The sequence below is a fragment of the Asterias rubens genome, chromosome 15 (genome assembly GCF_902459465.1).
Source record: "Asterias rubens chromosome 15, eAstRub1.3, whole genome shotgun sequence".
Taxonomy (NCBI): domain Eukaryota; kingdom Metazoa; phylum Echinodermata; class Asteroidea; order Forcipulatida; family Asteriidae; genus Asterias; species Asterias rubens.
The window spans coordinates 1,392,775-1,512,185 of NC_047076.1; the positions used below are offsets into that span (position 1 = coordinate 1,392,775).

At 37.9% G+C, this 119,411-nt stretch overlaps 3 protein-coding genes across 5 annotated transcripts; 1 reads left to right on the forward strand and 2 right to left on the reverse strand.

The window, feature by feature from the left end:
* Positions 1–9,365: 9,365 nt before the first annotated feature.
* Positions 9,366–78,312, reverse strand: LOC117300202 (receptor-type tyrosine-protein phosphatase N2-like). The gene is made up of 12 exons (XM_033783926.1): positions 78,067–78,312; positions 65,391–65,438; positions 64,016–64,158; positions 58,963–59,442; positions 56,742–56,931; positions 55,896–56,099; positions 54,334–54,435; positions 48,388–48,502; positions 42,811–42,894; positions 27,102–27,181; positions 9,473–9,540; positions 9,366–9,428 (listed from the first exon to the last, which is right to left on the reverse strand). Exons 1-12 carry the CDS (start codon positions 78,143–78,145, stop codon positions 9,366–9,368), a joined length of 1,656 nt encoding a protein of 551 aa, XP_033639817.1. The 5' UTR covers positions 78,146–78,312.
* A 2,993-nt stretch (positions 78,313–81,305) lies between these two features.
* LOC117300322 (dnaJ homolog subfamily C member 1-like) lies at positions 81,306–89,196 on the reverse strand. The gene is made up of 9 exons (XM_033784065.1): positions 89,017–89,196; positions 88,190–88,291; positions 87,697–87,743; positions 86,808–86,979; positions 85,669–86,115; positions 84,646–84,765; positions 83,851–83,917; positions 82,611–83,008; positions 81,306–81,631 (listed from the first exon to the last, which is right to left on the reverse strand). Exons 1-9 carry the CDS (start codon positions 89,191–89,193, stop codon positions 81,548–81,550), a joined length of 1,614 nt encoding a protein of 537 aa, XP_033639956.1. The 5' UTR covers positions 89,194–89,196; the 3' UTR covers positions 81,306–81,547.
* Positions 89,197–97,862: 8,666 nt separating this feature from the next.
* LOC117300080 (protein AF-10-like) lies at positions 97,863–113,218 on the forward strand. Of its 3 annotated transcripts, none has more exons than XM_033783761.1 (14): positions 97,863–98,083; positions 99,258–99,337; positions 99,914–99,968; positions 101,647–101,756; positions 102,746–102,849; positions 103,548–103,641; positions 103,816–105,508; positions 106,564–106,675; positions 107,429–107,520; positions 108,751–108,971; positions 109,643–110,121; positions 110,455–110,614; positions 110,943–111,122; positions 111,915–113,218. In XM_033783761.1, the coding sequence occupies exons 1-14, from the start codon at positions 97,975–97,977 to the stop codon at positions 111,960–111,962; spliced, it is 3,537 nt and encodes a 1,178-aa protein (XP_033639652.1). In that variant the 5' UTR covers positions 97,863–97,974; the 3' UTR covers positions 111,963–113,218. The 3 variants fall into 3 exon arrangements, with proteins under 3 accessions (XP_033639652.1, XP_033639653.1, XP_033639654.1); XM_033783762.1 differs by having other exon boundaries at positions 109,646–110,121; XM_033783763.1 differs by having other exon boundaries at positions 106,567–106,675.
* The last annotated feature ends 6,193 nt before the right edge of the window (positions 113,219–119,411 follow it).

Here is a 119,411-nt window from a genome sequence, read left to right on the forward strand (position 1 = left end):
TACGCATGTTGAGATACACCAACTGTGAAGGCTAAATTACCAATAGTGTCCACTGCCTTTAAAGCGTCTGTATACGCGTTTGGTAATGACTCGGAAAAGTAATGACAATAGAAACCTTTGATTAGAAGCCTACAGCAACATTTGGTAGTAACAAAGCATTTTGAGAGAAAATATTCATTTTTAAGTTATGTGGTTGTGTCAAAAGATATCAGTTTTTATGCAAACAAATTAAATCTAATAATGGGGATTATTCTTCCTGCCTGGACATATTTGCTACGGATTTTCGGGGATATCTTAAAGACGTGACCACCTTTTAAAATGAAATTGTTACATTTTATGGCATACATCTTCATTATATAGAGTTTAAACAATCAAACAGCTCCAAAAATCAAAGGTATACTTCGCCTTTAAAGGAAACCCCTGACTATGAAATTTCAAAGGATTTACAGTTTCTTTATATCACCAGGTATGATGTTTCACTGACAAACTGATGGAGGCAAATTTACATGTCTTCTTTAAAGAGGTGCCTTTTACTCAGAAAAAAAACAGGCTAAAAAATAAGAGTACAGTGTAAAGCCTATATCACCATAAATGTTATCTAAAAAGGTCATGTGTTTCAATTTCAAAAAGACTACGAATTCTTTTCTGTGTTTTTTTTTTCTTCATTTTTTCCTGCGGTGGGAACTTCGCCTACAGATAAAATCCCAAAGATTTGGATTCCAAGAATTGTTTTCCCTTTTTTTTAAACAAGTATTTCATGTTTTTATGATTCAGATCATCGAGTGCGGTAAACAATACAAGGGAAAAAACACCCCCGAAAATAAAAAAGTACTTCTCAACTCGCATTTCCAAGACATGTTAACTGGACAAATAAGATGTTGACTTGGCTCGCTTGCTTTGTGAGAAGAAATTCAATGAAAATCAGAATCCATCAAGACTTTTATTGAATCAGGAAAATTACTTTGCTTGAAGGCTCAAGGAAAACGTCAAAGCTTGCAGCGGTGTAAAGGAAAAAAAAATTGAAACATTGTTGAAATACTCGACCGCCTGCATGAACTGTACTTAATACGATAATTGTAAGAAAAATAACGGTGAAATATAAGATGCTGCATGGATGATGGTATTTGTTTTGGAAAAGTGGAAACCTTGCTCTCAAGAAAAATGTCATTCACACAGGATGTTTTACAAAACAGCGCAGAACAAGAAAAAGAAGGAGAAAACAAAATCAGCTTGGATATTTTTACTCTTAGCCAATTGAGTCTTGAATTTAGTTTTGAATTGAATTCACTTGTTTAAAAAATTTTTACTGTCGGGTTTTTAACTGACTTGTATTTTTGGCTTAAGTTTTGTTTCAATGTTTGTACCTGTTTTCATAACGTGAAGCACCTTATTTTATTGTTATTGTTATAATTCATATTAAAAAGAACAAGAAGAAGCGTGTATACTTCTAATAACCAACTGAAAAATTGTAATGTACTTATTTCGTCTTCGTATTTCCTTTCCTTGTCAGATGTTCCCCCTTCAATTCAATCCCATCACCTCAAAGTTTTCAATTTCTCCGTCCTCCCCATGGACTGAACACTCACCAACCCCAAATCACATCAACAACCTGTTTTTTAATCATGTTCATTCTGCCTTCCTCTCATACTGCTCTCAAGTTCATGACAATTTCCGTTTCAATATTTGTTGTGGGGAGGGCGGCATCACCTACAGGTTCGCTGGATACCAGGGAGGTTTTATGTCAGCAGTTTAATCTCCTCTGACCTGTGGGTACCATTGACTGGCATCAACTGGACTACAGAGGGAGCTCTCTACCCAACTCACTCATTGTTATACTTCTACAGGTAGTATTGGCAAAGATAAACAAGTTCAACATCTCAGAGAGAACAAGCAGAAAACCTGTTTTGTTTCTTGGGGTTTTTTTTTGGGGGGGGGGGGCTTTTTAGATTTTATCACAGTAGTATAACCGGTTCAAATTATAACAAATAAAAGGACCAAAGTGAAATTTAAAAAAATAAACAAAAAAACGTAAAGTTCTTTAAATAAATTTTTACAAATTTAACTAGTCTCAATTTCTGTTACTAACTTATGATAATTGAGAGCAAATATTTAACAGGTGCAACTATTTCCATCCACAAATTTATCCCCGAATGTTTTTATTAATCAATGATAACTCAGAATAATATCAGAACAGAAAAAATTAAAAGAGGAATATCCAGAACAAATCATCTGGTTGACCCTAGTCAATATCGCATTGATTAATAACACCTGTATAGGGCTTGGGGATCCATACCATGAACACAAACCTAGTCTTGCAACTAGGGAGGCAACATTTTTTCCAGTTCATGTTGAGTACCAGCCATGCTAAGAAAAAGTCTTGTTTATGCACCTTTCTTCAGAACAGTAACTGTCAATTATAAAAATGTCACTTTATGTTTTTGAGTGCAGGCCTCGATCTTAATCCATGACAATTGACATGGTTCCGTGTGCTTTTTGCCTTTACCAGGTTTCAACACAGATTTATATTTTTCTCATAGAAGTGCCCCTTACTGTATTAGAGGAAAATGAGTGAGCCTCTTCAAGATGGCCTGCGAAAGTTTCATGAAGAAAACTCACGCTCAAACTGACACATCCCCGTCATTGATTATCTTACAATTTGCCAAATGGCAAACATATTTGTAAGGGCACTGGCCACATTTGTTGTGAATTGTCAAAGACCAGTATTCTCACTTTGTGTATCCCAACATATGCAGTAAAAAAACAAACCTGTACAATATCACAGGCATGTTACTCGGGTGGGATTCGAACCCACGACCCTTGCAATTCTGCCGGGCAACCTCGGTAGTCTAGTTGGTAAGACACTGCTCTAGAATTGCAAGGGTCGTGGGTTCGAATCCCACCCGAGTAACATGCCTGTGATATTTTTTCACAGGACTCGGGAAAGTACTGAGTATACAGTGCTAACACACATCGGTGTATGGGTAAAAACCAAAATTAATATTCTTTATCCCCGCTGCAAATTTAACATCTCTTATAAAACCTGTACAATGTTTTACACTATCAACAGCCCTCCTTTGCTCATTACCAAAAGTGAGTTGTTTTGCTAACATATATTTTGAGTGTTTACCAAACATGTCCAGTGCCTTTAAAGCTTCCTTGCCAGTAGAAACAATTAGCCAAGAATGACAAAATGTTCTCACCTACTCCCAACCATTTTAAATTCATGAGATATCTAGGCTGTGAACTTAAAACCAGACGGCACCTGTGTAGCTGCCAGCCCAGCGGAATTACAATGATAAATTACAAATGAGTGAAAGGCTGCGCCGACGAAGACCACCGGATCCTCACTTTAATTTGTTTGGCTTGGTTTTAGGAGTTTTAAATGTCCGGCGTCGTGTTACCATGTCGCTGCCTTTGACAACATGCAGCCTTGTAAGGATTAAAAAACGCAGTGCTAGCTCTCAGCACTTTCTCCAGGGGCATACTGACATGGTTAGATCCAAAACCATTTTTTTCCCTTTTTTTTTCTCCTTTTTAAGGACGGTCATAAGTTGTAATATTATTGTCTCGGGTTGCTTACTCCTTACACGTCCCTTGGGACACACTAGAAAGATATCGGACGGATACTTTTTCGGGATGAGGAACACAGTAACTATGGCAATGGGAATTTGACCCAATTCAGCGCACACCTTTTGTGTTGGACGAGTTTCAATTTGCACGTTTTGATTACAAGTTAAACTGTTTTCTTTTTTTCCACGACTATAAATCTTTTACACTCTTCGTCTTTTTTTCTCTCTTGGTGTATACTAGATAGTATTTCAAGAATTGCAATCCTATGCATTTTACAAATGCTAATTTAATTTAAAAAAAAAAAACAGCTTCCAGGAAATTGTTTCCCGAACGAAACCACCCTTTAACGTTGAATGTAGGCCAGAGTTGACCTCAAAAACAGACAGGTTTACAGTCGATAAATAAGGAGCTTCAAACCCGTGACATTTCAAAACAGACATTTGCCGTAAAATATTCAAAGAAGCTAAGAATGGTTCAAACAGGGGTGAATTCTGCATTGTGAATTTATAACATGCTATTCAGTAAGACCTAGAAATCAGAGTAATCAACTTGTCTGTAAATAATGTTCTGTTCACAGCTTAAGGGTAAATGTTTAAACCAGCTCATGAAACAATTGATGCACTAGCCAATCTTGCTGAGCAAAAACTATTTTGCTTAGTAACAATAAGTTAACAGACGCTATGCTATTTAGTATTTATGTACAGTTTAGTTTTTGTTAATGTCAGGTCAGGCCATTAACTATTTTTCAGCAACTAAACCATAGGTCCTTTAGGTTTGTAAGCATTTTGCAAAAGCTGTTTATATTTGCTTTTTTATATTTTCGGGATTGGTTTTTGATTATTAAGCAAACAATTTTATGAAGCTTAACTTTTTCCTTTAGCAGACCAATCAGACAAAACACATATCCACAAGCAGTTACCTCAATTCCATCAAATATTCACACAATTTTTCACGTCTACATGTGTGCACTTCAAATGTGCTCGTTTACCCCCCGCAGTTTCCTCGTTATACAATTATCACGTTGTCGTTTGAAACAGCATAAAATATTCTTGTCAGGTAGTGTTGAGTCGAAAACACCAGAGGCATAGAAGGCCAATACGACCTAGTTTTTTTTTTTTTTTTTGCGTTTCTCGCTCTTTCTCTTCGCTAGTATGCTGAGGGAGAAAGATAAATCCTCGATGGACTTTGTTTCATAGGTTTAAGGAGCGACGATGTTCTTTTGTCTGCCGTGCGAGCGTCAGGTCAACGCTCAAAGGAACCCCAATCAAAGTGAAAAAAAAAAACGAAAAAAAAAAAAAAACTGACGCATAAGAAAATTGGCAAATTTATGATTTGGCTTCATGCCCAGGACTTCAGTACAAAACTGCAGGGGTTCTCGGCTCAAGGGAAGAGCCGAATGCGAAAGCAAGGAATTCGAAATCAAGGGATACGTGATAAAAAAAAAATGCAAGAAGTATTGATTTGTATCTAGACTGGATTAGATGAATTGCAAGTATCCATTTCATTGTCGTACAAATAACACCTCGGGCTTCGTTGAATCCAAAATAGGAATGTTGCTGCAAAACACAGTTTGTGTTTTTGAAACAAAGATTGTGTAATCATGATTTAAGAGAAAATTTCTTTTCATAATTTCTCCCATACAAATTCAATTTTTTTTTTTTTCCTTTTTTTTTCCCCAGAAATTCACATTTAGGTAAATCTTCCTGATAAATTAAAATTCTAGAAGAATATCCTGGCAAATGTAAGACATATACAACAAAGGACTTCATTTCCATGGAAGTGATTTATTTTATCAATATAAAACATTCATAGTTTGATTACGTCCAACGAAACAATCTTGTATTAAATTTACCAAGATAAAAAACATTAAAATAAATAATGGGTCTTCGAAAATTATACCATACACATGTAACCGAGGTACGAAAACGAATTCTGAATCAATTTTATTTTGGAAAATTTAAAAGGTAAGAGATAAATGAAAGTTTCCAACGAAATTGTTCAGCATATGTCGAGGTAAAAAGAACATCTCAAATCAAATTTTCTTTTGACAGCGATGAAAAGGCAATCACGCAACCCGCATCCCCTTCAAATATAATTTGCCCGGAGAACACGACAGTTTGTGTGTCGGAGCAAAAAGGAACACCGGGGACACACAAAAACAAACTAGGTCAACTCCTCCCACCAGGGGAAAGAGAGATGGTTTTATATTGAAGAGACGGAACTCTACAAACGTAATTATCATTTTAATTCAAGTATGCTTTGGAATGTGATCTGGCAAGCAGCAGAGCATGAAGGGCATGTAATTACGGACTTTGGGAGAGGAGAAACCGCAACTTGAAAAGTTCAACATGATCCCCTCTTCCTTGCCCCGCCCCTAACAACCTGATGAAGATTCCCCAGGATGCCTTCAGGATACCTTCAGGGTGATTATACAGAGTCTTATATCTCACACAAGTACCTTCACATTTTTGTTACATTTTCCTTTAAATCTGATAGATAAAGATGATGTGCCTTACTATATTTTTAAAATCTAGTATTGAAAGATGGAATGATTTGTACGAATTGCTTGACTATTGCTAAGTGAATTTATCTGGTTAGTGACTATTAGCAGGGTGCTGATCATCTAAACAATTTTTCAACTGTCAAAGCTACACCGTACGCAGATATTCCTTTTTTGCGAGTAAAACTTTCTCTAATTTCATGTTTTGAAGTATCTTCATGTCAAAACAGAGTGAGGGTCAACGCTGTCAAAATGACTTAACTAGGATTTAAACATGAGGACTCAACTACTTTTAGTAACCCCTGGAGTTATAGAAAGTCAATGAGTTTGGGGCAGATATCCCCAACACTAGAGAAGTTTTTAAAGGACAGGTTTCTGGAAAATACAGGGGCCATTTATTTCACTAGACAGGAGGTCTGAATTTAAATCAAAATCTTAAATTTCTCATCACTGGTATAAAGAAATTGTCTCATAAAATTCAACTCCTTTTCAGAACATCTTAAGACAGACTCACTAAAAAAAATACAAATTGACTCCATCTGCTTTACCTAGTCAAGTGCGTGCACAAACAAATTATTGTTTTAAGCTGGCCTAAGCAAGGAGAAAAATCACCATTCAACCAATTGTTAAGAGCGCCAGGTGAATGCACGTAGGTAAACTCACAGTACACTACATCCCAAGAGATGCATCCGCTACATCTAAATGCATGTAGTTTTCCTTTTACTGAAAGCCTAGGTATCTAGGTAAGGCGCTTAAATATCTTGTGTAATGCCACAAATGGATCTACTTGGGGATAAGGTCATTCACAATGAGAAACAGGTGATGAAGATGAAGAGGTACGAGGAACGAGATGGAGATGGGTTTAGAAGAAGATGGAGGAGGATGGATGGAAGGAGTCAAGGAGGAGGGACAAGATGAGAGGAAAACAGGAGGAGAGAAGATGGAGGAATACGGATAAAGGAAAAGAAAGAAATGTGAAGATGGGGAAATTTAGAAAACTTGGAGACAAGCTAAGATCTCAAGAAACAAGATTAAGAAAGATGTGAGAGAAAACAGGAGGAAAAAGATGAAGTTATAAGGATGGAAGTGATGGGGAAATATAAAGATGGGGAAAATTTAGAAAACTGGGAGGAGAGACAAAGTAAGATCTCAAGATAGAAGATTAAGAACGATGTGAGATAAAACAGGAGGAAATGTGATGAAGGAATAAGGATGACAGTGGTGGGAAAAAGGGGGAAATAAAAAGATGGGGAAAAGGGAGAATTCTAAAGATGTCCATGCAGGAAGAATAATCCCTATAGGAACACACAATAAATGGTATCACTTCTCAGATTCAAATTTTGGGCAATGAAAAATTGTTATCTTTTAACATAAAATTACTTCAAAATGAAATGTTTCTCAAAATGCTTTATACTATCAAACTCTGCGGTGACCTCTAACTAAAGGTTTTTATTGCCATTAATTTGTCCTTCCCTTTAAGTCAGATTTCGTTCCTCATCTTACTGAAACAAGACCTCCATAATCCGTTCATTCCAGTAAGCTTCACAGAGATGAGGTTTTTTTATATACAGCGTCCCCCGCTATAATACTTTTGTTACTTTCTGAAACGATATCAACTTTATACAAAGACTATCGGATGACGGATCGCTCTGCCAGGATGACATACAAACTTCGAATGGACTTCTCTGAGATTACAAAACCTGAGGAATTTAATTCTACCTCCTTAACATCTGATCCTACTACGTATGGATATGTGTCTATGAACTTCTCCGAGGAAAGACAACCACAAAGAAAAAAAGACTTGCCATTTTTGCCTATTCAGGTAAATTTACATGTAAATTTTTTTTTTTTTTTTATTTTTTTTTTTTTTTTGCTTGTTTTTACTATGCACATATTGTTTTTATTCATTTTGATAACAATTGTGCATGTTTCATTAATTCTAAAAAAACATTGTAGCATTCCATTATTATTGTGACAGTGATGTAGTTTGGGGGAACCTTTCAATAAAGAGGTAACCTAAGTATTTCGGTTTTGAAAGTAACTATTTTAGCTTTCTCAGAAAATAAGATAAGATTGGGAAGATTGGCGACTGCTATGTATTCTGACACCCCTTCATGTTTGTTCCGACACCCCTATTTTCTGACAACTCTATGTTCCAAAAAAAAAAACTTGACAAGCTAGGGTTAGGGGAAAGAAAATATCCTACGCAAGTCCAAAAATGTTAAACCATAGGGATGTTGGAACATAGGGGGTGTCATTCAACTTGGAAGTCAGTCAACTCACTAACATCAGAAACTTGAAGCTGTACCATTACAATAACACAACAATTACATGACTTTGTACTTACGTATTTTGCATAGTTACATTACAAATCAGACCTTTCTAAGGTAAGAGGTTCTTAAACTAACTCAACAGCAGACTACAAAAACAACGAGATCTTTAAAAAAAACAAGATTTGTGCCAAAGCTGGCAAGATATCAAGCTCAAGATACCTGTAACAAGTATCAAAGTTTCTATGGTAACTATATAAAAAAAAAAACGCCGGTGAGGGAGAGTTTCGTCAGACAAGTCCAGACAAGTTCTGTTGAATCGGCCGGGAGGCAAGAAAACTCCGCGCAGGAGGAGAGTAACCGGACGAAAAATCTTGCCGAAAATATCTGGAAACATCTCCAAGGGACGGGTGGTGGGAGGTCAGATTTCTAGATGAAAATAAGCTCTGATTGGTCAGAGTCTTTTGCAGGGGGTTATACCGCAAATTTAAGTACAGTGGTCATCCTTAAGGAGTTGGTGGCAAGGGGCCATGATGGCTAAGTGGCCGTAATGGGCAAATGGATCTAATAAGACTGCTGACCTCTGTTGCTTGGCTCTCGTTGGCTACCTCCCTCCTACTATAAACCCATTAGGAGGTTGTCTCCTCACGGTCTATGGTGACCACAATATACAAAGAAACACTAAATAAGAGGCATGCTTGTCTTGCAGTCCACAAGAGGCGGCTAGATGATAAAATAAGAGGTCGCTTTTCGGCCACAAAATCAAGAAGTGATGAATACGTCTCGAACGTTCCATGAAAACAAACAGCTCAAAAGTTACATGTTAGATCATTTCTGAATAAATTTATCGCGTTTTTCCTATTTCAAAGTTTCAGAGGCATGCTATGTATGAAGTTAAATATAGTATGAACCATCTCAGGCTCTTTTTAGACTTTCATCCAATTTTGATGGCAAAGCTTTTCTCTGTACTTGCTTTTCTCAAAATGTAATTTTTCGAGTTAGGCCGTTTGTCGTGAAAGGGCCAATCAGCCCCAAAGCCGGCTGTAAGATGAAGATTCTCCGTCTAGGTCTGATATCCTGACTTCATCCTGAATAAAGTAAAAAGCACAAACAAGAAATAAAAGTCACCCACCTGTTTGCCGACCCCCGTCTCCGTAATGGTAACTCCCATCATATCTTCCAGGTCTGTCTGATGGGTGGCTGTAGAATAACACGAAGAGGAAAAAAAGAAGAAAAAAACGTGAACAGAAATACTAATCCGGAAATTGCTGCAGAATAGGTAATTCTCTGATTTTCATAAATTTGTATTCAGTTAATGTTGTTGAATTCCCATGGGCAGTTGGTAACATTTTCCAAACCTGTATTAGAAAAAAGAAAACATTGTACAGAAATACTAATCCGGAAATCTTCATGATGTTCACAAATATTTCAGTAAATGTTGTTTAATTCCCAAATGCAGTAATAATTTTTCTAAATCTGTATTTAAAAAAAAACTTGTACAGAAATACTATTTTGGAACTCTTCTGTTGTTCACAATTATTTCAGTAAATGTTGTTTAATTCCCAACTTTCCTTCGCCCTAAGGATCTGTGACTATTAATATAATCTGCCGAGATGGTTTAATAAACTGAGATTATAAAAAAGAAACATGTTTCGACATGTTATGGCAGCTTAACTTAAATGAATCAAGGCTTATCTCAAGAAAATGTATAAGTCTGTTATATGTGTCGAACAAAACAAAGTCAGGCACTTTTTCCAGTCCATCAATCAAGATTGTGAAAGTATCATACAGCTAAGTCTGGGATCGTATTCCTTGAAGACCTTCAATGACAATTTATTGAAATAAAAATTACAGCCTTATAAAAACAGCTTGATTCTATTGGACTGAGTACTGCTGCAAACTTGATTAAATTTGACTATTGCTTTGATCGGCTGCATATAATGCCACAGCACCTTGTAAACCATTACATGGTGCTATGTAAAATGAATAGGTCTCATAATTCAAACGTAGTCCCACATACCTTGCAGAAAAATACTGAATGTTAAAATGCCTTGAGCATCACTGAGTGACAGATATACACAAAGAAGAAGAAAACAAAAATGTGCGTCTTCTGCGCACCAAGAAAGCGTTATTCAGAAACACATGGCCGCATACTTGGGCCTTATTTGTTCTTAAAAGAAATTCACTCCACGCAATATATAAGAAGCCACTATTATTATTGTAACAAAGTCGAAGGGACTTGCCAAGTTACCTCAGTGTAACAGGAATATTGTTATAAGAGGACAGCAAAACAGAGAAACACAAAGCAGAAATGAGATTCAGGACTTCAGAATTTGCTCTTAATAAACATTGTATGTTTGTATACATGTATGTACAAGTACATTGTATCAAGCACATCAGAATAATCAGAGTGCACCATTCTGAGTGAGAATGTACCATATGGTGCTGGATTCTGTTAGAGTGAGGTGAGGAAGGATCAAAGTCAATCACTCAAGTTAAGGAGGTTGAAGCCAGATTGAAGAAGAATGCATCTTTAGACTATTTGTTTTTAAAGACAGTGGACAAACCTGTGAAAATTTGAACTTGATTGGTCTTCGGAGATGCGAGATAACTATGAAAGAAAAAAACACCCTTGTCACCAAAGTTGTGTCCTTTCAGATGCTTGATTTCGAGACCTCAATTTCAAAACTTGAGGTCTCGAAATCAAATTCGTTGAAAACTACTTGCTTGAAAACTACGTCAGAGCAAGCCGATTCTTACAATTCTTTATACTATCAACCTCTCCCCATTACTTGTTACCAAGTATGGTTTTATGCTGATAATTATTTTGGGTAGTGTCCACTGCCTTTAAGTTTTTTTATTATTTATTTATTTATTTACTTTTACTTGATATTTGAAATAACAAGTCACCCGAGGAATAGTCAGAGTTCTCTCCCAAGTGCTATGGCTGGTAGTTCAGTGTAGAAAAGCAATCCCTATTTAATATGAATTATTGACTGGTGAAAAGGCTGACGAACCAGTGAAATGACAAGCTAACTTGTCCTGCTAGCGATCCACTGAAATGATGAAACAGTTAAAGGCAAACCCTCGGCCTACACGTGACGAATGAGCAAAATGTTCCGCAAAATGAGCAAATCTATGTTTTTATTTTTATGTTGTTGTATTTTTTGTTTTAATTTTTTCTCAAATTTACATTAATTGTCTGGCAAGGGACTTGCTTTGGTTATTTAATGGAATTATATGCAAATTATTAGAAAGGGCGGGTACATTTTGCTTTCCATAATTTACAGAAATATTTCAAGAGTGCTTAGAGAGGATTACACAATAAAGTAGCTTCTCAGGGTTTTTTTTCTTCAAGCTTACAGTCAAATTTTCCCCCAAATTATTATCCCACAAGATTTTTCACCAACAAACTAAAGATATGTTTTTCCCCACATCCTCCAAACGTCCAACATTATTGTCGATAAAATTGAAAACGAGAGAAAAAATATTATTGAATAAAACCAAAAATTGAGTCAAGTGGAACTTTGGAGTGGAATCAGTAATGTTCACTCGATCCCACATCTCACAGTACGCCACATAATGAAAACCAAAAATTTCTATCTGCCGTAATTCTCAGAACCCAGCACCTGGGGATGGGAGCTAGGAAAACAAAACCATCAAGCCTACTACCCTGGTAGCGTCTACTGATATCTGGGGCATGGGAAACATGAGTAATATATGTTTATATATCAACATGCACCATCACATGGATGGTAAAGTGTGTAGTCGTTCGGCGGCTCACTGGGACCTGAAAGGCGAGAGGGGCGGGGTGAGATCGGGAACAACCAATCAGCTAGCTGGGACAACTCAAGCATCGCATTTCAGAATCCCTCATCAGTTTGAGCTTAGTTTAATCAACTAAAATGCTCTCAAGGTGAAGTTCCAGTTCAGGTTTATTTTTTATTTTTAACATCAGTGAAAATGCTTGTGCGCCTATCGGTCATATTTGGACAGTGTTGTCGGACTGGACTGTGATTTGTCAACAGAGGGGGCCATTCAAGTTTATAGACGGGAGTGGAGTATAGAAAGAACTGATTTACAATAATCTGAACTATTTATTATTAGTGTCACCACACAAAGAGAACATTAAATAACAAGTTTGATATTAAAGCAGTTATGTTACTGTTAAAATTGGTCTCATCTCTCATGAGTGAGTCTGTGCCAGAACTCACACTGTCTCATGAGCTATTTCATTTTGTCCATCGCTTTTTCTTTTTTTTCCCCCTTTTTTTCTAAAGCAAGTTGGCCCCAAACGAGGCTCAAAGCCACTCTTGGTATTAGGCTACAGGAAGAATACATGTTTGTGTGAAAAGAACTCAGGCGAGCTAAAGATAGGAATTGATATTCCTCTTAAAACAGTCCAGATTGTAGGATGGAGGGACTGCAGGACTTGCAATCACAAGGTTGTGTGTTCGAATCCCCAGCTAATTGTTGATTTCACAATGACTAGAATAAATATTGTCGTCTAGTTACTGAATCACAATTTCTTGATTTGTGCAATTCATAATCATAGACGTTAAACCAATGTTTGTACTATGAGAGAGATTGGTGGTTGCTAGCTTGGTGTTTATATCCCCTTGTGGGAGTTTGCCGAGTTCCCTTGATGGGAAGATCATCTGAACAAACAAACAAACAAACATGCACCAGGCAAGGAGTTTCAAAGAGTGGAACAAAGCTGTTGGAATGGCTCCTTGTTCTACATCTCAACAAACCAAGAGTGTATGGGTGAGAAGAAGCAGACAGTCTGGTTTCGCGTTCAAACGTTCTGAGAGGAGGAACTAGGTCAGACACAATGGTGGCACATGTACCATGAAGTGTCTCTAGAAAGGACAGAGGCTGGCCACAGACGTACGTCCGACACCCAAACAGTGCCCTCTACTGTCTGCCTTTCACAACGGAAGTCACAACGCGTCTTTAATCAACCAATAATAACAGATGGGACAGATGCATAAAGGCCCTTGCGGGAAAAACAGATCAAATTTCATCGGTCCGTCGCTGATACCACAAGATTTCTTACGACAGAAATAAAACCACTCTGCCCGAAGGATAAACCTGCGTCTTTAATAACAAGTCGGAAAAGTCTAACCTCAAAATTAAGTTTTTACGCAAACCGGTTTTGACCCGAGGCAAATATCACACTGCAAAGCAGAAAGTCACTGTGATTAGGAAAGTTTAGCTTAGCAGACTCAGATTACCAACTAAAAATAGAGTTTTGCGTGCACTGCTTATAGCTGGTTCCCTGCTAGTTCTTGCTTACTTAGTAAAATATGCCATAAAGATCTACAAAATCTTTCAACGGTGAACTATAATATTTATTATTTATAGCACTCCATATTATTTTTCTTCTTTGTCACTAATGTGGGAGAATGTTTTAACTGACTCCATTTTGTAAAATGGGAGGTTTTCTTTTCAATCCAAGCAAAAGAGTTTTCAGGTTAGAAAACTTAAATTTAACTTATCCAAAAATTTGGTATTGAGATTGAATTTACAATTCCCACAGATATCCCAATCAATTTATCTGTACTTTTTCAAATAATAAATATTATTATTTGGAGAACTTGGTTGTAAAATCAATGGAAGTAAACCATAATAGGTATAGTAATTCCCAGGGGTGGTTGATTTTGTAGCACCAATTTTTTCCTAGCATGCTAGCTCATAATCCCTGGAGTGCGTTTTGGCGACCCCAACCAAAGCCCAACCAACTCAACAAGTCGGTTACCGGTTGGTCTGAACAATATCGTCAACGCGCTCAACCGAAAACGCAAAAATGCTCAACCGATAACCAATGTTTCTGGTTGGGGTCGCCAAAACACTCTCCTGGAATGGTTTCATTATGCTTTAACGATACACGTAGCAGCACTAAATTTAGTCTGAGGTTTTTAGATATAGCATTCACTTGTGACCAAACAAGGCATGGTACCAGACATCATTCAAATCTTACACACAATGTATGGCTTAGGGGGGCCTATCAGAATAGTTACAGCACATAGCCTTTACTACTGTTGGCATTACAGGAAGGTACGATTTGTTCACCAAGCAGAAACACCTTGCTGACTTTCAACACAAGAGGGGGCTATCACAACTTAACAATCCCAAACTTTCCCTTCACATCTTCGGGTTGTTCAGTCCTTGTTTAAATTATCTTGCAATATTTACTTACTCTTATGTTCATAACTATTCGTTTGCATTCAATAAATAAACAATAAATGCTGTGCATATCAAGGAAGACGCAAACAACTATAATCTTTTATATTTTGAAAATAAAACCAATCTTTAGAGTTTTTTTTTTTTAAACTCTGTCAGTGCCAAGGTTGTAAATGTTTGATCTATGTACTCTGAAAGGGCCATTCTCTGACATGAACAATCCTTTATGCACTCCAAAGAATATTTTAGACCCAAACATGTTATCACAATGGCGCAATATCACTCAATACACACTATTGATATCGGGATGTACCAAGGCAACACAAACCAGCAAGATACATTTTTGTTTGGATTGGAAAGACTTGTTTGTTGAATTTCAAAACCTAAAAAAGCTAAGCATTTAAGGTTTAAAGGCAGTGTACAATATTGGTAATTACTCAAAATAATTATTTGCATAAAACCTTACTTGGTAAGGAGTAATGGGGAGAGGTTGATAGTATAAAACATTGTGAGAAAAGGCTCCCCTGAAGTAACGTAGTTTTCGAGAAAGAAGTAATTTTCCGCGAATTTAATTTTGAAACCTCAGATTTAGAATTTGAGGTCTCGAAATCAAGCACCTGAATGCACACAACTTCGTGTGACAAGGTTTTATTTTATTTTGTTATTATTTCACAACTTCAACGACCAATGGAGCTCAAATTTTCACAGGTTTGTTATTTTATGCATATGTTGAGATACAGCAAGTGAGAAGACTGGTCTTTGACAACTACCAATAGTGTGCACTGTCTTTAAGTGTGCTCCATGTTGTGCAATGGTTCAATATGGAGATTTTTAAAGCACACACAAAAAGTGGGTACTTAAAAGGTACTGTGGGTTAAAGACAAGTTTATGTAGAAATTAAACATGAAGGGTTTACTGAAACGAAATTCCATTTAATCAAAATAACAATAGTAATTTCAATATATTATTATGGAATAAATATTGTTGCCCATACCACCTGTGTGATTTAGTATGTCCCAGTCTGTGTACATTAATCTTCAAGTGTATATCACTGGTGCAGTGACATAACCCAATCAATTAGTGCACCTTCCTCCCTGCAGATACCCCCCCCCCAATGTAACCATCTTAAACTCAATTCAGTACCTCCATAAAATACAAAATTGTCTGCATCCTTTTTTTTCACCATCAAAACAGCTTCAGCTAAAACAAACTTGGTGATTTGTAAAAACGGTATCGAAATTTGTGAGATGAAATTAAACTATTGCAAGAATGTACATGTAGTCCGAGCATAGAAACCCTACATGTACTTCAAGATTTGCCCCAAATAAATACCCAAATATTAAGTTTGTTTGTCTAGCAAAATCACTGCATATGACCCATCACAAACACATCGCATCACATAATGTATTGGTTGATTAGATTTTTTTTCCCGCTGGTTTCTTCAGAAAAATTCTTAAAGGGTCATTTCACACGAGGCAATTAACAGGCAACCAGTTCCAGGAAGAAGAAAAGGCATTCACATGTCAATATTCAAATATCTTGCTCGTTGTTTGTAAGATATTGTTTTTTTGGTTTTTTTTATTGTTTGCTACCAAAGTAGTCTTTTAGCATGCACTGCAGTTGGTTGCCTCCAAGTTGCCTGGAGAAAATGCCTCGTGTGACAAGGCCTTAATACGAAAGGAAGGTCCATTATAAATTCATTAAATTTTATATTCAAAAATTAAATTTTGCAACCATCGGTCCATGCTGGGCTTTCTTAAATAATAATATCCACTTAATCTTTGCCTTTCCTTTTTAAAAGGAATTTATGTTTTAATAATGTCCAAGGTCACTGCGACGCTAATCAACAAGATACTAACGAAAAAATAATGAAAAAAAAACATCATAGGCATGACATAATCTTTTAGTTTGACCCAGGTTGGGTGTGGCAATCCTCTAATCAATGCTAATCACTGGGCGTTGGATCCCTACACATCTATTGAGAAGTATTGAACCAACAGAATACACACATTTTCCCACCAGTCTTTCCCATCGTACAGGTATTGATTCCCGGTCGTGAAATTCAACGCTTCGACCATAAACATGCTTTTAGATCACCTCATGATAACAGGTTATGAAACCTTCTGTTATGAGCTTTTTAAAGGCAGTGGACACTATTGGTAATTACTCAAAGTAATTGTTAGCATAAAACCTTACTTGGTAATGAGTAATGGGGAGAGGTTGATAGTATAAAACATTGTGAGAAACGACTCCCTCTGAAGTGACGTAGTTTTCGAGAAAGAAGTAATTTTCCACAAATTTGATTTCGAGACCTCAGATTTAGAATTTGAGGTCTCAAAATCAAGCATCTGAAAGCACACAACTTTGTGTGGCAAGGGTGTTTTTTTTTTCTTTTATTATTATCATGCACTTCGACGACCGATTCAGCTCAAATTTTCACAGGTTTTCTTATTTTATGCATATGTTGAGATACAACAAGTGAGAGGACTGGTCTTGGACAATTACCAATAGTGTCCAGAGTCTTTAAAGAGAAAGTATAGTATACCCTTTGGTTTTTTAACCATTTGATTGTTTTGATCCTAAAAATGTTGAATCCTACATAAATGTAGATGCATACAAACACGAGTAATCCTGTGAAAATTTTATTTCAAAAGGTGGTTGGCTTTTTAAGTATCGCAAATATCTGGAGCGGTTACAGTCCACGCAGGAAGAATAATATGTAATTGAAATTCACAATCTGGAAAATAACCTGAGCTGAACCAAAAAGATACAGTTTTAAGGAGATTGAATGAGGATTATGTGAACTTTGACATTTATGTATAAACATAAGGGGAAAAAATATAAAAATCAGAACAAATAATCATTGGTGGTAGATGAGAAGTCCTATCGTTTACTTCTGCAGTAACTATACTGTAAAAATGTTCTCCCCTAAACAAAATAGTTGCTTTGTTCTAAATAATTCTTGAATTGGAAATTATGAGCAGTCACTCACAGCTACAAGGCTTTTAACCTTCCAAAAAAGCACTTCCTTCTTCTCAACCTGTCCGTATCGACCCATGCCTAGTTCCATCTTATTTACGAAAACGAGTACGTCATCACCGAATCGCAAGAGGGGGGGCCAAGGAAGGTGAACCCTACCCTAAATAGCATTTGTAGCAAACAGTCTCTAGTCCGTGATAGATAACTATCACTATAGCCGGCTGACTGACCCCTTCGCCTGTTGTTTTGTAACTTCACAATCTACCGTTCCTTCACAGGATATTGAAGTGGTATTGATCAAACTATCTCTTGCATGGTTCTACGCTGTTCTGACATTTAAAGTGGAAAGGAGTCTGTTTTTTTTTTTTGGGGGGGGGGGGGGGGGGAAGCGTATATTGTCGCTGATTGCTGGGGTTTTTTAAACCACAAGGGGGAATGATAAAACATTGAGCATTTACTTTAATAGTAATCCAAATAAATACATTTTCTGTATCATGAATAATAATGCACTTTTAAATAGACCTACTTGTACATCATGTACATATGTACTTGAATGAAGATGGCAACAAATGATTTTTGCTTAAACTCACTATAATGTTTCGACCAATTAGGAAACTGAGTTAACATGAGATGAAGCGGATTTAATTGTGTACAAAATAATCATTTTGAATACATGTACCCTTCTCCGATGCTTTTCAGAAAGATTCAAGGAAAGCCCTGCTACATCATCAGGGCTGATACTTCACGGAGGCAACGAAGGCGATTGCCTCCGTGTCCCCTGGTCATTGCCTTGGTGCCCTTGAAATGCTCCAGTACAAATTTGCAATTTCATCATAGGGTGCCCTTTACCAAGAAGAAAATGCCTTAGTGCCCTTGCCCTTTCAAAAACGAAGCATACAGCCCTGCATCATCACTCATATAACATCAAATGTGGAGCTGCAATTTGTACAGCTGCTTTGTTGTTGCAGCATGGAGGTACACGTATAAGAAAGCAACTTTCCCCACTTAACATCAAAGTATTGTCATTTTGATGCACGCCATCAATGTCGGAAGTGTTTCTAGTTATTCAAAACCTTGAGGTTGGGGGCTTGTTTAGAAGTGTACAAACACTAACACATTATAATCCAAGTATAATCCTTCCCAGACTAAAATTCTCGCTTAAGCACTTCTTCAAAATGGAGAATTGAACCCCAAATTTTCTTCTCATCATAAAATTGCTGATCATTTTGTTATAGAGACACGTACTGCAAAATTAGGTAAACAAAATTTTTATAATTGTTTTAAAAAAGGTTCAATGAATCTATCAGAGCCATGCAGGGTAACTTGATTTAAGACGTTGATCTAAAAATACTAACTTATTTTGGTGTTGATGTAATAATCCATCAAGTTCACGCACAACATGTCAAGAAGTGAGGCTGTTTTGGAAAGCAACTTATCACAAACCAATTTGACAGAAACGATTCTAAGAAATTTAGCACTCTGTAAATATGTGCAAGTATTTATCAAACTTGTTTGCAAAATATCTGTTAGACTTTGGAACACTGCAGGTTCTAAATCCCCAATACTGGATGTCCTGGTAACTTAAATTGTTATTCATGGACAGAAACACTTCTATGGAATTTGGCACTCTGAACAATTTTACTAAGTATTTATCAAACTTGTTTGCAAAATATCTGTCCGATGTTTTTTTGCCAACACTACATGTTCTCTTTAACACCATTAATGGGTGTCGAAGCAACTTAAATTGTTATTCAGATAACCTGCTTATGTAGAAACAGCTGCTTGTTATGTGAACTAAACTGGGTTTGCTGGATTTCTATGTCAACAAACTCTTGTTTTGCAAAGCTTGTTCTTTCCCGAATTCCACATTGCATTCCACCGTGTAGAAAAGGCACTGAAATAAGCTACATTAAAATTGTAGAAATAATGTTCTACTGATATTTGTTTACTCTACACATTTACATTTGTGTGGCGCCCTGCCAGAATATAGATATTTCTCTCATTACGTCCCGTCTGTTTTGGCATGCTTTTTTAGTTACCTGGGGTGGATTTCACAAAGAGTTAGGACTAGTCTTATTTCGAGTTAGGACCAGTTACTCGTCCTAATTAGGACTGTCTATGCAATTTGTATATCTCCTAGGACTAGTCCTAAGTTAGGACTAGTCCTAAATCAAATCCTGTTTTTCTTGTCTCCATGTTTGTAGTTTATCTTTCTAGGGCTAGGGCTAGGAATTCCAACAAACCAACTATGCAACAAACATCTGTTCTAATCGCAACCATTCACAGATATCATGACTTATTATTTCCAATCCACTTGTTACAGATAATGGAATGTTTGTGATGAATGTGCATCCGCAAACAAATGTGTGAAACAAATCTATAAAAGACTTCCAGCCCAACCTCAAGTAAAAAGACGCCCAACCTCAAGTAATTAAACGAAAAAACACAGTGAAAAAAACTAATTACACTCATTCAAATCTCAAAGCATTAATTAGCAATTCCCATGATACGTCTGTGGAATGATGACATAATTGATAAACAACAGCAATTTGAAAAACATTCCAAATAAAGATCCCTCTTGCTAAAATGGTACAGTCCATGTTGAATTGTGCTAATTGATGGGGCAATGGACAATAAATTTGCAAACAACGGACAATTCTGGGATTGGAGCAGCTGTGAGCTTGAGTGTGTCGGAATACATATTATTCTATTTAAGGTTTCAAGGAATATTGTATTTTATTGTGCAGCTTTGTACACGGTTTTGTAGTTGAGAAAATAGAATTAGCTGTTGCAAACTGCAACCAAACCAAAAGGACCTAGGCACAAAAAATAGTTAATGGTCTGGCGTTTCGACCCTAGAAGAGTCTTTCTCGCAGGCTAAATGATTTGTGAAAAAGGAACGACATTTAAAGGAACATGTTGCCTCGGATTGGTCGAGTTGGTCTTTGAAAAGCATTTGTAACCGTTTTTTATAAAATGCACATGGGTAGAAAGATAATGTAAAAGTAGAATACAATAATCCACACATACATGCCTCGAAATTGCAAGTTTTTCCTTTTACTTCGTCAACTAACACGGTCGGCCATTTATGGGAGTCAAATGTTTGACTCCCATAAATGATCGACCGTGTTAGTTCGCAAAATACAAGTAAAATCACGCATTTTCGAGGCAAACTTGTGTGGATCATTGTATTCTACTTTTTAAAACATCTTTATAACCTTATGCATTTTATAACAAACGGTTACAAATGCTTTCTATAGACAAACTCGACCGATCCAAGGCAACGTGTTCCTTAAAGAAATAAATTCAAACTAAAGAATAAAATTCATCTATATACTGTATCTGCAACAGCCTTTAAAATAATCTTTAAAAAATCAGACAACAGACTAAGCCATACTCCTCAATCAAGTTCCAATATCCCATAATGATTAACCAAATCACTCCATTGTTTTGTTTTTATAATTACCCAATGATAAATCCAAGCCTGGCCTTTAATTGAAACAGGCGCGGTCAATATGAGTGTTTCCGTTAACGAGCAATACACTGGGAACAGGTGTGCAGAGTGCAAACAAATTACCACAAACAGACAAAGGGGGAAGCTCTTGGGTTTCCTTGCTTAGTGAAATACAAACTAGCTTAGCATCAAATGAAATTACCACAAGGGGGGAAAATGGAAAGCTATTTAGTTTCCTTGCTAAGCGAGATACAAACTAGCTTAGCATCGACTGATTACCAGCCAAAATATCATCTGAACCTACCACATAGGGGGAATGGAAAGCTATTTAGTTTCCTTGCTAAGTGAAATACAAACTAGCTTAGCATCAAATGAAATTACCACAAGGGGGGAAAATGGAAAGCTATTTAGTTTCCTTGCTAAGCGAGATACAAACTAGCTTAGCATCGACTGATTACCAGCCAAAATATCATCTGAACCTACCACATAGGGGGAATGGAAAGCTATTTAGTTTCCTTGCTAAGTGAAGTACAAACTAACTTAGCATTTAAACAGATTATCATCCACACTAGCATGTTACTGGCATGGCTTGTACCATGCTGTTTAGCTGATGAGCAAATAGAGCTACATTGTGTAAGCACGCAATGATAACAAGCCAAACAAGCTTTCATTTTTACCAGTAATATTTGCCACATTGACAACAATGCATGTTAAGTGAAATACAAACTTAGCTTAGCAGCATTTACACAGATTACCAGCCAAACTACCTGTTACTGTACTTGTGACTGGTACCATGCTATTCTGATGAGCAAATCGAGCTATAAGCACATGATGCTTGAGCCTTCATATTCGGGAATAATTGTTCATATTGCCAACAATGCCTGCTAGGTGAAATACAAATTACCAGCCAATCAACCATGTGATATTACTAGTGACTGGTATGATAATGTTAAGCTGAAATCGAGCTAAGCTCGCAATGACTATAAGTGAATGATAATGTAGATGGGGTTACAATTTTTTTTTCCAGGAATATTTGCCAACACTCACAACATTGTATACTGATTGCATTGAAGTACAACCCCATCCACTATTCTATGCACAGCACATTGATCTACTTTATATGCAGGCATGATATTTGGCCCTTGGAAACAAGTAGGAAAGTTTTATCAAGTACAAAGGCTTACCTATATGTACATGTAAATGGTTTTAGGCTTTAAAGGCACTGGACACTATTGGTAATTGTCAAAGACTAGCCTTCACAGTTGGTGTATGTCAACGCATGCATAAAATAACAAACCTGTGAAAATTTGAGCTCAATCGGTCATCAAACTTGCGAGATAATAATGAAAGAAAAAACACCCTTGTCACGCGAAATTGTGTGCTTTCAGATGGTTGACTTCGAGACCTCAAGTTCTAAATCTGAGGTCTCAAAATCAAATTTGTGGAAAATTACTTCTTTCTCGAAAACTACGGCATTTCAGAGGGAGCCGTTTATCACAATGTTTTACACCATCAACCTCTCCCCATTACTCGTCACCAAGTAAGGTTTTATGCTAATAAATATTTTGAGTAATTACAAATAGTGTCCACTTCCTTTAAACTACCACACCAAAACAACTTACAAACCATGACAAACACATTACTACAACGCAGAACAAACAAAACTAAATTCAAATCTCAACTTGATCTACATTGAACTGCCCAGATAAAACTTGACTTAAAGCCATTGGACCCTTTCGGTAAACAGTGTTGTCCAAGGCCCACACTTTGTGTACCACAACTTCTATATCAAATAACAAACCTGTGAAAATTTAGGCTCAATCGGTCATCGGAGTCGGGAGAAAACATTGGAAAATCCCACCCTTGTTTCCACACGTTTCACCGTGTCATGACATGTGTTTAAAATAAATCCGTAATTCTCGTTAACGAGAATTTATATTGTTTTGCTGTTTTCTCAAAAAGTAAAGCATTTCATGGAATAATATTTCAAGAGAAGTCTTTCACCATTGCCTTCTGTAAACCCTGTAAGTTATTTGTAAATCTGTGAACTTTTTTTTTTTTTTCTGAACCGAAAGGGTCCAATGGCTTTAATTTGTACAATTAATGCACACTACCAAAAAAACACAACCTTGACATGTCAATTTCCTCCACAAGAAAATGATGAAACGGTACAAATCAGAGCTCAGTAAATTCACCACCAATCAAAATATTCCACGTTCCATCCAAATAGTCGCTACTATATTTTAATTGTAAGCTTATCTGTAGCGCTATATTTTCCATGTGGAAACATATTTTGGAGGTCACCATTAGTGCACCCACTGTCTCTAATTTAGAAAGAAACCCCGTCCTCTTTCACTCCGCAAATTGATGCATTGTACTTCGTCACCATGGTGAAGTGATGACCTCATCAGATTACCATGGTGTGTTTATGACATCATCTACTTATGCTTAAAGATCAGACTGACTTGAAGGGCAGACACAACACACACAAAGATATAGTAATAGGACCATTGTTTCTGATCAAAATGTGACATGTTCATTCCATATGAAGATGGGCGTAAATATTTTATTTAAATCAGAGCTCACTGTCAAACAACTGTTAAGCACAAAAAAATAAGCTAAGCACAACAAAATTATGCCTACCAAAGTAAGGTTACCAGCCAAAATACCATGCACTCAAATTGACTGATAACCTGCTAAAATATCTGCTTAGCAGGAATTTGTTAAGCCAAATTTCCTGCTTAGCAGCTCTATAAAATTGGACCCTGGCCTGTACACAATCCAGTAAGCATCTTGCATTCAGTTCTAACAAGCTAATTTAAATCTCGAATCTCTCTGCTCTTGGGTACTGAACTATATAGTTCGGAATAACTGTTCTGATTTATGGACCAATAACAAACAGCTGAGGATCAAAAAACGAGTCTCTAAGATTGCGAAAAACCCGTGGTCCCAACGTCTTGAGCTAAGTTAGGCCCAGGTAGGGTCAACTTAATGTTCCTTATGATACATCAGGGCATGCATTACACTGGATTGCAGGCCCGAGGGAAGTGGTTTTTAAAATGTGGGGCCAGTAAACTTATGACCAGTCCGATGGGCTTGGTTTTTCAAATTTGTTGAATTGAATAACAAACAAAAACTCAATAACTCACTGTGTAATAATATCTTGGAACAGAAACAAATCATGTTCAAATGTTTACTTTCAACTCAGAAAATAACCCTGTTCAATTAGATTGAGTAATGATGTATAATACTTAATATCCAGATAGACAGATGAGATAAATCTTCTCTTACAAGTGTCCTAGTGCAGTATGAAAAGCACCCCAAAACAGGCTGAATGCAAAGAGAGAAATATCTATATTCTGGCAGGGCACCACACAAATGGAAATGTGTAGAGTAAACAAATAGCAGTAGAACATTATTTCTACAATTTTAATGTAGCTTATTTCAGTGTCTTTCTACACGATGAATGCAATGTGGAATTCGGGAAAGAACAAGCTTTGCAAAAACAAGAGTTTTTTTCTTCTCATTTTGATTCTGGTCTTATACAAAGACTTTTCTTGTTGAGTAAACATTCTGAGCTACCAGCCCTGCAGTCTTGGGGATTCTTCTCCCAAATTCGAGCCCTGGGGCTTTTCTCAATTCTCAGCTTAGGCTCCGGCTCAGGCTCCGTGTGCTGATGTCTGTGCAATACGCGCTGAAAATACGGGTTCAATGTAAGCTGCGTGCACAGCACGAGGAGCCTATGCCTGAGCCGCAGCCCAAGCAGAGGTTTGAGAAAGGCCCCTGTCCATTCCATTATAATGAAGCCGAAGATGTTGTTTATCCCTAACACACACACACACACACGCACACCACCCGACCCCCCTTCCCTGAACTCAAAGGTCAAAGTTCAAGCAATCGACTCCAGACAATCAGTCTCCACCTTCCTCCCCAGTGGCTCCATCACCCCCCTCAGGTTATCTCAAGTAACCATAGTAACCCCTCTGGAGTGTCTGCTCCTTACTAACTCCTGACCCATCCTTTAAGGCGAAGAATTCCTTTGATTTTTGGAACTGTTCGATCCTGACAATTGTTAATTAAGCTAAAGGTGGTCGTGTTTTTTGAAAAATCGACAAAAAAGACAGGCGAATATGTCCTTGCAGGAAGAAAGATCCCCAATACGAAATACACAATCTGAGAAACGTTACACAGTCTCAGATTCAAATTTGGGGGAAAAACTGTTTACTTTTTACATAACCACATATCTTCAAAGTAAAATTGTTCTTGTGGTTCATACTTCCTGTGAATGCGAATGGGATACAAATTTTTTTACGCCACAAATTTGCAATGAACAATTTCCATCAGCTGAAATGTGCTCCACTCCTGCGAGACATTCGCTGCGAAAACAGCTACATGTATGTGACATCAAAATTTGCTTAGCATTCGCAGGAAGAATGAACCAGGCTTTATACTATCAAACGTCGCTGTGGGCTTCTAATCAAGTGTTTTTATTGCCATTCATTTTAAGAGCGATTACTAAACATACAAACATTCCCTTTAATGTCAGGCCGTGGTACGGTCACTTCCTGAGAGTTCGTCGTTAGTTTGCGATCTTTGAAAGGATTTGCTAATGAGCTGAAAGGACGGTCATGTGGGAACAGGACTTAAGTTTTAATTCTCTGGAGAGTGGTGAAAGTGTATTTTTAAATCAAGCATAATAAGTCAACACTAATAAAACATAGGGACTGTGCAATATTGCTTGCAAGATGACTTGTTAGTTCAGTTCTGAGAAAAGGGTCTAAAGATGAAGTAATTTTTTAGATCTTCATTTTAGGTTTAAAGTACTGTTTTCTTTTATAACTGGTTCCTCTATTAACCAATTTTTTAAAGATTTGTTTTGTTCCCATCTACAACACCCACACGTCACAATAGCTCAAATTCAAAGTATATTTTTGAAGACTAAGTAAGCAATTTGTACCACACGATAACAACAGCCTATTCAAATGTCAAATATTGTGGACCATCCTCTTTTCTAGGTCAGGAGATTGTCTCCATCCTCTAGGAAACTGTTTTCTGCTTTTGATCACGGGAATTCTTTAAATGGAGTTCCAACAGAATTGTCCATAAGTGCATATCTATGATAAGTGGTTCATCTTTGAGCCTGTGTTTTTTTATTTAATAAAAAAAAGAAAAATTGAAATGCATATTTTTGAAGATTAAGTGGGCACTTTGTACCACACAATGACAACAGTCTACTTAAATATCACTTATTGAGGATTAACCTCTTTTCTAAGTCAGGAAATTTTCTCCATCTTCAGGAAACTATTTCTGATTTCATTTACAGGATACTTTTAATGGATTTCAAGCAAAATTGTCCTTTATTCTTGAAGATTTTTATGTAGCCTACTGATCCACCATTGATTAGATTTCACACTTACTTCAACACAGCAAGCCACGGGATTTCAGGTTTAACATCAAAACCCTCGTCTGCTTATTAGTCTCAACCTTGAAGTAGCTTTGTCTCTTAGCACGGGATTTAAGGTACAAGCGTGTTACCATGGAAATTTGATAGATTTGAGATACTTTGATTTTACCTACAGTCTCTGTATCCTTCCTCAGTATATAATATTTGAACATTACAGTTTTTTAAGGCGGCAACTAGGGCTTGAGTGCAGGAATGAAGGCCAGAACCCCAGTATTAAAGGCACTGGACACAATCTGTTCTTACTCAAAATAATTGTAAGCATAAAAACTTACTAGGTAACGAGAAATTCAGAGCTGTTGATAGTTAAAAAAAAAATAATATAAAAAAATATTGTGAGAAACGGCTCCCTCTGAAGTAACGTTGTTTTTGAGAAAGAAGTAATTTCTCACTGAAATATTTGAATTCAAGCATCTGAAAGCACACAACTTGTGCGACAAGGGAAACTTTTCTTCCATTATTCTCTCCCAACTTCAACGACCAATTGAGTTCAAACTTTCACAGGTTTGTTATTTCAAGCATATGTTGAGATACACCAAGTGAGAAGACTGGTCTATGAAAATTACCAATAGTGTCCAGTGTCTTTAAAAGAGAAATTACTTAGTGGGGCACCTGAGTCCCAAAAATTAATTTTTTATGGAATTTCATTTTTATTGTAATTTGATAGATTTTGATTCTTACCTGCAGCTCCAGCGACCTCTGCTGGGGTCATCTTAATCAAGTCAGGATGAACTTTGAATGTAACCTGCTTCTTCCCAGCTCTATCGAGACAAAGAAAGAGAAAAATAATTTGAAGTGATGTCTTAAGATTCTTATAAGGCAGAAACAGAAGAAACTGGCAGATTCATGTACACGTATATGAGGGTGAAGTTGAATCCACTATTCCACTAATGGCCGATGCTAGGTCGCTGATAAAATTTAATAATAGTAATACTGGATTCTTGTATTACTCTTTATCACACCCCTAGGGCATCAAGGCACTTAGAATTACCACATTTCCCATTAAATGTCAACATTTTTAATCTCCTGATATATCTGCTGCAATACAAAGGGGGAAAAAATACAAAATTACAAATAATCATTTCAAAAAGTAAACTCAGTCAACAAAATTAAACCACTGTAAGTAATAGTTGAAATAAATAGATAATAATTGTTTTCTTAAATTACTTCAATTTAATTGTTGTGCCAATCCTCTCAACTTTCTCCGACATTACGAATGGCAGGATTGTTCAATTGAAATCAAAGTTATATCTCACATCTATTCTGAATTTCGTTCACACCCCCGAAAGCGTAATCACAACTCTAAGATCTTCAACATCAACTCAAGCAGAAACAACGGATAATGGACAATATTTACAATCAAAACAACAAAAAAGGACATCGAGAGAGTTATGGCTGGCGAAACAAAAACATCAAACCAAGAGAGAGTCTACGTAAGTCGTTCAACCTGGCATTTATTACGTCTGCTTGATTTTTTCCCCCTTCTAGGAAGCAAAGCTAAGAATGTTTTCCTCCCGAGGCTGTGTGGCAATCTCCGGGAGGGGGGGGGGGGATGTAGAGAGGTTCAATACAGGTGTTTCTAGTCGCTAAGAGATACTCAAGTGTTTTAGTTCCTGTTTATCTCGTCACGGCAACCGCTAACACCCTTCTTCCAAGCGGAAGTGCTTCTTGACGTCATAGTTTGTCTCGGGGTGTCATGAAGAAGGCAAGCTACCATTATTATAATCATCTTTTAACCTGAAATCAATCGTGTGTGAAGTGGTTGCATTTCTTTCCGTTAATCAATCTAATAATTCTCTGATTTCATCTTGAACCATTTTCAGTCTGGTGACTGTGACGGCAGACTTGGATAGCATTTCAAGTTGGCTAAGTCGTTTCTTCTCTGCCTTTCACCTCTGTGGACCCTGGTTCGAGTCCCACCTCGGACCAGAACCTTGTACTTACAGGGTTTACCAAGGGTTTTTCAAAATTGTGGGCCATTCTGGACCCAATTTTTTAATGTTTGGCAGAAGCAGGCTGAATTGAAACAAGGTCTTGAAATGTTTTCTACTCGATAAATGTGTTTATCTTGGATTTAAAGGCCATATTGTGCAATAGTGGAAAAAAATCATCAGGCAAATTTTGCGCCTGTCAGCACAGGCATTGTGCGTATTTCCTCAATACGCTACCTTGAGCATGGGGAGAATCCTGGCTAAAGTTCTGAGTTTTCAGTTCCTATCATGTCGACTACTTGAGTTTCCCCTCAGTGTGGTTTTCCTTCCACGGTCAAAACTGAATTTTCTTTAATATCTTCCCTTCAATGTAATCTCCGGGCAGTTTGGTTGAAATGTGTTCAAGACACTTCTCAGGCTTCCTCAATTTCATTACAATCAAAACAAACTTCTCTAAGCTTTCAAAATGATCAAAATAAAATTAAAAATCTAAACTGAAAAAGGTTCATTTAATTTTAAATTCTTAAAAAAAAAAATCCATGACCTTTGGGGAAACAGGGATACTTGAACAAAATTCAAAACAAAAAAGAGATCATTCAATTTCCAATTCACTAAGCTTTCAGAATGAAAACGAAATATAAAATTACACAGAAAAGGGTTCACTTAGTACTTAGCTCTTTATTAAACAAATTCTTAACTCTAAGTGCGACAGGGCTACTGGGGCATTTTTAAGGGCGGGTTTGGGAGTTGTTACGAAACCTATAAGTTGGCCTCTAACACTGAAATACATCACAGTCACGAGAAATCTGCCAGGGTAAATGAATCGTAGCTTCAGTGGCTTCTTGGATTTCATTACAAGAAAAATATTATACACACAAAATTCTCAAAGCTTTTAAGAAAGGGTTCACTTAATTCTCAGTTCTTAAAAAATATCCATAACTTTGGGAGAGGCAGTGGTCCTGTGGCATTTTCAAGGGCTGGCTTGTTACGAAACCTATAACTTGGCCTCCAACACTGCAATCTAGTCACAGTCAGGAGAAATCTGCCAGGGTAAATGGAACGTAGCGAGAACAGAATCGGGAGTCGTCCTGTCGGGCATCGTGTAATCCTATACCTTGAACTTGATGCCTGAAATACACTTGTACTTTTTTTACTTTATGTAAATGCGGTCCAGAGGGTGATCGAGAGCCATTTAAAGAAATGGCAAAGAGAAAAAAGTGGAGAGTCTTCAAAGTTCAAGTCAGATGTAATAAAATATTTATTAAAAAAAAAACTATAAATGTGAATGTTTTATTACTCTGCTTAAAATAAATTGGGTACATATTGTTAGTCAGAGGGGTGTCTGTGTGTCTTTTGGACACCCTGTTTTGAAATGTTGACACCCATTTTTTATCTCTCATTTACCTGTAAATGTATTGTAAGTGAACAATTTGGACACCCTTTTTGAAATTTTCAGAAAATCTGGACACGCTTTTTCCAAATCCTTGATTGAGTCCAAAGACAAGGGAGCCATTTGCCAAAAATCAATCGGTCATCGAAGTTGCGAGATAATAATGAAAATAAAAACACCCTTGTCACATGAAGTTGTGTGCTTTCAGATGCTTGATTTTGAGACCTCAAACTCTAAATCCGAGGTCTCAAAATCAAAATTACTTCTTTCTTGAAAACTACATAATTTTAGAGGTAGCCAATTCTCATACAATGTTATACTATCAACCTCACTACATTAATTGTTACAAAGTAACAATATGTTAATTTTAAAAGGTTATGTCCAGTGCTCTAGACTTGCACTAGTTGCCATTGTCCCTTTAAAAGTAACTATTTTGAAAGATTGCAAATCTTTCCTCGAATCCATCCTGATTATTTTCAATTGGTTTATTTATATTGGTCGTCAAACATTACTTGCCTACCCCTTAAGCTCTCCCCGCCCACTTGCTAAGAAAATCCTGAGAAATTAGGGATTAAAATGGAGAAAATCGGTTTGGATGTAGGAGGAGGAGGAGGAATCTGAGTTGACTGGGAGCAACTGTAGAGTTGTCTTGTAAGTGTCCTTAAAGCCATTATACACTTTCGGTACAGAAAAAAAAAAAAAAAAAGTTCACAGATTTACAAATAATTTACAGGGTTTACAGAAGGTAATTGTGAAAGACTTCTCTTGAAATATTGTTTCATGAAATGCTTTACTTTTTGAGAAAACATTAAAACAGGATGAATTCTCGTTAGCGAGAATTACTGATTTATTTTAAAGACATGTCATGACACGGCGAAACGCGCGGAAACAAGAATTGGTTTTCCCGTTATTTTCTCCCGACTCCGATGACCGATTGAACCTAAATTTTCACAGGTTTGTTATTTTATATATAAGTTGTGATAAGTGTGGGACTTGGACAATACTGTTTACCGAAAGTGCATAATGGCTTTAAAGGCAGTGGACACTATTGGTAATTACTCAAAATAATTATTAGCATAAAACCCATCAATGGGGCTTAAAGAATATTACAACAAGCAATTCTTGCCCATATTGGAACATTTTTGGGGACCATTTTGGTCTCATTGTTTGAACGAGTGAGGAAAACAAACTTATGCACTTAAAGGGTGCAGAATACGCACCAGGCTTGCATAGCCTACTACTCATGTCAATCACAAAACTTGTTGTCTCAATCACAAAGCTCCTAAAACAAAACAAACTCCCAGCCACATACTCCAAAACAAATCAAACAAAAAGGACAAATTAATTACATAACAAGGTGACACAAACAACTTAGATTTTAATTAACAAACAGCGGGTTAAATATGTGACATGTTTATCTAATAAGGAGTGCCATGCAGTGTAATTGCTAAATTAACATTTGCATATAATTACAAAGAAAACAGTTTTAATTAATAGTGTTTGCAGAGGCGAGTGATGTTTCTGACGTAAAGGTCTGTGATTAAAATTCAAGTTTGTAGGAGGTATGTTGAAATGATTTCCACCTGTTACTAACCCAATGAGATACAGATTGCAATAAGGTTCTAGGAATAGTATACTCAACGCTATAGATCAAAGAGTGAGATTTCTTTGCATCGGAAGAAAATAACAGCTGTTTTATCACCAGGCAGACATAAAAAAGTCTTAATTTACATTTAAAGTCTCCAATCTCTCATCTCTTTTCTTAAAATCTCGTGGCTTATTTCTTTCGGACGTCATCAGTTTAATTCACAAACATTCTAAGAAATGACATACATCCTGTGAATATTTAGACTGAGTTTAAGTTTATTCATTGTTGTTCTTTTACGAGGCAGACATAAAAAGTCTTAATTTGGTTTTAAGTCTCAAATCTCGAGGCTTATTTATTTAAGAAATTATCAGTTTAATTCTCAAACACTCTAAGAGATGGACATATCTTGTTAATATATAGACTTAGTTTAAATTATTCATTGCTTGTGTCAAAATCATACAAATATCTCATTTAAATATTGACAACATTAACACTGACTTAAGTTTGAGAAGTTTCATTTGTATGGAAAACTTCTTTCACAAAGGTTGCTGATCATCGCAAGGAAGATCATAAAATTTGTACGGTATTTGACAGGTATACCCCACAGCCTAACCCATATTTTATATAAGTTTCACACTAAACTCTGAGACCACATATTTTGAAGTGAAAAAAATCCATAAATCCAGAAACATCCGGAAGATTTTCGTACATGTAAAACGCCAATCAATGACGATCAATTTAACCGGGTCTCCTACATGTACGTACATTAATGTGTACCAGGCCTCAAAATAACCCACAGCACCCACAAGCAACTGCCATGGTCCTCTATGATGTGGTGCCCTTTGATAAGTTCCAATACAAACTTACATACTCCTCCTAGCAGTGCCCCTTACCAGAGGTAAATTGCCGTGCCCCTTTAAGAGGGAAGTTCAAGGCCCGATGTACTTGCAACTCTCTCGAGCAATTTACAAGGATTCTTCCCCACCTTAACACAAATGCAACACCTTTAATAACTCAGTGTCAAACAGCTGCCTGATCCCACAGTTTGATCAGGTAGTCTTCAATCCAACACAAACAAATGAAATACAACCACTGGCTCTTTTCACAACCAACACTAGTCAAAAGAGATTTACACATGGTGCTTACGCAAACCTCACCTACAAATGAAGCACAGTTGAATTTTGAATGGTTGGGGGTAGTTGAGAGTGTACAGCAGATGGAAGGTGGAATGGCAGAAGATAAGAGTTAGGGTGGCCGTCAATCCAAAAGTCCCAAGTTCAAATCCCATTCTAGTCAATTTGCCTTTTTTCAACCCAAAATCAATTTAAAATGTACAGTTTACCTTGTGGTTCGTACAACACATAATTTGAAATTATTTAAATGGCTGAGTTAAACTTTTCAAACAAACAAAAAACTCATAATTAAATTTAAAAATCTTAATTTGTTGTGCCTTTATTTATTATTTATGCTGAGATAACTATGGGTAATTGTCACTAATTCACTCGGTTCCATTTTTTTTAAATTGATTGAAATATTAAAAATCTATATTTTGTATGCCTATTATTACACTCAAATGAAACTACAGGCAAACATCACACTGGGCAATATGTCACTCATTCATCTGTTCTGCACAGCAATTCATTTCACACATTTTTGAGTATCCAATCATAAAAGTTGTGAGCCAAGATGACAAGCGAGAGAGATTTTCAATCAAACTGCAATAACCTCTCCACCGTCTGATAATTGTAAATCAACCAGTCATATAAAACCACTCACAAAATTAAACTCCTTTGTCAAAAACACTTATCATTTGACAAGGTTAGAGATGGAGCGTGTAAAGTAACAGTGTCCTCTCGTAAGTTGTCTGAACATTGGTTTTTGTAAACAATGGTTGAATAATAACTTACCAAGTGAAATTTCGAAACCTGAAAACACAGCTTGGATTGGAGTCAAAATGCAAAATGATATAGGGGAAAGGGGGTGAAGGGGAAGGTGTGGTGGGGGGGGGGGGGGGTGAAGGGGAAGGTGGGTGTGGGGGGGGGGTGAAGGGGAAGGTGGGTGTGGGGGGGGTGAAGGGGAAGGTGGGTGTGGGGTGGGGGGGTGAAGGGGAAGGTGGGTGTGGGGGGGGGGTGAAGGCGAAGGTGGGTGTGTGGGGGGGGGGGGGGTGAAGGCGAAGGCGGGTCGCGGTGACAGGTAAAACATTTGTGGCGAAGGTACTCTTAAAACGAAGACCTCCAAAACCAGGGGTGAGAGTCACTGCTGACAAAAAAAGTCTGCAAGTGGGATCCAGATCTTAGGAGTTACATTAAAATAATGGCATTTCCACCTCTGGATTTATAGATTCCAAGTGTTTGAAAACAGTATCCCCATTGCTACAGAAGTACATCAAATAGCACAACTTAATACATTTTGTGAAAATACAACAGTTTTGTTACCAGGCAGGCTTCTAAAAAGTCTGAAATCAGTTAAAAGTCTGAATGTTTCATCCCTGCAAAACTGGCTACACTACATTAAGGTGACCCCTTCTCTTTAACATGTTTCATGATAAACAACACTAGAATGACGTCAAGCAAGCCAATATCCTCCCCGCTAGTCCATTCTCACAGCTATCTACCCCCAACCTCACAGGTCCCCTCGGCAATTAATTAAACGTCCGTCTGGCAATGCTAGCTTCTTCTTTTATAAACAATGCTATGTAAATACCTGGATGGATGGTTAAGAACTACTCCACACACTAATGAAAGGTGATATGAAGTATGGATGTACAAAGGTACACTGTGTTTGTTTTATGTCTTCTTCATGTTCAGTCCTCATCATTTTACAAAATTTAATTCAATTTTTGTGTTGTCCTGTTGAGCAATGTTAAAGCATGGAGGTAGAAATACCTACATGGTTAAACTGTAATAATCAGATTTATTGCATCAGAATAATGGGTAGCAACAGAATAATCAAATTGAATTTTGAGATGGTTGTTTTCAAATAATTGATCATTAAGATAACTAACAATATAAAAATACAGAGTCTTATATAGTGCACGTATCTGCCAATAAGGTACTCATGGCAGTTAAACAAAAAGAGACATTTAAGACAGGTTTTTGAAATTAAAAAATTGTGAGACCTATTTATGTCGCACCTTGATGGGTTTACAAGTTGCTGAAGAGCTTTAGCAGACACTGCCAGAAACACCCGGGCAAACCCCTGAAACACCCGGGCAAACCCCTGTAACACCCGGGCAAACCCCTGTAACACCCGGGCAAACCCCTGTAACACCCGGTCAAACCCCTGTAACACCCGGGCAAACCCCTGTAACACCCGGGCAAACCCCTGTAACACCCGGTCAAACCCCTGAAACACCCGGGCAAACCCCTGTAACACCCGGGCAAACCCCTGAAACACCCGGGCAAACCCCTGTAACACCCGGGCAAACCCCTGAAACACCCGGGCAAACCCCTGGAACACCCGGGCAAACCCCTGAAACACCCGGGCAAACCCCTGTAACACCCGGGCAAACCCCTGTAACACCCGGGCAAACCCCTGTAACACCCAGGCAAACCCCTGTAACACCCGGGCAAACCCCTGTAACACCCGGGCAAACCCCTGTAACACCCGGGCAAACCCCTTTTCTTATATTGTAGGTGTACATTTTTCACAAGTGTGGGGCATTCTGGACCCAAAGTTTGGATGTTTGGCCAATTAAAGCACACTATATATACTACCCCTTGAACCTCCTCTCGCTCAACGCCCCTCTATTGGTCTGCAACCATTCTCAACCACGCTCTAATCTCCCACAGTTTCAATCTTGTGTTCAAGGTAACACTGGATCAAGAACTAGGTCTACAGTCAGAGTATTTAGGTCGAACGCAAGACGCTGGACGCAGAGAGGCAAGCAGGGTGGTTTAAATCACACATTATGGTGAACTGGTAGAATTGTGATGTAAACATTGCTTTAAGTGGGGCATGTTGAAGCGAGGGTGTGAAAGCGAACTCCCGTTTAATGGAGCATCATTTAAAGGCAAAGTATACCTTTGGTTTTTTTGTGCATATGTCCGCGTAGGAAGAGTAACTCCTACTAGGAACACACAATCTGTAAGCAGTAACGTTCTCATATTCAAATTTTGGGGGGATAACATTTTTTCTTTTTGCAACACCACTTTACTTTGAAGTGAATAGTTTCTCAAAATGCTTCATACTATTAAATGCTGCTGTAGGCATCTAACCTAAGGTTTTGATTGCCATAAAATTGTTAGAGTGATTACCATTCATATACCTTGCATCTGCAAAAGTAAAACGACGTGACAAATCCTCTAGATTTCAGGAAACAACTCAACCAAGTTCGACATGGCCAAGGTTTGAATTAGCAATTAGGGAGAACCGCATCCACAAGACCACAGGGCTTGTGGCTCAAAATCTTTACTGGACCAGAATTTATTTAACAAGATTTAAAATGAGTTGAACAAGCACTCGGAGAAGATCTATTTCATTTGTGTTTATGTGTCTTGTGTACTTTGATACTCTTGAAAGAGCATAGTAAGATAATTATCTCTTTCAAAGTCAATAATTCTTCACAAAGTTACAAAAAGAGGTATGAATATTCAAACGGAAAATACAGGATCATCAGGCTGGTCGCTTCGTAAGTTTACTGGCCTGACAATAAAACCACAGGCCTCGGGCCTGGTCCAGTGATAATGTTGAGCCCCGATGGGTAATGATTTCCATGAAATATACTAGCATGGCATTCACAGACCAGAAAGAGAGCTTGGCAAACCTTGAAGCCTCTGGGACACTTTTGAAGGGACAAGGGCACAAGGGACAAGATCAGGGGCAACAGAGGCCATGTTATTCTAGGGCTTAATTCATACACAGTAGTAAGCTCACAAATATGTTCAACGCAAAAGTGTCTCGCTTTACGAAAGTTGTTAACCAGTCAACATACCATGTATGGCACACTCACGACCAGACTGCAAATCAATTTGAAAGTGATATCTTTATAAAATTTTGTCTAGGTCTTGAAAAAGGGTCCAGTTTCTTAGTTTTTATGTCTTTATGCTATATCATGTCAATGGCCCAATAACAATATCTATGGCTGATTGATTGGGTTCCCACCAAACTCAAAGCAAACCTGCCGCTAAGAATGTCCCAGAATCAATCAAAACAATCATTGTTTTAATGAGACACTATAAACAAGTTGAGACAAGATAAGTTTTATATGTACGTAGCTTGTAGCAATTTGTTGATGGAGTGAGGGAGCCCAACCCCCCAACCCCCACTCTGCTGCTCATGGATGTGGTCCCAGCAAATTGGTCACCTGTTTTTCTTTGGCCGCAAAGAACAAAACATTAACATTTCTAAGGATGCAATATGACATATGACATCACAATGTGAAACAGCACCCTCACTGAAGCAAAAGAAGACAGCTCGTTGGGCCAAACCAACTGGTTTTAAACTGCAGTTGAAGAACTCGTCGCTACCCTTTTATTCCCTCATGAAAATTTATTTTTATAATATTATTAGGTAGATAATTAGTATAAAATGCTGTCACACATGGGTTAAAACAAAATAATATTTGTTATCCGCAATGCAAATTTAACACCGATTAGACAAATCAACTGATTGCATAGCTTGTATACATACACAACTGAAGTACACGTACAATGTGAATGCATTTTTTTAAAACAACAACATTGTCTCTTCTTTATCCTACTCACCAAATCAAATAAAAACACCAACGAAAAACAAACAACAATCAAGGTGATATAAGCACAACATACCATCGGAATCCAAAATCAATGAAATCACTTCATGACATCATCATCTTGACTTAAAATCCCTACAGAGAGTGACGGACGACGAACACCACGTATCACTAAACATGTGTCTCCACAGATGTCTGACAAACCATCTCCACAATGTACGTAGAAAGAAAGGTACGACATGTACACATAAAACCCCAGCATACAGTCAGGCAATATAGGAGTTGTACACAATGACGTGGGTGGTAGGTAACAGACAGTGTTCATGCATGGAGTACACTGCAATACAGCCTGCTGCACAGTATACTGTGAGATAATCAATATAGATCTTCCATGATTTCAATTCCAAACTCTGCTTGTGGCTTGTGTAGTATTCAATGTCTGTAGTGGCCGTGTGACGTCACAGACCATCAGAATATCTAATATGTGTTTCCCTTGTTAACTGCAGCTGCTATGGTTAATTTTGTAGGGTTTTACATCCAAGGGGGTAGATGAGATGAGAAAATGGGTCAGATATAATGGAGGAAATCCTAGGAGAATCTTGATGTGGGTGGTTGAGATTTGGGACTGGTTACTCGGTCAGACGGAAGCGTGAAAACAACGTACATGTACGTCAACAATCCCACTGCACATAGGGACATATTGGACGGTCTTAATGTTAGACTCAATTTCTTAGCCTCTATTGTCCGATAATTGAATGTTGTTAAACTTGATCGCATTCGACATCCGGAGTTCCGGGTAAACACGTTCAGTTTAAATTGCCGTGTTTGTCTTGGACTTGTTGTTTAGTTCGTTGCTCAATAGGGATGCTAAAAATACTTCGCCATGACGCCATTCATGTTGGATGGTTTGTCACTTTGTAAATGTTTGTGCGAATCTTTACATGCTTTGTAGGTTTTCTCGTGTCCAATTCTTACTCCCTTGGGTTATGTCTTAGGTTTTCTTCCTCGATCCATCACAGTGTTGAGCAAGACATGACCTTTCTACTAAGAGTTTTAACCTCCTTGCACTGAAGGGTAAATGTAGCGGAAACACTGTCTTAAGGCTATGCCCAAACAGCCATCAAACACAATTGTAAAAAATCTCTACAAACTTTTATGGAAAGAACTTTGATGTCATTCAATTTTTGAACAACAAGGCCTCAAAATACCCCTTGGCTCCCACAGCGATTACCTTGATGCCCTGTGCTTTTGCTGTGGTGCCTTTCCCAAAGTTCCAATCAAAATTTCAATTTTCCTCATTGAAGTTCCTGTTACCTGAGGAAAATTGCTGTGCCCGTTCAAGAACTCCAATCAAGGCACTACAGTAACCAACAGGTACAGTATATTAATTGGAGTTTTACCCATATACCCCGATGTGTATAAGCACTGCACTGCTAGGGAATGACACAATGAATAGTTTCTGAAAATAAAGCAGTAGGCCTAATTATTTAAAGAATGACATTTTTAGCAGTATACTCAGTACTTTCCTGAGTTCTGTTTTAAAAAAAACTCACAGGTATATTACTCGGACGAGGGTCAAACCATAGATCTCTGCAATTCTAGAGCAGAGTCTTTACTATAGACCCGGGCCTGATACTTCACAGAGGCAACAAAGGTGATTGCCTCCATGCCCCCTGATCATTGCCTTGGTGCCCTTCAAATGCTCCAGTAGAAACTTACAATTTCCTCATAGGGTGCCCTTTACCAAGGAGAAAGTGCCCTGGTGCCCTTTAAAATAGACGCACACAGGCCTGATGTAGACCACCCAATGCAAATTTAACATAGGTACAGTATACTCTAGGTAAAATATTTGTTGAATGTTTTCTTGAATGCCAATCACAATTTCAACAGACTGATAAGCCGAAAAGTCCAAAGAGGAAATGGACTAGGAGTAAATAAACATATCTCGGTCCACTTTCCATTTCCTGGGAGTTTTAGTCCTGGCTTATACTGTAACTGAATTATGTGAGTCAAGCAGGTGTTGCTGACTGACGATAACGCTCAGCATCTTATCAATTAAGATAAGACAAATCCTCGTTATTCTTAGGACTATTTTCTTGTTTGTTTCATGATTCTATTCAACTTCTCCAGATTATTTCAAAATATGACATCAGACGGAAGTGCCACCCATAATATTTAACGACTATTCGTTGTAAGGGCATATTTCCTTAGTAAAGGCACCTCTTCGCAACGGAAAGACTATTATATTGGCACATCTCAATCTCACTAAACATGTACTGCTAAACAGATTTAAAGGAGAAAATGGCTGTTGCAAACTGCTTACCAACCAAAAGACCTATGGTATAAATAAATAAATAAATAAATAAATAAATAAATAAAAAAACAGATTTGAAGAAAAAGAAATGGGGTATTGAGAAAGACTCTACTAGGGTCAAAACGTCAGGCCAGTAACCATTTTTAGTTAAAATGATTTAAGGATTATTGTCCTCGCTTTGGAAAACTAAAATGAACTTAGGGAGGAGTAACACAGAAGCATCTACAAGAAATACCCTGGAGGGAGGCAGGGCCCCTTGGGGAAGGAGATCTGGCCCCTCGGGAGCCTCCTATGTTATATCCAATCCTTATTTAATTGGATGCTGTCCTTAAATCGTGTGGCGATGTAGTTTTCTAGGGATTGCCACACCATCCAAAGCTTCTTAACATCTTAATCTCATTGAAGGTTCTCTCTGTGTGAACACGTCTTGGAGACAAACTGGACTGAAGCGGTCGACACCGAGATGGTTATTAAAATTCAAGAGGTTAAAACCCTGCGATGCCCCGGCCCTGTCAGATTCACCCGGCTGCCCCCACTGGTCTGCAGCCAGTAGACCGTCGGGAAACAAGGATAACTCGGTTGTAATTTGTATTAAACACTTTCTCACAAAGCGAACATACTTTTAAAAAGTGAAGAGACAGTTTGAGACAAAAAAATTACAAATATTATTATTATTTTTTTTTTTAATGTTGATTAGTATGTTTACATTGTTAAGCTGCAGTATTTTTGTGCACAGTAAGAGGATAGAACTTAAAGGGTTTTTTCACAAATTTTGGAGGAAAAAAACAACTTTATTTATCCTAAATTATATACAAAAGATTGGGCAGCTCCAAAAATGAAGTCCAATCCAAACTGTAAAAATCTTTCATTGAAACAAACTATCAATGAAACAATCAGTTGATATTTCCATTCAAAGAGGTGTGTGGGGTTTTTTTTTCAGCAAGCATGAGTTGAATATTTGGAATTTAATAACGGACTTTCGCCGTCGGTGGGACTACATCCGTGTCAAGGCAAATAAGCCAAAGGCTGATTGTTCTCCGCAACAAAATCACTTCACTATCAACAATGAAATGAAATTGAGTTTCATAAAGCACTTCTAGGTGAGAGGACATTTGTTTTCTTTTAAGATTTCAGGAACGGTCTCATAATAAATTGTTGCAAGTGTTATGTTTTATGGTTACAAAATATTATACCACTGTTAAATTTGACCGTGTATATTTATTTATTTATTTATATTTTGTTTGTGGGTGATGTCACTTAAAATGCTCAACCACTCCATAGGCAATCCACAGCTTGCAAAAAAACAAACTGTCTCGAAACATGCAAGTAAAGACCCGTCACTAAATATTCTCAACCACAGCGTAGACAATGCACAGCTTGCAAGATCCTAATATTGATCCATAAATTTCAGGCCACTTTCCGCTCTAAATATAAACCTGAACGTGGGCGAGCAAACGAGCACCCACCATCTCTCTCCAACGCCTTGATGAAAATATAATCTTGATAAGAAGGACTCTGATATCGTCTGTTTTCCTGGGCCCTATTTCATAGAGCTGATTAAAGCAAAAAAATGTTGCTTAAATATTTTCTGCTAAGCAAAAATGAGCAGGATACCAGTGACAGATTGTACATGTGACGCAGCAGTTTGGCAGGTTACCCTGTTCTGGTAAGCAAAATTTGGCCGGCCCTTGGTCAGAGCGTCATACTTCCTACTGACTACTTCAAAACCTACATGCAGACTGGTCTTAATACATCAACAAGATTCGTCTTCACGTTTCGTTTTATTCACGCCCAAACAACAGACACTTCAAAACCACGACGTCTTCTCCCCTTGAGCTATGTATCTTTGTTGCAGACGTTCGTTTCACAATATCAAGTTAGAAAGTTAATTTATACTTGGAGAGGGGACAAATTCCCATTGATGTTTACACCAACGGAAGTTGTAACAGACTTGCGCTAATATGTCTGGAAAAATTAATCATAGTCTTACATTTTTATTGTCCAGTAACAGTTTTATGGTTAATCATTTAGAAAAAGAAATTAAGAGGACAATACATTTTAATAAATATGAGGGTTGCAGAGTTTTAATAACTATTTTTAGCATCACAAACTTATGGTACAAAATTTTACAAATTAAAGTGAATTACTGCCTCCCGCAATATCAAGAATGAGAATTAAAGGCAAAGTCTTTGGTTTTTGAAACTGTTTGATTGTTTAAAGGCAGTGGACACTATTTGTAATTACTCAAAACAATTATTAGCATAAAACCTTACTTTGTAACAGGTAATTGGGAAAGGTTGATAGTATAAAACATTATGAGAAATGGCTCCATCTGAAGTAACCTATTTTTTGAGAAAGAAGTAATTTTAAACGAATTTGATTTCGAGACCTCAGATTTAGAATTTGAGGTCTCGAAATCAAGCATCAGAAAGCACACAACTTTGTGTGACAAGTGTGTTTTTTCTTTCATTATTATCTCGCAACTTCGATGAGCGATTGAGCTCAAATTTTCACAGGTTTGTTATTTTATGCATGTTGAGATACAGCAAGTGAGAAGACTGGTCTTTGACAATTACCAATAGTGTCCACTGTCTTTAAATCCTAAATAAATGAAGATGTATACAATAAACATATACATATTCAAATGGTCGTAGCGTTTTTGAGATAACACCAAATAGAGCGGTTTTGTCCACGCAGAAAGAATAATCCCCAATAGGAATAAGAGAATAAAAGGGTAGCGGCGAGTTCTTCAACGGCCGTTTAAAGCCGGCAGGGTCGGCGGCCGTGTGATAATAATAATATAAAGGCCCGAGCCGAAAGCAAGGGCCTTTATCGCCTGGCAACGACCCTGCAAGGTTTTCACAGACGTTTAAGAACGAGTCACTACTCTTTTATTCCCATTCATAAATGCCCTTTTGTTAAAAAACGTAAAAAAATACACTTTAACAATTGAAAATTCGAGGTTTGAAATATTTTTGTCAAAAACTTTGTGAAGAATCTGTTCGATGCGCGTGGGTTGTGTGTACACGCGCGCTTAGATTACGCGCTGTTACTAAAGCCATGAATTGCGTTCCGCGTGATAATCTTGCGCGCCCGACAAGCGGAAGCCAGCTTGTTATAAACAGCTCCAGCTGGTCATTATCAAAGGTTTAAACACCCCCACGTGTTGCGCTCTCCACCAATAGGAGTAGAGAAACTGTCTGGGGTATTTATGAATAAATAGGACTACACAATTTGAGAAACTTACTAAGAGTAATGTTCTCAGATTCTCTTTGAAGTGAAACGTTTCAAGATCCTTTAAACTGACCAGGTCTTTTAACCAATAGTTTTTATTGCCATGAGTTTTAAGAGTGATGACTATTAAAGATCATTTCCAACATCACAAATTTATGGTTAAAAAATGTAACATTTAAAGTGACTCAGCACCTCCGGCAATATGAAGAATGAGAATTAAAGTGACTTAGAGAATACTTACTCAATATCAGTGAATGATCCTAGAGGGGCATCCAGTGCGTTGGCCAACTCCTCAACAAGCATCTCAGCTTCCCCAAGACTCACCCTGAAGAAGGAAAAAACAATTACCAATCAATGAGGCTATCGATTGCAACATTCAATTCACTTTCTTTCCCTAAATGTACGCATTGAATAAATAAGTAGAAACTTCCTTGAATATTGTTCAATTTTAGAGTAAAAAAAACTCTGTACATTCTGGATTTATTTATTTTTTTTTATTTACCTGAATATTGTTCAATTTCAGTTTTTACTAAGTAAAAAAAAAAAAAAATAAAAAAAAAATGTAACTTAAACTGTAAATTCTAGATTTTTTTAAGGTTCTAGTGAATATTTTTTAATATTCAACAACTCTCTTTCATTAATTTCACAATGAATTTTCTTAAAAAAAAAAAAAGAAACAGCTATTTTCTCCCCACATCCTTTCTCTCTATACAAAGATAAACAAATAAAATAAAATAAAAAAGTACAAAATGACTCCTCCCTGTGCAATGCCTCAAACCACATTTTAAAAAAACCGTTGTTTGTTGTATGAATATCCAAACAGATAGCAAGCAAACAACCCAATTATAATAGAATGAATTTATGAATGGGATAGCCACTATAGATAGCGTACCCACCATGTGGTGCACACATTACACCATATTCAATTAAAATACTCTAATCGTTTTTGGAGTATTTTTAATTATCATGTTTGTAAGCCTATCACACTAATATAGTAAGTTGAGTGAACAGATTGTCTGATGCTAAAGACTGTCTTTCAACAGACTGGTTTATATTTTACTGATTCTTTGGCTAGCTGGTTATTGAAACGTTGAGACTAATTCAAGAACTGACTCCGCGGTAGTGCAGTTAACTACAATCCTATAAGATGAAGCAGTCCCGCCAATTTTCTACACCTTCCGCCCGGATAGTAGTTAAAAAGCAGGACAGTTCTTTTCAGAACTTAATAGTCTCCCGAACCCCTGAACATCTACTCCGCGATTGTAGAATAAAGAAAGACAGTTCTCTAAGAACAGTTTATCTATACACACATGGTGTTACCTCAAACCAAATATATATTGATACCTCACCATGCAATGCCTCAAATCCTATATAGCTGGTTATTATTAAATTGTGTTTGAAGCTTTGCATGGTGTGGAGAATAAGAGTAACTATAAATATAAATATGAATAGTGAACTTGCGGGTACAACCATGGGTAAAATCTCTTTTGAAGGAGTGGTCACGTGGCTCTGAAAAGAGCCGGTTTGGTCTTGACGTTTCGAACAGTATACATGTACTCTGCTCGTCTTCAGGAGAATCCGCAGAGTATACCGTTCGAAACGTCGAGACCAAACCGGCTCTTTTCAGAGCCACCACTCCTTCAAAAGAGATTTTACTCATGGTTGTACCCGCAAGTTTATTATTCATATTCATATTTATAGGTACTCTGGTTATTATTGTTAATGTTGCATTATACAGTCATGAAGTTTTTTTAGGACAATTATATTGGGTACAAGTTCATATGGTGTATGGTTTAATCAGGTTTCCAGACTATATCGCGATTTTTATAAAGTATGTCCGAATATAAATATAACTGAACGATTATTCAGTTTCATGTTGTTAGAGGAGAGTTGGATTTTTGAAATGTTTTATTTTATTTGATAAATCTTGGAATATGGCACTAAATGAAGGGAACGTTTAAAACAAAATTATGTTAAGTACCGAGAAACTAAAAATCAAACAAAACAAGTCAGCATAGTTAATTTGTTGATCTTCTCATTTTTGAGGCAATTTTTAAACTTGTTATGTTGCTGTACTAAACATGTCTAAAGAAACCACCAGGGCCCTTTTTGGATTAACTGAAAATTCTGAGCCGAAATCCTAAAAAATTATCTCAGTTGAAGATTCTGTACAATATCAAATCAAACATAATTATTAAGTTTTGAATCAGCAAATTTGGTATGTAGGCAGTGTTTAAAGACACTGGACACTATCGGTAATTGTCAAAGACCAGTCTTCTCACTTGGTGTATCTCAACATATGCATAAGATAACAAACCTGTGAAAATTTGAGCTCGATTGGTCGTCGGAGTTGCGAGATAACTATGAACGAAAAAATAACACCCTTGTAACACAAAGTTGTGTGCTTTCAGATGCTTGATTTCGAAACCTCAAATTCTAAACTTGAGGTCTCGAAATCAAATTCTCACAATGTTTTACACTATCAACCTCTCCCCATTACTCGCTCCCAAGTAAGGTTTTATGCTAATATAATTATTTTGAGTAATTCCCAGTAGTGTCCACTGCCTTTTAAATGATTTTAGTATGTTTCAGAGTGTTTAATACATGTACACAACAGTAATTACTTTATACGAGCAAATCCAAACAGGCCACAAGAGGGCCTCCTTCGCTTTTCACATCAAGCCAAACTGAGACCGGGTATTGATCATGTGACCTCTGGGGCCTCTTTCATTGATTGAACTTCCGCAATGCAGCACTCTTGAGATGGGAAAGGGTTGTGTGCTTCAATCGCTATAGTCAATGTCGTTATGCAGATGCACTAGCAAGACAGCAAATTTCTCCATCAAGCAAGTCATGCTGGGAAACAAAACTCGCACTGTAACCTAAGATAGAGTCTAGCAATGTAATTATACAAAGGAGCAGTGGTTAAATTTCAGCAGAAACTCCGCCAGACTAAACGTCTTGCTGACCATCGGCAGGGCTAGAAACTAACACTGGACCACAGGCCTGAAGCAAGTGATTTTAGCAAGCGGACATGCGGGTGTCCCTTCCATGACAAGACAGGTCAACTTGAAAAACGACATTTTGAGAAAAGCAAGTACGGAGCTGTTTTGCTGTTCTGCCAAATGGGTATGAAGAAAGTGTAAAAAGAGGCTGAGATAGGATGTGTTATACCTCCATGGTTATACAAACAACCATACAATGTGTGTAGCCTTCAAAACTTTGAAATGGAAAAAAAAATAATAAATACAATCAGACATATATATATTCACATCCATACAATAGTAGGCCTTTGCCTTTTGAACTTTAAAAATGGAAAAAAAAACTCAATTTACCAAGAAATGATCTTTAAACATGTTGCCATGGGAGGCCCACGCACTGGTGTTTTCTTTTGAATGTCAATAGGCTACATAATTGTGTAATTTGTGAAAAGATGTTGACTATGAATTTGATTAAGAATTCTGTTGAGTATTTGATTACACAGTTTACCATCGAACTGTTTTCTACTGTTGTCTTTTTTCTTTTTGCTGTTGTCTTTGTTTCTTGGTTCTCTTTTGATGTGCGATCAAGGGTCTTTTCGTGGGCCTGCGTTTCTGTTCGGGGTTTCCCTTTTGCACCAAGTTGTATTTTGATGTTTGTTCAATAAAGTTAATAAACTAAACTAAACTTTCAGAGAATTATATTTAGTTGAAGCAGACGATGGTCACTTTTCAGATGATGCAATCGCGATGGTCAGTCAAAGTAATGGTCAGTCATGGTCAGTAATGAGGCACCATTACTGAAGCTTTTGTCCCTTCCTCTAAACAAATCACTCAAGAAAACCCCAAATTGTCACGGTTGATCAGAGACCAGAGCTGAGATTGTGTCTCTTCCAAGGGAAAATTTAAACAAATAGGAAAAACACTTCAAGCTATCAAGTGTTTTGACTCTTTTCCACACAGCACAGGCCTCCGAAAGTAAGTATTCTTCAGTTGTCGGCCTTCTCCGGCCTCGAAACATCAGACGAATACAAATGACCTGATGGATCTGGGGTGACATTGTGGTCAAGTATTGAGGTCAAGTGTCAAGTGCCAGAACTCAACGATAATGAGAAGCCGAGGTCGTGTCGTTGAAGAGACTCGATAGGGTGGTCGAGATTCAACAGGGCTTTTTTTTCCACACAGAGAATGAGAAAGTACCGAGTTTGCAGTGCTTACACTCATCGGTGGAATAATATAGACAAAGACTTGAAATGCCCACATAATGCAACTTGCTGGGTGATCAAGGCGCAGTCAAACCAAAAACAAAACAAAAGAAAACAGACACAACTCAATTAGTCCTTGAAAACCTGTGACATAAGACAAGTTTTGAGAAGAGATTTGAATTTTGTGGTACAAAGACAAGATCTAAGATTAAATGGTAGAGAGTTCCAGATGTATGGTGCAGCTGAAGAAAAAGACCTGTCACCCCATGAGTGTCCAGACTTGGGTTCAATGAGAAGAAGCATGGAATATCGAAGATTCCTTGATGGAGTGTAATATTGAGTATAAGGGGTAAACCAAATAATCTTTGTCCCCCACGCAAATTAATTTTAAGCTAACAGCAGGCTGGACAAACTAATTCATTTATTTCTTCTACAAGTGGTCTTCTTAAAACCAAATTTGTCAAATGTCATATTTATTTCTTCAAGAAATATCAACATCATCAAGATCGTCATTATTAAGATCATCCCACATCATTCCTCCGGCAAGACAACAATTCAAAACCAAGATAATAATCAAGACTCAGATTTTGTTATTCTATTTGCCTTCTCTCCCCACGATGACTCCAAATTGGCGACTGCTTTAACCCCCGTCAGCTACCGAGGGAAAAAAATGTCACGACTACTGGTTTAGATTACGGGAGAAATCAACACTGGCCCCAATGCTTGGTTACCCACACTCAATGATATCCATCTCACTGGTGCCCTTCAACCATGAGGCTTCTTCACACCACATAATGGGACATTACTTAATAAACCTATCCCCCGAGATAAGACATTTTCTTTCACGGTTTTTGCTTTTTCTTAAACTCTGATGTATTCTTTGAGAGGGTCTGGTGAAAGTGCAGTTTGACATGGACGTGACCCGTTGCTGTGAATCAATGATTGAGTCTATTTTGGGTGCAAGCTTCCAAAGGTCTTTGAAAACAGACAGAGTCCAATGGTTAAAGAGGTGAGAGTACTTACAAATGGATGGTATGTGTGAATGACTTGACGTGAATGATTACTTATGCATACATCCACATCATGAATATTCATTGGGTATTATGATATATGGCTGAACTTGACGGTTACATAGATGATTACAATGTGGTTTAACACTTGGCCAGTTGAGGGCGGTATTTAATAATAATAGTTGTCACGTTGTATTTTGATGAATATTTGTTATAAAAAATATGTTGTGGCCAAGCGGTTAAGAGCACTGAACCAGGCTTTGGTGTTTCTGATCAGCAGAGTATGGGGTCAAGTCCCAGTCTTTTTACTTGTTTCCTTGAGCAAGACACTTTTAACCATTACTGCTTTGTCCTCCTGATGGGACCTTAAAGCCGTACACATCCCGTGGGTTGTGTAATGCACATAAAAGAACCCAGTGCACTGATCGCTGAGAGAAGGGTTTTGCCCCGGTGTTTCTGCCACTGGCTGCTGAATGCACTGCAGCATCTTGTAACCCCTTATAAGGTGCTACATAAAAATGGTCTCATAATTCAAACAATTTCAAAAACCTGTATTAAATATCTGGCCTAGTGAGTAATATTCTTAAATTATTTTTTAACACTATGTAAATAACTCCTGGCTTACCCAGACTGAAGAGCAATGAAGACATATCCGCTTGGAGCAAACGTCGTCGGCTTCAAGGTGGTCAGAACCGCTGGGGTCTTGTCCTTCCCAGAAAGCTCTGGTATTGCCGTGGCAACTGGATCAAAACATAAGAAAAACACTAGTTGTTAAAATGACGTTTATCATTCAAAATCTGAAAGCAATCAAACCAGCACCAGAATGAAAGGTTTAAGAGAGAAGACAATCAACCATGGACACCCAAACACTTAAGTGAGTGGTGAGGAATTTCATCAAGAAATTTCACATAAATCTTTGCAAACTGCAAGTTTTTATACATGTACTGTAAAGAACACAGAGACAAAGCACCTCAAGAAATCAGTTCAGATGGGGCTCTAAGTGGGAGGACTACTTTAAGGGAAAAGTATACCGTTTTTTTGCGCGCAATTTTTTTTTTGTAGTCTTATAGAAATGTATACAATAAAACTAACCAGTGAAAATTCCAAAAGGTAGTAGCATTTTTGAAATCGCTGAAAAACGTTTCTCAGATTGTATCGATATAGAAGGAAGTTGTTCTTTTAAAATGTAATACATAGTCAACAGCTACAGCGCTTCTTCCAAACTAAGTTTTTTTTATGGGGAATAATGTTGAAGGAATTACCAAAGGTATACCCCACCACGCTTTTGATTAAATGTGACCCAAAAAATACCTTTCGGAACACCACCACCTGCAACATATACTTCAATTTAAACCAGTCAATATTTCAAAATCGTCCATTGCATCTAAAATAAAGTCCAACTCTGGAACATTTCCAACATGCAGTCTATGTTTCACTCCCATCACCAAAAGAAGCATCAAAATATCATTCTGTAAAATCACTTACACTGAGCGTGTGGAGTCCAAAACTGATTCCTTAGCAAAGTTGTTTACAAGTGGGAAAAGTTTGGATAATGTTAAGTCATTTTTTATTTGTTTAATGGTAGGAAAAAGGGTTTGAGAAATTGCTGTCAAAAGTGGAAGATTGTTCAAAATATTTCTTCAAAAGCATATTTCTGGAAATGAAATAGATTGAAATATAATTTATGTTGATTTGAACAAGTCAATTTGATCTCAGCCCCCGCTCCCAACCTTTCCCAAAACAAAACGACATAAAATATCTATCAAATAAAATGACTGACCTCCCCCACTCTTCCTTCAAGCGCCTTGAGCACCTTATTGGTGGGTACGTGCAATGTAAGACTGCGTTATTATTATCAGCTATACATACAATGTATGCAAAAATAGAGTCTCGCACACAGTCCAACTGTCAATTTGTTTCTTTTGGTTGCTTGTGGTTAAAAATTAACCCAGTCCTCTGCTCTCTGACACACTTGGAACGTTGTAAATAAATCAGAGACGGGCAATCACAGTAGGACATGAAGACTCTGGAGAGCTAAGACTTGATTTAGGCTGAAAGATGATCAAACAAAATCAATGCCCCTTATCGTTGCCTTGATGCCTCTGTTCATTGCATTGGTGCCCCTGGTCTTTGTCTTGGGCCCCTGGTCATTGCATTGGTGCCCCTGGTCTTTGCCTTGATGCCTCTGGTCATTGCATTGGTGCCCCTGGTCTTTGTCTTGGGCCCCTGGCCATTGCATTGGTGCCCCTGGTCTTTGCCTTGATGCCTCTGGTCATTGCATTGGTGCCCCATGTCTTTGTCTTGGGCCCCTGGTCATTGCCTTGATTGATGCCCCTTGCCATTGCCTTAGTACTACTCTTCATTTCTGTGGCGCCCATTCAAATGTTCCAGTAGATATTTCCGTCTCCATCTCAGAGATGCCCTTTATCAACTTGATAAATGCCAGGCAGCCTTGCCCTTACAGAACCAAAGATCCCACCTGCTGAGTCGAGTACGCTCACCCTTTTTGCCTCATTCCTTGCAAATTGCTCCAAGTGTGCAATCAGCAAGAAATCAATACTAAGCTCCATCTTTAGAAACCAAAGTCAGAGAGATTCTCTCATTTCTCGCTCCTTTAAGTTTGGATAAGTACTCCACTTATTAGATTGCCATCTTAAAGACAAAGTTTTTACTGTATGCGAGCATTCAAATTACCCTTTTTGGGATCTAATAAAGATTAGTTGAATTGAATTGAAATGAAATGAATTGTTTTCTAACCATTTGATTGTTTTAATCCTAATGTAGATGTATATAATAAAACTAAAATGTGAAAATTTGATTTTGATTTTCGAAGTCACATTTTTGACATATCGCTGAAAAACCAGAGCAAACATGTCCACCCAGAAAGAATGTTCCCTAATCGGAGAAACGTTACTGACAGTAACACTTGTCAGATTAAACTTTTGGGGCATAAAAACTGATGTATCTTTTTACATAACCACCAAGTGATAGTTTCCCAAAATGCTGTAAATTACCAAAAGCCGCTGTAGGCTTTTATATAACACCCAAGCAGATCCTTGCCATTTGATTGGAGGATTGTCCGTCACGTGATAGCAAATAAAAGTACCATTGCACGCTGAGTCACTCACCGTGCTTTTTCGTTCCATCCGAAAAGTACCATTGCACGCTGGCAGCGTGCAATGGTACTTTTCGGATGGAACGAAAAAGCTGAGTAAAAACATCACTGCGTGCGCGTGTCTTTGGTAACGCAGCAGGTGTTACTGCAAGAAGGCATAGTAAAATTACTAGCATTCGGCTTCTACAGTTGAAATTGTTTGTTTTGAAAGTTGTATCTTTCAATCAAAATGACAAAGATCTACTTGGATGTTATATAAAACAAATAATGAATGTTTTTCATTCGTGCAATGGTGCGAATATGTTCATTCGTTGAAAGCTGGAATATTCCATTCAACTCGGCTCCGCCTCGTTGAATAGAACATTCCATCTTTCAACTCATGAACATATTCGCACCATTGCACTCATAAACATTCATTATGTGTATACTAACCAACAGTTTTTATTGCCATTGATTTTAAGAGTGATTACAAAAGAGTGACATTGCCTTCCCTTTAATGAGCTGAAGGGGAAGCTGATTTTTAATAGGAACCCAGGGGCAATTCTTCCGGAACACTGAAGTCAAATTACTGGATTTACAGGTGTATGTTAATACAAGCTGCCTGCGATTAAATGGATTTGTGGGAAGGCATCTCCAGGGTCCAATTTCATGAAGCTGTTAACATGAGCAGAAAATTCCGCTAAGCAAGAAATACGGCTAAGCAAGAAATGACCTGGTACTACCATTCGCAGCAATTGTAATTGTAACTGGCTGGTAACCTCTACTTGCTAAGCAACTTAAAGGTAATTGTTTGCTAAGCAAGTTTTTGTGCTTACGGGCTTTATGAATTTGGGCCCAGAAAAGTCTTGCTTAGCAATAACCAGATTACCAGCCACAATAGCATGAGGTTTGCATTATTGTGATTGGTGCTTAGCAAAGACACTTGGCAATCAGTATTTTATAATAAACAGCTTTATGAAATTGGGTGCAGACCAATGTAGAAAGGAAAACTGCAAGCACACCGTGTCAAAGAAAGATGAGTGATGAGAGGCAGGGGTTGGAGTGGAGTGGTTTCAGGACATGTGAATATAAACATACACTTGCCTTTTAAAGGCACTGTACACGTTGGGTAATTGTCAAAGACCAGTGTTCTCACTTGGTGTATCCCATCATATGCATAAAATAACAAGCCTGTGAAAATTGTGGCTCTATCGGTCATTGAAGGTGCGAGAAAATGATGAAAAAAAAACACCCTTGTTGGACGAATTTGTGTGCTTTCAAATTGCAATAAAAGACTTCTAGCCAAAAGTCTTTTATTATTTTAGTGAGAAATTACCTCTTTCTCAAAAACTATGTTACTTCAGATGGAGTCATTTCCCACAATGCCTTATACTAACAACAGCTCTCCAATGCTCGTTACCAAGTCTGTTTGTAAGTTAATATTATAATTTGTTTTGAGTAATTACCAACATGTACCTTCCCTTTAAATACGTACATGACCACAACAGATCCATCAGTTCAGAAGAAAAACTGTCAAGTAATGACTATTATTCCAGAAAGCTGGCAACATGATGTGAACCAGTGAAACAAGTACCAGTCTAGCATGGTGTTTTATCACTGGTCTCCCTCCTCAAGGGAACTGGATTAACCAGTGTAGAGATTCATCTGTGTACAGAAACGAGCGCTGATGAAAAAGACGAACATGTGTGGCGCCGATCACCCAAACACAAACTTATGGCATGGGTACCGTCAATCACTGTTTAACTTAATGTTCTATCCACACAAACTGGCATAGGAACCAGTTAAATCAACGTTGTATGAAATCTGGAGTACCCTTGAAAGGAAGACCGACAAGTTCCTCAAAGATTTAAATTTGTCAGAAGAAAGGTCAACAAGCAGGCCCTCTCAACAAATCGGGAAAACACCAAAATGAGAGTATTGCTGATCAACAACTAGTAGGGATGCGAATGAGAGGCTGTTACCAGTAACTGTTTCAAGCAATGGCAAATGATCAACCAACAGCAAGTTCAACCGAAACAGTTCTTGGTTCTGAATGAGAAAACGCACCCTAGACAATGCGAGAAGGACATGGATAAGCCCAAATAATATCATCAGTGGTCCAGAAAAGCATCAATGAGGAACGATATCAAAATGCAAACTCGTGGTACATGTACCAGCTAGGCATAGCTGATCAGTAATGGTGAGAAACACCGCTCCTTAGGGACCGATTAGCCTTGATAGGCTGGGGTGTCCATGGATCATGGGCGGAGGGTCTCGCATGATAAGCAGACAAAATGGTGATCAGCAAACACAAGATGAATCGTGATGAAGTCTTGGTGTGTTTCCTCAAGACAACTTTCAGGAGATGATATTCATAAGTTGGCTGTGATGAGAACCTCAATAATGTACCTTGGTTATCAGTTTCCTTCTTTAAGAAGGTGCAAACTTAGAACCACACTGACTTTCATTTCATTTGATTTAATTTATTCTGGTTGGTGAAACCAAAAACTCTCAGAAAAGCAAACTTAATCACTGTACTGACCAAGAAAACCATGGAGAGAAGACAAAAAAAGGAAATTTTAATTTTACATATATATGGGAGAAAAACCCAAGATAATTTATCAAGGGAAAACCCACCCAATCTGGTAGGGACTGAAAACCCTATCCTTACATGTACACAGTGCATCCTCCGATTTCATGGTACCCGATGTTCACTAGTTAAAACTCATGAGTCTACGAAAAATAGGTTTGAAGATTCCTTTAACTACACAGACACTTAAAAGACACAAGATTGGCCACACTTCATGAACATGCAGTCTACTCACCCTAAATATTCACACATATTGTACGTATGTAGTCAATAGCGCCCTCGCTAGCCAATAAATCATCAGTTTTATGAGCAATCTATTTTAATGAGAATCCTACATGCTTTAAAACCCTCCAACGTGGCACTTATTCGGTCCCAATGGACTCACCCTCATCACAATGTAAGCACTTTGTTTCTGAACATTTTTCATCGGTTAGGGGGTCCGCTATGAACATTTTTCATCGGTTAGGGGGTCCGCTGTGCACTTCTTAACAACTTTATTTACATGTGTATCTGGCATGTCTGGATACTGTCTGGGTTATTTGGACTTTCATTGACAATCTGAACACGTACACAAGGCTGCTGGCAGACTTTTTCCTTGCCCCTATCATTATTGTCTTGTTATTTATCACATAAATTCCAAAACTTTCAAAGGTCAATTTCAAACTGCTTAGGCTTATAAGCAGAAAATATAGCTAAAAAATTGTATTTGATAAGCAGAAAATAGCAAGAAACCAGTCAACGTTTATGTTCATCACAGTGTATTTTGGCTGGTCACCCATTTCTACTAAGCAAGAATATATCAAACCCTCGCTTAATAAACTAATCTGAGTGGTTTATCAGCATAAAAAAAAACATGAAAACAAAGAATGAGATTTTATCTTACGTACCATCATCCTTCTTGGCGAGGTCAACAGGCACGTTGACCCCTGATTCCTTGGGCTGCTTCAAGGGTTCAACGAACTCTTGTCCTGGCTCACCCACTCCTTTACCTGAAAATGAAGTGAAAATAAAACGTTAGGAAGATTGTTCGATATTTTGTTTGCTTGCTTCCTTAATGGAACATTTTAAATGTAGGGTCATCGATTGGTTACAACTCCAAACATGTATACACGTAGTTTGAGAGAATTTCCTTTGAAGTAATACAGTTTGGATAACTTTTTAGCCCCCCAAAAACATTTAAATGTAATAAATGATTCATAGATGAATGGTTTCTCTAACATTTCTAAGGGTTGGTGTTCATTTGGGTATACTGTTGCCAGAGCTAAAAATCTACCTGCTGTCACTCACTAAACATGGATGGATTTAACTTTCTTGTGAACATTTTGTGACAGTTTATTTATGGGGTTTTTTTCTAAGCAATTAGACACTGTATTCAGCTTATTCTTTCACTTGTGACTTTTAATGCAAATTTCTTAATAATTTGTTGAAAGCAATAGAATGATGAAAATAATAGTTCATGTCTACACCTCTAAGATGTTTATTGTGGTTCTTAATTCCATTCAATTGAATCTAAACCACAGAGTGTGCTTTGCTGGTCGTAACCAAAAACTGTTTCGGTCATTGGCCAGTGTTTAACCAATGGCCAATCCAACCCAAAAAGTTATTGATTACAGGCCATCAAAACGCACCCTGCATGTACATGTAGGTTAGAAGGGAAATGTAGTCAGATCCCGTATATAATTTATACCTGCTATAGTTATTTGTGTAGTCAGGAATACTGACCAAAATGGCTTCTGTAAAATCAAGGACTGTGAAATTTCTCCTTGTAGTTTTGTTTCTGCATGGTTGCACTTGATCACACCTCACATCCTTCATAAATTATGATTATATATACTCCAGTTATTTATGAAATCAAATGCAACAAAGGTGTGTGAAAAAATATGACAATTTCACAGCACAGCGATGGAAAAACTGATCATGGAGAATACCGGTGCAAAGAGAAGGCTAGAGTGTTACTGTGTTAAGGGCAATAAGGACAAGTACGCCTCGAGGGATAGTGGTGGTGAAACGCTGTTTATTTCCTTCGGAGTTCATCTCTCTTTTTTTCTCTTTTTTTTTTCCATTTTTTTTTCAGGTCATGAAACAAATAAGCTGAGTTGTGTGTTTCCAGCACAGAAATGTGAAGGTATGAACAAAATATGAAGAGAAATTGGTGATGAAATTTGTGTACTTTGTGACAAATTTTGTGTATTTGTCCAGAGTTGGCTTTAGTGGGCAGCTTGTATCATTGAGCACTGTATAATTAAGTGTATGAGAAAAATTATTTTCAAATTCTTTCCAATAGAATGATTGCGCATGATGTCATTTACCGCCATCTTTGATGACAAAAATGGATAAATGTGCAAGTGTGTACACGCTGCACACGACTCACAGCTAATGATAGCTTTTTATGCTTGTATGTTTCATCAAAGACGGTACAATAGCCTTCTTCGGCTTCCAACCATCTCACCTTTAGCCTCTGCAGCCTCCTCCTGATCCGCCTCTCCTCCCTTCTTCTCCTTCACATCTCCTTCTTCTTGCTCTTCCTCCGAGATGTCCGCCTCCTTGAAGTACAACTTGAAGAACTCATCCATCACTCTGTCTTTCTCTTCCTCTGGTAGGGAGTTCCAGTAGTTCCCATCAAGGCTGTCTAAGATGACATCCACGATGTCTTCTGAAAAGGAAGACATTTCAGCATGTTTGTTATTTTGAAGACGGACCGTGCACAGTGATCATAGCAAAAACCGGCACTTCTTAGAGCAACCAATACTCACAAAAGAGATTTCTTACATGGTGTCACCATACACCATTCACTACACCATAATTAACTCTCTATTCTTTTTCAGCGCTTTGATCTTCCTGTTAAAACATTTTTTTAAATAATAACAAGGGAATAAATATGTGCTTGGTCGGTTTTAAACACTCTGTTTAATACCGGTTGCAGTCTGGAGTCGAAAATTACCCCGAGCAAAAAAAACGCAAAAAATTGTAATTGTTCAATGACTTCTTTCAAAAAAACACCCCTCCAGCTATGAAAAGGTAAGGCCCTCTGGTGTAAACTCCTTATAAGGAGATTGGCGAGCGTGTTGCGCGTATCACGTGATGTGGCCCAGGTGGTCCAGCCGTTGTTCTCGACCAATAGGAATGAATAAACTGTCTTATAAGCACAGGTGCAAGCTCGCGTGTCACGCCCATGTTTAAACACGTTTTACTGGTGTTATATCATCCGTTCAAACAACCCGACGTGATGCCCTCTCGACCAATCCTAATAGATAAACTGTCTTAGGTATTTATGAATAATTATTATTCGATCTACCTTTCTCTTCTGCTCCTTCATCCTGTACCTCCTCACCCACTTCCTCCTCTTCTGGCACTGCATCCTCAGTAAGTATCTCATTGAGGAACTCATCATTCCAATTCTCCTGGTAGGAGAAGGTTGACTGCATCAAGTCCTCAGAACCTTCATCTGATGGTGCAAGATCATCTTGATTCTCATTGTGAAGAAGCTATCAAGAAACAGACAAAGAGGACATTTTAAGACACTGGACACTTTTGGTAATTACTCAAAAACTTAATTAGTAACAAGCAATGGAGAGCTGTTGATAGTATAAAAGAATGTAGGAAATTGCTCCGTCTGAAGCAACATAGTTTTTAAGAAGTAATTTTCCACAAAATTAGCATAACAAATCAAGCATCGAAATCAAGCATCTGAAAGCACACAACTTTGTGTGTCAAGGGTGTTTTTTTCGTTCATTATTAATTATCTCGCAACTTTGACAACCGATTGAGCTCAAATTTTCACAGGTTTGTTATTTTATGCGTATAGTGTTGAGATACACCAAGTGAGAAGAGTGGTCTTTGACAATTACCAATAGTGTCCGGTGTCTTTAAAGCAGGCCTTAAATAACCCACGGCACCCATTGCCACGGTGCCCAGTGCTTTTGTTGTGGTGCCCTTTGCAAAGTTCCAAATTACAAATTTACATTTTCCTCAGTGAAACTGCTGTGCTCCTTCAAGAGGGAAGTTCTAGGCCTGTTGGCCTGTTAAAGGCCGAGCGTACCTTTGGTTTTTGGAGCCATTCGATTGTTTTAATCCTAAATGTAAATACATACAATAAAACTAACATGTGAAAATTTCGGGGGGGTTTTCATCGCGTTTTTATAGATAATCGTCCAAAAATAAGGAGCAGTTATGGAAGTAAAGTCCAGGAAGCGTAACTGAAGATTCAAATATTGGGGCATTTAAACATATATCTTTTTCCATAACTACAGTATTTCTAAGTGAAATGTTTCTCAAAATGATTTTAACAATCGAAAGCTGCTGTAGGCTTCTCACCAAAAGTTTGACGTGCATTTTATTTTAAGAGTGGTTACGAAACGGATACCTTCTCTTTAAGGGTGATACACATGTAGAAGCAAGTTTTTGAAATAGTGCATGTAATCCAGTAATCAATTTCAAAGAACTTCAGACTTGGGCTGTATCTGAATGGGCAACAACAGCTACGGCTACATCTGTTGCTTAGAAGAGTGCTGCTAAGAATGTAGAATACTATTCTGCTTAGCAAAATGTTTGAATGCTTAGCAAATTCATTACTAAACCAGTCTTGTCTCAGCTGTCTGAATACAAACAAGTACATCTCATCATATTCATCTAGATTTCTCATGCTAGGCTGGAAGCGAGATGACATACTTCCCTCTGATGAGCTTCACAAAAGTAAAAAAACAAACAAAGGAGGAGTTCGAAGCCCTTCCTCCCCTCCCACAAAAGTCCTTCAGAATATTTGCAGAGGAATATTGGCCGATATACAAACAGTAGAAATAGGACAGGCTTGGAATTATCACAACGGCAGGCAAATGTTGGCTATAGGCAGAAGGAAGCCACCCACCAGACACTTGCCCTACTTAAAGTAGCACCGCTAGATTTTTTTGCTAAAAGACTGAACCGTGTTTTCCACGAATGAATTTTGACAGATGGTGAAACTTGAAAATAAAATAAAAACTCAATTGCGTGTTCCATGAAAAACTTAGCACAAATAGCCCAAAGGCATTTCCAAATGCGCAAAAGATTCTGAGTAATATCAGAGTCCAAGCAACACTGGCAACCATCATGGAGCGCTGATTTCAAAGCAATCCAAGCATAACTATACAGCCTGGCATACATGTAGTTATTTTACATGTAAACTAAAGCATGGCATTCAGCTTAACAGATTGATTTTTGTTTATCTGTACTCGGTTTCCCAAGATGCATTGAGGTATATTTTTCAAGCAGGGCTTGCTTTTACATGGCTGCCAGTATTATCTAAATCATGTAAATAGCTGTAATCAGGATTTGGGATTGAACAAAGGAAAATTTACTAAAGCGGGATTTGAATCAACGACTTCCGAATTAACGTGCCAGCGCTCTGTAAATTGAGCTATCTAGCCCTATGTTGGCAATCTCCTATTTTGTCAGTATCTTTATTTGGGGGTAAGTCAGAAGCCGTACAACCTTTAAATGGCTTGTAGCCAGGGATCACATAAGATCCATGTTTTTTTTACCTGTAGATATTCCTTAAGTTGTTGCATCTTATACATTCCTTCCCAGTCATCTCCATCTTCTCCCGCATCTTCAAGATTGTTCACTCCAATCTTCATGCCTTCATCCGGCCCGCTATACATCTTCAGCAATGATAGATACTTGTCATAGTAGAGGTCGTATAACTTCTGCAGACTCTCCCTTTCTTCGTCCTTCAGAGTCTGGATAAGCTCCAAGTATTTCTCTCGTATCGCGACACCGTACTCGTCAAACTCATCCCCGCCCAGCCCGTACTGGTTGATGAGTTCATTGTAGACATCGTAGCGTTGTTTGTACTCGTCGACGACGGCTTGGTAAGCTTGGGCGAGTTCGTCGACGTTGGACCATACTTGCTGCTCCTCGTCTGTCATGGAGGGTTTTTGAGGATTACCCGGGGGTCGGGGGTCAGAGTTGAGAGGGATGATGTTGTGTTTGTAGGGATAGAGAACATCTTGAAGGGAATCCTGTTGGGAAATGAAGAAACAAATTAAAACTTAAACTGTGCGGTACTCGCTGCTGAAATATAGGATTCGAACTGCCACAAGCTATCGGGCAATCTCGGTGGTCTAGTTGGTAAGACATCTGCTCTTGATTGGCAAAGGTGGAAGGTTCAAATCCCACCGAGTAATATGCCTAAGATTTTCTTTTTCACAGAACACAGAAAAAGACATTTCTCTATAACTTTCAAGATGAAAACTCTTCACAAGTTCAAGGCCTTTTGTTCTTGAAGGGGCACGGCATTTTCCCTCTGGTAAGGGGCACTTCTATTTGGAAAATGTAAATTAATTTTGTACAAAAACCTTTAAAAAGGGCACCACAGCAAAAGCACAGGGCACCACAGCATTTGCTGTGGGTCATTCCAAGGCCTGAATGTTGTTTGTACTCGTTTTTTATAAAAAGAGATGGTTCTTTCAGCATCTTGACATGTACAAGCTTTACTTTAAATGAAATAAATAGTTAATGGCCTGATGTTGCGACCCTAGCAGAGTCTTTCTCGAAGGAGAACTGACTCTGTTAGCGTCGCAACGTCTTGCCATTAACTATTTATTGCATTTATACCATTGGTCCTTTTGGTTGGTAAGTTGTTTGCAACAGCTAATTTTATTTTATCCTTTACTTTAAATGTTAACAAAAAATAAAAAATTGTGTAACCAAAATAGATAAAGTGACATTTTCTAAAGTGCAATGAAAAAGGACATTGACAAAATCCTGGGGGCATTAACAATCGATGCAATTTCACACCAAATGTAGTTAAAGTTGAAGGAACAAACTGATTGGACTGTACTTTCTCACATCAAGTCATTTACTCAGAAGTAATTGTGCGTCGCAAATTGATGTTCATGTTTTAAAATACGAATGTCACTGAAAAGTGCATGCACCTATGGGTGTCAAGTGCATGCACCTATGGGTGTCAAGTGCATGCACATATGGGTGTCAAGTGCATGCACCTATGGGTGTCAAGTGCATGCACCTATGGGTGTCAAGTGCATGCACCTATGGGTGTCAAGTGCATGCACATATGGGTGTCAAGTGCATGCACCTATGGGTGTCAAGTGCATGCACATATGGGTGTCAAGTGCATGCACCTATGGGTGTCAAGTGCATGCACCTATGGGTGTCAAGTGCATGCACCTATGGGTGTCAAGTACATTTGGGGTCATGTATAAACAACCTGAACGTCTTGAATTTCATCTTTGAAGGGCCATTATCATTTTTCGAAGGGCACTTCCATTAGAAATTCTTAAAGTCTATGCACCAAGGCCAAGACCGAGGCAACAGAGGGCATGGCCTCCGTGCCCTCTGAGTAAATAGTATAATTCAGCTTTAAAAAATTCTGGAAAATCTACCAAAATACATCCAGTGTTTTTTTTTATTTGCCGATCCTTTATGCAAAATATTACCTTGATATTACAATTTGGAACTGATGTTTTCATCAGTCGAAAATTCATCAGTCGAAAATATTATTGTTTGCTACAGAAAGATTCTGGTATGGCTGCAGCAAATTGGCATGCACCACATCACTATGTACGTGCGTCTCATACTGTCATATTCAAAAACAGTAGCTCTGTATACCTGTAGTAAACTACATGTAATGTTGGTGAAAACAACCGGACATTGACGTAGAGTTTTGCTGATCTTTGAATCCTCTATAGACCCCTTGCAATAGGCGCAACGAACTCACATGTGCCTATTGGCTATTGACCCATTTCACCTGACATCATCAGCAGAAAAATCTTGAATGCGCCATACTGGTGGGCAATTTCACTGTGCGGTTTTATATATATAACTCTATGCTGCGTGTTATGCAGTAAAGTGTGCATTTTAGGCGACGCAGCGTTAATACACATAAGCCTAACTGCCCACCAACATGGTGAGCGTGGCATTGGTTGCCGCGTGTGATGCGCATGCAAGGGGTCAATACAAACATGCACAAACGAGAGTTTGACACCCAAAATTATGTGCATTGTTCGGAAGCGCGTTCTGTATTGTGTAAGAAATCAATAGCTCCCCCTTGCATAACGCGAAACACTACAGGTACACTGAGGTCACGCGCACATTTTTACGCACAGAGAACAGCTATTGTCCAATGATCTGCCTCCTTTTTGAGAGTGTGACGTAATATGCATTGGGTCTAAACAGATGTTGTAATAAGTAAATAAATAAATAAACAGTTGAGACATCATGTTAAGTGCAGTTCATAGTGTATTATAATATTATTGTCATATCATTCATGTCATTACACGCATGACCAGAAGTGTGTGTATTATGTCTCTGATACATCATGTACTTAAAGGAGGCAACGCAGGCAATGCCTACGTTGCCCCCGTCTCAAAGTCTAGGTGCCCCTTGAAGTGTTCTAATAAAAAAAATTAATTTTCTCTTATATGTAGAGGTGCCCGTTACCAAGGAGAAAATGCCTTGTTGCCCTTGCCCCTTCAAAAACAAAGAATCGCCCTTGCTCTTCTATCTTCGTGCATGTAGAATCGTGCATGTAGAATCGCCCTTGCTCTTCTATCTTCGTGCATGTATTGCCCCTGGTCAATAACTGCATTGTCTAGGTGCCCCTTGAAGTGTTCTAATAGAAATTTACAGTTTCCTCAGAGAGGTGCCCTTTACCAAGGAGAAAATGCCTTGTTGCCCTTGCCCCTTCAAAAACAAAGAATCGCCCTTGCTCTTCTATCTTCGTGCATGTATTGCCCCTGGTCAATAACTGCATTGTCTAGGTGCCCCTTGAAGTGTTCTAATAGAAATTTACAGTTTCCTCAGAGAGGTGCCCTTTACCAAGGAGAAAATGCCTTGTTGCCCTTGCCCCTTCAAAAACAAAGAATCGCCCTTGCTCTTCAACCTTCGTACATGTATTGCCCCTGGTCAATAACTGCATTGTCTAGGTGCCCCTTGAAGTGTTCTAATAGAAATTTACAATTTCCCCAGAGAGGTGCCCTTTACCAAGGAGAAAATGCCTTGTTGCCCTTGCCCCTTCAAAAACAAAGAATCGCCCTTGCTCTTCAACCTTCGTACATGTATTATACATGTATTGTAACATACTAAGTTTAACGGACTTGCAGTAAATAATGTAGTTTGTACTATGAGCGTGCATAATTTAAAGTCACTTTGATAAATTCTCCTTTTTTATGGGTAGTACTAATGATTCAACCGAATCCCTAACAATCATAGTGTTAGCCAGAGGGTGTCTGGGTGTCTTTTGGACAATCTGTTTTAAATTTGGACACCGTGTTTTCAGCTTCCAGCAATTTTTTTCATCTACCAGCAAATTTCAGCTTTTTCAGCTTCCAGCAAATTTTGACATCATTTTACCAAATCCTGACAAAAAGAATAACCCAACTCTCTCAGCACAATCAAAATGGAGACTTTCCACAGAATTAAAATCCGAAAAACAATCCGAAACTAACCGATGATCCAGTAAGACAACAATAACAATGCAACTCATCATATATGCAAATATTTCCCACTACAGTCAAAAATTAATTCCAAATGAGAGTATAAATAACACCCAAGCAGCAGTTGGTTACTTCCATGACTTCATCACAAAGAAAATCATCCCGTCATCATCTCAGACAACCAATGAAGACTACTCCCACGGGGTCTAATGCCTACATGACGTAAATCTACCATGAAAGAAGGAGAAAATAAGGTTGCCGTGGGCAACCTGAGGCAAATCACGTAGGAGCGATGGAGCTCTGTTAATCTAGAGGTAGCCGAGTGAAAAACGTGGAGGTGCTGTGGTAAACAGCTGTTTGGCATTATAATGGCATTTTGTTCCATCGTAAACTGCAAAATTATTTCACAATATTTGAAATCCATGCTTGTAATTTTCCTTTCTGCTTTATTTTCAGTATGATCAACATATAGTATGCCTTCAAAATAATTTATCATAGCCTTTGGAATATACATGTTCCATGCTTTCCAAAAACAACTTAGTCATTTGGTACAAAGGAACATTTTAAGTTTTTGAAACTCGGCCTTGTTTGCTTATGAAGCTGCAGTCTCTTTCAACTCCTGATGAACAGTGAATTAAAACATTTCTTCAATTGTCATTATTACTTCCTTCAAGATATTTACCATTAATCGACTGTTTGTTTTTCTTTCCTGAAGTAGTGTCAATAGACATTTTCATTGCAACGTCACAGCCCAAGTGTTTACCTTGCCTAAAGAGAAAGAGGTTACTCCTCACTAAAATATTAAAAGGCTTCATCTCTGAAGTCTTTTCATATTTTTGTAGGCAGATTAAAGCACACAACATTTGTGCAACAAGGGTGTTTCTTCTTTCATTATTCTCTTACAACTTCAATGACCAATTGAGTCCAAAGTTTCACAGATTTGTTATTGTGCATATATGTTGGGATACACCAAGTATGAGAATACTGGTCTTAGCTTCCACATGGCGCTCGACTTGAAGATGGTCTTTGACAATTACCAAAGGTGTCCGGTGCCTCAAAGCATCAGGGGATATTGTTAATCACTCAATATGCAGAATACTTTTAAATGAGGTAATCCGATGATCATTTTGATACCAACCTGAGCATATTGGTCCTCCCAAGCAAAGCCCTGATCCAGTAGATACTGCACCGTAGCTTTGAGTCTCTTCAAACCAGTAGGATCCAGAGCGTAAGATGGCAAGTAGTTGGCTACACGCTGAGTGCATGTCCCAAATAACTTATCTGTTTACAACGAGAAATGACAGTATTCTAAGCATTAATAATAATAATAATAATAATAATAATAGTGGCTTCTTTTATAGTGCGCATCCATCACTCAGTGACCATCAAGGCACTTCAACATTCAGTATTTTCCTGAAATGTTTGTGGGACTTCATTTGAATTATGAGACCTACTCTGTTTACATACACTGTAGCACCATGCAATGTTTTACAAAATGCTGTGGCGCAATATGTTGCCGATCAGACAAGGAACACAGGGGCAGACCTCTTCTCTTCATGATAAGTGCACTGTTTTTGTTTTACGTGCGTTACAAAACACACATTCTACTGTACGCATGTATACTCCATTATTAAATCAATAAGATATGCCAGGGCTTGAACTTAACACTGGACATTGCTGGACCACAGGCCCGAAGCCCCTGGCCAGTAAACTCTAGACTGGACAAGCCCAATTGGTTTTTCAAGCTTGAATAAAATTACTCCACTGTGTTATATCTTTTTACAGAAAGAAGTAATGTTCAAATGTTGAATTGAGTTGAGTCTTGTGATAATCTTTCAATTCTAGAATATCAAAAGTATTATACGTCATTATAGTAAGTGCTTTTAAAATGTAAAACTGTGCAGTTCTTTCTCACATAGATTTTTGTCTCGGAAAAATCTATTCTGGTCCGAAAACAATTTTGAGCTAGAAGCCCTGCTGCATAGTGGAAACTGACACCAAATTTGAGTCCTGTATGCCACGACTTCTCTTAGCAAAATGTCCTTTCTTATCAACCCCAACCCTCTCCCATTTTCTTTATCTGTCATATATCCCTCTTCTGTTTGACCCTGCGACCTTTATCCGCCGTGCCCTTTCCCCATTCGACTAAAAGATACGGCCATCGCTCGTTCTCACATTCTTAATTGACACTATTGGAAAATTTTTACAAACTTCATCAAAACTACTCCAAACAAAATTATTTTCAAGTCTATGCTTAAAACATACCTCCTTCATTAATTTATTAGTTATTCTTTTGAAAGTGGTACGAGCATTTATGTGAGGCGCTTGCCTTTATCAGTATGGTTTATTACTATTTTTTTTATTTGTGCTCATCCGTTCAGTCCTTTTATACCTGCTTATTCTCACCAAAAAGTAGGCCCACGTTTTTCCCTTCCCTTTGGCCCGACCCTTTTTCTCGCCTTCAAGCTAAACGTTCGGTCTTTTGAGAAATAAAAGAGGCAAATCCTACAAACCTTCCGCACACACTTCATCTTGGTCGCATACTGGACTGAAGCGACATCCTGCAAAGAGGAAAAGGATCACAGAATAATTACTTACTGCATGTTCATCCAGTCATCGTAAATTAACACATTATGCCCCGACGATTTTAGCGACTTTGAAATTCAACAATTGGATAAAAGAGCCCATCACCAAAATGTGTTAGACACAATTACAAATGAACTGGGACTCTTAAAAAAAATTGTGTCACAATTGATTCTGTATTGTTAATGGAGACAACCCCCACCCCCTTCAATAGCCTACACACCATCTTCCTCTTGTATAATGTAGAAATATCCACTAATATCAAAGCACAAAATGAAGACACAACGAGAGAGGACGGGGGGGGGGGGGGGGGGGGGAACATATCAAACATCACATGGAGTGAATAGCATTTCAATAAATCTATTATTTTTCCAACTCACAAAAGATTCCTTTTGGCCTTCTATTTCTATTTAGTTTGACAACGAAGATGTGTAAGATGGCTCTCTCTCAATGACATTGGTGTGACGACACAATTCAGAAGGAGAGGGTACCATATCAAGCACAAAATGGAGTGAACGACGCATCAATAAATCTTTATATTACTACCTCACAAAAGATTCCTTTTGCCCAGCTACATTAAATTCTATTCTGTTTGACAACGCTAACTTAAAGACAGTGGACACTATTGGTAATTGTCAAAGCCTAGTCTTCAAGGCGTATCTTGGTGTATCTCAACATATGCATAAAATAACAAACCTGTGAAAATTTGAGCTCAATCGGTCGTCGAATTTGCGAGATAAAAATGAAAGAAAAAAACACCCTTGTCAAACCAAGTTGTGTGCTTTCTGATGCTTGATTTCGAGACCTCAAATTCTAAACTTGAGGTCTCGAAATCAAATTCGTGGAAAATTACTTCTTTCTCAAGAACTACGTCACTTCAGAGGGAGCTGTTTCTCACAATGTTTTATACCATCAACCTCTCCCCATTAATCGTCATCAAGACAGGTTTTATGATGATAATTATTTTGAGTGACTACCAATAGTGTCCACTGCCTTTAACAAGTATGAGGATGGCTCTCTCTCTCTCTCTCTCTCTCAATGAAGACACAGTTCAGAAGGGGTGGGGGTTTCATATCAAGCACAGAATGGAATGAACGACACATCAATAACTCTTTATATTTCTGCTTCACAAAAATTGATTCCTTTTTCCATTCTAAATTCTATTCTGTTTGACAACCCTGAATAATGATGGCTCTCTCTCCCTGAAGACGCAATTCAAAAATGGAGGGGGTACCATATCAAACAACAAATGGAGTGGAACAGCATCAATACATCTTTATATTTCACAAAATGGATTCCTTTGGCCCTGCTAAATGTTTGACAGTCGCTGATTTGGCTTGATAACTAGTCCTGACTTTCTCTCATTATACTCAATGAAGAAACAATTCGGAGAGAGGGGGGAATACCATATGGAGTACAGATTGGAGTGAACAGAATATCAATTTCTTTATATTTCTGCTTCACAAAAAACGGATTCCTTTGGCCCTGCGAAATTCTTTTCCAATTGACAACGCTAACTTAACGAGTATGAAGACGAGGACAGCTCTCTCTCTCTCTCTATCCAGAACCCTCGTATGTGTACGAGATAATTGCTAATAAATTGCGACGTTTCTCAATTAGTCTAGAATCAAATGGTCATGCCTTCAATTAGTCTGCGTTGAGTCTCAATGTCATCTGTACCACCTACTGGCCATTTATAATCAGTGCTTCTATTTACATCGTTAAGGCAGTGGTTTCCTTTCGTTTACAGAGTACATGAATGGTGATGGCAAAGGCTGCCAACATTTGCATCTTGCAATCAGGGAGTTGTTGTACATGGTACAACAATCAAGGAGATACTTAGAATTATGTTTAAAATTAGGGGGGAACAAATTTCATTTACAGGGAGTTGATCAGAACATGGAAAGATTAGGGTTTTTTTCAGGGAACTTTCTGCAGAATCAGGGAGAATTGACAGCTTCAGAATGACCTAAAACAATCAGGACAAATTCCATTAAACAGGGAGTTGATTTTTTTTTTTCAGGGAACTTTCTGCAGAATCAGGGAGGGTTGGGCTTGAGATGTCATAATACATGTATCTGTATCAGGAGATCTTTATTATTACATTCAACATAAATTTAAGAGGGAAACAAGTTTCATGTAAATCTTCATCGTCAAACAGAGTAGAATTTAGCAGGTCAAAATTAATCAATGTGTAGCAGAAATGTCAAGATCTATTAGCATTATAATGGAGGGTTGGAAAAAAAACTTTCCAAACAAAATGACGAACAATGTTGTACGGTATGTAGGTATTTCAAACGTTCAAAGTCTGTTTCAAGGCAGTCAACACGTTTATTAATTGTCAAAGACCAGTCTTCTCACTTGGTGTATTTCAACATAACAACCCTGTGGAAATTTGAGCTCAATTGGTCATCGAAGTTGCGAGAAAATGATGACAGAAAAAACACCCTTGTGGACGAATTTGTGTGCTTTCAGATAGAAATAAAAGACTAGAATGGAAGTCTTTTATTTATTTTGGTGAGAAATTACCTCTTTCTCAAAATCTATGCTACTTCAGACGGAGCCGTTGTTTCTCACAATGTTTTATACAACCAACAGCTCTCCAATGCTCGTTAGTAAGTCAGTTTTTAAGTTAATATTTGTTTTGAGTAATTACCAAACGTGTACCTTCCCTTTAAATGTACAGGTATTTGTCACAATGTACATCAAAGAAAATAAAATAGAAAGTACAACCACATTAACAAGCTTGTACTCTAAAAGAATATATTAATTTAGGAATTAATTGGATTGAACATGGTATAAGCTTACATGTAGTAGTAAATTTAAGTGCCCAGTACAACAATACAATGAACAATTTAATTTAATTTTACACTCTCAACCATGTCAATGATGGCCATTTAATCGGCTGCCATAGCAACTTGCATATCAATGTAAATATATTATCAATAAAGTTGTGATGTGGGGTTCCAATTTGTGGAAATTTTCTGTCGTTACCTATGTATAAAGCGTATCGCAGTACCGGTACAGTGCGCAGTGGTCATATCTTGTTTAAGTACATACGTATCATATAGACATTTTGATAGGGCCCCCACAAAAAAATTGGAGCGCTTTACAAATGCTAACATAAATAAAGTTACAAACAAACAATGCATTGATACAGGATTTACAGAAACTATACTAAGCAAAATTATATGATTTTGAATCTATTTTTGTAGAGCTGTTCGTGCTTCTCATCATATTGTAATCTTTCGAGGTTTGTGCTTTATATCTTTGAAAAATTCCCCTTGACTTACAACACATTTAAATTAAGCGTTGGTACCCTTACACCAATATGTGAGAAGCGCTGCATTTGTACTCTGTGCTTTCTGAGACTTTCTGAGAAATTTTAATGTCCCTTGTGTATAAATATTCTCCTCTGCTTTTTAAATTATTTATATAAAAAGTGTAAATCTGTATTATAATTCAGTCTTTGGGCTGCGACAAGCAGATGTTTTTTAATAATAAACCAGTAATAATAATAAATTTCATCATTGTCCGCATTTTCTATTACTCTATTATAAATTGTTTGAACAAAATCTAATCGTTTGTTTATCTAGCATTATTTAACGATTTGTACCATTTCTTCTTGTTTGTTCTTCATTTGTAACAGAACCTCTTCTTCACAATGAAGCATCCAGGTACAAATGATGTTCCGTCTTTTACTCTCTCCGAGTACAAAACAGGAAAACTACGATCGTGTTTCCTGTCGCCACAAGCCTTTTGTATTGAACATTCCACCTAACATTTAGTAAAGAATAGCCCTGCAAAGATTCTCACAAGAACCATCGAGCAAGCCTCACGATGAATCCACTAGGACGGACGCCCACATTAACCAACGCCTACACAAACTACCTACATGTATGATGTAGTGTTGATTCTATAGTGTTTTGCCTCGCAACGTTAGAAGGTCATTTATTATACTGGACAACACTTCTAGTACATGTATGTGTACATGTACGTCTAATGCCGTCACAATGAAGAAATTTCATCCTCGACGGATTTCTGTAAATTGTTTGCGTCAATTTATAGTTTACTGATCCAAGTGAGATGAAATTAAATTTCTTACATTAGCGCCTCGTTAAGATGAGTTTAGAGGTAAAGATGTATTTGATTATAATTTTATCAAGTTTTGTTGCCAGGTAACCAGGCTAGAGAATATTATAATTCAATAGAATCATAAAGTAACTTTTGGTTGAATGAAACAAAATTGACTACTGAGGAATTTGAAACCATGACCTCAGCCACAAATCGGCGCTCTCCCAATTGAGCCATCTAGCCCTAATGTTGGTGACCCCCCCCCCCCCCCTAAATTGTCAAATATCTTTATGGGGAAACATCTGATAAAAATGAAATTCAAAGGTTCTCATGATCACAATTTGTTTTAATTTCAAACCACAGAATTGATCAAGGTGTTTGTACAAGAATGAAGAATTAAGTAAAGTGAAAGAAAAATATTTGTGGTCAAAGAAGTCTTAAAAAAGGACCATGATTTCATTGTTTTTTAATTTATTCATTTTTCTGTTCTTATTTTGTATTTTGTGTTTTAAATCTAATTTTATCTGGTAATTTGTTCAGATGTTTGGTAATTGGAGCGGTTAATGAATAGAATACTCAGTCATCCCTGCATCAGTATTCATTTGGCCTTCAATCCAATTCATAATAAATTTGAAATTTGTCCTTCTGCCATTTGATCGATTTGACTCCAAAAGCCCTGTCAGTAAAAATGTGCATAATTTCTCGCAGTCCGCATCTGACAGTCCACCATCACTTCAGATAGCCTGTCATAATGTCCTGCATGAAACGATAAGATAATTTACAATGCCTGTTGTCCATAGTGCTGGAATGATTCCGAGATACAATGTACAGTAAGCTTGGGCGATATCACGATACTATCGAATATCGCGATATTAATTTGGAAACGATTTCGATATCGGATGGATTTGGTTTTAATCGAAATATCGATATATCGTGATATCGCAATAATCGCGATAATCGTGATATATCGCAATATCGATTAAATATCGCGATGTATTTGCTAGCTGAGACATCTTGCACCTCATAGGTTTGGAGTAAAAGCAGAAGAATAGGTCATTAGAACACCTCTCTTAAGCTATGACTGTCTCTTCTACAACTTTCACTTGGAGTTTAAAGACTGATGATGTCAAATTTCATTAATCGCGATTATATCGAATATCGCGATATATTGTCGGCGATATATCGTGAATAAAATAAATCGATATCGCCCAAGCTTAATGTACAGTGTATCAGGCGCACAAACATGTACACTGAGACAATAATGACTAAAATGTTAATGAGTTCCTGTTGCATGACCAGGCCTTGTAGTACATTGTAACCCTCGGCACCCACAACAATTGCCGTTGTGCCCTTTGCTTTTGCTGCGGTGCCCTTTGATTTTCACTCATTCAAATCAATGTAACCAAACTGAGGCTGGAGGGAAATAATAGTCAGGTTCCTTTGTGTACAATAAATATTAGCATCCATTACTGTTATTGGATACAGGGAACATGACCAATATTGTGACATCATTGGTCTATAGGAATCATAACAAGCATGACAGCAGCATAACAGTCTAATTGGTTTTAAGGAACATTACAGAATTTGTAAGAAAAACTTGTCTAAGATCACAGATTTACATAAAACTTACACGGTCTAATGATTATGATAGTAGAAAACATCCCTTGAAATATTTCTGTCTGAAATGTCATATTTGATGAGAAATAAATAAAACTAATTTCCCATTTATTTTTCTTTGAATCGATGTCATGTCATTTCACTTCACTATTTTCTCGTGACCCATGGCCGATCAATCTCAAACTTCTACAGGTTTTTCAGTTTCCTGCCAGCAATTGTTTCGTTAGCAAAAAACAATTTGTAACTGTAATGTTCTTTTAACCATCAACAGTCAATGGTCAATATAAAAGCGTGCAGCCAGGATAGTTATTAATGATTGATTCTTCAATCATGCAATCTCCATACCCTTCCCCACCCCACACCCACAATACATAGTTCCAGTACCATACATAATCGGCCAGTCCGATGCATTAAATTTCTAAGAGTGTGTTACAGTGTTGATGGCTAGCTCTCGAAGCCTTGCCATCATCCGATGACAGAAAGACTGACCAGTCATGCTAGTAGCTGAAACAGTGTGACCCTCATGATTCTTGTCAAGACCCATTGTGCCCTTGAAGTTGTCATGGTTACCGTGTCAATTTTAATAGTACTAGAGAAATAGGTGTGAGGAATATGAACTACATCTCCCGCGTTTATTATCCTTTATGTTTAAAACCAAAACAGCAACAAATGTACAGCGAACAGAAACTGTACAACTGTATAGTAAAACAAAAAAACTTAAAATTAAATATAAAATCGTTCAGAGTTTCCAGATTTTAATGGTCAACAGTTTTCCATTGATGCTCAGCACAATCTTTACAATTCTCAGTGCAAATTTTACTTAAATTCCTTTCAAGCAACAAAATTAATTAACAAAAATCTTTTGAAACCTCAATGCAATATTTTCTATTCGTTTCAAGCAAAAATTAATTAATAAAAATACAAATTTCAACATACACATCCCTGTGTAAAATCATTGAGTTCTCAGATTTCAATGGCCGACGCTATTCCCATTCGCTGTTGAATTACTCATTGATGCCCAGCACAATCTTTAGAAACCTCACTGCAATTTCGTCCGTTTCTTTCTAGTAAAAACCCTTGAGGAGTGCGTGTAGCTTTACAGAGAGATTGATGTGAGTGGACTCTGGAGTGACCTCATCTGATGCGAGTGAATAATGGTTTTCCTCTGAATCCATTTAAATGGCTGAGATGGAACAATCCTACTGTACTTGATGCAAATTGTAGCATACATACATCTATGCATGCACTGTGCAAAGCCACAATGTGTGTGGGTACTCATTTTGTTTTCGTGTCCATTTTATAAATAATAGTTTGAAATAACTATGACTAAAAAAAGAGCACAAAAGTTTGATTTTTTTTCAAATTCAAGATCTGATTAATTTAATTCAACAGACATTTATTTTTCATGTTGACAATAACAATTAAGCAAACAGTAGAAAACAAATAACAATGAGTAAAATAATGAAGGATGGATGCCAGATAATTTAACCAGTAATACAGTGTACATGTATAGAAATTTAAAAATAATAACTACAGAAATGTACGTGCTAGTCAACTCAACATGCAGGGAAAATATTTTTTACATTGCTTTTGATTAGCCCAAAGAAAATGTCTATCTCCATGAATTCATTTTACAGGCATGATAGTTGGCCCTTGGAAAATACACTCGTTTTAAAGATTCATCCCAACAATACATACAGTGACATGCACAATCTGAACAATGGGGAAAATGCATTTTTGACATTTTATTCATTGTGCAACAACACACACTGAATAGTGTAGGCCTACATGGACAGACAAGAAAAACCTTTGTAAAAGTGGTTTAAGAATTTAATTTTCTATGAATATTGTTTGTGTTGGGTAGAAAAAGGTCACCTTTCATTCAGCCTATATCAGTCAGTCATGCGTCCAGGAAGCCGTGCGAAACCAATCCACCCAAAAATTCATTTATCATTTTCATATTCAATGAACCAAATCTGATGAAATTTTCACAGGGTTGGGCGTTAAGGTTTGACAATATATCAATTGTGAATATGTAACAACAGAAACAGGTGACAATAAAGAGATGTTACCTTGTGAAAACAGTTCTACGTTATAGGATTTGAGGCATTGCATTGTGAAGTATCAATAATATTGGTTTGCCGAAACACCATGTCAGCATGTGGGTATCTACTTGCTGGGTAGAGTTTGTTTTTAGAGAGTTGTCTTTCTTTATTCTACTACGGTGGAGTAGATTTATCGGATGTTCGGGAGACTTCTCAGTTGTCCTGCTTTTTAACGACTACCCAGCCGGAAGGTTTATAGAACAATTGGCTGGGACTACTACTTTAGCTTTGAGGGTCGTAATTAACTGCACTACCGAGAAGTCAGTTCTAGAATTGGTCTCAACGTTTCGTCTAGATTGCTCTAGTCAGCGTCACGGGACTGTTCTACTTTACTTTTACACAATGGTCATGAAATCAGATCCGGAAACTACATGCACCCATAAGCCTGGAATTAATCACACTAGAACTGCCTGATTCTCGGAATGGCTTCGAAAGTAACTACAGCATAATTTTAAAATTTTGGTTTTGAAATTGAATTGAAATTTAAAATCTGGGTGACCAAATTTTTCACTTTATGTATGTAAAATTGATGTAAATGACAGTTAAAACAGGGCGTCCAAAATTTTAAAAGGGTGTCCAAAAGAAACCGCTCTGTCTAAAACTATGACAAGTTCTATGGTTTGGACATTTTTATTCCAGTTACTAATAAATTAAAATACAGTAATTTTAAACATCGTACATGATCAAAATTCTCCATTAAAACCTTGACAGTTCTAGTTACGCTCAGATGAATTTTTTCATTTTATAATTTCAATTAATTGAAAACCTGGCGTCATCAGATCACACGACACCAGTCATTGATCCGACTGCAATCAAAGCCTGCTCATTAATCCGTCCACAGTCACTATAATGCTAAATATCAGTCCATCACACACAGTCAATAATACTTATAATAATTCAATTCATGCATGACGTACAGTAAGATGGCCGCTGCATCAATGACCAATGGACTTAATACAAACACTCAGTGTGCAAACACGATGGACAAGCAATACACACTGCAACTGAATAATGCGTGTTGGCGTTTAATTTTATTTATTTACCATGAGCTGCTGTGCTCGGTTGTTTTCTTTTCTTTTGATTTTTTTCCTTTCATCAGAATAATTTGGGGTTGAACAAATAATGACTATAGTAAATAGTATGCTAAAGCGAGACTTGAACCTACAACCTCCAGATTAATAGTCATCATGACCAACAGAGGTATCTACAGAGCCCTACATGTATGTTGATGGTCTCCCAACTTTGTCCGTTTTCTTAATATTATTTGGTACATGTAGTTGCCACATTTCTAAGCCATTCAACCTACATGTATATTAACTGTCGTCGTAAAGCCAGGGATCACACTCAAGTTTATGATACAACCTCACTTAAATTATAAAAAAATATCAAGAAATTGGGGCCTAGTATACCACAAAGGAAACTAACTGGGTTAATTTCAAATTAATGTCTGTTTATAAAAAAAAATCTTTTTGAAGGAAAATGCATTCAGTGTTGTTTAGAACCAACTATTTTGAGCTCACCTCTATAATTAAATTTGATTTTAAAAAAACAGGATGGGAATTAATTAACTCTTCCAAAAACCAAACGATTTATAATTTTATGAAAAATGGCACCCGATTCCTGTTTCATGGCTAAGGAAATTAAAGCTTAAAATTCATTATAAAATGTACTGTTTGTTGATTAGGTTTGTTTTCACCTAAAGAATGTTGTTTTTCTTGTCATCACATTGAGTGGTATTTTCATCAGTCATTCTTCGTAAACAAATCAAACTGGTAATTACACATGTCAAAGAACCCATTCTTCCTAGCCGCATCTCAATAAACGCATACAAATGATGTTAATGACGTCAATCGAGAGGGAATTAATTTCATATTGTGTCCGCGGTGCATGGCCGACACCATGGCCCTGATGAACTGACATCCTGTGATGTGTATGATTAGGAGTTTGCAGGAGATAAGACGCTGTCCTACGTGATCAAGTCATGCATTAAGAAAGCAAACCATTTATCGCTGTCTCATACTTTGGTTGGTCATTTACCTCATGTCAACCTGTACTTAAACAAACAAATGTTTAGCGTCCCAGCAAGCTTCCTTTTTAGAGACCGCCTCCTTTTGTTTTCCTTTTTCTTTTTTCAACGAAAACTAAATCAAAACAATCTCAGACAAAAAACTCAAATTTTAAAACATAGCCCAGCTATTTTGTCTTTAACAATGCGTCGGCCTGCCATTTTGTGAAGAAACAAAGAAAGAAATCTCCCCAGGATTTTTCAAAACTGTGGGCATTCCGCTCCCATTTTTGGGGGTGTTTGGCTAAGGCACGGTGAATTGAAAAAAACAAATTCTTGGGAATGTTGTCTACTTGGTGTTTATCTTGGTTTTGGAAGTCATACTTTGCAATCTGGAGCATTCTATGGTTTTTATCTTGATTATTTTTGTGAATATAAAAGTTTTTTTTTTTAAATCACCGGAGATGTTCTTGTATCAGCACACAATACGCGCGTATTGGACAAATTACACCATTGAGAGAACTTTGTGTACCGATTGACTATTTGGTTGTCATACAAATTGGAGCCGATGAGAATTTCCAATGTGTTTTTCCTCAGAAAGTTTTTTTTGCAAGGGTTTTTGCCCGAATACACTCTCAGCAATTAGTCATTTTAGGTAAGTGCTGTCTCTATGGTGACACTGACATGATCATGGATAAATGGATACATTATGTTTGTTTTATCAAGATAAATGTATGAATTATGAGTAATAATATATAGGCCTAATATTGTTTTTGTAGAGATGGTGATCTTGTAGATTCAGGGCCCAATGAAAACGAGTGAAGATGTTTTGGCAAAATGAGAAATGGTAAAAATGTGATAAATTTACACACTTGTACACACAATGTTCACATCAATCATATTCATATTAAATGAGATGAAAAGAAATGACTACCCCATGATTGTGGTTGTGCACAAAGATATTTTAACTGACAAGTGTTGACAGAAAACATTGGAAATAAGAAGAATATGCAAATGGATGGCCCAGGTTAAGAAACTTGGGAAATTTTTTGACAAAGTTTTCCTCTTAAAAAAATAACCAAACATACATTAATGTTGTTTTAGTCGTTCGTTTCCTTAATGTTTATAACATTTGGTTATTTTTTTAAGAGGAAAACTTTGTCAAAAACAGTATCTTGCAGAAAGAAAGGCTTTTATTAAAAGAAAAACACTTTTCAGGATTCTGTGAAAATAATAAAATCAACATTTTGTTATGTTTTGTTATTATGTATTATTTATTAAATTATTTAATTTTGATTTTATTTTGTGTAGGGGAAGTTGTCTGTGTTGAAAATGGAGGCTACATATATTTTTTTTTTCTTTTCTTATAATTATTTGTTTTTCTTTCTTTTCTTTTTTTCTATTTTTTTTTTCTTCTTAAAAGAACCTAAAAACCCAATTCTTAAGAGTGACATACAGTCACGTTCTGGAGCTTAAAACAAATTGACACTGCATGTCATGTTGAAAAGCAAAGTTTTTCCTGCATGCATGTCCGGAGCTGTGACTTTTTTTATATTTTTGTGTCGTATTTGATGACCGGAACAGAGGTCGCAAGGACCGCTATTTAGCATAAACAGAGCATGATGAACTCACTGCAACGCTTCATTTCAGCAACACAAAGAGGATGGTCAATGGTCAGATGCTTAAATCTCTCTTTGGGTTGGGCTGGGTTATTATGTAATCCAGGGATTCCAGGCATCCACTGTTGTGTTTCATTGTATTTTCGGCTCAATGGACAGAGAAATTAATTGAATGAAATAATTAAGTTAAAAACAAATTTGAGATGTTTGTTTCTATTTGCTTTTTTCTTGTCTCTTTTTTGTTAGGGGGGGGGGGGGTACTTTAAAGTATTCTAATTGAAAATACATAAAAATTTGGGGGGGGGAGACAAAAAAAATTGGCAAATTTCAACCTGTTGATTTATCAGTGCATCGTAACCCTCATCACCCTTCTTCAGAAGGACCAAGGGTTGTGAACATCGCCATTGAACTAGTTATTAAAAAAAAATTGAATTAATTGCAAGTGAATTTTGATTCCCTTAATATCTTTATTACTAATTTTGACAAGCTTTGTGATACCACCTAACCGTGGATTGCAATAAAAAACAATTGACTGGTTTAGTTATTTTATAAATATACACAACACCCAAATGACAACTGTCATGCCTGTAGAACGGTCAGCCAACTCTCGGCACGTCCCATAAAAATTAGTCCAAACTAATTAATAGAATCATAAATTTGCTTTTTCCGTCGTAGTGATTTTTATTTAACTAGTCGCGGTAATCATCAGGATCTTACGATTATCGCAAACATTTAAATACATACGTGTATGCAAAAACTGGCAAATCACAAATAAATAGCCAACTGATTGGCCAAAATTGAGCCTCACTCTCAGTATTAAAACTCGGTACACAAACAGGACAGCTTACTTGGGTTTAATTTTTATTTAATTAAATTATCATGATTATGCACAACGAACAATAAATTAATAAAGCAGGCACAACAAAACAAAACTCCTAATTACTAAATTAATTTAACACAACACACTTCCAAGAACTGTTAATGTTATAATTAATTTTTGATGTTACACATATTATAGGCTTATGAGATATGATCATAAATTAACCATGGAGGTTCCCATCTCCGTAATTACCATTCATGCAGGAATGAATATTCATTCCTGCAATTGCAATAAAATTGAATCTGAATAATTTCGCGCGTGTAAAGCCTATGCCATTTCCTAACATTTCCACTTGTTTTTACTCACCCAATTTTCCAGATGGTTCGCTCAAAGATGGACTTGGTGTGGCCAAAAGAATGACCAGAAGAAAGAGGGAAATATCCATCTTGTCACGAAGACGTCACGTCATTTTAATTTAACATTTTCCCCAATCTGTGAAGATAAAGTTTTTATCCGGAGAACTGACAGCTGACTATTTTGAGTTTTGACGATCGTCAAAATGTACTGCACACTCGGTTTGTGCAGTAAAAAATGTATACAAGCACTGCTGCATGTGTGGTAAACATTGGCTGGTTCCGTAGTATAAAGTCGCACACTAACCCTTGCAAAGCAGGGTACCAGTGAAAACATGGGGGCGAGTTATTACATTAGGCACTGGTGGGGCGAGTTCAGATCTGAAATACACATAAGTAATACGGGGCGATTTGGTAGTTCAGGGAAATTAGTTTGTTATTGTTTTTTTTTTAACTCTGCTGTTCAACAGCAGAATTTGTTGTGTAAATTTGAAGAAAAACATCAAATTTATCTCCAGCCTGTTTTAATCCATGGAGGTCGTATCACATCAAAATATGTGTTGGGTTTAGGGTTTGAAATAGTTTCGACCTGGATATTTAGTGTTTATTTATGCATTTGTTTGTTTATCATGATTACGAAATAGGACCACTCATGGAGGTAGACCTCTACCTCCATAGACCACTTATAGTTTTTAAAAGTTTTGTTCTTATAGTCTTTAGTGGAGACGTAATTATACAAATCGCAAACAAATCCTACACAATGTAACCTCAATCCATCAGTAGATCTTGGTATTTTTTGTTTTCATATTATTATAAAAATTTACAAATTGGTCCTTTGTATAATTTATCCTTCAGAAAAATTATGAAAAATATCTGTTGTATGAGGACAGTTTTCTCTGTCCTTACTCTATGGTTTTACTAATGTTTTTGATAAATCCAAAATACTCAAAATTTAAGATGTGCTCACATTTAACTTCCCAAATCATAATGTCACTAAATTCATTAGAAGATAGCCTTCCCACAATAAAAGACTTCAATAAACACTCAATTTGTCAGAAAAGTTTTGTTTTATTTTGATTCATTTTTAATAACTAATTAAATAAGGCATTTTTAATGCAACAAAAACAAAATTATTGAATAATTTTTATTGGAGTTTGATTGGTGTAACTTCGAAATTAAAAATAATGTTTAAATTTATTGTCATAAATCATGTGAGTTTGACAATAAAATGGTTTTGAGTAGATTTCTAATGAGAAAACAAATAATTTTGTAACCAACTGATCTAGGATTTATCATCACAAAAGAGCACAATTTCATAAAGCTGCTTAAGCAACAACAGCTGTCTGTTTAGCAAGTATAAGCAGGATACCAATCACAGTGCATGTGGAATGGTATTTTGGCTGATTGTATCGTTCTTAAGATGTCAGAGTTGCTTTTGGAACCAAGAAAAGGGCACTCCACACTATTGCTTAAAAATAGAAGCTCAATTACTGAAAAGCTAGACAACACATTCTTATTATTGGTTTGCGGTAACACCATGTGTGTATCTACTTGCTAGGTAGAGTTTCTTCTTTGAGAACTGTCTTGCTTAATTCTACTACCTCGGAGTAGATTGTTCGGGTGTTCGGGAGACTTCTCAGTTCTGAAAAGAACTGTCCTGCTTATTCACTATTACCTGGGCGGATGGTATAGAATTAGGCTGGGACTACTACTTTAGCTTATAGGATCGTAATTAACTGTACTACCGCGGAGTCAGTTCTTGGGTTGGTCTCAACGTTTCGACTAGCTTGCTCTGGTCATCATCATGTAGATAGATAGATAGAATTATCCCACAACTTATGTACATGCCCAGAGTATATGTTTACTCGTCTATACTGCGGTCCGGCTGGAGTGTCGATCACAAGTGGAATGTTTGTCTCGCATATTTTGAGGAAAGGACGTCATTTACAAGGGTACATGACATTTTCTTAAATCTTATTGCAGTTTTATTGCAAACATGGGTAATTAAGTCTGGAATTTATGGCAAGAGTAGGCCCAAAGTAATGTAACCTTTAATAAAACCTCAGCTTAGTAAGCCACTGGCTTAGGCCAAATATCTTTGTTATGATACTGCAGGATACAGGGCGACTTAGTTTTGAAACCATAACAAGGAAATAAATATCAATCAAAACAAAAACAAATTGTCAACAATATTCTGCAACAAATACTGATTCATCACTGGTTTTGTTGACCCTTTTCAGCTTCACTCAAGCCAATGTCACATGAGACAGGCAACCAGTTTCTGGCAATATCAAAGAAGAGAAGGCAGTCACATTCAAATGTTCATTTAATTATTCTTGGGAATCATGAGGCATGTTTGAAAATTTACTTCTATGTGCTACCAAAGTTGTCCTTCAGTATGCACTGCAGTTGGTTGCCTCCAAGTTCCCTCGAAAAGTTGTCGGTTGTTTTCACAAAGAACTAAGATTCAATCTTAAATGAGTTGTCAATATCAATATAGTGATTGGTACTGTGACATCACACTTTGCTTAGCAATTAAGATTGATACAGTTAAGACCATGAGTCTAAATTCTTTTTGAAATCGGGCCCAAGAACCAACTTCATGGCTCTGCTTACCCCTAGCAGGGAATTTTTGCTTGTGCCTGTGCGTACTCCATGTTACAAGACATTCTTTGCTTACAAAACTAGCACAGAAATTTGTCATTTAAACAGAAAACAGAGAGTATCGTAAGTTCAGAGTATGGCGGTAAGCAGAGTCATCAAACTGGCCCCTTGTGTGACAAGGACCTTAGGAAGCACCAAGTTTCCATTTCTAAAAGGACTTTTGAGCTTCAACCCTTGGTCTATCAGTCTAAACATAAAGTCAATAACAATTTCTGAAAATTACTATCATTTACATATATTTTTCTAATTTAACAAAGTCCAAATTATTAATTCTTTAGATGACCCTGGAAGAATAAATAATATAAACCGTTTTCTGCATACAGAGCACGGATTACAATTTGCGCCCCCTCCCCCATAATATGGTTACAATAAATAAATGTTATGGGTACATTTTATTTTGATGTAAACATGTTTCTACCTTTAGAATATATAGTTCAATATTTATGTTTGGTTAGTTTCGAGTCTTCTCTGTCTTTCACCTATGTTTCTTAGACCCCGGTTCGAATCCCACCTCAGAATGGAACTTTGATTATAGATTGGGTTTTCAGTCTCTACCTGGGCACAATTTCATAGAGCACAAAAAGCAGCTAAGCACAACAAAATTGTGCTTAGCAAAATAAGTTTACCTGCCAAACTACCATGTCACATGTACAATTTGTGACAGGTATCCTGCTCGTTCCTGCTATCCTAAGCAGAAAATTGTTAAGCAGCTCTATGAAATTGGGCCCAGAATGTGTGGGTTTTCCACAGTTGGGGTTTTCCTCCTACAACTAAACCCTAAAATGTCTTCAACCTGATGGTTTAGGAAGGACAGTAAAGTTTGATAACTGTTAACTTCCTTGCGGCTGTACTGTAGCTTGCTTCTTCCTTCGTATGGTCTCCACTAATTCTTTATACCTCAACAAACACTCCTCCTGAAAATATAAATAATAGAAAGCTTTAAAAATCTTGGCAATGCAGAAATCTAGCTACAGCCATAGCTGTAGCTATCAATTCAGGAATGACCATAGAGTACCAAGCGCACTTTTAATGAGAGACCACATGACATTTTACAAGGTGCAATTTGCAGTTTTTCCAAAAATAGTTTGCACTCTCCTGAAGACGAGCAAAGTTTACTGTTTGCAGGCCTATTGATACTTAACGGGGACAACAAATGCAATTGCCTCCATGCCCCCTGGTGCACTTGAAATGCTATGGTAGAAGTTAAAGAAACACATTGCCTTGGATCGGACGAGTTGGTCTTTAAAAAGCGTTTGTAACCGTTTGTTATAAAATGCATATGGATAGAAAGATCTTTTAAAAGTAGACTACAATGATCCACACAAATTTGCCTCGAAATTGCGTGGATTTCCTTTTACTTTGCGAACTAACACGGTCGGCCATTTATGGGAGTCAAAAAGTTGACTCCCATAAATGGCCGACCGTGTTAGTCGAAGTTTGTGAAAGAAAAACCGTGCATTTTCGAGGAATGTTTGTGTGGATTGTTGTATTCTACTTTGACAACATCTTTCTCACCATATGCATTTTATAACAAACGCTTGCAAACGCTTTTTAAAGACCAACTCAACCGATCAAAGGCAACGTGTTCCTTTAACAATTTCATCATAGGGTGCCATTTAACCAAGAAGAAAATCTAATAGTTGTTTAATTTACATTCAGATGTTAAATTTACATTCAGGCAAAAGAAGAAAATGCCTTGAAAGAGTTTTATACATGGTTGTACAAGAAAATTTACAACTAAAGCCTTTCATAAACTTCAGTTTCTTAATTCTAAACCTCCTTTAAGTTCAGCAAATACATGAATTAAAGAAAGAAATTGTAGGTCTTGTAACAAAAATCCGATAAAGTTCTGATCTTCAAGAAATCTCAAAGCACAGTTTCAACAAAACTTACTTTTGTCTTTCCCGGTACTGCATCCGCAACCTTCTCCCATCTTTCTGATGTTCCTTTGGTGTAAATGGACAAAGCTTTCTCAAAGATCTTCTGTTGTCTCTGCGTCCAGCTGCACGTCTCGACACCTCCTTGTACTAACACATCCTCCCCATCATCTTGACTCTGTCTGAGGTCTTGGGGCGTCTTACTCGGTTCTGATGTCCCATTAGTTGAAGCTTCTGTTATAAGCAAAGTTCTATCCACTGCCTTGGATTGGTTTACAACTTTCGGTTTCCTTTTGGTTTGCTTGTTGCTTGTGTTGTCATTTTGTGCGATAGGTTCTGATGTCGTTATGTCATCATCAGTGAAGGTTTTGCCTGTTTTACTGCTTACCGAGTGCTTTACAGCTCCAGTAATACCTAAAGATAATTTAGGAAATCAAGTTTTAGTTAATATTTATTTATTCTTGCTGTGAAGCCAAGGACTCTCAGAAAAGCAAACTTAATCACTGTACTAGCCAAGAACCCAATGGAACCCATTCAGGTTGGGACTGAAAACCGAGTCCAGTCCACGTAGGGCCACTGGCGTGATTCGAACCAAGGTCCTAGAGGTGGAAGGCGAGGAAAGATACCACTACGCCATAGAGTTATATATAAGAACTAGAGGGCGCACGGGTGATGCTTCTGGCACAAACGCGACGGGACCGCAAGGAGACACGCACGCGCCATTCTGTACGCGCGTTGAATATAAAACACACGTTGGAGTTTGTGTTTATTGAACGCTACGCGATGCTGTTTTGTTCAACTCACAAAATGGCCGCACAAACACACGCTGTGGGATGCCAGTTTTGTCAACTTAGAAAATGGCCGCCTGCGCGCATGCCGGGGCGCATAGATAGGCCAGTGCGCCCTCTAGTTCTTATGTATAACTCTATGCACTACTTAGTCCCTTTTCAAAACAATTACTTCGGCTTTGGATTCAGCTTAAGGCTCCATTCTCTCATCTGAAGGCCTGAGTGCATACGCAAAGCACGCACAATTTTCTAAACAACCGTCAAGCTAGCCTGAGCCAAATCCAAAGCCGAAGCCGTGGTTTCGAAAAGGGCCTTAGTAATGAAGTTAATAGAGTAATGAATTGAATACTTCAAGTAGGTGATCTAATAATAATAATAATAATAATAATAAGACTTGTAATGCGCATGTGTCCACCCTGCTGGGTGTTCAAGGCGCAGAAAAAACTCTTGCGCAGAAAAAAATCTTACCTTGAGTTGCAGCCTGTACACTGACTACATACCCGCCAGACTTGATCTGTTTAGCCTTCTTGATAACCTGAAGCATTTCAAATAACAACAAATCTTACTAAGAAAATGTTCACACAATATTTTCTCGTTCTCATAAGACGATCAGAGGAAAACTGATCGAAATGCCAACCAGAAACCGGCTCTTATCAGAGCCACCACTACTCACAAAAGAAATTTCTTACATGGTGTCACCGCAAGCCTTACTTACTTCATATTTTATTCAGTTTGAGCAAATGGTACAAAAGAACTTAAGACAAAACATTCAAACTCCAAGGATGTTTTAGGTGACACCATGTGTTAATTTTCTTTGAGTTGCAGTAGAACAAGTGCATTGACCATTCCTCTTCTCAGAACCACAACTTCTCAAAAGAGATTTTACACATGGTGCACAGCAAACGTCACGCGATTGTACTCCCACCATGCAAATGTTAAAGTCCAACATGTCTTTCAAGGGTCATGTTACACTGGGCAATTTACAGGCAGCTATTTTCAGGCAATCTCTGAGAAGAAGAAGCATTACATTTGAAAGTTCATATAATTTTCTAGGGGATCGTAAGACATCGTCTGAAAAAAACCTCAAGTACTACCAAAGTGGTCCTGTGGCATGAACTGCAGTTGGTTGCCTTCAAGTTGGCTGCAAAATTTGCCTCGTTTGGCAAGGACCTTAGAGCTATCTAAACTCAGAGGGTTTGGAGCCAGTTGTTACCCAGCCGGATAATATTGAACAGATGGGGTAATTAGGGCTACTTCTCCTACCTCATCTACTGGTCTGAATATCTCATCAGCGATCTTCTCCCATCTTGCCGTTGTACCACCAGGAAACCTGGCCATTACACGGATCAGTTTGGTCACTTCATCTTGGCTCCATTCTCCAGCCTAAAGGAGGTATCAGTAAGATAATAACACTAAGGGTTAGGGTAGAACTCTTGCCATATTTCATCTTTTTCTTAAAGGCAGTGGACACTATTAGTAACTACTCAAAATAATTATTAGCATAAAACCATACTTGGTAACGAGTAATGGGGAGAGGTTGAAAGTATAAAACACTGTGAGAAACGGCTCCCTCTGAAGTGACGTAGTTTTCAAGAAAGAAGTAATTTTCCACGAATTTGATTTCCAGACCTCAAGTTTAGAACTTGAGGTCTCGAAATCAAGCATCTTAAAGCACACAACTTCGTGTGACAAGGGTGTTTTTTCTTTCATTATTATCTTGGAACTTCGACGACCAATTGAGCTCAAATTTTCACATGTTTGTCATTTTATGCATATGTTGAGATACACCAATAGTCAATGGTCTTTGACAACCAATAGTGTCCAGTGCCTTAAACTCAATTCTTAAACATTTATGAATTTAGTCTTTTATCTCTAAATTTAAAGGTTCGTTTATTATTAATATATTTCCCTTTCCTGTCATTGGTCGCTGTTGGTTTGCACAATTACAAACGAAAATACAAATCATTTCATTTTCCTTTGAAAAAAAAACTGCTTTTAAAAGCCTTGAACCTTTCAGAGAAAGCCAATATGTACAGCATCTGTAATCTCATATTGATTGATACCTGCCTGTTAAAACACGTCGCAGAAGTAGAAATTTGTCTACAGTTGCAAAAAAAATTGTTTTTCTGACGGCGACTGATGCTGTATCTCAACACTGTCAATCTCAATCGTCAATTGATATGTTTCCAATAGTCTTAGCTCAGGCACAGCTTTATCCCAAACAAAAATAAGCTGCCAACTGTTTTTGTGTCATCACAAAGTCGACCCGAAGGCGGCTTCAAATACCTTAGTTTGTTGTGCTCTGTTTGTGTTTTCTGAAATCGTTTCTGCAGGAGTATAAGTAACTGGTTCTGCTGTGGTTGCCTCGTACTCATACAACGGTAGATCCACCCTCCTCCTCTTCTTGACTTTATCTTTCCCTTCATCCTCCTCCTCCTCCTCCTCTAACTCCGCCTCCGCCTCCTCCTTCATCCGTTTCCTTCTCTCTCTCCACATCTCAATTTCAGATTTGACGCTCAGGAATGTCGAGGGCGCTGAGATGATGGTTGAGAGAACGAGGCGGTAGAGCTTACAAGGGAGTGCGTCACTTAGTAAAGGCTTGACTGGCATGAAGGGGTCATCTACTGGATTTTCTTGAGCAGGGATCTCTTCGTTGTCTTGGGGGATGGTGGTTCCCGCAGCTTGCCTGTTGGACTTCTTGGATTTCTTTTTCTTTTTTGGGATGATTGATTCCTGCAATTAAGAAATAACAAGAAAACAAAACTATTGGTGAACCATGTTTTTGTTTACACAAGATAGTAATAGCTCACTTAGCAAGTATGACCAATGCCCAATAGAATAGGGAATAGTCAAACAGTAGGAGGGTTGACTGTGTACAGTGTAGACACTGTATGTAGATACATTGAAAACACACCATATTGCAGGCGTGCATAGTTTAACTCCAAACCACAGTGGATGATATTGAATGGCCAGACAGTAGGAGGGTTGACTGTGTACAGTGTAGACACTGTATGTAGAATGTAGATACATTGAAAACACACCATATTGCAGGTGTGCATAGTTTAACTCCAAACCACAGTGGATGATATTGAATGGCCAGACAGTAGGAGGATTGACTGTGTACTATGTAGATGCATTCAACACATACCAGTTTATCTATAATTCTAAACTACAGTGGATGCTAGGGAATGGTCAGACAGTAAGAAGGTTGACTGTGTACTGTGTAGATGCTCTCAAAACACATCATATCACAGGATGCCTTAGTTTATCTACCATTCCAAACCATAGTGGATGCTAGGGAATGGTCGTACAGTAGGAGGGTTGACTTTGTACTGTACGTTACAGTCAGGAATGGTTAGAGAGAGAGTGGGAAAGTCAATAATGTAATTTGTAAAAAGCAAATGTGTTTTCTGTTTTGTCTTTACCAAATCCAGAAGTCTTTCCCAATAGATGGACCACAGGACGATGTAATGTCCGACAGTAAGGATGATAAAGAGAAGTATCCCTAGCTCAACCAGACCCATCTTACGAACTCGTCGGTAATAGAACACCGGCTCCCGCCAATCAGGAAGACCATGCTCCAGAATATGGTTGTATCTTAATAAGGAAGAGAGAGGAACAGATAATAAAACTATTAAAGGCAGTAGACACTATTGGTAATTACTCAAAATAATTGCTAGCATAAAACCTCACTTGGTAACGAGTAATGGGGAGAGGTTGATAGTATGAAACATTGTGAGAAACGGCTCCCTCTGAAGTAACAAAGATTTTGAGAAAGAAGTAATTTTCCACAATTTTGATTTTGAGACCTCAAGTTTCGAAATCAAGCATCTGAAGGCACATAACCTCGTGTGACAAGGGTGTTTTTTCCTTTCATAGTTATCTCGCACCTTCGACAACCAAGCATATGTTGAGATACACCAAGTGAGAAGACTGGTCTTTGACAACTACCGGTACCAATAGTGTCTGGCAGTGTCTTTAATACGAAGCATTACAAAACAGGTAAAACTTCTTGATTCTTTGGGGTACAGAGAATGGCTTCCTCATGTCGATCCAATAATCTTCGTAACTCCACCCAACTTGCTATCCATCTTTGCCAAACCGAAAGAAATAAAAACAGCCCCATAACTCTGTTTTAACTATGCTTAACAATAATTCTTAATTATGTGTTTTGTGTGTATATTTAATCCTTTGTTTTTATGAACCTTTCATTATAAATATTCATAATTTTTATATCAGGTAAGCCATTATTAAATTGTGTAATGGTTTAATTCAAAGATGTTCTTGTTGCTACACAGAATAAACCATTCTTACCTTTGTCGCATATCTTGATTTTTAAGAATTTCAGCAACAGCCACCAACTGAATTTGACAAAGAAAAAAACACAATAAAAAATATGCCTGCCAAACACTTAACAACTACAAAGAAGGCGATTGCCTCTTTGCCCCCGATAGCCCCCTTGAAATTTTCGAATAAAATGTAGTTTCCTCGTCATAGAGGTTTCCTTTACCAATTGGAGAAAATGTACCACTATCAAGAACAACCAAATTGATGTAATTGATGTTTCACAGACTGAGCTGCTTAAGCACCAAAAAGTTGCTAAGCACAACAAAATTATGCTTACCAGAATAAGGTTACCAGCCAAACTACCATGTCAAAAGTACTACTTTGGAATGGTATCATGCTCATTTTTGTTAAGCAGAAAATTGTTACGCAATATTTTCTGCTAAAGCCGGTTCTATGTGATCGGGCCCCGGTTAGGCACAAGTTATTTGTCGTTTTATTTATTGTTGTCCATAGGGCCTACCTGTCTAAACTTTTCCTCTGCATTTTCTTCTTTATTCTTGTCTGGATGTAGAAGGAGAGACTGCTTCCTGTAAGCCTTGCGGATCTCTGATGAAGTAGCGGTCTGTAAAAGCATCAAAATAATAAAAGGAATTATATTTGGTCCTTGGGAAAAATAGTATGAACAAAATTACAAGGGCTGATCTCATGTAAACACAGTGTTACTGGTGTAAGCTCACAGACTTTTACGTCAGGGCAAAATAATGAGCTTGCAAATGCAATCACCATTCTTCGCTTTTAAAACTAGTCATCAGGCAGGTCAAGCACTGAACGGAGATGCCACCACTTTTTCATTATAAAATATATAAATACATTTTTACTCAATCAAATGAGACCTTTTGTAAAAATGTGTTCAATAGTGGTTGCAAGGGTTAGACATGGAAAGATTTTCCGCAGCATTTCTGCATTGGAGGCAACATATATCTAGTTTCCGTATCAATCATGCCACCATTTTGTCATTTGTTTAATAAGTTGTAGTTATAATTTTTATATTGATAAAATAAAAGAGTTTCTAGAATACTATTTTACTCAATCAATCAAATCATAAATGAGATTGTAAATTATAAAAGCTAGTGGCTGGATACGGAAAGTTTTCCCCATTATGTTTGTCAGTTTTATTATAGTGTGACCACGTCAATGTGGACCCAAATTCATTCAGTTCGGGTTGAGCATGGTGGACCAATCTTGATTGTGAATAATTAATTATGAACAGATGATCATCATTGACATTGAGTCAATGTGTCAATCAATGATTGACAAGATTTTATTATCATCCGATGCCGCACTTACACTTTCAACACCAAGGAGCTCATAGAAGTTCCCTTGAACTTCCTCCACCAGATCAAACAACTCAAAATCTTCATTATCATATGCTCTTGTACTTGACACAAGACACATTAAAACACACAAAATGGTACAAAAAGATACATTTTGCGAATGCAACCGTCGTCTGCAGGAGGCTGACATGTTGGCAATATGGCGACACTGGTTAACATCGCTATCAGTCGCTGAGTGGTTTATATGCTTCGACGGAAATAAACGCGGGTACCAGTTTTCTTCGGGACCACACATTTGAAATAGCGCCCTCAACGTATACTTTGGGGTATTATTAAAGGTGCAATCTCTTCTCCCCCCCCCCCCACACCCCCTTTTTATTTCTAGTTCTTTCTCCGACTTTAAATAAACAACTCACAATCTTGTCATGATTTTACAAACACTTTCATAGAATTTCAATGAATTCAGCCCCCTCAACAATCTCTACCCCACCCTATCTTGCCCCGTGAGGTTAATTCCTAATGAATGACCCGATACAGGAATAGCCCCACCACCATAAACAGAGCATAAAAATTAGGTCATATCCCCAGACTGCCCCCCCCCCCCCCCTCGTCCGAAGAATTGTTTTCCTAATGATAAAATGTTTGGTTTCTCCTCGACCATAGAGAATGGACCAACCTCTCTACCTCTCAAACCCGTGATACCCAGAAAAAAGGGTTATGTCCAGCCTCTATGGTCCAGCACACGGTTGGCAACACACCCACCCCAACCCCGCCAGACCCGACCCCACCCTTTTCCCGGCCAAAAAAAGTGTGTATACTAATTGTGGGCGGGGTCATCTGGGTTGTGGTTGTTCAATTCTCAGGTCCCTGTGTTTTTGCAGAGTGTGCACAGTGCATGCACCATGCAGCACACTATGGTCCAGCACACGGTTGGCAACACACCCACCCCAACCCCGCCAGACCCGACCCCACCCTTTTCCCGGCCAAAAAAAGTGTGTATACTAATTGTGGGCGGGGTCATCTGGGTTGTGGTTGTTCAATTCTCAGGTCCCTGTGTTTTTGCAGAGTGTGCACAGTGCATGCACCATGCAGCACTAAGCAGTTGCATATTGCAAGCCCGGCTGTAGGTTTTAATCCACTTCTCATATCTCTCAGTCATTTGACATGGGTTGCTTGCGGAATGCGTACATAAATCGGCACTTAAAACACAAACACAGTGTGTGTGTGTGATTTGGCCGTGGCATGAGCTACAAAACAGACAAGTTATCATAATAAAACTGTTCATAATAAATAGGAGCTTAAAACGAGTATTTCTCAGCCCTTTGATTTCTTCGAATGTTTGTGTTTGTATTTCTTCATATATTATGTGATTGTTTGGTTCATATCAAAAAGTAAGATATAGAGTATGCAGTAGAATTTTGCTAACAGAAAACGACCGTTTTTGTGTTTTATACAGATTGTTTTGAGTTTGGCTAAACCTTCTCGTGTATAACCCAACCACCCGGGCCCGGCCAGACCAAGTGGTTGTGTATGTGTTGTAAATAATGCATAATGTGCGTTACATGTAGGCTACAAACAGAAGTGGCGTTGTTGACCGAGTGATATTTTCTGCCAAAATCTTTATCATAAAAAAATGAGGGAAGTCATGTCGTAAAAAAATTCAGGTTTTGAATTTGTAAAATTTTGCGTCTGTGTGTAGTCCTTGCCAGCCAGGTTTATGGTAACATGTGCATCCTATGGTCGTACCACGCAGACAGAAGGAGGCTGGGCGAACCTCGGAGTGTGATATCTAGTTTTGAAATAATTTACGTAAGACGAGAAACTTGCGGTCATGTGTAACCACAATCAAGAGACGAAGGGAAACGGTTATGTTGGCACTTGGTTTATTTGATAGTCGGATGCGAGTGGCTGTTCGTGTACGTCCATTGACAACACATGGGTTACACAGCATGGCAAAGTTAAAACCCTGGTTTTTTCAAAAACATAACGGTACGACGTGCTGTCGGTGTTCTGCGTTTGCATTATTGACATTATCACGGTGGGCTGTTCTATGACAGTTTTACACACACACAAGATGGCGGTCGGTTGTAGGTCGGACAGTGAACCACGTCGCTGACACTGATAACAGAGTAGGATTGTTAACAAAACGTTCTCATATGGCACTAGGACAGAACAGCGAGCATAAATCTAGCACAGTGCACATGATTAACACACAGTGCGGCTGCACAGCAAAGCCTCGTGAATTCTCGAGCCGACAACGAACGAAGGTCCCGGTGACTAAGCAAGACAGCAGCGGACGCCATGGCAAGACACTGTCCAGAGCTTACGCTGTGCAGCACGGCCGAGATCGAGCAGCAAGCTTCCCACCCGCCCGTTAAATTTGTCAATGGCTTCCAGAAACGTCTTGGCGTCTACATGACTGACACCAGAGAAAATGACATTTCAAGCGACAGCGAAACCGATATTTCAAGTTTGGAAATCGACTCTAATTTGTCACATTCGTCAGACTTATCCAATACCGACTCGCCAAACTGTGCATTTCTTTCGCAAAATAATGAACATCTGGGGGAGAAATTTTCAACAGCGAACAATTCCCAGCGAAGTGGAAATTTCGATGGCGTCGATGCTAAACAACATACGACTCCGTTGCCTGATGAAACTCAAAGTGACAATTCCTTCCGTCAAAACAATTTAGCTTTGAAAAACATCTCTCGGGATGACCTACTCCTTCCACTTTCTGTAAACAAGCCCAAGGTAGCTCCGATTTCTCACCAGCGAAATTCGGATGCGGATAGCCCGGGGAAGACGCTGGATTCCAACTCGAGAGACAAGCCTCTTGTCATCAAAATACGGCGCAGAACGTGGACTGTTTCGGAGAATTCCCAGTGTCACGAATCTATCCAAAATGGCGGCGTCAAGAAATCTAAAATCAATGGACCGACTTGCACACAACAAGCAGATACTAATCCAGCCTTTGAACTTTCATCGTCATCAAATTACAACAATAACAATATTGAGGAGTGGCAAAGCATCGGGGATTGTCTTCCAGATAAGAAACACAAAGCAGCTGAAAAGTTTTTCCCGCCTAAACCAGAAAACAATAAGAAAGTGCTCGAAGCGTCAAAGACAAAGCATCATCAGCGGCGCAAGTCAAAGAAACTTAAAGGGGAGTTTACCGAACATCGTAAAAAGAAAACCTCACATCAACATCATCATAAAACCAAACGGAAGAAAAGCAGAGAAAATTCTTTCAAGGAACATTCCAAATCGAACCCACCTCACCCCGGAAAAACTCTTCGATTACCAACCGATCCTCAGAAAGCGGTGAAGGTTTTAGAGAGAGCTTTGGAGTCAATAAACGCACAAATCAAACAACTCAAGAAAGAGACAAGTCATGGAAACAAACCAAGGTCACACAGAGGTCTGCGATCCAAAAAATCGTCCAAGAAAAGATTACACAAAGAGACAAGATCGACCAAGATCGAGAAAAAGCCCGACCTTCTTCCAGTAACCATGTCACTCTTCAAGCTCCATGATTCTTTCTCCATCGTACCGTCATTAATCGTCCGAGACGGTGATCTCCACCCAGCCTACAGCGCGTCGGTGGACCCCAGAGAACCGCCAGCAAACCACCCTATTTGGCGGTGGAGGATCGGACAAACTCCGTTACCGAAACCAACAGCACACGATAATCAAGTTATGGACTGGTTGAATAACTGAGATAATACAGTCCTAAACATGGTTCAGATAAAACTTGAGAAAACTTCCAGACAATCTTGAAAAGTCAAGACTGATTAATAGTCTATAAATTCCATATAAAAGCAAATTTCCAAAGACGTTTTTGTTACTTAAAAAAAATGGTAATTGTTTGAACTTTTGTTCTTATCTTATTATTAGGGAAGATCATGTGTATAAGACATGACATTGACAATGCCTGTCAATGGCTCAGCAAACTTCAGAATGCATCTCGTTGTACATGCATATGGCTTAATGGCCACCACAAGCTTATGATAGTCTGATAAATCCAACAGTTTTTACCAGAAATAAACCGTTCCTTTGAACAAAACCGCTCTACAAAAAATATGCAGTCAAGGAGGTCAAAACCTTTGTACGTGTATCTATAATTTTATAAACGACGGCTCGTTATTCTACAGAATAAACGCCGTGTATTTGAACTGATGATTGACAATCGAGTAGTGTTGTGTTCTACATTTTGTTCACTCTTTCATGCTTTATTTGTTGGTTCCGTATTCTATGATTGTTTTCCTGTAGTGTACATGCTCCGGGTGGATTTTATAACATAATTTGGGATAAGTTCGAATTGGTTGATGTTGCACAACCTCGCAATCTCTAATTGTTTTTGTCTGCCTTCGCAATGCAGCCTTATCATACAACGCCAGATTATTTTTGGCTTGAATGTTATAGCATGACTCCTATCCTAACTCATTCCATTCACCAACAATCCACAATTAATACATTCGTACTCTATTCATATTACTAACACCTGCTTTACCATAATTGACGTTTGGAAAAGATTCCTAAAATTTCAGTTAAACAATTTTTTAGTGTACTGTTCCGATAAAAAGTATAATTATTAAAAAAAGATACGTAATATCCGAGCTTCATCTGTCGTTTATTTATTTATTTATTTATTTGTGCTTAAAAAGGGTTAATTTTTGTTCAGAAATAGGAGGCATTTAGTAAATTCTCAATGATTGTTATTTCGTTGTAATAACACAAAACACAATGTCCACAGATTTACATTAAACTTACACCGTTTGAAGATAATGATAGTAGAAAGCTTCCCTGAAAATATTAGATGATGAGGTGCTGTAGTTTTTTAGAAACGAGTGAAACAATGTCATAACAATACGTTTTTACATGCTAAAATAGTTTTCGTCTCCCCTCATGATCAGTGAGACGAAAAAAAAATTAATGACATTGTTTTACTCATTTCTCAAAAACTAGAGCACCTCAGCAAGTAGTATTTTCAGGGAAGCTTTCTACTACTTTCATTATCTTCAAACTGTGTAAGTTTAATGTAAATCTGTGGACATTGTGTTTTTTGTCCCAACCCCCCCCCCCCCAAATTTACATAGACCCTTTAAAGACAGTGGACACTATTGGTAAGCAATTGTCAAAGACCAGTCTTCTCACTTGGTGTATCTTAACATATGTATAAAATAACAAACCTGTGAAGATTTGAGCTCAATTGGTCATCGAAGTTGCGAGATAATAATGAAAGAAAAAACACCCTTGTCACACGAAGTTTTGTGCTTTCAGATGATTGATTTCGAGACCTCAAATTCTAAATCTGAGGTCTCTAAATCAAATTCGTGGAAAATTACTTCTTTCTCGAAAACTATGTCACTTCAGAGGGAGCTGTTTCTCACAATGTTTTATATTATCAACCTCTCCCATTACTCGTAATCAAGAAAGGTTTTATGATAATAATTATTTTGAGTAATTACCAATAGTGTCCACTGCCTTTTATGTAAGTTGAATGTGGTGGTGTTGTGCTATTTGGTGCACAAGATGTAAGTTGGCACAAAGTGATGAACAAAATACTGGCTATGGGGCTATCGCAGATAACATGAAAAAAATACCATACAAAAAAACTATGGCAGCCATTTTGAAAATTGCATGTAGTAATCTATCCATATTTCGTTTTCAAAGGACAATGTGCGAAAGCCCATAGCCGATCAAATTTCATTCTCATATTATAGCTTAATACTCTACTAGTAGCCATTTATAATGTGCTATAGGCCTATCTGCTAAAAGAAAAGACACTCCTGACGCAGGATCGGAGAGAATGAGTTTCGATACAGATGACATTCTAAACACAAAATCGGTTTTCAAATGAGTGTTGAAGCTGGTGACTCGCCGAAGATTCCATATAGAAAGATAGGCCATTGTGTGAGAAGGATTGGGTTCCGTGTGACTGACTGTGCCATGTTCTATGTCTGTTATATTAACTGATCATAAGCATAACACCCGGAACATTTTCCCCTATCTGCCCCTCATTACTGGATATTTGGAATGTTATGGGTGAACCCGTGACAAAATGGAGTTTGACACTTGCGTAAAACTGGCCTCATTAATTTTTAACATGAGCTGGGGATGTCTCTCGACTGTTAACGGTTTTACAGTCATATCATGTGCTGTCGTGTAGTTTCGCTGATAGAAACACTGGGTCGAGACGTGTATGGGTGTAGCAATTCGGCTCAGATAATCATGCTTTGTGTTGAAGGTGGGCTGGAGCCTTTTATTAGACATCTGAAAGCACACAAAGTTTTGTTAACAAGGATATTTTTTTCTTTCATTATTCTCTTGCAACTGCGATGGCCAATTGAGTCCAAATTTTCACAGATTTGTTATGTTATGCTTGTTGGGATAAATCAAGGGGGGGATACTGACGGTCTTTGACAATTACCAAATGTGTCCAGTGCCTTTCTTTTTTATTTATTTTAACATGGATTCTTCTTTGCGTGTGTTCATAAAGATGGTCCACAACATGCCATTTTCAATAACACATATTTTTTTAATCACACATTTTGCAAATGTTTATGAGATGAATGGCGGGTATGCGAGTGAAAATGACGTCAAACCATTTACATGAATTTAAAGGATCACGTTGCCTTGGATCGGACGAGTTGGTGTACAAAAAGCGTTTGTAACCGTTAGTTATAAAATGCATTATGATTGGAAAGATGTTTTAAAAGTAGAATACAATGATCCACAAAAATTTGCCTCGAAATTGCGTGGTTTTCCTTCCTTTGCGAACTAACATGGTCGGCCATTTATGGGAGTCAAACATTTGACTCCCATAAATGGCCGAACGTGCTTGTCGACGAGGTAAAAGGAAAACCGTGCACTTTCGAGGCATGTTTTTGTGGATCATTGTATTCTACTTTTACAACATATTTCTAACCATATATGCATTTTATAACAAACGGTTTCAAACGCTTTTTATAGACCAACTCGCCCGATCCAAGGCAACGTGTTCCTTTAATAATTTTTAGGACTGAGCGATTTACAAATGCAAAAACATCGCTGTAATGGGATATTTTAAGTGTATTTATGTTTTGGCGGTCTGTACAAGCGTCAGTATAGAGTTTGTACCTCTCGAGTTTTGGGAATGAGGATGTAGAACATTCAAACCGGGGACGTGTAAATGAGGACAATCCACGGCTAGGGATAGGTCCACTGAGTTAGAAAACGTGTACAAAACCAATAGGAGCTGAACATGAGGTCGCAGGCGTATTTATACAAGCTTGGGTGTTCTGGTTGCTTGTTAAAAAAATCCATTGCAATTATTGATAGCCTATAATTAGAGGTCATAACAGTATCCTTTGCTTCATTTTGAAACATGTCACTCACAATAGAAATGTTGCATTTCCATGGTAACTATCGCGTAGAGATAGTCGGGGTCTATATGATTTTTTTCTTCAGCGAAGATATTTTTTTTTCTGGCATTGAAGATTGTTGACTAATCTTGCAGCAGGCCTGCCTGAAATTACACGGGTGTCAAGGCCACGGCCTCTGTTGCCCTGGTTTCGTGTGCCATAGGGTTTCCGAGACTTCATAAGTTCAAATTGCTTGCGAAAATTTGACTAATATTTTGCTCTAGTTACGAACATTTCAGAATTGAAAAAAAAAAAAAAATGAATGAAAAAGTAAAAAAATAAAATAAATGCATAATCTGTGATATTTTTGATTAAATTATTTCTAAAAAAAGAAAAAGACAAAACAACAAACTTGTTGCACAGTAGCCTAATTCTGTTGTGCTTTCGAGGCCTAACAAAATATTAAAATACTTCAGGCCTGAAGCCTTTATTTGAGTGAGAAATTACCTCTTTCTCAAGAACATTATAGCTCCGTATACCAAGTAAGTTTGTATGCTAACAGGTTTGAGTTACTACACACAGTGTCCAGTTTTATAGGCATATACACGGGCTCTCACAATTTCTGTACAAGTTGGCCATGGTATAGAATTGCATGCGTGATTTTTTTTTTCGGCGTTTGAGTCAAACTTGTAATCAGACTCTTTTGATAAAACAAATTGTAGGCCTATCTGAGGTCGATTACTAGATCGGGGTATAAAACGAACGGGGCAGCATTCAACTTGATGAGGAAGAAAAAACTAATTTTAATTTTGTTGATTTTAAACCCCAAAGCGATTCAGTGTAGGCATATTTGTCCGTTTTTCTTTACCGAAATAACACAAGCAAAACAGTTGCTTCAAGTAAACTATACTACAGAGTCAAGTGATTATACCTTTTTGTGATTTAGAGCGCCCTCTCGTGTCAAGTATTAATTAATATTATTTGACAATCAAGGATGTAAAACCAGAGTTGGGCATCGTAGTTTCCTAGAATGGTAAAGCTCTTATAAAATTACAACAAACAATATAAAATCATCAAAAACATCGTCAGCATCTCTGGCCCTCCACATTGATTCCACATTATTTGGGTTTCCATGCCTCACTTAAAGCCTAATATTACCCCCCTCCCTCCCTCCCTCCCTCCCTCCCTAGCCTTCCCAGTCCATGTGTTCTGAACATGTAGGTATTTCTATACCTCCACGTTCTGATGAATTCCATAACAAGAACAGTAAGGCATATACAATCTAACATTCTGAATGAATCTCAGGAAACTGAAAATGAAAGATCAAACAAGTCTTTTTGTCCGATCTGATCACAAGGAAAGGAAATGTTAATGAAGATCAGGTGGATCACAGTGCACAATATTGAAAGGTAAAGAAGTTCTTTGACCCGACTTCAATGTTTCTACCCACAATGCACTTCTGTTTCAGGTCAATGCGCACACTCAGTGACCTGGCGCTGGGACAAAATAAAATCCTGTCCTGAATTCGATGGATAAATCACCACTGGAGGACCCATTTTGGGGTCGAAAATCCCTCATTTCTCCCACTCGTTGGTGAGAATTCTACAGTTGATAGGCTTTCCAATATGAAGGAGATGATCGGGGGCTGCTGTGTTTGCGGAGATGAACGTGGCTGGACGGAGAACCCGTTAGTTTACTGTGACGGACAGGGCTGTAATGTGGCCGTACACCAAGGTAAAAAAAAAGGAAACTTCTTCTTCACGTTGTTTAAAAAAAAAAATCAAGTTGATGCCCTTCGGTCTCTCTGCAGTTTACGCGCCATGATTTATTTAAATAATCGACTAGAGGTTTTAATGAATAGTGTAGCTATATCTTGAAATAACTCTGCTAGTGACCGTAGAAATAAAGTGTGATTGTAATCACTTCAAATTTGGGTCACAAAAGAACCAATGTTTGGCCAGCCAGTCAGTAATTTTTGTCAACTCAAAAAATAGTCTGTCACCCGGTCATTATGAACACTGACATTGGAATAAAAAAGAAAACAAATAATTGAAGTGAATTTGTTAATTTGTACTGTTGTGTCACTGATACTGATTCATTTTGAATAAGGTTTGGTTTTAAACAAAGATTGTTGTCATTTTGTCTGTGTTTGAGCCCAACCCCAAGTTTACAACATTTTTACAATAGATAAGATAGTGAATTACAGAATATCATAAAAAAATAGACCAGTTTCAATTTGAAAATAAATAATATTGGAAAGATTTCCACTACTCCACTATTGTTTACCAAGAGCATTTGAGTAAATAGATACTAATTTATTTCAAAATACCAAATGAAAAAGTGGTTGCAGGATACAACAACATTTTCCATTTCATTTTAAGTTTTTGATTTTACCTTGTGTTTTGTTGTTTGTACATTTAATTTTAACAATGATTATTCGCTAACAAATGAAACTTGAAAGTTTTTAGGTTAATTGTTTGTATCGCAAATTTGTTTGTTTGTTTATCATAAATACCGTAACCATGCAGTGTTTTTTACACTGTCAAACTTGAAATTGAACTATGTTGTGATTTTTATATATGACAGTGACACAGAGTGTCATGAGGAGAAATGTTGTAGTGTTGAAATTGCTAGCAAGTTCAAAATTTATTGCTTCAGATACAAATTCCTTAAAGAGGATTATTTCATGGAAATAAAGTCAAACTTTAATTAAAAGTATCAAATAAATCCCTTAAAAACTGGTGGCCAGATTTAGAAATGTTTCCAAAATGTTGGAGGAGAATTCCTGACAGGGCGTTTGTTTTCTAAATAGCACACTTTAATTTTTAAAGGGATGTGATCTTCTTTTGGCAATGGACTGGAACCAATTTCTCAAGATGTTTAAAAATGTCTTGTTTTTTCTTTGAAGCATGTTATGGTATTGTGACAGTTCCAACTGGACCTTGGTATTGCCGCAAATGTGAATCACAAGAAAGATCAGCAAGAGTGGTAAGATTCAATGTTACGCAGCACACACACTCAAATATAGGTAGTTGTTTTCATTTGGCTTTGTGTTTTGAACCAAAATTTAACTACAATTTAACTAGAAGAGAAATGTTCATGTGGGATAATTGTAACAACTCTGATGGTCGTAGATATATGACATGACCAAAAGCAACGATTATTGCAGCTAATAGAAATGATGTCTCGATCCACTTAACGAAAGTAGTATTAGATAAGTTGGCAGTTCTTTTTTAGAACTGAAAAGCCTCCTAAATTCTCAAAATCTACTCCTGCGGTAGAAGAGAAATCTCGCAAATTCTGAAAATCTACTCTGCTGCAGTAAAATATAGAGCTCAAGACAAGTTCTCAAAAGAACATAATCTACCCAGAAAGCAGATACATGGTGTTACCCCAAGTCTAATATATTTATGATATTTGGTTTGTTTGTAGTACATGGGTTAGGTATCAATTTAATTTCTTCGTTAATAAGAGAAAAAGACCACAATCTTCTTAGATCTCCAAAACTGAGCTTAGTTTGACTGTTCAATTAACATGTGATATCATTTGTTGTTTGATTGATAGCGCTGTGAGCTGTGTCCTCAACGTGAGGGAGCTTTAAAAAGGACTGATAATGGAAGTAAGTCATATTGATTGATAATTGATAAGTTGATCTTTAAAATGGTTTTCATGTGTATGTTAATGCAATTCAAACGACTTGATCAGTTATTGGATATTGATTGGTGCTGATACACTGTACAAGAGAAAGATTGGTCCTACATGTACATTGTATTTAAACCAATCAAGTCTCGTTGATTCCTTAAGACAGCTACATTGATTTCTTAAAGACACTGGACACTATTGGTAATTGTCAAAGACCAGTCTTCTCACTTGGTACATCTCAACATGCATACAATAACAAACCTGTGAAAATTTGAGCTCAATTGGTCGTCAAAATTGTGAGATAATAATGAAAGAAAAATCACCCGACCGTCACACGAAGTTGTGTGCTTTCAGATGCTTGATTTCGAGACCTCAAAATCTAATTCGTGGAAAATTACTTCTTTCTTGAAAACTACGTTACTTCAGAGGGAGCCGCTTCTCACAATGTTTTATACTATCAACTCTTCCCATTACTCGTTACCAAGTAAGGTTTTATGCTAATAATTATTTTGAGTAATTACCAATAGTGTCCACTGCCTTTAAGTCTGATTTCCATTTTGTTTTGCCCTCAGAAAAATCACAAAACTTGAATTATTGATACTGAAAATATATTTAAACCTACGGTGCTTTGTAACAAACGAATTTTCCTACATGTACCTTTGCCAAAGGCCAAATGTCATGGCTGTTTAGACCGTTGACTGAATACACAAATTCTTGTGGTCTTGACCCTTTAGTCCTGGAGATCTTTGTTTGTTCTTAGCTTTCACTTTAGATGTTGTACTATCAAGCTTGAGTACAAAATAATTTACTTATGGTGGATTTGCCTACTCTGACAGTGACATGTCTGAAGCAACAACTTTTGGGTTGTGGCTGAACGTTTAGGCCGGTTTATAGTCAGTCGCGCGATGGTCGCGCTATGGAAATCTTGATGCGCAATCCTAAAAAACACAGTTTAAAGTCATCGCTGAGGCCTTAAAACTGTGTCTTTTTATGATCACGCGTTAAGATTTTCATCGCTCGACCATTGCGCGACCATCGCCCGACCGACTGTAACTCGGCCTTTAACCCCGGATGTTGATTTACTAGGGTCCTTCCTCACTCAAACAAAATTCAAAAGGTAACTCAACACCCAAACTATTGGACTCTGATTTTGGTGGTATGCCGGATCACATGTAATTGTAGTCCTCAGTCCAACAGAATCAAACAAAACATGCAGTTAGATTTTGATGGATTTGGGTTGGTTACTGTCTTTTGATTGTGTGTGTTTTAGATGGGTACATTACTGTGACCAGGGCCCAATTTCATAGTGCTGCTTAACGGTTAGCAAATTTTTGTGCTTACTGTAGCAGACAAATTTGCTAAGGTGCAAGCGTATCTCACAGGTTAGTAGAAGAATTGGGCGGCCATATTGCCATACTGCGCGTTTACCATGGATTTGCATTGTGACGTCATATATTTTTGTGCGGTAAGCACCAGAAGGTTAGGATGCCTTTCTTGTGCGTACGGTTAGCAGCGCTATGAAATGGAAATCGCACAGTAAGCACAAAATCAGCCGCTAAGCAGCGCTATGAAATTGGGCCTGGAACCTCCAAACATACCAAGTCCTAATTCTTGTTTTGAAACTTTACAAGTTAACCGTTGGTTTTTCTTGTCAGGTTGGGCCCATGTTGTCTGTGCTTTATATATTCCTGAAGTCTGCTTTGGAAATGTGACGACTATGGAACCTATTCTTCTATCTTCTGTTCCTCATGATAGATATAACAAAGTGAGTACTACATCTTCAGGTCTTAAAACAACTCACCACACCCACAGCAAATGCTGTTGTGCCCTGTGCTTTAGCTGTGGTGCCCTTTGCAAAGTTGACAATACAAATAAACATTTGAAGTGTCCCTTACCAGAGAGAAAATGCTGTGGCCCTTCAAGAGTGAAGTTCAAGACCTACATCCTGGTAATGAGCCTGGGATGGACTGTGTTGCCCTGGTCTTGGCCTTGGTGCCCTTTCAAAGGTCCCCATAGACTTCAAGGGGCTGTGTCATCATGGTCAATGCAGATCTGTGGCTGTACACGGAATTATGAACTGTCACCTAGTTACAACAACCGAATGCAGTGCATGCTACTGGACTACTTTGGTAGTACGTGATTAGTTTTTCAAACAATGTCTTATGGTCCCCTAGAATAATATATGAACATTCAAATGTAAATGGATTGGAGTTTGCCTGGACCTGGTTGCCTGTAAATTGCTTCAAGTAACATGACCCTAAGACTAAACAAACAGTAATTAATAAGGGAATCAATGTGTGGTGAAGAGGTTTTCAACTAGTGGTTTAATCCCAACGAGGCCTGGTTCTTGATAATTTTACCGAGACGAAGTGATTCCAATTCATAAATACCTTTTCGGTCAAAAAACATCAACAATTTTTGGTCAAAAAGTAAAATAAATGCAAAAATTATAATTGTTCAATGATTTCTTTCAACACAACACCCCTCCAGCTATGAAATAGTATTAGGCCCTCGGGTAAACAACTCCTTATAAGGAGATTGCTGTGCGCGTATCGCGTGATGTGGCACAACTGTCCCGGCCAATGCTCTCGACCAATAGGAATGAAGAAACTGTCCTATAAGCACAGGTGCAAGCTTGCGTGTCACGCCCATGTTTCAACACTTTTTTTACTGGTCATTCGCGCTCTCCACCAATAGGAATAGCGAAACTGTCTGAGGTATTTATGAATAACTTTTTTTGGCTTGTATCCTCAGTCGTGCTGTTTATGTGAGACAAAGGGGCGTGAAGCAAAGGCAGCTGTGGGAGCCTGCATGACTTGTAATAAGAACGGCTGCCGTCAATCTTTTCATGTTACGTGGTAAGTTGATCACACTACTTTAAGTTTATCTTGAACCTAGTTGTTGAAGTGATCTTAAAGATCTGTTCTTGTTACATGGCGGCGAGAGAAACTTGCATAACATAAGTTTATCATCGACCTAGTTATTGAATATAACTTTGTTTTAACCTTTACTCTGATGTGTATTAATTACTGTGTACTCTTTACTTTCCCGAGTTCTGTAAAAAAAAGACCGGCAAATCATTCGGCTGAAATTCGAACCCATGCCTGTGCATTGCTGGAGCAGATGTCTTACCACTAGACCACTGAGCTGTCCCGATGGCTAGAGGCAGTTCAAATCCTAAGTGTTAGTAGCTGGTACTGCAACGATTTAATAGATAAGATGTTAATTTTGCATTTGGGATAAAGAATATTTATTTGTCCTAGTTGTTGAACAATTCTTCAAAATGCGTTGTCTCTCTGGACTACCAGGGCCCAGTTTCATAAAGCTGTTTAGCAGAAAATACTGCTTAGCAGAACATAATGCTGATGAAATTTCTTTGCTAAGCAAAAAATAGTGGGGAATTAGTCATAACAATGTAAACTTTATGGACTGGTGGCTGGTAACCTGTTTTTGCTGAGCAAGAATTTCATGTTCTTAGCAGGTTTTTGTGCTTTTTTTGGAAATGGGCCCTGGCCAAGATGAGATAATGAAATGTAACTGTTTATCTGTCTTGCAGTGCTCAGCAAGACGGATTCTTGTGTGAAGAAGCTGGACAGTATAACGATAACGTCAAGTACACTGGCTACTGTTCCTACCACTACAATAAACTGGTGAGTGAGTAGTTTGTACTTTATACTTTCTCTTTCATATGGAAGTTGCCCATTCTATTGCATAGGAGAAAACCCATGTCTTTTGAGGTTGTTTGTGGAAACTGCTTGTGGAAGAAACCTGCATAAATTTCAGGAAAATTCCTTGTTGAAAAATTGTTTTATTTATTTTTTCAGAAAAAAGACAAAGATATCAAGACAATACCTCCATTTAAGCCTCTTGGTAGTGCCTACAGCACTCCTGAGAAACCTGCAGACAGGCCTTCTGCCGATAAGACTGAAAAAACTGATAAATCAGAGAAGTTAAAACTGGACAAGATCATTAAAGCAAAGCCTGAAAGGAAGAACAGGTTTTGTATTGCTGAGGCAAGTGCTGCCCTGATTGCACAACAGGAGAGTGCAGCAGAAGCAAGAGCAGCTGAGGTAAAAGCAGCAGAAGCACGTTCAACTGACTTGAAGACCTCAGTTCGTTCGTCAGAAGGACGTGTCGCAGAGTCCAAAGTAGCTCGTCCATCAGAAGGACGTGTCGCTGAGTCCAAGGCAGCCCGTCTGTCAGAAGGACGTGTCGCTGAGTCCAAGGCAGCCCGTCTGTCAGAAGGACGTGTCGCTGAGTCCAAGGCAGCCCGTCTGTCAGAAGGTCGTGTTGCTGAGTCTAAGGCAGCACGTCTCGCGGAAGCACGTGCTGCTGAGTCCAAGGCAGCTCGTCTGTCAGAAGGACGCCTCGCTGAGTCCAAGGCAGCACGCCTCGCGGAAGCTCGTGCTGCTGAATTAAAAACAGTGCGACTCTCAGAAGCTCGTGCCGCTGAAGTGAAAGCAACACGTCTCACAGAAGCATGCACCACTGAGCCTAAGTCAGGGACAAATACTTCTAGTTCTCCGAATAGTGGAAAGGGTGACGACTCAAGTGGAAAGTTTACCAACGCAAATTTTACAGAGACTGTGATCGGCCCAACTGGGACACCCCCGTCATCGTCAGGGGTGGAGGATCCATCCTCGGGGGATAGCTCCTTGATCCTGAAGTTTACTCGGAACACTGTGAGCCAGCCTGGAAGAGGAAGAAAAAGCAGCACGCAAAAGTTGGATATTCCAGGAGTTGGGGATAGTCAGTCGACTGTCGTCTCTTCAAAATCCGGGGGATCTGAGTTCAGTGTTAGTTACTCTGAACGTGTTTCTTCCCCTAGTCTAACCCAAGAGGACACAAGTTTGAGTGTCAAACCAAACAAATCTAAAAAAGGGCAGTCAAAGTCTAATCCTTCGACCCCGAATCCGACGACACCAATGGTGATTACAGAAACAGTCATGGTCAAGGATCTTCCACCAGTGTCGGAAAAGACACGAGGCACCCCTACAGTGGATGTTGAAACGGTTACATCACCAACCCCAAGTGGTTCAGGGAAGACCACTTACACAGGTGCTTACGAGGAATTCATGGCGAAATACAAAGCTGAGGAGACTGAAGATGTCTCCACTAAGAACAAAGAGGAAGAATCCTCACCTGCTTCGACCATCTTCCAGACGTCAAAGGTCATGACGACAAAACCAACAATCCACAAACCCACAAGTTCTAAAACTGCAATATCCACTACCTCGAGTAGCGGAGATGAAATGACCAAGCGCGAAAGGAAAAAACACCGCAGTGGGAAACGCAAAGACAGCAAGTTGAATCGTCCCAGGTCGTCTTTGAGATCTTTTGGAGGAGGAGACGGGATACCCAATAAGAAGAGGAGATCGAGTGGATCATCTCTAGGTAGTCCTCAAGCCTTGTCGATGCCGAGATTAAGTTTTAGTGGGACTGGTGGTAGCTGTGGCTTAAATTCTCCATCCTCAGGATCCTCAATGATGAACTTCTTGAATCAATCAACAAATAATGGTAAGTTCCCTTAAAATTTGCTATAAAAACCTCCCTGTTGCTAGTATTGCTTAACCTCCCTGCTACTAGTAAGCCTCCCTTCTATACTAGTAAGCCAACCTGTTAAACCAGTAAACCCCTCTGCTAATAGTAAACCTTCCTGCTACTTGTAAACCTCCCTGCCATATTAGTTAATCACCCTGCTATACAAGCACACCTCCCTGCTACTGGTAGACCTCCCTTCTACCGGTAAACCTCCCTTCTATCGGTAAACCTCCCTTCTATCGGTAAACCTCTCTTCTACCGGTAAACCTCCCTTCTATCAGTAAACCTCTCTTCTACTAGTAAATCTCCAACTTCTACATAAGTAAACTGGACTGCTACAAGTTAACTCACTGCTACTAATTAACCTCTCTACTATAAGTAAACCTCCCTGCTACTATACTAGTTAACCTACTTGCTACTTGTACTAGTCACCATTCAACTAAAAACCTCTGTACTGCCAGTGAACCTCCCTGCTACTAAAACCTCCCTGCTACTAAAACCTTTCTGCTGCTACCAAACTTTCCTCCCTACTAAGAAGTTTGAGTTGCGCGAAGGCATCTGAAGGCTAGTTTTCACAACAAGCCCTGCCACTTCAATCCATTAAAGGCAGTGGACACTATTGGTACTTACTCAAAAACATTATTAGCATAAAACCTTACATGGTAATGAGTAATAAGGAGAGGTTGATACATGTAGTATAACAAATTGTGAGAAACGGCTTCATCTGAAGTAACCTAGTTTTCGAGAAAGAAGTAATTTTCCACAAATTTGATTTTGAGACCTCAGATTTAGAATTTGAGGTCTCGAAATCAAGCATCTGAAAGCACACAACTTAGTGTGACAAGGGTGTTTTTTCTTTCATTATTATCTCGCAACTTTGACAACCAATTGAGCTCAAATTTTCACAGGTTTGTTATTTTTTGCATATGTTGAGATACACCAAGTGAGAAGACTAGTCTTTGACAATTACCAATAGTGTCCAGTGTCTTTAAATATTTGTAATCACCATATGTTTCTTGTTGTCTCGTTAGAAGATTCAGCAATCAGGGATGTATTTAACATGGCAGGTCAGAGTGGACTGATTGGACCTCAGTCTCGGCTCTCGTCTCTCAATCACAGACAACACCAAGAGACCACCCAATCGTAAGTAATGTTTGGTTTTATATTTATTTCTTCTTACTGTACAGCAAATGTTTGATTGAAAGCCATGGCCCAATTTTATAGAGCTGAGCTGTTAAAGGGTCTATGTACTTTTTCCTAACACAAAACACAATGTCCACAGATTTACATTAAACTTACACAGTTTGAAGATTATGATAGTAGAAAACTTCCCTTAAAATTTAACGTACTGAGGCGCTGTAGTTTTTGAGAAATCGTAAAACAATGGTTTTTCGTCTCAGTATAATATCATAACTGGTTAATGGGATTTTACATGCTAAAATAATTTTCGTCTTCCTGAGACGAAAATTATTTTGTGACTTGTTTTTACTAATTTCTCAAAAACTACAGCACCTCAGTTAGTAATATTTGAAGGGAAGCTTTCCACTATCATTATCTTCAAACCCTGTAAGTTTAATGTAAATCTGAGGACATTTTAAAAAAGTACCCAAATCCTTTAAAACAGAACATTATTCTTAAACAAATTCTGCTAAGCAAGAATAAGCAGAATACCAGTCACAGATGCTTCATGCAAAATTGCATTATAGCTGGTAACCGTTAAACAAAAAAAATAAAAAAAAGGATTCCTGTTGTGTTTTTTTAGCTCCCTTGGGAGTATAAAGCCCCGGGCTGCAGTGGCGGTCTGTAGGCCTTCTCATACACAATATCAACCTTTAATTTTGTTCAACAGTCTACATCAAATATTCTTGAATGATTCTGTGTTGTTTTGACTTGAAGGTCAGGTATGCCAGAAACGATGGAGCAACTTCTTGAGAGACAGTGGGATCAAGGGTCAGAGTTCCTGATGCATCAAGCCACTCATCTTGACAGTGAGTTAATCACATCCTTATTCTTTATAGAGCCTTCTTTCACTAACTTCTTATTTCTCTGGTAATGCAAGAGGCTTGCTACATGTACCTGCTACAGTCCCGCCTTCAAGTGCCCCCCCCCCCTTTTTTTGAAATTTTTATTTTTAATTTTTATTTTTTTTATAAACATTGGGATGGGTGGTTTTTAACTGTGGGGTTGGTATTAGGGGACATTCTTTGTGGCAGGATGGCTTTGTAGAGGTGCTGGTCACCTGTTCCTCCTCGCCACTCACTGGCTTGGTATTTTTTAGCTATTTTGCTTCTTTGTTTCTTCAGGCATGCAACTCTTCTGCGTTTCCGCGGAACTCTGCGTTTTTTGTGTGTTAAAAAAAAAAAAAAAAAAAATCTGATTTTTTTTTAAAAGCCTAATATATGCCTGGCAACAACAGTGCACAACTACAATCATGTAAAATAAGCCTAGAACATGCTAACAGTGCAGTGCACCTAAGAGCATATTAAACCATTGTGGGTATCATGTCCCGTGGCGTTTCGGCTGCCTCGCTCTGCACTTGCGTTGTGCCTTTGAAAATGTCCTCTTTTTTTTCAACGGGCAGTTGCCTGCCTGTTTCTTTATGTATCGATTTGTATATTTATATTTTTATGCCAGTGTTAAGTCTAATAAAACTAAAACTCAACCTAGGCTGCATTCGCATACAGGACTTGATTCTTTTGGGAAAATCCACAAGACCACAGGACTCGTATCATAAAATGTTTAGAAATAACTTTACAAGAATAAGGCTAGATTTCAAGAAGATTCATCTTAACATGACTTGTCAGTATTACGATAGTAATGTGTTCTTTGACTTCACACTTGGCTAAGCAACTGCCATTGATTTGCAGTTAAAATCAATCTGAGCTCTTTGTGAAATCAGCCCGTGAATCAAACTAAGAAAAAAACTCAGTTTAACATTGGCTGTTTTTTCTTATTAAGCACTAAGACATTGTCTCCATGGGTAAGTATATTTTATTAACACAAAAAGTAGCTAAGCACAACAACAAACTTATGCTTACTAGAATAACATAACCAGCTGAAACACAATGTCTCATGAAGAATTTGTGACTGTATCCTGCTCATTTCCACAAAGCAAATATTGATAAGCAATTTTTTATGTTAAGCAGCTCTATGAAATTGGGCCCTAAACCAAATTAAATGAAATATGAAACTAATGTGTTCTTGTCTGTGCTCCACAGTTGCGTCCCTGCTGTCTTGTTTGTATCAAATACGGCAAGAGAACACCCGTCTAGAAGAGCACCTTACATCTCTTGTCCAACGTCGGGATCACCTTATTGCCGTCAACCTGCGCCTCGCGAGGCCTCTGCACCAAGGAGGGTCCCCAGAGAACTCAAGACGGAGTCCAAGGTTTAACAATGTGATACACTCAGATGGGACGACCATGAGTGCTAGTAGTCAGGTATTGATAGCAAGTCTTTTGGAAGGATGTTCTTGAGTGGGGGCAGAGATTGTATACAGGGTGGGAGTTTTTAAAAAGGGCAAACAACAAAAAATCAAAAATCAGAGAAAGAAGAACATCATGCCTCAATAAGAAACCAGTTCCTTATTGAAACTCTACATCAGCAACTTAAAAATTGCTGATGTAAAAGTTGCTGACTTAGAGTTTGAATAAGGTACTGGTTTCTTATTAAGGCATGATATTCTTCTTACTCTGATTTCTGACTTTTTTGGGCTCTTTTTTTGGCCTACACCATTTATACCTGTAGGTTAGCCTTTGTACTTCCCCCCCCCTTCTCCCAAGAACCAAAAAACGTGTCTGCTCATTTCTTCCAATGCACACTCGTGATTGCTTTATGTAATAACAGATCTGTAACTGTGCTATTTGATCCATTTACTTTCCTTTTATATAACATTTACTTGGCTTGTCCCCTTTCGTGTTGCTCCTACGAAAGCCCATCTAGTTTTTATGTAGTTAGTAGTCTTTAAGTGCTACCACACCCTCAAATGCAAGTTTGTTAACAAATTCATTGATTAAGTTTGATTTGTCAGAAATGTAACTCGTCTTTGGTGAAAGTGGACAATGAGAGGACTTTGTCGTAATGGTGTTTATTTTGATTTGTTTTCTTCAAGGAGCTGAACAGCAGTCGGAGCAGTACCCAAAGCCTAAGTCACTCCTTCAATCAATCCTTAAATCACTCTTACAACCAGTCTCCCTCATCGGCTGCCCTCTCCCACCCTCACGGCAACCCGACCATCAATCTCAATCATTCCCAGTCGTCACTTCACCCTTCCAGTACTCCGCAGAACAACGGCCTGTCTCATCTTCCCGTCATGCCGTCCCCGATTCCCTCGTCGCAGTCTTCCCGCCATAGCCCCGCCCACTCCCACACCTCAACACCCCTGTCCTCGTCCTCACATGGTACAGTCCAAGTCATCCCGGGTCATGGGCAGGCGACCCCACCTCCAGGTCGACTTACTCCGGGTCATGGGCAGGGACGTATGACCCCAAGCCAGGAGCGGATGACCCCAGTGCTGGTCAAGACATCTCTGGGTCAAAGTTCATCAGGTCATGGGTCAGAAGGTCATAAAAGAGTACCATCAAGGGACAGGTGAGTTGTTTATAAATCAAGTAAACCAATCTCCTTATCAAGTTTTCCGAACGAAACAAAAGTTCTGTTTCAACCCTAGCAGAGTCTTTCTCGAAGGCTAAATGGTAACATAACAAACATGACTAGGTATATAAGTGTAACAGAAACAGTCAAGTGAAAATATATAGAGAGAGGCACACAGAAAAAAGCAAGGGGTAAACAATGAATAGGGATGACTGGGTAAGAATTACAATGATTCTTTGAACCTAGAACTTGACATCGATTAAAAACCTTGACTTCTGGGTTTCTGTACGAGTGTCATACGAGTTTCCTTGTATGCTCCTTTTTCCCCAGCACAAGTACGGAGTCGTCCCATTCAAGTCGTGACAGTACAAGTCGTGATCAACCTACTCAACTCCTTGGGGTCAATCCAGGGGTCAACCCAGCAATCCATCCAGCAATGCTCTTACAACATCAAAACCTTAATACACTGGTACAGCAGCATCTTACAACTGTAAGTTTCACTTATGATTATTCATCAGATGTGCATAATTAGACACACCACCTCTGATTATTCATCAGATTTGCATAACTAGACACACCCAACTAACTCAGTTTTGTTATGAATTCTCATGATTGGTGATTAATTGATAGATACAGCATATTTGCATGAAGCCTCTTGCCAAAGGGATAGAAAGTTTGACCAACCAAACTTACTACTTCCCTTGACGACTGACAGAGTATACTGTTCGAAATCTTTAGTCCTTTGGGTCTTCTGATCTGGTCTACACAGTGTCACCGCAAAATGTTTCTTATTAATATTTCTTTGTTGTTATTTACAGGAACAGCATCAGCAACTTGTGTACCAAATGATGCAAACTCAAAACCCAGGGTTAGGTCTATCCGTCGTTCTCCCCCCTGGCATTGGAACGGCCACCACAGCAGCATCCCTTCTGCCCGTCAATGGGGAATTACAATCAATGAGTGGGCATACTCAATCACAGAGTACGAGTAGACCTAAGGTATGACATCATCAGCCTATAAATAGAATGAGTTAAAGGGGATTGGGAATCCATTCGTAATCTTTGAATTTTCTTGAATTAGTATCTATTCAACCTTTACTTTGCCTTTTTTTTTCTGATTGTAAGAACTTGGACGCTTTTCCTTTCTGAATATGTAAAATTTACAAAATAATTTCTCAAATTTGTCCACAATCCCGGCCCAAGTGCTTAGGTTAGTGACAATAAACATACCCCGTGTCCCTGCTCAATGTTAATGACCTCAGCTCGAGTGCAGACCGCGAAATGAGAGCCACTCTTGAACGTGGGCCAGGGCTCAACGAGAGTTGGCTGTGATTATAGGCCCTTTTTGCAGAATTGATGCAACTGAAAGACACAGAACACTATTGGTAATTGTCAAAGACCAGTCTTCTCACTTGAGCTCAATGGGTCATCGAAGTTGCGAGACAATAATGAAAGAAAAAACACCCTTGTCACTAGAAGTTGTGTGCCTTTAGACGGTTGATTTCGAGACCTCAAATTCTAAATCTGAGGTCTCAAAATCAAATTCGTGGAAAATTACTTCTTTCTCAAAAACTGTGTCACTTCAGAAGGAGCCGTTTCTGAAAATGATTTATACCATCAACCTCTTCCCATTACTTGTCACCAAGTTTTATACCAATAATTATTTTGAGTAATTGTGTCCACTGCCTTTAAGAAAAGTGCCCATAGCTGCAGTATCTATGTCAACTTTACTAAAGCTTTATTTACATCTTACAAATCCTATAATGACTATTTTGTTAATTTTTTTTTCAGAGTCCGAGAGGCGAAAGGAGACAGACAAATTCCAAAGACAAGAGCTAGCATTTAGCTTCCCTTCCTGTTCAATATAAAGTAAGTGACGACCCTTAGCTAATTATCAAGTTATAATTTGTTTAGTTAATTATGATAATTTTATTTTGTAATTTTTTTTAAATATGCTTAAAATATTCCTGCTGTTTAAGTTAGTCACTGAAATTGAGTTTTTGTTATTGTTCCCTTGTCTATCACAGTTTTTTTGATAAGTACCTGATTTTATGTTTTGAACTGTTTGTGCCAAAACTGTACAATTTTACACGTAATTAGTATGGACGCTTTTTTTACATATCAATTATTGGTTTATTTGTTTGTTTAGTGAACACTTCAATCTTTGTACATTTTTTGGATGAAAGTTTGATCAGCTACATTAAGATTGTTTACTTGCCCCTCAAAGTTAAAAGACTACGTACGCCATTGGTAAAAGATTGTTCGTTTTTTAATACTGAGAATGAAGAGGATGGACATTTTATTTGAAATTGATAAGTGCAAAATTTCATGCCTCTGCTTACCACACCATTCTCTGCTTACTGTGCAAGCGCCGAATATCTATGTAGCGGTGTAAGCGATGAATGCCTAGTAACAAGGTACACCCACGACACAAGCAAAAATTCCCTGCTAACTTATACGCTGAAATATGCTTGATGTAAACACAGAATTTCTTGCTTCTGTATGCGCCAAGTAAGCAGAGCCATGCAATTGGGCTCAGTTCTTTGCATTGCCCAAGCCCACAGAAGCACCTTCCCTGTTGCAGTGTGATTTTCCAAATAAATTGCAAATGGCAGCCATGGTTTGAATATTTTTGCAATGGTAACATCTGCAGTATGATTTAGGATGAATAGCGTCCCATTTAATAAAAACAACTCCACTTTTATCGATGGTGTACAAAATGTCAGAATTATGTATATTTTTTCACATGTCATGTTATGTGCAGGATATGAATATGTACAGTAAACAAAACATTAAATAAATCTCAGGAAAAAAAGTACATATACCTGTAAAAAATACTTGAAAAAATACTCTGAAGTCTAGAGATAAAAAGTAGATCTTTGCTCGTTATGAAGGAAGGAACAAGACTTCTGACATAACTATTTTTTGAGAAAAAAACCACTTCCTTATGGAAGTATATTGACTGAATAGTTGTTTTAATTCGGATTAAGACTGTCTTTCGAAGTCTTACTCGATCTCTTACTTGTGTCCTTGAGCAAGGCACTTGACCATAATTGCTTCGTAAAAGTTGGGAAGGTAGTGCATTCTGCTCTACCTGCCGGGCTCTTAGTATACAAATATTCAGTGCTTCGAGTGCTATGGTTAAAACTACGACTCCCAAAGGTGATCCCCAGAGCGTTCTATGTTCCTGAGGTGCAGCCGAGGGAAAAAGGAACGGTCCGGGGATCACCGAGGGGGTCAGAGTGTTAACCATATCACGAGTAAAAGCAGTCAATATTTGTTTAATAAAACCCCAACAGACTATTTATCATCCCCGTACACGTAATGTTCGTACGCGCGTTTCAGGTGGGTAAAAAGACGTCTGGGTACTGCACGCTGTGTGATAGTCGTGGGACTATCACACGGCAAACCATGCACTATCACAAAGCTGCCGTTTCTAGTCAAACTAAGACATATCATGTGACATGCTCTAAACCAATGAAAAGGCAGAAAATTTGTAAGGGGTGTTATAATTTGTGATAACCATGCCTTAAGGGCTGTGAAGGGGGTAACAGGAGTAGGTAGCAACGTGCCTCTGGTGGCAATTGATTTGTGCCAATAGCCCAAAACCTTGAAGTGGCCATCCTGCCTTGTGATGTTAGGCGATCTCTCATAAAAAATATATAAACAAATATAATAAAATTATTTGCGCATTTTAAAAGAATCTGATCGATTTTTGTTTCCTGAAATTAAATCCAGGTTTTTCTTTATTGTGAAATTACACAAACATTACCAAACATTCAAAAGAAGTACGCAGGGATTTATTTTGAAAGTTGCAAACACATACGTGACATAAAGCTTTGTTTTTGTCTCATATGTGATGCTTAGTTTCCCAGCTTTGATGGATGTTTTTAATGTTCCCTACTTCCCTGTCACTTTTTAAAGTGAATTTCACTTATGACCAAAAGTACTGTAAAGTCTGCTTTGAAGAAAAGATTATTAAATGTTGTAATTTTTTTAATTTGATGTATTTTTGTAAGATTTGGAAAATGGAAACCTAAAGTTTTAATTTATTTATTTATGGTGTTTAAAGATGAATATCTTTCTTTTCTCCAAAAGGTTAAATTTGTTCTTTTTTCTTTCTTTTTTTCTTTCTCATTTCTGTAGTTTAATTTGTTAATATTTTCAAGTTTTCCATTTTTATATGATAAGAAGTTTGAGTGTTTAATTTTTGTTCTTTTGAGTTAGATTATTTTGTTTCATTCCATCCATGTTCTTACAAAAGTGCATATATGTTAAATTGGAAGTTAAACCTTCTTCTCACAAACACTCAAAAGTAGAATCAGATCTTTCCCAGATTTTTCTTTGGCACCAAAGGGTCTGTGTACGGTTGGTATAGACTTTGGAAATTAATGGCAATAAAAACTTAATAAGACATACATGTACAGAAGCTTTGGATAGTGTTTACCCTATTCACCTGGGCCCAATTTCATGGCTTTGCTTACTGTAAGCACAGAATCAGCGCTTACGGAAGCAGGGAATTCTGTGCTTACGGCAAGCGTATTTCACAGGTTAGCGGCGAATTTTGGCTTCTGCGCGTGCGTATTTCACGTTACTAGGCATTCTACGATTACAATTTCATGGCTCTGCTTACCGCCGAATTCTGCGCTTACGATCGCGATTCTCTAGCTTACAAGGCTAGCGCAGAATTGCGGCGCTCGCATGTAAGCGGAGAATCGCGATCGTAAGCGCAGAATTTGGCGGTAAGCAGAATAATCTTGGATCGCCATTTTGGTGGTCAATGTCAACGTGCGTTATTCAGTGATGTGTGCATTTTTAAACGACGCAGCGTTTACATCGTGTACACATAAACATAACTGCCAACCAAAATGGTCAGCGTACAAAAGTGGCCGCGTGTGACGTGCGTGCAAGGGGTCAATAATGCATTTTAAGAAACTTTTCAGTTCCAAATAATTTGGTTATGGGAAAAGATATCACCCCATCTCCCCCGAATCATCAATCTGGGAAGCGTTACTGACAGTATGGTTTCTCAGATTGTGTATTCCAATTGCAGATTATTCTTCCTGTGTGGATGTAACCGCTTCAGGTTTTCAGCCATATATCTCAAAAACGCTAACACCCTTTGAAATGAAATTTTAAGACAGGTTATGGTACAACGATTTGGGATTGAAGGGTTCAAATGGGAGACTTTGGAACGCTAGGTGGCAGCAGACTTACCAGGTAAATTTCCATTGTTTACGTAGTTTGAGCACGCACACACTACCAAAAATAATGGATTTTACCTGGAAAGTCTGCTGCCACCAAGCGTCGCAAAAGTCTCCTATTACCAAACGTACACAGTCTCTTTAAGATAGATTAAGTAGAATGTTGGTGCAAAAATGAAAACAGTCAGTTTAAAAATGTTCACCCTGTTGTAGTTTATTGGAATTAATTTGTTAGAATTTGTAATCTTTATATGAACATATTTTAAAGTGTGCAAATTAGTATTGGAGAACAGACCATGTTTTTATCTCTGTACATAAATACTTTACCAGTTTGTAACATGGATTTTTTATAGAGGTTAGGGAGTCAAAGCTTTTCATACTGGATGTATATTGGTTGATTGCAAAGATTAACTCTCTAGATCACTGGAATTTTAGTTGTGTGTTTGACTTTGTACATGTACATGTAGTAGAAAATTTTGGATTATTTGGTGTATATTTTAGGAATTCCTTGTTAACATAAACACTGATATGGCTGCATACTATTTAACTGTGGTATTAGTATTTCTTTTTTATTAAAACCCTTTTTTACGGTGGCCTGAAGACAAGAAGAATTTTTAAAGTCACAGCTTCAGACAGCAGGTTGATTGGTGATTTGGGTATTTTTTGATTGTAGGATGAAAATTGCCGAAATCTGCAGTCATCTTAATCCTAACCGTTGATTAATATTGGTCTTAAATAGACTGTTGGTTCCCTCACGGAGACCAAGGCTATAGTTGTTAAACCACTAGCTACAGAGCGTCTAAGAAAAACCTATACACTTTTGGGACAGCTGTTGAATAAAAAACTGTTGAGTCAAAAATAATTCATGACTGGGTGAGCACTGCTCACTTTTGTAAAGGGTATGACAATTATGTTGCACAGTAATTAGCCTTCCAATCTGTGAGAGTACTTTGGAGCTTACAAAATTCATTCCAAGGTGTCGACTACTTATTCTTCAGTGAGCAGTGCTCACCCAAGCATGAACTATTTTCAGACTTTTTGGTGTCATATTAAAGTTGAATCCATAAGCTATCCATACAACTAAACCTTTTCCCCCAGAATCATATATTTTTTATTCGGCAGCCATTTCAAAAGTGTTTAGTTTTTTTTTGAGACACATGGTAGGCCTATTAGGGAACCAAACCGAAATGGCAGCCAGTACATGCCTAGACTCAACCTAGCCAAACTTTAAAGATACTTTTTATCAAGTAATAGTTATAACATACAAGCGACAATGGAACACACTTGTTGGAGTTTAAATGTCTTTTAAATTTGTCATAAAAAACATATATTATAAAAAAAAACTAAAAAGATTTGTATCTGTTTTTGATACCTCATAAAACTTTATAGAATAAAACAATTTTAACACAGTTAATTAACAGTTTAAAAAATGTACATGTAGTTTGTATTATTCTCACATTATTTCAAATTACTTTGTGTCAAGTAATTCCACACTGATTGTAAACGAGGTATAGTAAATGTAGTTTCGTAACTTCTTAAGTAAAAACGTTACCACAGAATCTAACTATAATTTTGTGTTCACCAGTTAACATAATTGTCACAAAATTGATTATTTGGGGTTCGTATTAAGTTGGTATTACTGTGCTCGGATGAAGCAGACACTTTTTTACATGGACTTATCAAGTTGAATTTATTCTGAAATTGTTTTTTTTTGCAGAGTAAAGAGTAAAGACACTTTGATGTTTGACTACAAAAAATGTAAAGAGTTTTTTTCACAAAATAATGTGTGCACTCATTTTGCTAAACTCACCTTTGATATTTTTTTATTTCCTGTGAACCACCTTAAATCCATCAGAATCAAACAGCTGGTTCTGTTGGATTCTGTTGGACTGAGGACTACACGACTACCAACATGATTACGTGTAGAGTAAGGTCATATAGCACAGGGCTCAACATTTTAGGGAAGGGGGGGGGGAATTCACAAGACTCCAGGGCTTGAAACTCAGAACGGTGGCACTGTTGGCTTGTGCGTAAAGCGCTCGCCTCTCACCAAGGTGACCCTGGTTCGATTCCCGGTCGGGGCCATATGTGAGTTGAGTTGTGCGTTGGTTCTCTGCTGTGCCACAAGGGTGTTCCAGACTATCCGGTTTTCCTCCCTCGGGAAAAAACCCAAACATTTTTGATCTTGGCTGTGCTCCGTGGTCATAATGGGTTGATGTGGCTGGCAGCTGAATGCGCCCTTGCATGCCTGCTTCTCGAACACGTTGTAGCCGCGCCCTTCGCAATTCAGCTCTAGCTGCGAGTAAGGACGATTAGCCCCCCAAATTATTATTAACTTTCACTGGACCAGAGAATTTATTTCACTGGACCAAAAGCAAAATGAGAAGAACACTTTGTACACGGCAAGCTAGGATGCATTTTGCTTTACCAAATAGAAATTGTACCAAGGGTTTTTCCTTAGCAGTGTTTATGAAAGGGTTGGATCTGTAAGCATAAAACGTTCGCTTACAGACTTTATGAGATGTGGCTCAACTCACTTGGTTAGTAAACACGCCACAGATAATTTTCTTTTGTAAACAAATAAATAACTTATGTCCCTGGTGTTCCATTAAATGAACAAATTATTTTTATACCAGTGATTGTGAGAGGGATGTGATTTAAAGGGGCTGTGTTGCCATGAGTCAGACCTGTGGCTTTTCATATGAATGTTAATGTATCATGAACGTATCACCTTTGTGTCATTTTGCAATGGGGTTGCGATGATATTAAAAAGTCCGACTTTAGTGAAATTAGTTTTTTAAATCAGTCGCAAACTTGCGACTGATTTCGCAATTTGCGTTAGATATTGGCTGTTTGCGATTGATTTAAAGTTTAGTGAAATCGTCCCCTGGTTCATATTTCCTTTGAAAGCGAATGCGATACGAATTTTGACGTCACAAATTCGCTCTGAATAATTCTTAAGATTTGACTTGTGCTCAACTCCTGTGAAATATTAGCAGCGGAAATGGAGCTCTGAGGTCAAAACTTGTATTGCATTTTCAGGGAAGTATGAACCAGGCATAACTGGGTGAGAGTTCATTATTCCATGTTCGCCACAGTCCTGCTTTTGGTTGAGACAACGTCGCCCTTTTAATGTGTTTTGTTTTAGTCTTTATTGTTTCTAGGTTTACAAATTTAAGAAAATTTCCCGATTACAGGAAATTAATGAACTACCTATCTACAACGTGTTGATTGTTGAAGTTATTATTATTATTATTATGGTGTTGTACATACATTGATATTTCTGAATAAAAACACTTCACAATTTCTCAAAATTATGGAAAATAAGAGTTTGTGGATAGTTTTATTTCTATGTCCCTACCTTTCATTGAACTGCTATGTTAGTCATGTTTCCTGTCTTCTATATCAGTAAAATCATGTGATTTGGGGTCCCAGACTATTTTACCTTTTGGTCTCATTTTGATAAAAATTGTTCAAATGAGAAGTAGAGAATTATCAAGGCTACTCTAATACAGTCAGCTCTTGTTAAAAGAGCTCTCGTTGTAATGACTGAAGAGTAATAATAGTGATAATAATAGTATAGGTATTTATATAGCGTCTTTAACACAGATCAAAGCGCTGAACAGTTAATAAAACAAGAACAATGCAAGGAAAGAAAGATAAACAAAACAGCAAGGGATTAATGACGAGGCTGACTGAAGAAGTAGGTTTTGAGTTTTTTTTAAATGGCAGTAGAAGATGATTCCCCAATGAGTTTAGGTAATTTGTTCCATTCCTTCGACCCAGCCAGAGAAAAAGATTTGGAGCCGGCAGATCGAGAAGGCCTGTGCTTTAAGTCTCTACCAGGCCTATTTGCTTGACTGGGAAGGGCACCAAGGAATTTTCTCCTTGGTAAAGGGCACCCTGCGAGGAAATTATAAAATTTCTTTCGGAACATTTCAAGGGCACAAGGTAATGACCAGAGGGCATAGAAGCAATCACCTTCGTTACCTCCATCAGGCCTGCTCAAGTCCTGAATCTAATTTCTATTTGTTCATTTGTGTTTTCCTCTTATAATGACATTCCTGTTATAAAGATCCATTGG

Excerpts from the sequence above, each read along its gene's own strand:
- LOC117300322 (XM_033784065.1), bottom strand. The coding sequence starts at position 89,193 with ATGTCAGCCTCCTGCAGACGACGGTTGCATTCGCAAAATGTATCTTTT. Across the intron at positions 87,744-88,189 it reads CAGAGGAAAAGTTTAGACAG|TTGGTGGCTGTTGCTGAAAT; the intron begins GTAGGCCCTATG and ends TGTCAAATTCAG. Across the intron at positions 83,009-83,850 it reads TGTACAGGCTGCAACTCAAG|GTATTACTGGAGCTGTAAAG; the intron begins GTAAGATTTTTT and ends AATTATCTTTAG.
- LOC117300202 (XM_033783926.1), bottom strand. The coding sequence starts at position 78,145 with ATGGATATTTCCCTCTTTCTTCTGGTCATTCTTTTGGCCACACCAAGT. Across the intron at positions 54,436-55,895 it reads GGAGGCTGCAGAGGCTAAAG|GTAAAGGAGTGGGTGAGCCA; the intron begins GTGAGATGGTTG and ends CTTCATTTTCAG. Across the intron at positions 9,429-9,472 it reads AGACGGGGGTCGGCAAACAG|GATGAAGTCAGGATATCAGA; the intron begins GTGGGTGACTTT and ends TACTTTATTCAG.
- LOC117300080 (XM_033783761.1), top strand. The coding sequence starts at position 97,975 with ATGAAGGAGATGATCGGGGGCTGCTGTGTTTGCGGAGATGAACGTGGC. Across the intron at positions 99,338-99,913 it reads AAGAAAGATCAGCAAGAGTG|CGCTGTGAGCTGTGTCCTCA; the intron begins GTAAGATTCAAT and ends TTTGATTGATAG. Across the intron at positions 102,850-103,547 it reads CAATCTTTTCATGTTACGTG|TGCTCAGCAAGACGGATTCT; the intron begins GTAAGTTGATCA and ends TCTGTCTTGCAG.